Below are 144,179 nucleotides of genomic sequence, written 5' to 3'. Positions count from 1 at the left end.
AGAGATAGAATCTGATGTATTTCATTGGTACAAAGAGGTAGATGCCGATGTATTTCATTGGTTGAGAGAAGTAAACGCTGATGTATTTAATTGGTAGAGAGAGGTAGAGGTTTCAGGGTCAGTGACCCCAACAGCCAGATCCATATTAGTTATCGTCTGGAAATAGGCTGAATGGGAAAGCTAAAAATAAAACAATTCATAAAAAATAAAGACCAATTGAAAAGTTGTTGTGCTTTATACCCCTGGGATCACACCTGTATAAAGCAGTATCTGTCCCTATTCCCTTCACTGCTTGCCTGACTACAGATACAATATAGCGTCATTGCCCAAACTTCATTTCCCATCATGCCCTGCACTCTTCTGTTATTCTCCTCCTTCTTAATCACAACAGGCAAGGCATCATGGGAACTAGAGTCTTGGCTAGAGGAGAACTGGCTACGTATTGGCTAGGTATGAGTGGTATGGGCAGTCAGAACCAGCAGTGGAGAGAATAATAAGACTAATTACACAGTACTTTGTCTGCTTTTCATTAGTATTTGTTTTTTCCCATTTTAATTAAGGCTGAAATGATGTTATGTTCACATAAACCCCTATATTAATATATATACAGATGTGTATATGTAGGTGTAGATATAGGGTGCCACCTAGTGGCAACTATGCTCCCTGCACCCAAGGGACAAATGATCCCACAGGACTTTGAAAATGAATTGGGTGGAACAGTTAACAAAAAAAAGAAATTGCAAGAAAAATCATCATTTTGCAAAGGATGTATTCTGTAATACTTACCCTTTAAACATATTTTCTCCTGTAACAATAAAAGAGCAGGTTATTCTTGGGACATTGGGTCGCTGGCAGCCTATGAAGACTAATGGCCTCTCTAGGCAGCAGAGCTGCACTTTAATTGCCAGGACTGTAATGATCTCCACCTCTCTCCCTCGGGGGGTCCAAACCATCGCTCCCCCCCCCTGGCCCAAAGGCCACCGAAGCTGACGGTGACATTAACTCCCTGATGGATAGCCTCGCTGCCACACTTCTCCTTCGGTGATTGATCACGTCCAATTAACTCCTGGGAGAAATCAATGGGCTCTGCCTTGCTCATTTACATTAATTACTAATACCAACCTTCCAGCGATTCCATTCTTGGTGTTGGCTGGGGGGGGGGGGGGCTGCTGTAATTAAACCAGGAGGCGACAGTTTCCTCCTATTCTTGAGATTTCCATTTTATAGGAATTTAGAAGCCAAATTCTAAGAAAATGATTCATAAAATCTCTGTACTTGTGGATAAGGATATATCTGCCAATAGAAATGCAATATCTCAGGCTCTATCAATGGATCAATACTCGCACCAATGAGCCAGGGCCTATTGGGAGCCTTTGGGAAATACTTCTCCCCCTATTCCTATCACCCCTGTCTCCACAACCCATTAACCCTACCCCCTAGAACATACAGCCAATCATGTAGCTCTATTAATGTCGCCCATATGTTGTGTTATTTGGTAAAAAATATCATTGTTGCCCTCCCAGTCCTACCCCAGCCAAAGAGCTTCTAGATGGAAAAAAAAACTACATTACCCAGAATTCCCTTTTTTGAAGCACTTCCTTCTGGAAGTGGCAGCAGCCTGAACCCCCAGTTGAGGCCCTGTTGAAGCTAAGGCTGCCCAGGTACAGAAGTATGGGGACCCCTGCCTGTCCATCATCCCAATCCCAAACCAAGGAGGTTAATATGAAGTTGCCCCTCCCATTGCTGCTATAACTGCCCCTGCACTTCTGGGAAGGTTCCCACTAGATGTTGGGATAGTGTTGCTGGGAGTTGCTCCCATTCAGCCACAAGAGCATTAGTGAGGTTGGGCATTGATGTTGGGGGTCAGGCTCACAGTTGAGGTTCCATCCCACAAGGGTTCAGTTGGGTTGCCCAACCCTACCTGCTATAACTGCCCCTACCCTTCTGGGAAGGTTCCCACTAGATGTTGGGACAGTGTTGCTGGGAGTTGCTCCCATTCAGCCACAAGGGCATTAGTGAGGTTGGGCAGTGATGTTGGGGATCAGGCTCACAGTCGGGGTTCCATCCCACAGGGGTTCAGTTGGGTTGCCCAACCCTACCTGCTATAACTGCCCCTACCCTTCTGGGAAGGTTCCCACTAGATGTTGGGACAGTGTTGCTGGGAGTTGCTCCCATTCAGCCACAAGGGCATTAGTGAGGTTGGGCAGTGATGTTGGGGATCAGGCTCACAGTCGGGGTTCCATCCCACAGGGGTTCAGTTGGGTTGGGGGCCAGGGCTCAGTCAGGTTCTTCCCATCTCATTCTGTAGGACCTGGCTCTGTACATGGGGGGGGATTATTGTACTGAAACAGGGAAGGGCCCCCCCAAACTGTCCCACAAAGCAGGCAGCACGGAGTTGCCAGGAATGTCACTGTATGATGTAGGGGCCCCTGTGCCGGGGATGATGGGTGCAGTTCAGCACAGGTTCTAGCTTTGCACTCGGGGACCAATACAATAATAATAATAAATGCAGTTTGTTGGATTAAACACATATGACAGCTGCCTGATAACTGAGCGACAGGTTCCCATTCACATGTTGGTTCTACACTCAGCGCCACCAAAGGTGTCGGCACCCACTGTGATCGCTCATTCTGCCTGTCAGGCCTTATCTGCCCCGGGGGGGGGGGCTGATAGAAGGGACAATGACAACCTGGGAATGGGAGGAGGAACATGGTGTCTATATGGTACATTAAAGGCCAAGTAATGATTAATGCACAAAATAATATCTTAACTAAGAACAGTATATTTATTAACCAGTAAGTCTCTTCCACCGTGCAGCAAAGATTCAAGGGCAAAATATCCATCACATTACACAGTGGGTATTACTCACCCCACAACTGCCCCCTACCTGTGTTGCCTGGGAAATGGGCAGAGTGGGTGGGGAAATGGGCAGAATAGGTGGGGAAATGGGCAGAGTAGGTGGTGGGGAAATGGGCAGAGTAGGTGGTGGGGAAATGGGCAGAATATGTCGGGAAATGGGCAGAGTGGGTGGGGAAATGGGCAGAATAGGTGGGGAAATGGGCAGAGTAGGTGGTGGGGAAATGGGCAGAATATGTCGGGAAATGGGCAGAGTGGGTGGGGAAATGGGCAGAATAGGTGGGGAAATGGGCAGAGTGGGTGGGGAAATGGGCAGAATAGGTGGGGAAATGGGCAGAGTAGGTGGGGAAATGGGCAGAATAGGTGGGGAAATGGGCAGAGTAGGTGGTGGGGAAATGGGCAGAATAGGTGGGGAAATGGGCAGAATAGGTGGGGAAACGGGCAGAATAGGTGGTGGGGAAATGGGCAGAATATGTCGGGAAATGGGCAGAGTGGGTGGGGAAATGGGCAGAATATGTCGGGAAATGGGCAGAATATGTCGGGAAATGGGCAGAGTGGGTGGGGAAATGCGCAGAATATGTCGGGAAATGGGCAGAATATGTCGGGAAATGGGCGGAATATGTGGGGAAATGGGCAGAATATGTGGGGAAATGGGCAGAATATGTGGGGAAATGGGCAGAGTAGGTGGGGAAATGGGCAGAATAGGTGGGGAAACGGGCAGAATAGGTGGTGGGGAAATGGGCAGAATATTTCGGGAAATGGGCAGAGTGGGTGGGGAAATGGGCAGAATATGTGGGGAAATGGGCAGAGTGGGTGGGGAAATGGGCAGAATAGGTAGGGAAATGGGCAGAATAGGTGGGGAAATGGGCAGAATGGGTAGGGAAATGGGCAGAGTAGGTGGGGAAATGGGCACAGTGGGTAGGGGAATGGGTGGGGAAGTGGGCAGAGTGTGTGGGGAAATGGGCACAGTGGGTAGGGAAATGGGCAGAATGGGTGGGGAAATGGGCAGAGGGGGGGAAAGTGGGTGGGAAAATGGGCAGAGTGGGTGGGGTATTACAAATTTACCAGTAATTACATTGCCAGTAAATATTTAATTCCGGCCCCGGCTAGTGATTTGGGCCAGCTTGGGCCAGTCAGACACCGGCAGGGTGAGAATCCCAATTGGCCAGGCCTGTCTGTGTAACACTCCTTGGGCTAGGGCTTCCATCAGTAATAATGTGGCCCTGTGCTACTACGTTGGCAGGACCCTCCTCTAGGAGCCCAATGGGTGGTGGGCTCCATTGGGCTCAATGGGAAGTCTCAATGGGAAAATGCATGGCACCCTTCCCACAATATTTGTCCGTTTTGCGACTAATACATTTTTCTATCTTGGGGCCCCCCCACCTTTAACAGGGCCCTTGACTGCAACACCACCTTGAGGGTAGCCAAGCTGCTACCTACCTGTCGAATCCTTACCTTAATGACCCAGGCCCCCCCCCCCCCCCGGGGGCCGTGTCTGGATGGGTGTACCTAGTGCCTAAAAATTGTACATTTTTAGGCACTAGGTAAGTTTTTATTTTACTGTCACTGCTATATGCAAATATCTACATATCCCACAATGCACTGCATGACTCTAATGTGAGCGGTGGTGTTGGAGCCTCAAACGCTGGGCTCCTAGGACCCTCACAGATGTGCAGCCCCTTAGAGACCCCTCATTCCATTCAATATGAATGCCAATAAAATGTCTGTTTAATAATTAATCTCGTTAACTAACCCTCTCTCTAATGTGCCAAGAATTTGGAAAAATAGAACTGCCCCTGAGCTCTGGGTTATTTTGGGGAGAGAAGAAAGAGAAATTCCACCTGCCCAATGATAATAAACCCACCCGTTCCCACAGTGACCACTGAGGTGCCTTAATGGTGCCCTTGTGTTTGGGTGGGTGGGTGCATTAACCCCATCCGTAGCAAAATATTTATAATTTTTACAGTTTCCAGGGCCTGTAGCCTAGCGACAGGAATGTGGGGCAAGTAATCTGGGGGTCTGTATTTGTATAGTAGCCCCCTCCCTGAATGAGGCTCTTGTGCCCAGGGTGCTGGCACGTTGGGGCCCCGGGGGACCGGAGCGCTGGGGAAGGATTGGGAAATCCATCATAACATGGCACTAATTGGCAACAGGCGTGTGGATTATATTTGGATAAAGTGTTATTTCAAGACCTGCCCCCCCCCCCCGCTGATGTTGCTCTTGTAACCCAGACCCAAACTCACACAGACGGGCTCCTGTGCACCGAGACCCCTGTAGCACCAAGGGCCCCACCCTTATGGCTTCTGTTGGGATTTGGGGTGTATCTAGGGGTCCCACCTGTGCGGTTTTGACCCGAACAGTTCGGCAAATTTAATTAATAAATAAATATCTACCAAGATATTTTAGAATTGATCTATTCTAAGCAACTTTTCAATTGGTCTTCATTATTTATTTCTTATAGTTTTTGAATTATTTGCCTTCTTCTTCCAATGGGGGGGTCACTGACCCCGGCAACCAAACCCTATTGCTCTGTGAGGCTCCAGTTATTGTTATTGTTACTTTTAATTACTTATCTTTCTATTCAGCCCCTCCCCTATTCATTTAGTGAATCTATTTCATCTGCCCGAGTGATATTCATATAGACGAGTATTCTGGGGCAAGTAAAAAGGGAGGAATTGTGGGTACCCGCAGGTGTAGGGCATCCCCCCCCAGGCATTAGTACCCACCCACTGCCAGTAACAGCCTGGGTGCCAGTTAACAGAGTGGTTCACCTTTTAGTTTATTATAGAATGGCCAATTCTTAGCAACTTTTCACTTGGTCTTCATTTTTTATAGTTTTTTGAATGATTTCCCTTCCTCTTATTACTCTTTGCAGCTTTCAAATGGGGGTCACTGACCCCGGCAGCCAAACCCTATTGCTCTGTGAGGCTCCAGTTTTATTGTTATTGTTACTTTATGTTCCTTATCTTTCTATTCAGTCCCTCCCCTATTCATATTCCTGTCTCTCTTTCAAACCACTGCCTGGTTGCTAGGTTAAATTGAATCCTAGCAACCACATAGGTTTGGCACCATATTGGGCTTTTCCTTTCTTTCTTTTCATTCCCCTTTGAAGCTGCCGGAGAAACAGCGCGGCGGATACGGGGGACCAATGAGAAGCAAATGCTCAGTGGCTACAGGTACAGGCTGCCGGGCTCATTGTTCCTAGGCAACGCTCCGTACTATAGCCAAACAGATATGAATAGGGAGCGGCCCTCCTGCCGGGGGTGGAAGCCTCGGAGCTAAATTCACTTACATGAGGGCCTGACCCTGACTGGGCTCATTACTAATTGCCTTGTTAATTGTTATTTACAGTATCAGCCCCACTTTATTCATTTGGAACAAGGAGAAGCTCGGCAGGGAAACGCTTGATGTGCGTCTTTTTTCAACCTTGGCGGCTACTGGGTAACTGGGTGCAACTGGGTGCAGCTTCGCTTGAAGGGGTGATAGAATGGCCAACTCTAAGCAACTTTTCACTTGGTCTTCATTATTTATTTTCTATAGTTTTTGAACTATTTCCCTTCTTCATCTGACTCTTTGCAGCTTTCAAATGGGGGTCACTGACCCCGGCAGCCAAACCCTATTGCTCTGTGAGGCTCCAGTTTTATTGTTATTGTTACTTTTTTATTACTTATTTTTCTTTTCAGCCCCTCTCCTATTCATTTATCAGCATCTCATTCAAACCGCTCCCTGGTTGCTAAGGTAATTTGGACCCCAGCAACCAGATACTGAAACGTCAAACTGCAGAGCTGCTGAACAAAAATTGAAATAACTTCAAAAATACGAAAAATACAAAATGAAGACCAATTGGAAATTGTCTCAGAATATTACTCTCTATATCATACTAAAAGTTGAACAACCTTTAAAATAAACCCGCAATGTTCTGAGCGAGCAGTTCCGTACCGAGCCCTGTTTGTTTATATGGGGGGGGGGGGTATTGATCTGAATGGGGCAATTAGAAATTCAAAGCTTTGAACCCCATGGGATATGGGATATCCCACTCACATGAATGAATGCTCCTGTTCCCTGTGTATATTTATTTAGCTCCTGTCCTTATGTGCCCCCGCAGGTTCCTACCGAGTCGCAATATGGAAAGGAAGAACGCCGGGGGCTCGGGGGGGCAGGGACGGAGCTTCAGGTTCAGGTGAGGAATTCGTCTTTATGTATCAACAGCAAAGGGAATTCAGTTCTGTGGGGTTTGGAAACCCACTAGTTTACATGCAGGTCGGGCTGATCAATTGCCCCCAGGGGCGGGTCTAGGACTGTCCCGGGCATCACGGTTTTCCATAAGGCTGACCGGGTCAAAATATATGTGCACTCTCTGGGCATTACCTGCACTCTCTGGACATTACCTGCACTCTCTGGGTATTACCTGCACTCTCTGGGTATTACCTGCACTCTCTGGGTAGGGTACCGGCACGTCTGCTGGGATATTACGCTGTTTTGGTGCACTGTCTCTGCGTTATTGTCTTCATGTTCTCTGTGTAATTACGCTCGTCGCGACTCTACGCGTTGGGCATATTTTCCTTCTGCACTCTCTGGGTAATTATATCCTCACTTCTCCTCGTGTTATCTATGCACTCTCTGGGAATTAAAGTCCTGCACTCTCTTGGCATTGACTTTGCACTTTGTGAATTACCCTGCACGCTCTCTGTCCATTGACCTGCACTCGTCTGGACATTTCCTACGTCAGCTATCTCTCTGCGTATTACCTGCACGCTTCTCTTGGTTATAGCTGCATTCTCTGTGGCTATGTACCTGCAACATCTCTGGGTATTACCTGCACTGCTCTGGGCATTGTGTTCCGTGCCATGTTTTTTTGTGTGGGTACTTACGCTTTGGGTTTTTTTCACTCTTGGTCTCTTCTCTGGTGTCCAATATTACCTGCACTCTACTGGGTATACCTTGTCTATCTCGCGTGGGGTATTATCTGGCGTTGCACTCTCTGCGGAATTACTCTTCTGCAGCTACTTCTTTGGGTCATTACTGTTTGCACTTATCTTGGGAATTTAACCTCACTCTCTGGGCATTACCTTTTTTGGTTGCACTCTCGTGTGGCATAACAATGCTACTCTTCTGGGTCATGTACGTCTGCACTCCTTTGGGCATTAACCGACGTGTTCTGTATCGCTCTGGGTCATTACCCTTTGTGCCTTTTGTGTCACTCTCTGTGTCATTGACCGTGGGGCTCCTATTCTGGGCATGTGACTTTTGTCCTTAGTACTCTCTGGGTATTTTTATTGATCTGGGGGTTTTTTCATTTCTCTGTGTTTATTAACCTGCACTCGTCCTGGGCATTTACCTGTCATCGCTCTGGGTTATTTCCTGGACGTTTTCTTTGTATGAGCCTTTCTAGCTTCTCGGGCCTTTGTTTCCTGCAGTTTCTTGGGTATTACCTGCACCTCTGGGTATTACCTTGACACTCTTCGTGGATTACCTGCACTCTTCTGGGCATTTCTGCAGCTGTTGTTCGTGTTATATTTATTACCGTCACTCTCTTCGGGGGTCATTCTCTGTCACATCTCTTGGTCAATCTCATGGCTTGCACTCTCTTGGGCATTACCTGCAGATCATCTGGGTATTAACCTGCCTCTCTGGTATTACCTGCACTCTCTGGCATTTCTGCCCCGTTCTTGGTTATTACCGTGCTACGGTCTGGGCGATTTCCTGCAACTTCGTGGCATTACTGCACTCCTTCGTGGGCATAATATCGTGCAGCTCTCTGTGCATCTTCCGTGCACGTTCTTGTTGTATTACCTTTGCACTCTCTTTGGGTTAGTTATCCGCGTGCAGACTGGTCTCGGGTAGGTACTTTTGCACTCTCTGGCATTAACCTTGCATTTCCTGGGAATTACACTGCACTCGGTCTGGGTGCATTATCCTGCACTCTCTGGGAATACCCTGCGTATCTCTTCTGGTAGCCGTTTGCTACTCTATCTGGACATTCCTGCAAGCTCTCTGAGAACATTACCCTTTGTTGCTACGGTCTGGGATTACTCTCGTTTGCATCTCGGGTATCCTTGTGGTGACCTGGTTTTTTCGTGCACTCTCTAGTGGCATTACCTGCTTTCTCCTGTCTGGGTTCATTACTGTCACGGTCAGTCTGTGGTATTTGCTGGTGCACCTCTCTGGAGGCATGTAGCTGTGTAATAGTTCTGGGCTAATTATTGCTCACTTTCCTGGACATTTACCTTTTTTGCTTGCACTTCTCTGGGCTCATTACTTTGCACTCTCTGGGTATGACCTTGCCCTCGTCTGGTATTAGCCTGTACTTGTCTGGCAATCGTTTGCTACTCTCTGTGGTAGTATACTCGTCTGGCTACGTCTTCGTGGTCAGAGCCTGTCACTCTGTATGGCATTGAGTGTGTGGTGTGGCACGGTTCTGGTATTACTGTCATCTCTCGGGTATTACGTTTTGCAACGCTCTGGCGAGTTACCTGTCACTCGTGCTTGGTAACTTTAGCTTGCAGCCTTCTTTCTGGCTAATCCGTCTATTTCTCTGGGCATTACTCGTGCAGTCTTGGATCTACTTTGGCACTCTTCTTGGCATTATCGGTTTGGCAATCTCTGGGCCATTACGCTCGTCATGGGAATGTACTTGCACTCTCTGGAGTCTGAGACCTGAGCTCACGCTCTGAGTCCATGTGACCTGCGACTCTCTGGGGCATTACCCGTGCTAGGCTCTGCTGGGCAATACCTGCACTCTCTGTGCGCATTGTTACCGTCGTTGGGCGTTTTTGTGCGGTTCCTGGGGTTTTGTGTCGGGCGGGGTGTTTCGGTCTCTGCATCGTCTCAGGGTGAATTACTTTGCATCTTCTGGAGATTAGCCTGCACTCTTGGCATACCTATGACATCTCTTGGGATATTACGCGCTGGCACCTCTCTGGGAGATTTATCTTTGCACTCTCGCTGAGACAAGTTTTTACCTGCACTCTCCTGGACATTACCCTGCACGTTGGGGTATTGAGCCCTTGCATCTTAACTCTGGTGATATTACCTGCATCTCTGGTGGGCATTACTTGCGTTCTCTGGCGATTACTTGTCACTCTCGTGTGTATTTACTCGGTGCAGTCTCTCTGGACTCATTGTACTTGCCAGTTTCTGTTGGCTCTTATTTACTTTAAGGCGTTGGGGTTGGCATCTTGTTGCTGAGGCATTACCTGTGCACTCTCATGGGCATTATCTTTGTCACTCTCTGGGTATTGATCCCGTTGCACTCTCTGTGAGTTATTACCTGTACTCTATCGGGCAATTACGCCTGGTACTCGTCTGGTAATTACCTTGGTGCACTCTTCTGGGCAATTACCACTGCAGGCTCTAGCCATATTTTAGGCCTGGTGTGCACCTGCTCTGGTGTATTTACCGGTTCTTGCGAGCTCTGCTGGGTAGTGTGACCTGCACTCTCGATGCTGGTGGGACGCTGGAGAAAATGTGGTGACCCAGTCCCTCTCCCTGCTCGCTGTTTGACCCAGGTTCTCCTCCTTCATCCCCCAATAAGATCGATGCGGCATGCAGGGGGGCGGGGTGGTGGTTTGCCATTGGTGGGAGAGAAGGTCTGTGACTGGGGTGGGGGGCCCCAGAGGGGACAGCCCCGGTGGGCTCCGGACACCCCAGTCTGACCCTGACCAATGCAGATTCAACCTGTGAGCTTGGAGGGGTGATAGGAGTGCAGGGACATTTATGTGCTAAATGGAAAGTGAAAGTGTTTGCTCCGCCTCTCCCCCTGAGGCATAGAGGCGGGGCAGGCAATATATGGCCGACAGCTCTGATTTTTAAATACATTTATAACAGGAATGGGTGTTTAATAAAGAACCCAAAAGAATTTGGGGTTTATGTTTAATTTGCAAATGACTTTTATTTCACAGCTTTTTATATGTGGGTGACAGGTCCCCTTTAAGGGCCCGGCGCGTGGGGCAATTTATAGTGTCCATAATTTCCCGGAGATTGCAAATCCGCCTCAATGTGTAGCCTGGAATGCAACCAATCAGGAGGCAGCATTTACTGCCACCCTGACTACGTGATCCCTAGCAGAACAAGTCACGGCTCCCCGGTGCCAACAACCCCCCTGTGACTGATAAACTGCCCCGAGGGCAAAGCAGAGAGTGATAACATGAAAGTGAAATGATTAAGGGCAGACATTGCTCATTCCCTTATCTGGGCTGCCTGCGAGCGACTGGGCCAAGGTCACGCTCAGATTCGGCCCCAGGATAAGCGCACAATGGGGCCCTTATTGGGCAGCCTGAGGATTCAGGGTTGGACTGGGCCAGTGGGGCACCGGGAAAAAACCTATTGGGCCCCGGTCCTCATTGGCCCTGCAGCTCCCCCTGACCCAAGTGCCGGCGCATCTCCCCCTCCTGCAGTATGTGGTGGGGGGCCTCTAGGTGGCAGTGCCAGTGGGTCCCAGACACCCCAGTCTGACCCTGTGAATATTGATGGAAAGCCTGGTATTTACTTGCACTCTCAGAACACTCTCTAGGCATTAGCTACACTCTCTGGGCATTAGCTGCACTCTCTGGGCATTAGCTGCACTCTCTGGGCATTACCTGCACTCTCTGGGCATTACCTGCACTCTCTGGGCATTAGCTGCACTCTCTGGGCATTACCTGCACTCTCTGGGCATTACCTGCACTCTCTGGGCATTACCTGCACTCTCTGGGCATTACCTGCACTCTCTGGGCATTACCTGCACTCTCTGGGCATTACCTGCACTCTCTGGGCATTACCTGCACTCTCTGGGCATTAGCTACACTCTCTGGGCATTACCTGCACTCTCTGGGCATTACCTGCACTCTCTGGGCATTAGCTACACCTACACCCGCCAGGCCTTACCTGCACTCTCTGGCTCCTATAGACTCCCTAGGTCTCACCTACACTCGCCAGGCCTTACCTGCACTCTCTGGCTCCTATAGACCCCCTAGGTCACACCTGCAGTGCCTGGACCTTTCTAGCACCAATTGGGTTTAACCATATGCCTCACATTAGCCGTACCCCTGTCAGGGCCCTGCCAGCACTCTCTACCTCCCATTCCTGCACTCTCGCTGAGGGACTGAGCAGGTAAGACCTGCCGGGGGGGGAGTGAATCTCACACTCAGCCTGCAGCCTGGAATTACCGTCCCCTCGCTGCTATTGATTTCATTTTATGCTTCCTGTTCCCAGAAGCGCTGCGTACACCCCACATTATTTCATGAAAAGCACATTTATTTGCCTTGGCGCAGGTCGCAGGCTCATTCCAGCCATTTCTATAGAGTAATTCCAAACCAACGTGAGACAAAGGCAGGTGGAAAAGGATTCCAGCCACAGTGTTTCCCATCTACGGCACCGGCGGGGGCGGCGGGTTATAGGGGAAGGGGGCAAAGCGTCGCCCCGGAGCCTTCGGCCTCACGTACCCCATTAAATCATTGCGCTTTATGGCTCCGGTTCTATCAGAACTTCCCTGCCTTTATGTCTCTCTGGGGCTGATGTAAAACCAGATGCTGCAGATAAAAGAGCAAAGAGGGCTCCATATGGAGAGGCCTGGAGGCACTTATATACACACACATATATACAGTATATATATACAAGGGGAAGCCTACAGCATAGTGTGCCCCGAGATATTGGGGTTTGCGTGTCAGCAAACACTCGTGGGGGCTCAATAAAATGTGGGCCCCAAGGATAGATGTTAAACTTGGGGCCCAAAAAGGCTCTATAGTGCAGTGGCTGGAAAATTAGGCCACACCTCTTTTACCACGCCCCCTTTGGAACTTCCTGTAGCCATAATGAACCAGACGTACCAATAAGATCATTACAGTAAATGGATAATGAGCACACCATCAAACAAGGGCTGTATTTGGGTCTGGGGCATTTCCGCTCACACTGTGTGTGATGTCACTTCCTCTACGTGTGATGTCACTTCCTCTAGGGCTCAAGCCCTTAGGTGCCTATATATAAATACATCCCTGCATTGACCCAAAACCAGTAAGATCACTGCAGATAATTGATAAGAACTGCATCAACCCCAGACATGCCAGTAAGATCACTGCAGATAATTGATGAGAACTGCATCAACCCCAGACATGCCAGTAAGATCACTGCAGATAATTGATGAGAACTGCATCAACCCCAGACATGCCAGTAAGATCACTGCAGATAATTGATGGGAACTGCATCAACCCCAGACATGCCAGTAAGATCACTGCAGATAATTGATAAGAACTGCATCAACCCCAGACATGCCAGTAAGATCACTGCAGATAATTGATAATGAGAACTGCATCAACCCCAGACATGCCAGTAAGATCACTGCAGATAATTGATAAGAACTGCATCAACCCCAGACATGCCAGTAAGATCACTGCAGATAATGATGATGAGAACTGCATCAACCCCAGACATGCCAGTAAGATCACTGCAGATAATTGATGAGAACTGCATCACACCCAGACATCCAGTAAGATCCTGCAGATAATTGATGAAGACTGCATCAACCCCAGACATGCCAGTAAGATCACTGTAGATAATTTTTTTGGATGGGAACTGCATCAACCGCCAGACATTACCCAGTAAGATCACTGCAGATAATTGATAATGAGAACTGCATCAACCCCAGACATGCCAGTAAGATCACTGCAAATAATTAATAATGAGAACTGCATCAACCCCAGACATGCCAGTAAGATCACTACAGAGAATGAAATCAAAGCATTTCCTTACCCACACTTGCACAACTTATCAAAATAATACAAATGTTTCTTTTTTCCCCAATTCCCCCACACTCTCCCCTCTCCCAGTTGAGGCTCTAGCAAGGGATTAACACGTATACAGTGGAGTTACCTCTAGAGATGACCCAGAAGGTAATTTGGGCAGGAGAGTTGGGCAGTTGGGTCTTCAACCAAAGCAGATTGGCCCAAATGCCTTTGCAGCCAATGGCAAGGGGGTATGGAAAAGCCAAAGTACCACACTTGGCCTGTATAAAGCCGATCTCTGCCATTGGTTGTAGGTTTCTGGAGTCCATCTTTTCTGTGGTGGCAATGGCAGGGCATTAAGGGTAAATTGTTGGGGCCACAGAAATGTATTTTTGCTTCAGATATTATCTAATTACTGAGAGAACACCCAGCTTTGTTCTGTTCTGTTGACCCGACTCCCATTAATGTGGAAATGCTTCCAGGTTATAAATGTTTCATCTCCAGCATTTGAGGCATCACCATAAATCTGTCAGTTAGAGAAGCAATTAGTGAAATACGTTTGCAGCAATCAGCAAGAAACCCTCCAACAATCTTGTCAGGCAGAATTGGCTCTACAGTATGTACAGGAGTTACATTCCTCTCTGTTAGTCTATTTATAGTGTAATTATATAAATATTGCGGGTAGACGTGCATAGTGTTTTCCCTTAGACAGATACAGTTATGGGGTACAGATTCATTGGTGGCCCAGGAACATTCCTTCTCTGTATTATATTTTGAGATTTTATTTTATATATGGATAGGGACTGCCATAGTGTTTCCCTTTAGACGGACGTATGGTGTGTGGTTACAGCTTAGTGTGTTGCCCAGAACTTCCTTCTCTGATTATTATTTGATTTTTTTCAATATGGGATAGGAGCGTGCCATGATGTTTTTCCCCTTATGGACAGACAGTATGGGGTTACAGTTATTGTGGTGCACCACAGAACGGAGATCCTTCTCTGTATTACTATTTGTATATAAATTTTGGCACTATGGGTAGCGGGGCCTATGATTTTCCACTTAGTTTATTCAGTATATACCTAAGTACTATATTCAACACTGGTAGTTAATAGTTTACAACAAATCGGAAGATATGGAACTTTTCAGCGGTGTCATACAATATGGAATATATAATTCCGTGGATGTGTTGGCGCGCCTGGCGCTGGCTTCTGGGGGACATTACTACATACCTTGGGCATATAACGATTAATAAACCCGAATAGGACTGTTTGCCAATTAAAAGATGGTAATTATATCTTGTTGGGATTCAGACAGCCTACAGGTACTGTTTTATTATATACAGAGCAAAATAGGTGGAACCACAGCTGTTAATCCAATTAAATAAACCCCCAACTAGGGCATGTTCTCGCCCCAGATAAGGGGTATCTATATCTTGTTGGGATCAAGTACAGGCGTACTGATTTTATTAATTACAGAGGAAAAGGGGAATCATTTACCATTACATACACCCAAATAGGGTGTCTGCCCCGAATAAGGCACCCGTGTAATTATATCTTATGGATCAGTACAGGCTACGTTTTTATTATTAACAGAGAAAAGGGATCATTTAACTCATAATATATCCCCAAAATAGGGCGTTTCTGCCCCCTCCATAAGAACAGATCAAATTTATATCTAGTTGGAGATCCAAGTACAGGTACTGTTTTATATATGTACCGAGAAAAGGGAATCCAATTTAACATGAAATAATAACAGAATAGGGCTGTTTCTGCCCCTCATAGAGGGGTAAATGATATTCTTAGTTGGATCGAAGTACAATTTGGTTACTGTTTTATTATTACAAGAGATAGGACTCGTAACATAAATAACCCAAATAGGGCTGTTCTGCCCAATTCAAGTGGCGGTTAACTTATAATTTTAGTTGGATCAAGTAACATTGTTACGTGTATTTTATTAATTAACAGAGAGAAAAGGGACGATCAATATTTAACCATTTTTATACTGAACGTCAATAGGTTTTGCCCTGCGTCTTCTTGATTACAGAGAAACAGGCGTTATCTCAGGGGAATTGGCGTGCCGTACTCCGGATCTTCGTTTCTGGTTTCTGGCAGGATCCCCCTGGGAAAGAGTTTGTTGAGAATTCTAAAAAAGAGTTAGCTAGCAAATTCATTCATGATCCCATTGATACTAAATCTTCGAGATACAGTAAGTTTTTATCATAGTGCTACTGTAAAAAAAAAAAAAAAAAAAGCTGTAAGTGAAGCCAAGACGAGCATGTAACACATCTCTTTTGATAGAAAGCGACTTATTCTTCCATTTTGTCGAACCTCTTTCGCTTTCCCCTCTTGCCAGAGTCGGCATCCCTCTCCCCGCCATATATAACAGACGTTTTCCCATAGAGAATAAGGTGGTGGGCGATACGGGACACACCGGCCGTCAATGGGGAGTAGACAATGACGACACCTATGCGCCCCATGTTCCGGGAACAGGCAGAGCGTCCGACCTGGACTCTCCAGAAGAGTCATGCGAACAGCGGCTAAAGCGAGCCCGGCAGAGGAGCAGAGGGGGTAAGGAACCTCAGTAGACGTATCCAAACCACATCCATCTGTGCCTCGTTCCCAGCCGGGGGCCCCCTGGTTATTATAATGCTGAACACTCTGGTCTTTAGAATGTCATTGACATATAAGTAACGTTTAGGAAGCGATGCAGTAGCCATTTGTGATCTTACAAACCGCCCGGCTCCCATGGTGTACAAAGAGATGGGTTTAGACGGATTCCATCCCATTTTGCTATAACCCCGCGTGCTACATGCGTGATATATACACCGGTTTCGGTCTGTTACACAGGGATGAGGGACCTAGTGGTATCTGGGGAATGTCGGAGGCAGACTAGTTTAGGGTTGCAGAGGACAACGGGAGCTACCTTAAGGTGCAGCTTTTCGAAATTGTCCGGCACGAACGCTACCTAAACCCGAAGAACCTGTGGGCAAAGACTTGTATCTCGTTAATAGGGCTTTCTGTCTGTTAAGGTAATACCCCGCTGTGTAGGCCCCGGGTGGCAGTCCTTTCCTGCACCCCCGGGTACAGCTGGGGTGTTTTGCTACAGACCTACTATTAAGTTTATATAATACCCGCTGTGTAGCCCCGGGTTGGGCACCAGCGAAATTCTGTTTCTGTGTTAATATGCTGGTGTTTTTTGGTGTTTTAGCTACTAGATTAATCTCTTTTCTCTGACATAATACCTTTATACTAATAGCCCTGCTGTGATAAGCGCTGGGTCGGCAGGCCCATTCCTGCATGGTACAGCTACAGGTCCCTGAGATGTTTGCCTACAGGAAACTCCTACTATAGTTAATAACATACACCCGCTGTGTAGCCGTGGGCAGCATTCTCCTGGTACGAGTCGGCAGTGTTGCATACAGAAACCTACATTATAGTTTAGTATAAAGTACCCTGCTGTGTAGCCCGGGGGCAGCCATCCTGGTTGGATTACAGCTGGGTGTTGCACAGAAAGCCCTATATAGTTTATATAATACCCCGCTTGTGTGTAGCCTTCGGCCGGGCATGCCTGCACCGACAGCTGGGGTGTTTGCTACAGAAACTACTATGTGTATATAAATACCCGCTGTGTTGCCCCGGGGCAGCATTCCTGCACTGGGACAGCTGGGGTGTTTGCTACAGAACCTACTATAGTTTATATTAATCCCGCTGTTGTAGCCCCGGGGCACCAATTCCGCCCGTACAGTGGGGTGTTAGCTACAGAAACCGCTACTATAGTTTATATATATTCCGCTGGTTAGCTGGAGCAGCCATTCCTTGCGACCGGTTCACATTGATTGAGGTGTTTGCTACAGAAACCATACTATAGTTATATTTTACCCGCTCGTGGTTAGCCCGTGGGCAGCATTACTGGCACTGGCTACATGGTGGTTTGCTCAGTAAGAAACCTACTATAGTTTATATAATATTACCGTTCTGTGTGCCCGAGGGAGCTCCATTCCTGCACTGGTACATGTCTGGGGTGTTTCCGCTAACAGCACCCTACTAGTAGTTTATTAAACCCCGCCTGTCTGTGCACCCCAGGGGCAGCCTTCCTGCCCAATTGGGTACAGCTGGGGTGTTTGCTCAAACAGAAAACCTACTATAGTTTTATATAAATACCCCGCTTGTGATAGCCCGGGCAGCCATTCCTGAACTGGACAGCTGGGTGTGTTTGGCTACAGAACCCCTATAACTTTTATACAATTACCCGCTGTGTTGCTCTCGGGGCAGCCGATTACCTGCTGGTCAGGCTGGCAGGCTCTTTCTCAAAACCCTTTACTATAGTTTATATAAATTACCCCGCTGTGTAGCCCGGGGGCACTTCCTTGCACTTGTTACAGCTTTTGGGTGTTGCTACAGAAACACTTACTATAGTTTATATAAATACCCGCTGTGCTCTGGAAAAAGGAGAAAGTAGGCTACAAGTGATAAACAGATAAATGCTTGTAGAATTCATGGGGAATCTTGCGATTATCAGTCTATTGCATGTAACCTGTACCTGTTCTCTTTTTCCGCACGTGAATGATCTGCCCCCGTGGCTTTACCCCACCTCGCATTGTAAAGCAGAGTCTGCTGCGTTATGGCTGAGATTCTAGCAGCTGTATAAAAGCATCTGTCACAGTGGCACAGTCCTATCTGATCCCCGATTGTAGAGCTACAAGATTCCTCCCTGACTTTCATGGCTGAGATTCTAAGCATCTGTATAAAGAGCATTCGGTCACATGCACAGTCGCTAATACTGATAGCCCCCCTATTTGTAAGCGCTAGTCCCTGCCCATGCTTTATGGCTGAGATTCTAGCGATCTTGATAAAACGATAGCGATTCTGTCCATATGGCTACAGACCTATTGAGTCTCCCCCATTGAAGCAGCGTCCTTGCCGCTGTTATGGTCTGAGTTCTAGCTAATCTGTATGACGGCATTCTTCACAGTGCACAGATTCCTTATTTTGATCCTACCAAGTTGTACGCGTCCTCGCCCTGCTTTTAAATGGCTGAATTCTAGTCTTCTTGAGTTTATATAACAAGAGCATTCTGTCACAGTGGCAACAGATCCTATCCCCCCATTTATAGCAGCAATTCATGCCCTGCTTTTATGGGCTGAGGATCTTTATGCTGTTATCTGTTACTACTTGCCTGTCTGTGACAAGTTGCACAGATCTTCCTATTGATCCCCATTGTATGCCAGCAGTTCCTGGCCCTGCTTTATTGGCTGGATGATTCTAGCACTTGTATCACAGATCATTCTGTCAACTCTAGTGGCAGATCCTATCTGATTCCCCCATTGTATAAGGCAGCAGTTAGTGGCCCTGTTTAGTTGCCTGATTCTAGCTATCTGATATAACAGAGATTCTGTCACTAATGCACAGTATCTATCTTGATCCCTCCATTGTAGCAGAGTCATGCCCGCTTTATGGTTGAGTTTTAGCTTCTGTTATAACAGGCTATTCTGTCTCTTGTTTTCATCATTGATTATTGCTTTCTTTTTATTTGTTAAGATATTTCTCTTCCCTCGCCTAATTCCACAGCTCGCAATCATTGGCATGGGAGCTGTGGGAGCAGCGCTGATTTTTTTTAAACACCATTTATCAACATGGCGCCTGATCACATTTTTAACTTAAGTGCTCATTTAATGGTAAAAAACAGTCTGTTTTCTTATTATTTTTTCTTCATCTTATTTCTTTCTTTCTAGAGAAAGCGCTTTGTTAACATTGCCAGGGACAGGTGGAGCTGATGCTTTGCAGATAATCCAAATGTCGCCTGGCTGGGATTTGTTAGTTTGTTGCTGAAATTCAGCATCTGGAGGGGAGAATGGGGGGAGGTGGCACACGGTACTGGGAAGAATAAAACAGGAAATACATTTACAGGGGAAATTGGCTAGCTTTAGAGTAGATAGCACAAGGTTGGTTCAAGGAAATCAAGGCCCATTTAAAGGCGGACACAGTACTTGTGTGTTTGATTGGTAGGAAGGTGCCATAGTGATTCCTACAGACATATGGGCAGTACAGACTATATTGTTGTGAAACCCAGAACATTGTTTCTGAATATTGTATTATAGACATATGGGCATAGGAGGCTGCATTAGTGTTTCCCTTTAGACAGTCTACACGTATGGGTACAGCTTATTGTGGCCCAGAACATTCCCTCTCTGTTATTTGTATTAAATGTACTATGAATAGGGGTGCCACTGTTCCCTTAGACAGTACAGTATTGGTGGTACAGGTTTATTGTGTGCCAGAACATTCCCCCTGTATATTTGTATTATATATGATGGTTGACATGGTCCCTTATGACATACAGTAGGGTACCGCTTATTTGTGTGCCCAGAACATTCGCTCTCGCTATTATTGTAATTAATTATATGGATTAGGGTGCCATAGTGTTCCCTTTAGACGTACATATGGGATCAGCTATAATTGTTGCAGAACATTCCTATTCTTTCCCTGCCCTGACCACTCATTCCCTTATCCCCACTTGAGGGAGATACCTCTGCACTCGGATGTTGGCTCACCGAGGTTCCAAAACCTTCCTGCCCGGTTTCCCAATTAGGAAGCACAAAAGTAAGAAAGGAATGCACACAACACGATTGTGTTAACACAAACTCTTCGACCTGTTTTGCGGAGTGCACGTACAGACCAATCGGGATTCCGCCACTCACTTCAATCAGTGGAAAAGTAACACTGTTACATTTTCCCATTGATAAAGAGGGTTTGAGACTAGTGCTTTGATGGTATTTTTACACCATGCAATCGTTAGTGTGCATTTCCTTTTCTGCTTCAATTGTAGGGCACCTGGCCGGGCACCTGAGCGACTCCTCACACAATTTTGAGGAATGGACTGATGGTTAACAAGGAACCGTTGAGTGTATGGCACTTTCTTTCTTCCGATAATAGGAAACGGGCAGACTTCAGTGTAAATTGAATGCGCGATCGCATCCGCTGATCGCCGCATGACATCATGGCACCGTGACTGTTTCATGGTCCCCACCTCTCCCCACCCCCATGACATTCATCCCCCCACTCCTTCCCAGTTTTTTTAGCAGCAGAGGTGAGCAACCCCTACTGCTGCACTCATTGTCCCTTGTCCGCACTTGACATTACTGCCCGATCATTCCCTTACCCACTTGAATAGTGTACTGCCCCAACTTTGTCCCCACTGAGACATTACTGCTCCAGCTCTTGCTTCTTACGTCTGGTACCTACTGCTCCACTCTATTCCCTTCATGTCCCCATGGAGACGATCTATTGCCCCCTCTTCCCTAACATACCCACTTGGAGACATACGCCGCCACTCATTCCCTTGTCCACCACTGGAGACACATACCTGCCCCTCATTCCCTATATCTTACCCACTTGGAGACATTTACTTGCCACTCATTTGCCAATGTGTCCACTTGGAAGACATATTATGCATCAGTCCTTCTTCACACTTGGAACATTACTGCCACTCATTCCTTGTCCCCACCTTGGAGAACATACTGCCCCATCCCTCTTCCAACACTTAAAGAATTACTGTCCCACTCTTGCCTGTCCCCTTGGAGGCATTTAGCGCCCATGACTTCCCCTCTGCTCACTTGAGACATAATGGAACCCACTCATCCCTACTTCCCCCCCGTTGATGATATTACTGCCCACTCATCCCTTTTGTCCCTCATTGAGACGTACTGCCCACTCATTTCTTGTCCCACTGGGACATTACTGCCACTCATTCCCTTACTTAACCCCTTGGAGACATTATGCCCCTCATTCCCCTTCTTCCACTTGGAGACATTACTGCCCACACATTCACTCTTTCCCCACCTTGAGACATTACCATGAACCACTCATCCCTTGTCCCCATTGGAAACATCAACTGACCACTCATTACCCCTCTTACCCATTGGCAGCATTACTGCCCACTCATTCCTGCTTCCCCAGTTGTAGCATTACTGCACCACTCATTACCCTGTCCCCCACTTGGAGCAATGACTGCTCCCATCATTCCCCCACCACACCCATTATGAAATTACTGCCACTCATCCCCTCTTCCCCCATTGGAAATTAACTGCCCACTCATCCCCTCTTCCCACTTAGGAGATAATATCATATTGCCCACTCATCCCTCTTCCCCACTTGAGATATTATGCCACTCATTCCCATTTTTTTATGCCCACTTCACCTGTCCACTTGAGAAATTACTGAGCCCACTCATCCCTTGTCCCCACTTGGAGACATTACTGCCCTTCCCATCATTCCCCTCCCCACTTGGAGACAGACTGCCCACGTCATCCCTCTTCCCCACTGGAACCTTCTTGCCCCACTCATTCCTTGTCCCACTGGAGACATACTGCCACTCATTCCCTCATATACCCACTTCGAGAACATTAACTGCCAACTCTTCATTCTCTTCCACTTGAAGACATTTACTGCCAACCGTTTCCCTCTCCACTTGGAGATCATTACTGCCACTCATCCCTTTCCCCACTTGGACCATTCACCTGCCCAACTCATTCTACTTACGCCCTTGGAGAGACGTTATGCCCTCAGTTCCCTTCTTTCCCCACTTGGAGACATTACTGCCCCACTCCCTGTCCCATTGGAGACATTACTGCCACTCATTCCCAGCCCCACTTGGAGACATTACTGCCCACTCATCCCCTCTTCCCCACTTGGAGACATTACTGCCCACTCATCCCCTCTTCCCCACTTGGAGATATTACTGCCCACTCGATCCCCTCTTCCCCACTTGGAGATATTACTGCCCACTCATTCCCTTGTCCCCACTTGGAGACATTACTGCCCACTCATTCCCTCTTTCCCCACTTGGAGACATTACTGCCCACTCATTCCCTTGTCCCCACTTGGAGACATTACTGCCCACTCATTCCTCTTCCCCACTTGGAGACATTACTGCCCACTCATCCCCTCTTCCCCACTTGGAGACATTACTGCCCACTCATTCCCTTGTCCCCACTTGGAGACATTACTGCTCACTCATCCCCTCTTCCCCACTTGGAGAATTACTGCCCACTCATTCCCCTCTGTCCCACTTGGAGACATTACTGCCCACTCATTCCCTTGTCCCCACTTGGAGACATTACTGCCCACTCATTGCCTCTTACCCACTTGGAGACATTACTGCCCACTCATTCCCTGTCCCCACTTGGAGACATTTACTGCCCATCATTCCCTCTACCCCTTGGGACTTACTGCCCACTCATCCCTTGTCCCCACTTGGAGACATTACTGCCCACTCATTCCTCTTACCCACTTGAGACATTACTGCCCACTCATTCCCTTGTCCCCACTTGGAGACATTACTGCCCACTCATCCCTCTCCCACTTGGAGATATTACTGCCCACTCATTCCCTTGTCCCACTTGGAGACATTACTGCCACACATCCCTCTTCCCCACTGGAGACATTACTGCCCACTCATTCCTTGTCCCACTTGGAGGACATTACTGCCACACATCCCCTCTTCCCCACTTGGAGACATTACTGCCCACTCATTCCCCTTGTCCCCACTTGGAGACATTACTGCCCACATCATTCCCTCTTCCCCACTTTGAAGACAGTACTGCCCACTCATTCCCTTGTCCCCACTTTGTAGACATTACTGCCCACTCATTCCCTCTTCCCCACTTGGAGACAGTACTGCCCACTCATTCCCTTGTCCCCACTTGTAGACATTACTGCCCACTCATCCCCTCTTCCCACTTGGAGACAGTACTGCCCACTCATTCCCTTGTCCCCACTTGTAGACATTACTGCCCACTCATTCCCTTGTCCCCACTTGGAGACATTACTGCCCACTCATCCCCTCTTCCCCACTTGGAGACATTACTGCCCACTCATTCCCTTGTCCCCACTTGGAGACATTACTGCCCACACATTCCCTCTTCCACACTTGGAGACATTACTGCCCACTCATTCCCTCTTACCCACTTGGAGACATTACTGCCCACTCATTCCCTGCTTCCCCACTTGGAGACATTACTGCCCACTCATTCCCCTGTCCCCACTTGGAGACATAACTGCCCACTCATTCCCCAGCCCCCACTTGGAGACATTACTGCCCACTCATCCCCTCTTCCCCACTTGGAGACATTACTGCCCACTCATCCCCTCTTCCCCACTTGGAGATATTACTGCCCACTCATTCCCTTGTCCCCACTTGGAGACATTACTGCCCACACATTCCCTCTTCCCCACTTGGAGACATTACTGCCCACTCATTCCCTCTTCCCCACTTGGAGACATTACTGCCCACTCATCCCCTTGTCCCCACTTGGAGACATCACTGCCCACTCATTCCCTCTTACCCACTTGGAGACATTACTGCCCACTCATTCCCTCTTCCCCACTTGGAGATATTACTGCCCACTCATCCCTTGTCCCCACTTCATTACTGCCCACTCATCCCCTCTTCCCCACTTGGAGACATTACTGCCCACTCATTCCCTTGTCCCCACTTGGAGACATTACTGCCCACTCATCCCCTCTTCCCCACTTGGAGACATTACTGCCCACTCATTCCCTTGTCCCCACTTGGAGACATTACTGCCCACTCATTCCCTCTTACCCACTTGGAGACATTACTGCCCACTCATTCCTCTTGTCCCCACTTGGAGACATTACTGCCCACACATTCCCTCTTCCCCACTTGGAGACATTACTGCCCACTCATTCCCTTGTCCCCACTTGGAGACATTACTGCCCACACATTCCCTCTTCCCCACTTGGAGACATTACTGCCCACTCATTCCCTCTTCCCCACTTGGAGACATTACTGCCCACTCATCCCCTTGTCCCCACTTGGAGACATCACTGCCCACTCATTCCCTCTTACCCACTTGGAGACATTACTGCCCACTCATTCCCTCTTCCCCACTTGGAGATATTACTGCCCACTCATCCTTGTCCCCACTTGGAGACATTACTGCCCACTCATCCCCTCTTCCCCACTTGGAGACATTACTGCCCCACTCATTCCCTTGTCCCCACTTGGAGACATTACTGCCCACTCATTCCCTTGTCCCCACTTGGAGACATTACTGCCCACTCATTCCCTTGTCCCCACTTGGAGACATTACTGCCCACACATTCCCTCTTCCCCACTTGGAGACATTACTGCCCACTCATTCCCCTGTCCCCACTTGGAGACATAACTGCCCACTCATTCCCTCTTGCCCCCACTTGGAGACATTACTGCCCACTCATCCCCTCTTCCCACTTGGAGACATACTGCCCACTCATCCCCTCTCCCACTTGGAGATATTACTGCCCACTCATTCCTTGTCCCCACTTGGAGACATTACTGCCCACACATTCCCTCTCCCCACTTGGAGACATTACTGCCCACTCATTCCCTCTTCCCCACTTGGAAGACATTACTGCCCACTATCCCCTTGTCCCCACTTGGAGACATCACTGCCCACCATTCCCTCTTACCCCACTTGGAACATTACTGCCCACTCATTCCCTCTTCCCACTTGGAGATATTACTGCCCACTCATTCCCTTGTCCCCACTTGGAGACATTACTGCCCACTCATCCCCTCTTCCCCACTTGGAGACATTACTGCCCACTCATTCCCTTGTCCCCACTTGGAGACATTACTGCCCACTCATCCCCTCTTCCCCACTTGGAGACATTACTGCCCACTCATTCCCTTGTCCCCACTTGGAGACATTACTGCCCACTCATTCCCTCTTCCCCACTTGGAGACATTACTGCCCACTCATCCCCTCTTCCCCACTTGGAGACATTACTGCCCACTCATTCCCTTGTCCCCACTTGGAGACATTACTGCCCACTCATCCCCTCTTCCCCACTTGGAGACATTACTGCCCACTCATTCCCTTGTCCCCACTTGGAGACATTACTGCCCACTCATTCCCTCTTCCCCACTTGGAGACATTACTGCCCACTCATTCCCTCTTCCCCACTTGGAGACATTACTGCCCACTCATTCCCTCTTCCCCACTTGGAGACATTACTGCCCACACATCCCCTCTTCCCCACTTGGAGACATTACTGCCCACTCATTCCCTCTTCCCCACTTGGAGACATCACTGCCCACTCATTCCCTCTTCCCCACTTGGAGACATTACTGCCCACTCATTCCCCTGTCCCCACTTGGAGACATTACTGCCCACTCATTCCCCTGTCCCCACTTGGAGACATTACTGCCCACTCATTCCCTCTTACCCACTTGGAGACATTACTGCCCACTCATTCCCTTGTCCCCACTTGGAGACATTACTGCCCACTCATTCCCCTGTCCCCACTTGGAGACATTACTGCCCACTCATTCCCTGTTCCCCACTTGGAGACATTACTGCCCACTCATTCCCTCTTCCCCACTTGGAGACATTACTGCCCACTCATTCCCTTGTCCACCCACTCAAGGACTCAAGGAAGCAATAGCAGTGGGGCCCAGGGGGTATGGGGGGGGGGCACATGGGGAACTGACTGGTTAGCTGTCTCATTATGTATTTATATACAATAAATATCTAATGTTAAGGGGGGCAAAGTCACTTTGTGGTGGGGCCCAGGCACTTTTAGCGACAGTGCTGCAGGGAGCTGTACCCACAGATAGATTAGATAGTTTTTACAAGGGGCTGAATGCCTTTTTGGAAAGCATAAAAATAAAGGGTTCCAAGTATTGTACTCAGATAACAACTCTGAGAGAAAGGGAAAATTTCCCCTATCAGCAGTTTTCCCCCCGACTTCTGGGTTATATAATAGGTAAGGCCCCTATAAAATAAATATGCAATTCTAACAAACTCCTCCCATCCCCTGACTGATCTTTCATTTTGGAGGTTTCTCAGCTAAAGGGAAAGTTCATTACTGTTCATTTGAAACCAGCCGTTTGGCAAAGACGTTACAAATTTTGGACGCAGAACCCGAGCAGCTTCCTAGGAAATGTGCAAAGTGTAAATCCGAGGCAGGATTGTGTGTGTTTCACTAGCGGCGCGAGTGCGCAGAGTAATAAAGTTGCACTATACAGAGCTCTCACAAGTCTTAAAGTCATTGCACAATGTATAGTCAGATGTATCATAAATAGCAAATAGAATAAGCGCTGCTGGGGGCCACATCGTGTGAGTTACACCCCCAGGCCAGTCTTTTCCCTAGGCACCGTTTTCTATGCTGCCATGTAATGTGAACCTGAATTAATTTCTAATCAGACTTGTAAGTGTTATAGTGTATATATACTGTATAGTGGGCCCGTTATAGTGTATATATACTGTATAGTGGGCCCGTTATAGTGTATATATACTATATAGTGGGCCCGTTATAGTGTATATATACTGTATAGTGGGCCCGTTATAGTGTATATATACTGTATAGTGCGCCCGTTATAGTGTATATATACTGTATAGTGGGCCCGTTATAGTGTATATATACTGTATAGTGGGCCCGTTATAGTGTATATATACTGTATAGTGCGCCCGTTATAGTGTATATATACTGTATAGTGGGCCCGTTATAGTGTATATATACTGTATAGTGCGCCCGTTATAGTGTATATATACTGTATAGTGGGCCCGTTATAGTGTATATACTGTAGTGGGCCGTTATAGTGTGTATATATACTGTATAGTGGGCCCGTTATAGTGTATATATACTGTATAGTGGGCCCGTTATAGTGTGTATATACTGTATAGTGGGCCCGTTATAGTGTGTATATATACTGTATAGTGGGCCCGTTATAGTGTATATATACTGTATAGTGCGCCCGTTATAGTGTGTATATACTGTATAGTGGGCCCGTTATAGTGTATATATACTGTATAGTGGGCCCGTTATAGTGTATATATACTGTATAGTGGGCCCGTTATAGTGTATATATACTGTATAGTGGGCCCGTTATAGTGTATATACTGTATAGTGGGCCCGTTATAGTGTGTATATACTGTATAGTGGGCCCGTTATAGTGTATATACTGTATAGTGGGCCCGTTATAGTGTATATATACTGTATAGTGGGCCCGTATAGTGTATATATACTGTATAGTGGGCCCGTTATAGTGTATATATACTGTATAGTGGGCCCGTTATAGTGTATATACTGTAGTGGGCCCGTTATAGTGTGTATATATACTGTATAGTGGGCCCGTTATAGTGTATATATACTGTATAGTGGGCCCGTTATAGTGTGTATATACTGTATAGTGGGCCCGTTATAGTGTGTATATATACTGTATAGTGGGCCCGTTATAGTGTATATATACTGTATAGTGGGCCCGTTATAGTGTGTATATACTGTATAGTGGGCCCGTTATAGTGTATATATACTGTATAGTGGGCCCGTTATAGTGTATATATACTGTATAGTGGGCCCGTTATAGTGTATATACTGTATAGTGGGCCGTTATATGTGTATATACTGTATAGTGCCCGTTATGTGTATATACTGTATAGTGGGCCATAGTGTATATATACTGTATAGTGGGCCCGTTATAGTGTATATATACTGTATAGTGGGCCCGTTATAGTGTGTATATACTGTATAGTGCGCCCGTTATAGTGTATATATACTGTATAGTGGGCCCGTTATAGTGTATATATACTGTATAGTGGGCCCGTTATAGTGTATATACTGTATAGTGGGCCCGTTATAGTGTATATATATACTGTATAGCGCGCTCGTTATAGTGTATATATACTGTATAGTGGGCCGTTATAGTGTATATATACTGTATAGTGGGCCCGTTATAGTGTATATATACTGTATAGTGGGCCCGTTATAGTGTATATATACTGTATAGTGGGCCCGTTATAGTGTATATATACTGTATAGTGGGCCCGTTATAGTGTATATATACTGTATAGTGGGCCTGTTATAGTGTATATATACTGTATAGTGGGCCCGTTATAGTGTATATATACTGTATAGTGGGCCCGTTATAGTGTATATACTGTATAGTGGGCCCGTTATAGTGTATATACTGTATAGTGGGCCCGTTATAGTGTATATATACTGTATAGTGGGCCCGTTATAGTGTATATATACTGTATAGTGGGCCCGTTATAGTGTATATATACTGTATAGTGGGCCCGTTATAGTGTATATACTGTATAGTGGGCCCGTTATAGTGTATATACTGTATAGTGGGCCCGTTATAGTGTATATACTGTATAGTGGGCCCGTTATAGTGTATATATACTGTATAGTGGGCCCGTTATAGTGTGTATATACTGTATAGTGGGCCCGTTATATTGTAGCTCATGTTATTAATAGGAAAGAAAGATAAAAGAGATGGAAAGACCAAGATTTTTTCCCCAGGAAAGATGCCAACCCCATCTGTAACCTGTTTTAAGCTAAGGGGGAGGTCTGAGCAAATTTCAGATGTTCAGACCTAGAACTGGAACCAGGCTCCTGAAAATTCTACCGCCTTCCCCCCTCTGACAGTGGTCCATATGGAACAATTCATATTGGGATAAGCTTTTTAAGATTTTCTAATGATCTGTATACAGAGATACCATAAAACTATGGCAGCATAGGGATTCCCCTGTACTAAGCACAATTCAGCAGGAACAGCCCCCTAAGGTCGCTCATAGCCTGTACAGAGAGATACCATAAAACTGTCCAGCAGGTACACTATATATAGGATTCCTTCCATAAAGCAACAATAGAAGGCTAGCTTTTGTCTAGACTACATTATATTACCCACTGCTATAAAGTATCAGTAATGTGTGAGATACAGATCATTATCCCCAAGGTTTGGGGGTGCAGGAGTATAGGGGGGCCAGTGGGGTCCCTGACTGATGTACAATATCAATATATGTGTGAGATACAGATCATTATCCCCAAGGTTTGGGGGTGCAGGAGTATAGGGGGGCCAGCGGGTCCCTGACTGATGTACAATCTCAATATATGTGTGAGATACAGATCATTATCCCCAAGGTTTGGAGGTGCAGGAGTATAGGGGGGCCAGCGGGTCCCTGACTGATGTACAATATCAATATATGTGTGAGATACAGATCATTATCCCCAAGGTTTGGGGGTGCAGGAGTATAGGGGGGCCAGTGGGGTCCCTGACTGATGTACAATATATGTGTGAGATACAGATCATTATCCCCAAGGTTTGGGGGTGCAGGAGTATAGGGGGGCCAGTGGGGTCCCTGACTGATGTACAATATCAATATATGTGTTAGATACAGATCATTATCCCCAAGGTTTGGGGGTGCAGGAGTATAGGGGGGCCAGTGGGGTCCCTGACTGATGTACAATATATGTGTGAGATACAGATCATTATCCCAAGGTTTGGGGGTGCAGGAGTATAGGGGGGCCAGTGGGGTCCCTGACTGATGTACAATATCAATATATGTGTGAGATACAGATCATTATCCCCAAGGTTTGGGGGTGCAGGAGTATAGGGGGGCCAGTGGGGTCCCTGACTGATGTACAATATATGTGTGAGATACAGATCATTATCCCCAAGGTTTGGGGGTGCAGGAGTATAGGGGGGCCAGTGGGGTCCCTGACTGATGTACAATATCAATATATGTGTTAGATACAGATCATTATCCCCAAGGTTTGGGGGGTGCAGGAGTATAGGGGGGCCAGTGGGGTCCCTGACTGATGTACAGTATCAATATATGAGTGAGATACAGATCATTATCCCCAAGGTTTGGGGGTGCAGGAGTATAGAGGGGCCAGTGGGGTCCCTGACTGATGTACAATATCAATATATGTGTGAGATAGAGATCATTATCCCCAAGGTTTGGGGGTGCAGGAGTATAGGGGGGCCAGTGGGGTCCCTTACTGATGTACAATATCAATATATGTGTGAGATACAGATCATTATCCCCAAGGTTTGGGGGTGCAGGAGTATAGGGGGGCCAGTGGGGTCCCTGACTGATGTACAATCTCAATATATGTGTGAGATACAGATCATTATCCCCAAGGTTTGGGGGTGCAGGAGTATAGGGGGGCCAGTGGGGTCCCTGACTGATGTAAAATCTCAATATATGTGTGAGATAGAGATCATTATCCCCAAGGTTTGGGGGTGCAGGAGTATAGGGGGGCCAGTGGGGTCTCTGACTGATGTACAATCTCAATATATGTGTGAGATACAGATCATTATCCCCAAGGTTTGGGGGTGCAGGAGTATAGGGGGGCCAGTGGGGTCCCTGACTGATGTACAATATCAATATATGAGTGAGATTCAGATCATTATTCCCAAGGTTTGGGGGTGCAGGAGTATAGGGGGGCCAGTGGGGTCCCTGACTGATGTACAATATATGTGTGAGATACAGATCATTATTCCCAAGGTTTGGGGGTGCAGGAGTATAGGGGGACCAGAGGGGTCCCTGACTGACAGGTTAGTGTTGCTCTTGGCTCACAGAGAAGGGTTAACCCCCAGTTCCGTGCAGGAATCCCCACGCGCCGTATTTCCCCCCCCAGTTGCCGTAGGAGAAACATTATTGCACACGTCGATGCCCAGATGTTCACACCGATCTCTGTATAAACAACAACATTCGACAAAGGGAGGAGCCCAATTGGTTCCTCTGATTAAAGGCCCTCGGAGTGAAAGGGTCTGTTAGAGCTTTCAGCAGGGAACGTCCTAATATCCCTAAAAGCCCTATATTTTCTTTTCTTTTTTTTTATGTAATTGCCTTCGGACATCTCTGTGACTTACATTGTAGCCTTTAACTCCTCCGGGTCCCACGGCACCCAGCTGTTTTAATATGTTATAGAAAGGCCTAATCTTAAAAACCTTTCAATTGGTCTTCATTTTTAATTTTAATTTGCCTTCGTCTTCTCACTCTTTCCAACTTTCGAATGGGGGGGGTCACTGACCCTAGCAACCAGAATGCCATTGCCCTATGAGGCTGCCATTTTACTTATTATTACTTATCTTTCTATTTAGGGCCATCCTCTGTTCATATTCCAGTCTCTTTTTAGAACCGCAGCTTGGTTGCTAGGTTAAATTGGACCATAGCAACCAGATTGCTGCCCAAATTCCAACCCGGAAAGCTGCTGAACAAAAAGCACAAATAATAAAAACTGAGGGCCAGCTGTAAATTGCCTGAGAATATTACCCTGTACATCATACTAAAAGTTAATTTAAAGGTGAACTACCCCTATAGGCAGGGTCAGACTGGGCTGCCGGGGCACCAGGGAGAACCCTAGTGGGCCCAGCTGGCCCAGACCCGATCCCCGCAGGGTGCTCCACCGAGCCGCCGGTCTCCCTGCCCGATGACAGGGTCGGACCGGGGGGGCGGGGGCTTCTTCCTTAGGGGCCCCTGCACCCCCCAATGGCCTTGCCCCTTTCTTCACCCCCCCAACACCCTCCGCCCCCTCCCCCAAACGGTCCTAAAAGAAACTTACCTGCGGCGCGTTGGCCCACTAGGGCCAGAGCCCAGTAGGTTTTTTCCTGGTACCCTGGTGGCCCAGTCCGACGCTGCCCAATGCGGTGCAGGTAAGTTTAATAGACATGCGCTTGGAGGAGGTGGGGTGGACAGGTGGTGGGGATCCCTGGGGGGGCGTGAAGTCGGGGGCCTCTGATGCAGAAGCCCCTGTGGGCCCTGCACCCCCCAGTCCGACCCTATAAATAATGAAGACCAATTGAAAAGTTGCTCAAGACATTTATCACTACAGATCCATCTATCAAACTCCAATAGACGGTGCTTGCTGGTTGTTAGAGCTCGGAGACAGCATCGCACTCGCGCGGCTATTCTTTTGTCACCCGCGGCTATTCTTTTGTCACCCGCGGCTATTCTTTTGTCACCCGCGGCTATTCTTTTGTCACATGGCTATTCTTTTGTCACGTGGCTATTCTTTTGTCGCCCATGGCTATTCTTTTGTCGCCCGCGGCTATTCTTTTGTCGCCCGCGGCTATTCTTTTGTCACCCGCGGCTATTCTTTTGTCACCCGCGGCTATTCTTTTGTCACCCGCGGCTATTCTTTTGTCGCCTGCGGCCATTCTTTTGTCGGGCGACTATTCTTTTGGACGCGTGCCGAATTTTTCTGGCAAATGCGGAAATTCGCTGCGAATCCATGCCTGGTGAAACATTTTGCCCATCACTACCCCTTAATTATACATTCTTATCCACTACAATTCTATGCGTAATTTTAGGACTGGGAGTGAATGGGTTAAACTGGGCACAGTAAGGCCAGACTGTATTATCAGCCCCCTTGCCAGTGCCCAGCCGCCCAGAACAAACCCGCTGTGTCCCCCCCTCTCCCTCTCTATTGTCTGGGCAGAAGGGAACAAGAGCCGGGGGGGAATCGGTTACTGCCGGTGGCCTAATTCTGCCGTATTGTTTACAGCAAACGATCGTTAGGAAATATCAGCAGATAGTTGAAATGACTTTGCTGGGCAAACACAAGCGCTGCCCTGTGAGCTAAAGCGCTCCCAAAATAAAGTTGTCTCTGTGGAGCCACATAAGAAGCTCACTGTTCGCTGCTGTTGGAAGAGAGGGGGGGGGGGGGTGGGATGGATTTTTTTGCCCTTACAATTTGTTGAAACTGTTACATGCCATTAGGTGTACTGTAAACCATCCTGGGCTAAATTCTTTGCCTGACAATGCCCCTCTGAATCCCAGATACCTTCTTTTTTTTTTCTTTTTTTTCTTACTTTTATAGAGGGGGGGAAAAAGAAGGATTGGACCACATTAGGAGGAAAGTCGCTTGCAAGCAGCCCGAGGAGTTTTAATGCCCCGGCTGGGTCCGACGTAAGACTCTCTCTCTGCAAAGGAAAAGCCTCTGAGGAAGGTAAGGAACTCGCCTGCTGTACTTGTGCCCATTAGAGATGCCCATTTATACCCATGCACCGGGCAGTGCCAACAGGATCCCTGGGGGGAATTCTTCTAAAAATGTATTTGGAATAAGTCTATAAAAAAAAATGCAGAATTGCTTAGCAAAGGGCATCCGGGATAATTAAAGTTTTGTACTTTTACGAAATGTAAAATTGATTCAAACATTGACTTTTTCTTAAATATGGCTATTTAGTCTATCTATCTATCTATCATCTATCTATCTATCATCTGTCTATCTATCTATCTATCTATCTATCTATTATCTATCTATCTATCATCTATCTATCTATCTATCATCTGTCTATCTATCTATCTATCTATCTATCTATCTATCTATCTATCTATTATCTATCTATCTATCTATCATCTGTCTATCTATCATCTATCTATCTATCTATCTATCTTTCTACCTATCAATCATCTGTCTATCTACCTATCTATTTATCAATCATGTATCTATCTATCTATCTATCTATCTATCTTTCTACCTATCAATCATCTATCTACCTATGAATTATCTATCTATCTATCTATCTATCTATCAACTATCTACCTATCAATCATCTATCTACCTATGAATTATCTATCTATCTATTTATCTATCTATCTATCTATCTATCTACCTATCAATCATCTATCTATCTATCTATCATCTATGTATCTATCTATCTATCTATCTATCTATCTATCTACCTATCTATCTACCTATCTATCTACCTATCTATCTACCTATCTACCTATCAATCATCTATATATCTATATATCTATATATCTATCTAGCTATCCATCTATCTAATAAGTATGTATTGAATGTTTCTACTTAAATATAATGTTCTCAAAATAACATAATATCTGCCCCAATACCTATGAATATGAAATATTTGAAAAATATATTTTTTCATGTTAATGACTGGACAATAATAACCATTTAAACAAAATGTTAAATCTCTAAGAATGATAGATACCATAGTACTGACTCTATTGATTTGCCTAATATACTGGAAGGATCCCTGATTCTTTTTGGTTTAATTCACTACAGCAAAGAAAAAAACTGTAACTTGCCCAGTAACAGACTAATGCTGGTATTTTGCATTTATGGGTTGGGAGTTGGAGCAGGGTATCAAGTGCAGGGTATCCCATATTGGTAGAGGAGTCAATAAGTGGATAATTCTACAGTAAGTGCCCCCCACTGGCCTTTCTCAAGCAAGGTACCCAGGGCAGCTACCCTTATTTCCCACCCAATTAGGACAGTTCTGCCTTTAGAAGCACCTTCAATATTACCTTCTGACTCCAAAGGCACTTGGTCCCTCAATTGATTTTTCTTTAATTCTAACTAGTCCTAAATAACCTACAAATTAAAAAACAAAAGCAAATATCTTATTGGTTGCTATGGGTAGCATCACCAATGATGTTGGCTTACACACTATAATATATATGCCCCTATGTGTAGAAACCCACGGGGATTATCATAAAAGGTGCAATGTTTGCTTACAGGTCTAAACACTTATAACCACCAATCAGACTGGAGCATTTACTGGTCATGTGTTTTAAAGCAAACATCTTATTGGTTGCTATGAGGTACTGCACCTGGGCAAACGTACATATGGGTTTGATGTCCAATCAGATGTTTGCTTTCAAGCAGGTGACTAGTAAATACTACCTGATAATTGGTCACTGTGGATCTAATGGAAAGAGCCAATATATATATAAATATATGGCAATGCAATAGGTTCTGCAGTGCCAGAGTTGGACAGTATCTTGTGGAATTATTTTCCTTTTGTACCTCCTAATATCTGGGATCTGTTTATTCCCTCAAAGGGAAGTTTATTCTACTATTCAGTTACTCCTCTATTTATCTTTCATTCTGTCATTCAATTCAGTAGCTAGTTGCTAGGGTAAGAGAAAGCCTAACAACCTGATCATGGTGTAGAATTCAAATCTGGACAGTAGCAGAACATAATAGTTAAACAGTTAAAACATGAAAAAATAATCCATCCCCATGAAAAATTATAGTTCACGTAGTACTGATATTTAATTATGTCCTTAAGAGTATGTATTGCTTTTCCTCTCTCTACCATTAGGGGTCTCTGTTTCTAAAAAAAAGCTGTTCCGACCATTCATATCAAGTGCCGAGTGATGGCTTAAACTGGACTTACCCAAATGATAGCCTCTTGGATCATTTACCACATAGATGGGGGGGGGCTGCATAGCCAGAGTTTGGCCCATAATCAGCCCGACTGATATCTGAATGAACCCCAATATGATATAAAAGAATGTCCTTTTTGGCCCCATAAAAGTGAAAATTTGTTGCCACAAAGAGATTGGTACCATCACCTGTTTATAAATGGCAACTAATTCATGGTTCATGACTTGCCCATAAAGCAGGGCAGGACTGCTGCTTACAATGGGGGGATCAGATAGGATCTGTGCCACTGTGACAGAATGCTCTGTTATACAGATAGCTAGAATCTCAGCCATAAAGCAGGGCAGGACTGCTGCTTACAATGGGGGGTCAGATAGGATCTGTGCCACTGTGACAGAATGCTCTGTTATACAGATAGCTAGAATCTCAGCCATAAAGCAGGGCAGGACTGCTGCTTACAATGGGGGGGGGGATCAGATAGGATCTGTGCCACTGTGACAGAATGCTCTGTTATACAGATAGCTAGAATCTCAGCCATAAAGCAGGGCAGGACTGCTGCTTACAATGGGGGGATCAGATAGGATCTGTGCCACTGTGACAGAATGCTCTGTTATACAGATAGCTAGAATCTCAGCCATAAAGCAGGGCAGGACTGCTGCTTACAATGGGGGGATCAGATAGGATCTGTGCCACTGTGACAGAATGCTCTGTTATACAGATAGCTAGAATCTCAGCCATAAAGCAGGGCAGGACTGCTGCTTACAATGGGGGGATCAGATAGGATCTGTGCCACTGTGACAGAATGCTCTGTTATACAGATAGCTAGAATCTCAGCCATAAAGCAGGGCAGGACTGCTGCTTACAATGGGGGGATCAGATAGGATCTGTGCCACTGTGACAGAATGCTCTGTTATACAGATAGCTAGAATCTCAGCCATAAAGCAGGGCAGGACTGCTGCTTACAATGGGGGGGGATAGGATCTGTGCCACTGTGACAGAATGCTCTGTTATACAGATAGCTAGAATCTCAGCCATAAAGCAGGGCAGGACTGCTGCTTACAATGGGGGGGGGGGGGATAGGATCTGTGCCACTGTGACACCTGAGAGTAAGAATACCTACAAGAAGTTAATGCTTTAGTTGTATCGTCACCTTTAAACAAATAAAAATCATAACAAGCGCCCTGCATTAGTCTGTAACACTCGGGGAACCGTTTTGATGTCGGGCCAGGGTTACACATGGATTGGGTTTAACAAGCAGCTTTTTTTGGTTGTAAATCAAATTGGTTTATTGTAGCCTTTCCCTGAGCCGAGCTCCTAAACCCGTGTTTGTAGGGATATTGTGCGGATCCCTCCTGCCAGCATCAATCACTGATGGTCTGTTTGGGTTTAGGGATCAGTACCAGTTTGTGCTTCTTAAGAATTTCCCATTCATTCATCACATCACTGGCAAAATAGTTATAACAATGTCTAGCAACATTCCTTGTTTGCATATTTGTATTTATACATATGGGTAGGAGGTGCCATAGTGTTTCCCTTAGACAGTACAGTATGGGGGTACAGCTTATTGTGTGCCCAGAACATTCCTTCTCTGTATATTTGTATTTATACATATGGGTAGGGGGTGCCATAGTGTTTCCCTTAGACAGTACAGTATGGGGGTACAGCTTATTGTGTGCCCAGAACATTCCTTCTCTGTATATTTGTATTTATACATATGGGTAGGGGGTGCCATAGTGTTTCCCTTAGACAGTACAGTATGGGGGTACAGCTTATTGTGTGCCCAGAACATTCCTTCTCTGTATATTTGTATTTATACATATGGGTAGGGGGTGCCATAGTGTTTCCTTTAGACAGTACAGTATGGGGGTACAGCTTATTGTGTGCCCAGAACATTCCTTCTCTGTATATTTGTATTTATACATATGGGTAGGGGGTGCCATAGTGTTTCCCTTAGACAGTACAGTATGAGGGTACAGCTTATTGTGTGCCCAGAACATTCCTTCTCTGTATATTTGTATTTATACATATGGGTAGGGGGTGCCATAGTGTTTCCCTTAGACAGTACAGTATGGGGGTACAGCTTATTGTGTGCCCAGAACATTCCTTCTCTGTATATTTGTATTTATACATATGGGTAGGGGGTGCCATAGTGTTTCCCTTAGACAGTACAGTATGGGGGTACAGCTTATTGTGTGCCCAGAACATTCCTTCTCTGTATATTTGTATTTATACATATGGGTAGGGGGTGCCATAGTGTTTCCTTTAGACAGTACAGTATGGGGGTACAGCTTATTGTGTGCCCAGAACATTCCTTCTCTGTATATCTGTATTTATACATATGGGTAGGGGGTGCCATAGTGTTTCCCTTAGACAGTACAGTATGGGGGTACAGCTTATTGTGTGCCCAGAACATTCCTTCTCTGTATATTTGTATTTATACATATGGGTAGGGGGTGCCATAGTGTTTCCCTTAGACAGTACAGTATGGGGGTACAGCTTATTGTGTGCCCAGAACATTCCTTCTCTGTATATTTGTATTTATACATATGGGTAGGGGGTGCCATAGTGTTTCCCTTAGACAGTACAGTATGGGGGTACAGCTTATTGTGTGCCCAGAACATTCCTTCTCTGTATATGTGTATTTATACATATGGGTAGGAGGTGCCATAGTGTTTCCCTTAGACAGTACAGTATGGGGGTACAGCTTATTGTATGCCCAGAACATTCCTTCTCTGTATATTTGTATTTATACATATGGGTAGGGGGTGCCATAGTGTTTCCCTTAGACAGTACAGTATGGGGGTACAGCTTATTGTGTGCCCAGAACATTCCTTCTCTGTATATGTGTATTTATACATATGGGTAGGAGGTGCCATAGTGTTTCCCTTAGACAGTACAGTATGGGGGTACAGCTTATTGTATGCCCAGAACATTCCTTCTCTGTATATTTGTATTTATACATATGGGTAGGGGGTGCCATAGTGTTTCCCTTAGACAGTACAGTATGGGGGTACAGCTTATTGTGTGCCCAGAACATTCCTTCTCTGTATATTTGTATTTATACATATGGGTAGGAGGTGCCATAGTGTTTCCCTTAGACAGTACAGTATGAGGGTCGGTGACGCCGATGTAAAAGCTGGAAAGATGTAGACAAAGATAGTAAATAATTGTTAAAAATATATAATGAAGACCAATTGCAAAGCTGTTAGGAATAGTGCATTCTATAATATACTAAAAGTTATCTTCAATGTTAAGCCCCACCCTTACCTGACCTGTGAAGGAGAATCAGAGAAGTGGGCAAGGCATTATGGGAAATGTAGTCTCATCTAGAGCAGAGCTGATTTATTTATGTTCATCTTCTTTCCCCAGGAAGAATCATTCTAAATATGATGTGCACCACACTGAGCCCGGCGGGGCGGGGCCCGGGCCTCTCAGATATGCACCAGTACAGCCAGTGGCTGGCAATACGGCACGAGGCCAACCTGCTGCCCATGAAAGAAGATCTGGCTTTGTGGCTCACCAGCTTTCTCGGTAAGATACTTTGCATTTGTCATTGGTTTATTGCCTTTGGGGGTTGATGTGATCGGGGTGGGGGGTCAGTACAGAACCCCCTACTGGTTAAAATAGAGTGGAGTTTAATTTTCCTTAAATGGAGACATATAGGATAAACAACCCCCCCCCCCCCAATCCTGTAGGCAGTTATGAATAATATACGGTGCTGGTTAGTCTTTGGTCTAAATATTAATCCTATCTGTAAAAATGGCCACTATATTGGAGCTCCCTATAGATCAGGGGTCCTCAAACAGGGGGCCAGTTCACAATCCCTCAGACTTTTGGGGGGCCAGACTATTGTTAGTCCTCAAACTACAGCCGCCCCTGCTCCCTGCCTCACTCCTGGCTACTTCCTATCTGCCCCAGCTGGGCCGAGGACCACGCTGAGGCAGACAGGTAGTAGCCAGGGATGAGGACGCAGCAGGGGCCGGATAAATGCCCTTGGGGGGCCGTATCTGACCCCCTGGGCCTTAGTTTGAGGATCCCTGCTATGGATCCTCTCATGTCCCTGTCCATGTTTCAAATGAGGGGTGGGCGTGTCCTAATGGTCCCTGTCAGAAGCACAGTAGGAGGGGGATAGCCAATCGCAGCCACACAAGCACAGACAGGCTTCAGTTCCCTATTAGGTCAGCCTAGCTGCTGATTGGTTCCTATCCTACAGTGCCGCCGCCCCCCCTGCACAGCCTGGGAAAGGAGGCAACAGGAAGTAGAACAGGTGGGTGGGGCTAGTGGGGTTTTGGGGGAATTTCTCAATAAATCAGCCCAAAACACTACTTACAGTAGGAGGGGGATAGCCAATCACAGCCCTACAGTCACACAAGCAAAGACAGTCTTCAGTTCCCTATCAGGTCAGCCTAGCTGCTGATTGGTTCCTATCCTACAGTGCCCCCCTGCACAGCCTGGGAAAGGAGGAAACAGGAAGTAGAACAGGTGGGCGGGGCTAGTGGAGTTTTGGGGAAATTTCTTAATAAATCAGCCAAAACATTACTTTTTTAAGCACAATCCTTCTATATTTAATGCTTTGGTACATTTCGCATGATATGTCTCCTTTAAAGGGAAAGGTGTCGGCTGTAGGTTTAGTGTAATTCACTGACCCCATTTAGCAGACAAGAGAAGCTGAATGGGGCCGATTCTTCTCCAGATCAAGGGTGAATTTGCCGAGGCAACACATGATCCAGCTCTGCAGCCTGTCTGAGCAATCTGCCCTTTATTGTCCATATGTGCGACATTCCAGCCCCGTAAATATAAATACCCGAGGGGGCCGCGCTGCTATGGATCATTAGTGAATACAGCAGCAGCTTTACCTCTGACCTCTCCCCATACACACACACGGCGCAGGATTAAATGGAGTTACTGTGTCCCCCGGTATTAAATGGAGTCTATTGTTGGAAGTTTAAATGGGAAGTTTGGGAGTTTTTTAAATGAACTGAAAAGATCCAGATTCATATAATTAGAATATAAATCCATTCATTTTTTTTTTACCAGAATTGTGCTTAGTACAGGGGAATCCCTATGTGCCATAGTTTTATGGTATCTCTCTGTACAGGCTATGAGCAAACTTAGGGGGCTGTTCCTGCTGAATTGTGCTTAGTACAGGGGAATCCCTATGTGCCATAGTTTTATGGTATCTCTCTGTACAGGCTATGGGCAAACTTAGGGGGCTGTTCCTGCTGAATTGTGCTTAGTACAGGGGAATCCCTATGTGCCATAGTTTTATGGTATCTCTCTGTACAGGCTATGAACAAACTTAGGAGGCTGTTCCTGCTGAATTGTGCTTAGTACAGGGGAATCCCTATGTGCCATAGTTTTATGGTATCTCTCTGTACAGGCTATGGGCAAACTTAGGGGGCTGTTCCTGCTGAATTGTGCTTAGTACAGGGGAATCCCTATGTGCCATAGTTTTATGGTATCTCTCTGTACAGGCTATGGGCAAACTTAGGGGGCTGTTCCTGCTGAATTATGCTTAGTACAGGGGAATCCCTATGTGCCATAGTTTTACGGTATCTCTCTGTACAGGCTATGGGCAAACTTAGGGGGCTGTTCCTGCTGAATTGTGCTTAGTACAGGGGAATCCCTATGTGCCATAGTTTTATGGTATCTCTCTGTACAGGCTATGAGCAAACTTAGGGGGCTGTTCCTGTGGTTGGATTTTTTCAATGCTATGAGATTTAAAATGACTACGAATAGGCTACAAGTCCTACAGACTGAGATGGCAACTTTTGGATCTTGTATGGAGCCAACCTGATGGCCTGCCCAAGTGTTATTCCAGCAGCCCTGCAGATGCCTATTGCTCTGAATCCGATTCTTGGCCTGAGAGCTAAATGATCATATCAGTCCAGTTTGGCTTTTACTGTGGGTAGAAGCTGGGGAATTTTAGGTAGAGTAGGAGAATAGAGTGGAAGGAAAGATAAATCACATTGAATTCCTATTTCATGCCAAAGGGAAAGAGGGAGAGGTATACAGTGAATAGGAAAATATTTATTGGAAGGTCATTAACAAATATCCTTTGTCTTCTTGGTAACAGACTATTCAATTTTTTTTGGCACAAATTGAGCTCTGAAAAGTAAATTATCTGACCGTGAAGCTGCCAAGAGGGTAATATCCAAAAGGGAACGTATTTATAAAGCTCAATGGTGAGATGTAAGCTGAACCGCAGTGTAGTGCATCAACTGCAGAGATCTAGCAGCTACTCTTTCTCTTGGCCGAGGCCTTATCAGCTGCTTATTGGCCCCAGCCCTTCCATATATCTGATTTACAGGCCAATGTGGAACAAGACGAGGCCTTAGAGTAGAGTTATTGGTTGTGAAAATGCATTAACCTATTAGAATCACTCCTGGATGGAAGGAACCATTACTAAACCTTTATAATCCCCCCATAGTCTTCCATTATTAGTACCTTCTGCCTGATCTTCTTCCATCTAGGCACTACAAAAGTGGAGCAGAAAACTCTGATTCTGATTGGAGGATACAGTTTGCATGCTTAATAAGCTGAGTCAGATACACATTGTGATCCTGTCGCAATAAAATAAAAGAGCCGATTTATTGTCTGTTGTACTTTTTTGCATTGTTTTATTTATTGCACAATCATGTTTTTGAAAAGAAATAAAGTAAAATAAAAATCTCTCCAAACCAGGAAAGTGTTGTTTTGTTTTAAAAAAAAAACTTGATTGTGGAAAAAGTAATCAATGCAAAAAAAAATAAAAAATGATAGAGCTAGAGATCTCACTCGCATTACATTAATAAACGAGCCCCGCCCCCGTCAGGACCTAATTGGCAATCTGTGGGTTCAGGCCAATGCCAGAGGGGCTGCTGTAAGATACCATAGACCAGGGGTGGGCAAACTTTTTAGCTCAGGGGCCACAATGACTTACAGACAGGCCAGGCCGGGCCAACGTTACGCCCAGGGCTGCCATCAGAAATCACGAGGCCCCTCAGTTCCCCCCCAGCATCCCACCCAGCATCCTCCAGCTCCACTCCCCAGCATCCTGCAGCTCCCCACCCCAGCATCATCCAGCTCCCACCCCAGCATCCTCCAGCTCCCACCCCAGCATTCTCCAGCTCCATTCCCCAGCCTCCTCCAGCTCCATTCCCCAGCCTCCTCCAGCTCCCACCCCAGCATCCTCCAGCTCCATTCCCCAGCATCCTCCAGCTCCCAACCCAGCATCCTCCAGCTCCATTCCTCAGCATCCTCCAGCTCCCACCCCAGCATCCTCCAGCTCCATTCCCCAGCATCCTCCAGCTCCCACCCCAGCATCCTCCAGCTCCATTCCCCAGCATCCTGCAGCTCCCCCCAGCATCCTTCCCAGCATCCTCCAGCTCCATTCCCCAGCATCCTCCAGCTCCCACCCCAGCATCCTCCAGCTCCATTCCTCAGCATCCTCCAGCTCCCACCCCAGCATCCTCCAGCTCCATTCCCCAGCATCCTCCAGCTCCCACCCCAGCATCCTCCAGCTCCATTCCCCAGCATCCTGCAGCTCCCCCCAGCATCCTTCCCAGCATCCTCCTCAACATCCTCCGACCAGCTCCCCCCCAGCATCCTCCATCTCCCCCCCAGCAACCTACAGCTTCCTCAGTCCTTCGGCTGTGCCTGTCCCCTGGCTCCCTGCTGGATCCTTTTATATGGTTGCGCCCTGTGCATACTGATGTGACGCGCATGGGGCGCAACCAGGGCCGTAATTCTTTAAAGGGGGCCCGAGTCGGCGGGCTGGATTAAAAATGCCAACGGCTCAGATGTGGCCCGCGGGCCGTAGTTTGCCCACCCCTGCCATAGACAGTCACTATATATTGGGCTGGGGGGGGCTTTTTGGGCCTCTCTGTACTTGAAATGCCAGGGCCTCCCCCCACTGTAAAGCAAAAACACTTAAAATAATATTTGCCATATAGTCCCCATTTCCATATAGACATTATATGCCCATAAAGGAACGACCCCCGGTGGCCTTTTAAAATAAATTAGCACCAGACTCCTCAAATCTGTGCTTCTCATTTTACCCAATCAACAAACAACCAAGCAATTAGCGGTCACGTTGGTTAACTTTCCTTTAATTTGGCGTGAAATTGCAAAAGCATGTGAGTTCCGCCACTGCCGCATAGGGTGGGCTTGGTGACCCGGTACGTCTACTGCTTTAACTATTTTTAAATGGGTTTTTTTTCAGGTTTTATCCATTTATTTTCTATTTTTCATTTTCAACAAAAATCTGCCGCAAATCAACAATTAAAGAGGGAAATATTAGACGAAGTAAAATAATAAATAAAAAACAATTTTACTTACGATTTTTTTTTGTTGTTATCTTTGAATGATGGAATATGGAGGATATCGGGTTCTACACATTTCACAAGCCATTTAGCTGCTAGTAGGATCAATCTGACACCAGAATGTTCCATGACGTCGGTGCCGACAAACACTCGCTGCGCGCTGCTGCTTCCAAATATTTTATTTTCTTTGGACCGTTTGTGACATTTGGGTTTTGTTTTTGGTTCGTGGATCGTTGCCTTCCAAGTAGTGAAATAAAAATTTTACTTTGAGATTCCATTCTTTGCTATTTTTACAGTTCCGCTTGAGAAGCAAACGTGCCCGTGTTGGGATTGCATTACGGTAATGCGTCCGCTTAGGGGCTTGTAATAGCGTCTCTGTATATCACTCAACCCTTCCATACTCCTTCCAAGCCCACCAACTAGGGTTGCCACCCTTCCATTGTTGGAAACCAGGGAAGGGGGTGGGGTTGTAATGTCACAGGCAGGCCCTGGGGGGCGCCACAAATTAGGGGGCTGCATACCGTCCCGTTGCCATTGCCGTTTTTCTCCCATACGGAGCAATGGGGACCTCTCCCCACTGCTCCGTATGTGATCTTAAACTTTCGCGCACGTCACGATGGGGCTGACCTAGGGGCGCCCGGATTAGAAATCCGGCACTGGTCACAGGGCCATGGCAGTGATGTCGGGGCAGGTACTGTATATACTCGAGTATAAGCCTAGTTTTTCAGCACCCAAAATGTGCTGAAAAAAAGTCACCCTTGGCTTATACGCGAGTCGGGTGCCATGGGTCCTTCCAGACTAGTACCCTCTGTCCTTTGTGTGCAAATTAGGCCACCCACAACCAGACCTCTTCTGGGTGCCCCGAGGCTGCCCCTGTTGGTACTTTTGGGTCAACTCGCTCTCTCTTTGCTGTAAGTACTTCCTGGTCAACTCGCTCTCTCTTTGCTGTAAGTACTTCCTGGTAAAGTCACTCCCACTCTCTCATTTGCTGTAACTACTTTCTGGTCACCCCATGGTACACTTTACCACTTTCCTTCACTCTCTCATTGGTTGTAAGTACTTCCTGCTCACTTTACAGGATACTTTCCCTCACTCTGTCATTGGTTGTAAGTACTTCCTAGTCAGCCCATGGTACACGTTCCCTCACTCTCTCATTGGTTGTAAATACTTCCTGCTACCTTCACAGGACACTTTCCCTCACTCTCCCATTGGCTGTAAGTACTTCCTGCTCACTCACAGGACACTTTCCCTCACACTCTCATTGGCTGTAAGTACTTCCTGCTCACTCACAGGACACTTTCCCTCACTCTCTCATTGGCTGTAAGTACTTCCTGCTCACTCACAGGACACTTTCCCTCACACTCTCATTGGCTGTAAGTACTTCCTGCTCACTCACAGGACACTTTCCCTCACTCTCTCATTGGCTGTAAGTACTTCCTGCTCACTTCACAGGACACTTTCCCTCACTCTCTCATTGGCTGTAAGTACTTCCTGCTCACTCACAGGACACTTTCCCTCACACTCTCATTGGCTGTAAGTACTTCCTGCTCACTCACAGGACACTTTCCCTCACTCTCTCATTGGCTGTAAGTACTTCCTGCTCACTTCACAGGACACTTTCCCTCACTCTCTCATTGGCTGTAAGTACTTCCTGCTCACTTCACAGGACACTTTCCCTCACTCTCCCATTGGCTGTAAGTACTTCCTGCTCACTTCACAGGAAATTTTCCCTCACTCTCTCATTGGCTGTAAGTACTTCCTGCTCACTCACAGGAAATTTTCCCTCACTCTCTCATTGGCTGTAAGTACTTCCTGCTCACTCACAGGAAATTTTCCCTCACTCTCTCATTGGCTGTAAGTACTTCCTGCTCACTTTACGGGACACTTTCCCTCACTCTCTCATTGGCTGTAAGTACTTCCTGCTCACTCACAGGACACTTTCCCTCACTCTCTCATTGGCTGTAAGTACTTCCTGCTCACTTCACAGGACACTTTCCCCCACTCTCTCATTGGCTGTAAGTACTTCCTCCTCACTTCACAGGAAATTTTCCCTCACTCTCTCATTGGCTGTAAGTACTTCCTGCTCACTTTACGGGACACTTTCCCTCACTCTCTCATTGGCTGTAAGTACTTCCTGCTCACTCACAGGACACTTTCCCTCACTCTCTCATTGGCTGTAAGTACTTCCTGCTCACTTTACGGGACACTTTCCCTCACTCTCTCATTGGCTGTAAGTACTTCCTGCTCACTCACAGGACACTTTCCCTCACTCTCTCATTGGCTGTAAGTACTTCCTGCTCACTTTACGGGACACTTTCCCTCACTCTCTCATTGGCTGTAAGTACTTCCTGCTCACTCACAGGACACTTTCCCTCACTCTCTCATTGGCTGTAAGTACTTCCTGCTCACTCACAGCACACTTTCCCTCACTCTCTCATTGGCTGTAAGTACTTCCTGCTCACTCACAGGACACTTTCCCTCACTCTCTCATTGGCTGTAAGTACTTTCTGCTCACTCACAGGAAATTTTCCCTCACTCTCCCATTGGCTGTAAGTACTTCCTGCTCACTCACAGGAAATTTTCCCTCACTCTCCCATTGGCTGTAAGTACTTCCTGCTCACTCACAGGAAATTTTCCCTCACTCTCTCATTGGCTGTAAGTACTTCCTGCTCACTTTACGGAACACTTTCCCTCACTCTCTCATTGGCTGTAAGTACTTCCTGCTCACTCACAGGACACTTTCCCCCACTCTCTCATTGGCTGTAAGTACTTCCTGCTCACTCACAGGAAATTTTCCCTCACTCTCCCATTGGCTGTAAGTACTTCCTGCTCACTCACAGGAAATTTTCCCTCACTCTCTCATTGGCTGTAAGTACTTCCTGCTCACTTTACGGGACACTTTCCCTCACTCTCTCATTGGCTGTAAGTACTTCCTGCTCACTCACAGGACACTTTCCCTCACTCTCTCATTGGCTGTAAGTACTTCCTGCTCACTTTACGGGACACTTTCCCTCACTCTCTCATTGGCTGTAAGTACTTCCTGCTCACTCACAGGACACTTTCCCTCACTCTCCCATTGGCTGTAAGTACTTCCTGCTGACTCACAGGACACTTTCCCCCACTCTCCCATTGGCTGTAAGTACTTCCTGCTCATCTTACAGGACACTTTCCCTCACTCTCCCATTGGCTGTAAGTACTTCCTGCTCATCTCACAGGACACTTTCCCTCACTCTCTCATTGGCTGTAAGTACTTCCTGCTCATCTCACAGGACACTTTCCCTCACTCTCTCATTGGCTGTAAGTACTTCCTGCTCATCTCACAGGACACTTTCCCTCACACTCTCATTGGCTGTAAGTACTTCCTGCTCATCTCACAGGACACTTTCCCTCACTCTCTCATTGGCTGTAAGTACTTCCTGCTCACTTTACGGGACACTTTCCCTCACTCTCTCATTGGCTGTAAGTACTTCCTGCTCATCTCACAGGACACTTTCCCTCACTCTCTCATTGGCTGTAAGTACTTCCTGCTCATCTCACAGGACACTTTCCCTCACACTCTCATTGGCTGTAAGTACTTCCTGCTCACTCACAGGACACTTTCCCTCACTCTCTCATTGGCTGTAAGTACTTCCTGCTCACTTTACGGGACACTTTCCCTCACTCTCTCATTGGCTGTAAGTACTTCCTGCTCACTTCACAGGAAATTTTCCCTCACTTTCTCATTGGCTGTAAGTACTTCCTGCTCACTCACAGGACACTTTCCCTCACTCTCTCATTGGCTGTAAGTACTTCCTGCTCACTCACAGGACACTTTCCCCCACTCTCTCATTGGCTGTAAGTACTTCCTGCTCACTCACAGGAAATTTTCCCTCACTCTCCCATTGGCTGTAAGTACTTCCTGCTCACTCACAGGAAATTTTCCCTCACTCTCTCATTGGCTGTAAGTACTTCCTGCTCACTTTACGGGACACTTTCCCTCACTCTCTCATTGGCTGTAAGTACTTCCTGCTCACTTTACGGGACACTTTCCCTCACTCTCTCATTGGCTGTAAGTACTTCCTGCTCACTCACAGGACACTTTCCCTCACTCTCCCATTGGCTGTAAGTACTTCCTGCTCACTCACAGGACACTTTCCTCCACTCTCCCATTGGCTGTAAGTACTTCCTGCTCATCTTACAGGACACTTTCCCTCACTCTCCCATTGGCTGTAAGTACTTCCTGCTCATCTCACAGGACACTTTCCCTCACTCTCTCATTGGCTGTAAGTACTTCCTGCTCATCTCACAGGACACTTTCCCTCACTCTCTCATTGGCTGTAAGTACTTCCTGCTCATCTCACAGGACCCTTTCCCTCACACTCTCATTGGCTGTAAGTACTTCCTGCTCACTCACAGGACACTTTCCCTCACTCTCTCATTGGCTGTAAGTACTTCCTGCTCACTTTACGGGACACTTTCCCTCACTCTCTCATTGGCTGTAAGTACTTCCTGCTCACTTCACAGGAAATTTTCCCTCACTCTCTCATTGGCTGTAAGTACTTCCTGCTCACTCACAGGACACTTTCCCTCACTCTCTCATTGGCTGTAAGTACTTCCTGCTCACTCACAGGACACTTTCCCTCACTCTCCCATTGGCTGTAAGTACTTCCTGCTCACTCACAGGACACTTTCCCCCACTCTCTCATTGGCTGTAAGTACTTCCTGCTCACTCACAGGACACTTTCCCTCACTCTCCCATTGGCTGTAAGTACTTCCTGCTCACTCACAAGATGCTTTCCCTCACTCTCCCATTGGCTGTAAGTACTTCCTGCTCACTCACAGGACACTTTCCCCCACTCTCTCATTTGCTGTAAGTACTTCCTGCTCACTCACAGGACACTTTCCCCCACTCTCTCATTTGCTGTAAGTACTTCCTGGTTCCCTAACATGACATTTTCCCTCACTCATTTGCTGTTAGTAATTCCTGGTTACCTCACAGGACACTCCCTCTCGCCTATACGGTAATCACTTCCTAGTTACCTCACCCGTAGGTGACACCTTTGGTCACAGCAGAACTGGGACTGGGGACTGGGCCAATGACACTGGGCGGCAGAGTAGTGGTTTATAGAGATGGAGTCTGACATTCGGGGGGTGGTTCCCACACAGAACACTTTCCCTCATCCTTTCATGTTCCGTATATAGTTCTTCATTACCTCACAGAATATTTCTAGTCTCTCTACTGGATCTCCTGCTGCTCATATCTCTATTTATTGGCTACCATTTCTTTTCTCATGCACCACTTTCTGGGGGTCATTTATCAACACTGGGCAAATTTGCCCATAGGCAGTAACCCATGGCAACCAACCAAAATGTTGCATTCGATGTACTACCTGCAACTGGATAAAAACAAAGCCAATCGTTGATTGGTTGCTATGGGCCACTGCCACAGGCAAATTTGTCCAGGCTTGATAAATGAGCCCCACTGTCTTCCTTCCTTCTTGTCACTGTCATCAAAGATGATCATAGCAAGCGGCCATGTTGCTTCAGGGGTGCTAGCAGGTGAATATGCTTGACTCAGCATGGATTTAGCCACTGTCACAGATATATATATATATATAATATATAGATGGTTGACTGCTTATAAGTAAAATTGATATAAAGTTGACAGATAAGTGCTAAGCAGACAGACAGGCGAGCAGATTTACAGATAGGCCGAGGCAGTACAAAGGGCACGAAGCACATTATACTATCCACTGCCCATAACTTTCCGACAGTTATTGTTCCCTGTAAGAAACATTTAAGGCCCTTAATGTATTTTCCATTTATATATATATATATTTTTTTTCAATCCTCCTTTTTGAGCCGTGTGCACTCGCCTCATTTGAATCAATAGAGCTGAACAGTAAAGCATGTCAGGGGCTCTGCTCTAGCACAGACATACCACCTCTCGCAGCCATAAAATATGGCAAATTGAAAGCCGACACCTAATATATTTTTCATTGGATGCAGATGTGCTGCGCTAACTCGGTCTGCGAGTGATTTTTTATTTTAGGGAGAGAGCCGAGTGCTGCAGGCAGTGAAGTTTCACATGCTTAGAGCTAATAATGGAACGCTGCTCGCAGCTCTGTCATTCAGTTTCTTTCCATGGTACCCTCAGAGGGGAAAGTCCAGGGGTATCTGGATACAGAGATGCCACAGTCACGTACAATACCAAATGCACAATAATATTGAATGAAGCTGACCCTAGTGTGTGTATGTTGTGTACATTCCAGAAACATACAGGTAGGCAGAGCTGATGGGCACCCAAGACCCACTGGCACCCAAGGCTGCCTACCCTCAGTCATCCGTGGTGGCACTTCTTTTCCCATTCTCGTGAATGAGGAGTAAAGGTGGCCATACATGTTAAGATCCGCCAAGCGAGCGGATCTTCTCCCGATATCCCCACCTACGGGTGGGCGATATCGGGCGAATTTAGGCTAATTCGGTTGTTTGGCCCTGGGGCGAGGTCGCCAAGCGAGCGGATCTTCTCCCGATATCCCCACCTACGGGTGTGCAATATCGGGCGAATTTAGGCTAATTCGGTTGTTTGGCCCTGGGGCAAGGTCGCCAAGCGCGCGGATCTTCTCCCGATATCCCCCGATCCCCGAGCCGATGCGGCCCCCAATCTGACTAAATTTTTTAACCTGCCCGATCGATATCTGCCCAATTTCAGGCCAGATATCGGTCGGGGCAGGCCCGTCTTTGCTGCCCCTACACGGAACGATAAGCTGCCCAAACGGTCTAAGGGACCCATATCGCCTTTTTTTTTATTATTTTATAAAATTTTGTGAAGTTGTGCCCCATCTCCTGTTACATCCTAGGCAAGTGTCTACCCCTAGATCTGGTCATACAGGTAGGATAAAGGGGTGGTTCACCTTCAGGTTAACTTTTAGAATGTTAAAGGAGAAGGAAAGGCTAATAAAGAGTTAATCTCAAGCTGCAGGCATACCTTCAGTTCTCTCAATAGTGCCCTTAAGTCTCCCCATATTTCTCCTGTTCAGAGAAAGTTCCCATAATGCCTCGCTCCTGCACCAAGACCAAGACCAGTGTACATGCTCAGTTAGTAAGACTATGAGGAAGCTTCCTGCTGATTGGCTCAGATCCACATTCCCAAGGGGGGGGAGGGAGTTCTTAGCATTCTTGAGGGAGGGGGGAGCAGGAGAGGGAAGAGAGGAGAGAGCTGCGTGTCTGTGGCACAGGAAAACAAAGAGACAATAAATCTTTTGACAGAGGACTCAGTGCGGCATTTCTGTAAGTGCCTATGGCTGTATATTTCTAGACCTTTCTGATAAAGCTTACTTAGTTTTTTCCTACCTTTAAAGAATGGCCTATTATTAGGATCTTTTCAATTGGTCTTCATTGTTTTTCATATTCATCTTTCTAATGGGGGTCACCGACCCCAGCAGCCAAAAAACTATTGCTCTGTGAAGCTACAATATTATTGTTATTGTTACTTTTTATTACTTATCTTTCTATTTATGCCCTTGTCTATTCATATTCCAGTGTCTCCTTCAAACAACTGTCTGGTTGCTAGGTTAAATTGGACCCTAGCCACCAGATAGCCGCTGAAATTCCAAACCGGAGAGCTGCTGAACAAAAAGCTAAATAATTCAAAAACCACAAATAATAAAAACTGAAGACCAATTGCAAATTGCCTCAGAATAGCAGTCTCTACATCATATTAAAAGTTAATTTATAGGTAAACAACCCGTTTTATTGACTTCTCCTGATCAAACTGACCCCAGTGTAAAAGAATGCAGTAAGGGCCATAGATTGTAAGCTCCACTGGGGACATTCAGTACTATGTCTCAGGCCTCATAGAATAGCAGGTATCTGCAGGAATACGTTTCATTCTGCCCCATGTAGGGGCAATCCTTGTGGGGGAGAGGGGAGAGAACGAATGGATTTGGTGGTACACACACGCTGAATATCGGCCGTACAAACCTTGGCCTGCTTGGATATTTCCTTACTCCTATGAAAGAAGTGATAATCCCACAGAGTGCAGCCCACGGATATATAATACATTGCGCAGATGTGTAGACTTTACCCACCGCAGTGTCACAAGTCTGGCAGCTCCAAGTGTAACAAACATAAAAAAGTTGCATTTAAAAAAAAAATCTGTAAAAGACTGTGGGACGCGGCCAATGGTGGGAGAGAAACCAGTTCCCATTGGGCCGTGACTGGAACAGTTTCTAAATATTGTATGTAGTATGTTCAGATATCAGTCAGGGAAGCAATAGGTTTGGGCCCATAGACAGGCTGCTGTAACTAGCTTCAAACTCCCAGCATCCTTAGCTAGACAGTGTGAAAATGGGAGCTCGACTGCATTTGGTAGTTAACTAATTAACTGGCTAGTCATTTTTACTCCATTGACTGATTGTATTACTTGTGGGATCCAGCAAGGAAATGTTTCCTTATAGAATTACAGGAATATAGTCACCTAGCAGTCTCCCATATGTATATGTGACCAAGATGAAAAATGTTATATAATCTTTCAACTAGGGGTTGAGAGTTGGTATATGAAAAACTCCCTGCATTTACTCCATTGTGCTTAATTAGAGGGAATAAACTCTCTGTTTAGACTTAAGTATCTCTACCTTATTCCCCTTCTTCCCCCAGCCCCTTCCCAGAGGCTATTATCCCACTGCTACTATAGGCACCATCTCTCCCTACTATACCTGCTATCCCACAGCCCCAGTCCCTTCCCAGAGGCTATTATCCCCCCACTGCTACTATAGGCACCATCTCTCCCTACTATACCTGCTATCCCACAGCCCCAGTCCCTTCCCAGAGGCTATTATCCCACTGCTACTATAGGCACCATCTCTCCCTACTATACCTGCTATCCCACAGCCCCAGTCCCTTCCCAGAGGCTATTACCCCCCACTGCTACTATAGGCACCATCTCTCCTACTATACCTGCTATCCCACAGCCCCAGTCCCTTCCCAGAGGCTATTATCCCCCCACTGCTACTATAGGCACCATCTCTCCCTACTATACCTGCTATCCCACAGCCCCAGTCCCTTCCCAGAGGCTATTACCCCCCACTGCTACTATAGGCACCATCTCTCCCTAGTCCTTCTTATCCCCCACTGCTACTATAGGCACCATCCTGCCTTCCCCCCAGACTAGGCAGCTATCCCACAGCCCCAGTCCCTTCCCAGAGGCTATTATCCCCCACTGCTACTATAGGCACCATCTCTCCCTACTATACCTGCTATCCCACAGCCCCAGTCCCTTCCCAGAGGCTATTATCCCCCACTGCTACTATAGCACCATCTCTCCCTACTATACTGCTATCCCACAGCCCCAGTCCCTTCCCAGAGGCTATTATCCCACTGCTACTATAGGCACCATCTCTCCCTACTATACCTGCTATCCCACAGCCCCAGTCCCTTCCCAGAGGCTATTATCCCCCACTGCTACTATAGGCACCATCTCTCCCTACTATACTGCTATCCCACAGCCCCCAGTCCCTTCCAGAGGCTATTATCCCCCCACTGCTACTATAGGCACCATCTCTCCCTACTATACCTGCTACCCACAGCCCCAGTCCCTTCCAGAGGCTATTATCCCCCACTGCTACTATAGGCACCATCTCTCCCTACTATACCTTGCTATCCCACAGCCCCAGTCCCTTCCCAGAGGCTATTATCCCCCCAACTGCTACTATAGGCACCATCTCTCCCTACTATAACCTGCTATCCACAGCCCCAGTCCCTTCCCAGAGGCTATTATCCCCCCACTGCTACTATAGGCACCATCTCTCCCTTACTATACCTGCTATCCACAGCCCCAGTCCCTTCCCAGAGGCTATTATCCCCCACTGCTACTATAGGCACCATCTCTCCCTACTATACTGCTATCCCACAGCCCCAGTCCCTTCCCAGAGGGCTATTATCCCCCCACTGCTACATATAGCACATCTCTCCCTACTATACCTGCTATCCCACAGCCCCAGTCCCTTCCCAGAGGCTATTATCCCCCCACTGCTACTATAGGCACCATCTCTCCCTACTATACCTGCTATCCCACAGCCCCAGTCCCTTCCCAGAGGCTATTATCCCCCCACTGCTACTATAGGCACCATCTCTCCCTACTATACCTGCTATCCCACAGCCCCAGTCCCTTCCCAGAGGCTATTATCCCACCACTGCTACTATAGGCACCATCTCTCCCTACTATACCTGCTATCCCACAGCCCCAGTCCCTTCCCAGAGGCTATTATCCCCCCACTGCTACTATAGACACCATCTCTCCCTACTATAGCTGCTATCCCACAGCCCCAGTCCCTTCCCAGAGGCTATTATCCCACTGCTACTATAGGCACCATCTCTCCCTACTATACCTGCTATCCCACAGCCCCAGTCCCTTCCCAGAGGCTATTATCCCCCCACTGCTACTATAGGCACCATCTCTCCCTACTATACCTGCTATCCCACAGCCCCAGTCCCTTCCCAGAGGCTATTATCCCCCCACTGCTACTATAGGCACCATCTCTCCCTACTATACCTGCTATCCCACAGCCCCAGTCCCTTCCCAGAGGCTATTATCCCCCCACTGCTACTATAGGCACCATCTCTCCCTACTATACCTGCTATCCCACAGCCCCAGTCCCTTCCCAGAGGCTATTATCCCCCCACTGCTACTATAGACACCATCTCTCCCTACTATAGCTGCTATCCCACAGCCCCAGTCCCTTCCCAGAGGCTATTATCCCACTGCTACTATAGGCACCATCTCTCCCTACTATACCTGCTATCCACAGCCCCAGTCCCTTCCCAGAGGCTATTATCCCCCCACTGCTACTATAGGCACCATCTCTCCCTACTATACCTGCTATCCCACAGCCCCAGTCCCTTCCCAGAGGCTATTATCCCCCCACTGCTACTATAGGCACCATCTCTCCCTACTATACCTGCTATCCCACAGCCCCAGTCCCTTCCCAGAGGCTATTATCCCCCCACTGCTACTATAGGCACCATCTCTCCCTACTATACCTGCTATCCCACAGCCCCAGTCCCTTCCCAGAGGCTATTATCCCCCCACTGCTACTATAGGCACCATCTCTCCCTACTATACCCGCTATCCCACAGCCCCTGTCCCTATAATAAATATTGCTTATCCCCTGCAGGAATTCCCATTTATTAATGCCATTCCAATGACATGACATCACTGTTCCCAGCAATCCTGGTTCTGTCTCTCCCCAGATAATTGATTTATAAATGTGTACCTAACACATGTGTTTCTCATTATTTCCCCATACCTGTTACTGTATCCATTTCAGTGCAAATTAATAATAATTAAGGAAACAGGAGGCTGTGCTTGTGGTTTTGGACGTTTATTCTAAAAATACCTATGCAGAACTGCTGCCTTGGCTGAATCATTGCGTGGAACCGTGGGCTCGGAACCTTATCAGAATCCCTTTCTCAGTGATGGGAATTGCAGCCGGTTCCAGATCAGATGCCAGGCCTCAGACAGATAACATGGAAAATATTTTCCTTTTACCAGCAGAAATCTGAAGCTCATTAAAGTCTTATTTCACTGGCTCTGTTCTTGAGTTGCAGTAACCTCTCTCAGGTCAGCACTGACTTAATGAGACAGTCAGAGACTGCAATGTTTTAGTCTAATTGCCAGCTGCACTCTAATTGTGCTCCTTGTCGTCCTGGTCTTTACTCGGCAGGTGCAGAAAGAAGTACTGGAGAATTTTAATTTATCTTATGCCTCAGAAATGTATTATTTTCTAATCATAACCTGCTACAAATCATGATACTCTCTGTCTGTAAGTGAAGTTGACGATGGGACCGTTATGGGCAGCCCGGTGTCTGTGCTGTACTATTGGGACTTGTAATATCATTCACCATGCTACTTCCCTGTAAACTGCAATCAGTATGTGTTCTAGGCCCACCAACCATCAATGTTTTCTAGGCCCACAAACTGCTTGTTATAGACTCCCTTCCCCCCTCCCCTGTAAACTGCCCCCTGCTATCAGATTATCTGCCCATCCCCTGTAAGATGCCATCAGAGTAGTCCCACCCAGTGCTTTAGATAAAGACTCCCTTGCTCTCCCCTTGTAAATTGTCATCAGTGTTCTAGTTCCACTCACTGCTTGAGTTACAGACTTTCTGCCCCTCCCCTGTAAGCTGCCATCAGATTGTTCTAGTCCCAACAACGGCTTGAATTATACACTCCATGCTCCTCCCCCTCCCCTGTAAGCTTTCATCAGCTTGTTCTAGTCCCACCCACTGCTTGAGTTATACACTCCATGCTCCTCCCCATCCCCTATAAGCTTCCATGAGAGTGTTCTAGTCCCACCCACTGCTTGAGTTATACATTCCATGCTCCTCCCCATCCCCTATAAGCTTCCATGAGAGTGTTCTAGTCCCACCCACTGCTTGAGTTATACACTCCATGCTCCTCCCCCTCCCCTATAAACTTCCATCAAAGCGTTCTAGTCCCACCCACTGCTTGAGTTATACACTCCATGCTCCTCCCCTATAAGCTTCCATCAGTGTTCTAGTCCCAACCACTGCTTGAGTTATACACTCCATGCTCCTCCCCTATAAGCCTCCATCAGAGTGTTCTAGTCCCACCCACTGCTTGAATTATACACTCCATCCTCCTCCCCTATAAGCTTCCATCAGCGTGTTCTAGTCCCACCCACTGCTTGAATTATACACTCCATGCTCCTCCCCTATAAGCTTCCATCAGAGTGTTCTAGCCCCACCCACAGCTTGATTATACACTCCATGCTCCTCCCCTATAAGCTTCCATCAGAGTGTTCTAGTCCCACCCACTGCTTGAATTATACACTCCATCCTCCTCCCCTATAAGCTTCCATCAGAGTGTTCTAGTCCCACCCACTGCTTGAATTATACACTCCATGCTCCTCCCCTATAAGCTTCCATCAGAGTGTTCTAGCCCCACCCACAGCTTGATTATACATGCCCTGCCCCTATAAAATGCCTTAGAGTGTTTAAGTCTCACCCACTTCAGTTCATTAGATTCTAGTTTGACCCAATGCCTGCCCCTACCATATTTATAGATTCCCACAGTAAACTATAACATATAATGTGGTTTCTAAGACAAGTAGTATGACAGCTCTCTGTCCATGTATATATATATATAGTATAATACAAACTTGTGAATTCTGTGCATCCTTCATTTATATATATTTATATATATTGTAATTAATGCTACATAATGTATTGGGCTTAATACTGAACCAAATCCAAACATATATTTAGATACATGTAAAATACCCAGAAACTGTACTATCTAAATAATAATGTATGGCCTTCAATTTAAAATTCCCATAACATTAAAGAATTTGTTTTAGGTCCATTTGAACTCTAGGGATTAATCCAGATTAGAATCCTGTCTGGAAATGTGGCTGAATCCCAAACCAAAATCTCGGATATCCCTTAATGTGCAATAAATATAAATATACAGAGAAATTCCACTGTCGATTTCCAATGAGGATGAGAGTTGCAGTTTCTCAATTTGATTTCTGTGTGTCCCCCTATTTTGCTATGTGACATTTCTGTACCTGACAGATCCCTCTGATTTGGGAAAGATGAGGATAGCGATTTAATGGGCAAGAGGGGAATCTTTCCGCTAATTGGCTTTTTCTCCCTGGATTAGTCCTGACTCACATTATCTGACCTTTTGCTTTTGGACAGGGAAGGAAATAACAGCGGAGACGTTTATGGAGAAGTTGGATAATGGCGCCTTGCTCTGTCAGCTCGCTGAGACCCTACAGGATAAATTTCGGGAAAATCACACAGACGCCAACAGGAAACTTGACAAGGTGAGTTGTGGGGGCTCTTCAACTCCGACATTGGCTCCTAAGAGGTAGTAGCTGGGGTATACCTCTGGGGGGGGGCATTATATATTAATTTGCCTAAAGCACATACATCAGCCCTTGTCTCTTAACCCCACTGTCTTTACACTATCCTTACTCACCGGTGTATAATGGGAAATAGCAGCTACTGACATCTGGGACCATGGGAATATTTATACATTTCGATTGGTTTATGGTATTTTTTGAAAACATTCCCCAGTATATCTGCCAGTTTGTTTTAATGCCAAATCCACCGAGAAAGGCTTTCCAAAACCCGACAAATCATTTCAGTCTGGAAAGTATTTGGAGATAATAGAAATTGTTTACAGTCGCTAGGTGCAACAATTTGGCCCATTAAAGATGCCTACTTGTGCTTACAGACAACAAGAGCCCCTCTGCACTTTTAAATTGGTCTTCATTATTTATTTTTTTATAGTTTTTTAATTATTTGGCTTCTTCTTCTGACTCCATTCAGCTTTCAAACGGGTGTCACTGACCCCAGCACCCAAAACCTATTGCTCTGTGAGGCTCCAGTTTTATTGTTATTGTTACTTTTTATTACTTACTTTTCTATTCAGCCCCTCCCCTATTCATGTATCAGTCTTTCCATCAAACCACACCCCATTCACTAAGGTAATTTGGACCCTAGCAACCAGATAGCTGCTGAAACTCCAAACTGCAGAGCTGCTTAACAAAAATGGTAATAATTAAAAAACTACAAATAATAAAAAATGAAGACCAATTGCAAATTGTCTCATTATATAACTCTCTACATCATACTAAAAGTTAACTCAGTGACAGGGAGCCCTTATATTTCCCATGTACAGGTATGGGATCCCTTTTCCGGAACCCCATTATCCAGAAAGTTCCGAATTACGGAAAGGTTATCTCCCATAGACTCCATTATAAACAAATAATTTTAATTTTATAAAACATTTTCCTTTTTCTCTATTGGGTTTATTTAATGGTTAAATGATTCCATTTTCTCTGTAATAATAAAACAGTACCTGTACTTGATCCCAAATAAGATATAATTACCCCTTATTGGGGGCAGAACAGCCCTATTGGGTTTATTTAATGGTTAAATGATTCCCTTTTCTCTGTAATAATAAAACAGTACCTGTACTTGATCCAAACTAAGATATAATTACCCCTTATTGGGGGCAGAACAGTCCTATTGGGTTTATTTAATGGTTAAATGATTCCCTTTTCTCTGTAATAATAAAACAGTACCTGTACTTGATCCCAACTAAGATATAATTACCCCTTATTGGGGCAGAACAGCCCTATTGGGTTTATTTCATGGTTAAATGATTCCCTTTTCTCTGTAATAATAAAACAGTACCTGTACTTGATCCAAACTAAGATATAATTACCCCTTATTGGGGCAGAACAGCCCTATTGGGTTTATTTCATGGTTAAATGATTCCCTTTTCTCTGTAATAATAAAACAGTACCTGTACTTGATCCCAACTAAGATATAATTACCCCTTATTGGGGGCAGAACAGCCCTATTGGGTTTATTTCATGGTTAAATGATTCCCTTTTCTCTGTAATAATAAAACAGTACCTGTACTTGATCCAAACTAAGATATAATTACCCCTTATTGGGGCAGAACAGCCCTATTGGGTTTATTTCATGGTTAAATGATTCCCTTTTCTCTGTAATAATAAAACAGTACCTGTACTTGATCCCAACTAAGATATAATTACCCCTTATTGGGGCAGAACAGCCCTATTGGGTTTATTTCATGGTTAAATGATTCCCTTTTCTCAGTAATAATAAAACAGTACCTGTACTTGATCCCAACTAAGATATAATTACCCCTTATTGGGGGCAAACCAAGCCTATTGGGTTTATTCAATATTTTAATGATTTTTAGCAGACTTAAGTTATGGACATCCAAATTATGGAAAGATCCCCAGGTGCCGAGCATTCTGGATAACAGGTCCCTACATATACACAAGGTCTGTTCCCCCTATGGGTCCCATGTACATAAACATAGGGTTCTGTTTCAAAAAAGACTGAAGGGCAAGAGCAGAATTCACATGACTTGCCAAGGAATTGCTGTGCTGTTCCTATGAAAATGATCATAAAAATAAATGCAGACTGTATGGGTGGGCACCCGTCACCGACATTATCAAAGATTCATTGTACAGCGACCCAATCTCAAGGATATAGTTAGATTATACTGTTACATATTTGTGAGCTTGTGATCCAGAATAACCACTCATTCTGATCACATGGAGCTCAGATGATAATCACTGTCCTATAGCTGATGGCATGAAAAAAACAAAATGTAATTGATGTAATTAGGGTTTATTTGCTATATACTGTTCATGTGTTGTGTGCCCAGAACATTCCTTCTCTGTATATTTGTATTTATACATATCGGTAGGAGCTGGCATAGTGTTTCACTTAGACAGTACAGTATGGGGGTACAGCTTATTGTGTGCCCAGAACATTCCTTCTCTGTATATTTGTATTTATACATATGGGTAGGGGGTGCCATAGTGTTTCCCTTAGACAGTACAGTATGGGGGTACAGCTTATTGTGTGCCCAGAACATTCCTTCTCTGTATATTTGTATTTATACATATGGGTAGGAGGTGCCATAGTGTTTCCCTTAGACAGTACAGTATGGGGGTACAGCTTATTGTGTGCCCAGAACATTCCTTCTCTGTATATTTGTATTTATACATATGGGTAGGAGGTGCCATAGTGTTTCCCTTAGACAGTACAGTATGGGGGTACAGCTTATTGTGTGCCCAGAACATTCCTTCTCTGTATATTTGTATTTATACATATGGGTAGGAGCTGCCATAGTGTTTCCCTTAGACAGTACAGTATGGGGGTACAGCTTATTGTGTGCCCAGAACATTCCTTCTCTGTATATTTGTATTTATACATATCGGTAGGAGCTGGCATAGTGTTTCACTTAGACAGTACAGTATGGGGGTACAGCTTATTGTGTGCCCAGAACATTCCTTCTCTGTATATTTGTATTTATACATATGGGTAGGGGGTGCCATAGTGTTTCCCTTAGACAGTACAGTATGGGGGTACAGCTTATTGTGTGCCCAGAACATTCCTTCTCTGTATATTTGTATTTATACATATGGGTAGGAGGTGCCATAGTGTTTCCCTTAGACAGTACAGTATGGGGGTACAGCTTATTGTGTGCCCAGAACATTCCTTCTCTGTATATTTGTATTTATACATATGGGTAGGAGGTGCCATAGTGTTTCCCTTAGACAGTACAGTATGGGGGTACAGCTTATTGTGTGCCCAGAACATTCCTGCTCTGTATATTTGTATTTATACATATGGGTAGGAGGTGCCATAGTGTTTCCCTTAGACAGTACAGTATGGGGGTTTTTGCCATTCTCAGTGGAACTAGCCAAGGAGACCAGTAGCCTTTGCCTCATTACGATACTTCTGCTCTCTATTGATTCCTTTTACACATTTTAGGGAACCATTTAACACAAAATTCCAGTTCATTCATATTTTTTTTTTAGGGTTATAGCCCCTCACTAATATTCCACAGATCCGGCCCGGCCCTAAGCACTTGTGGGAATACACGTCAGTATCATATTCGCCCTTTAAAGAGCAGTGCCAAAAGGAAATGATTTGACGATTCTACTTTTAACTTCAGTAACTCGTCCTGAGGAGAAATGATTTCCCTCTCGGGGATCAATAATGGCAATCGCTGAAATTATATGATAGAAAAGCAGATTTCCCCCGATACCTAAAATCAATAGAATATAATGCTTTTCCACTCATTTCTCTTTCTTATTTGGATTTAAACATCATGCTGCTGTCATATCCCATAAAGCACCCAGGTCGACCATAGGCTCTTATAAAACGTATACCTTTTGGCATTTTCTACATATAAGTGCTGGGCAGGGTCGGATTGGGCCAGACCCAGACCTGACCCTTGGGGGACGCGGCCGGGCGGGGGCCCTTGGGGCAACAGAAATCTGTGAAATTTATATGGGCGTTCATTTCCATGAATCCTCTTTATTTTTCCCAAACAGGAATTGCTCCAGCAGCCATTTTAGGAGCATTGGCCATCATTCTTGGAAAACAATAATGTGTTTAAGTTTCACTTGAAACTGGGTGAAATAGAAAACAATGATGGCATTAAATTCCCCTTGAAACTCGGTGATATAGAAAACAATGATGGGATTAACTTCCCCTTGAAAATGTGTGAAAGAGAAAGCAATGATGGGATTAACTTCCCCTTGAAACTGGGTGAAATAGAAAACAATTATGTGATTAACTTCCCCTTGAAAGTGTGTGAAATAGAAAACCATGATGGCATTAACTTCCCCTTGAAACTGGGTGAAATAGAAAACAATTATGTGATTAACTTCCCCTTGAAACTGGGTGAAATAGAAAACAATTATGTGATTAACTTCCCCTTGAAACTGGGTGAAATAGAAAACAATCATGTGATTAACTTCCCCTTGAAACTGGGTGAAATAGAAAACAATGATGGGATTAACTTCCCCTTGAAACTGGGTGAAATAGAAAACCATGATGGAATTAACTTCCCCTTGAAACTGGGTGAAATTGAAAACAATGATGGGATTAACTTCCCCTTGAAACTGGGTGAAATAGAAAACAATGATGGGATTAACTTCCCCTTGAAACTGGGTGAAATAGAAAACCATGATGGAATTAACTTCCCCTTGAAACTGGGTGAAATTGAAAACAATGATGGGATTAACTTCCCCTTGAAACTGGGTGAAATAGAAAACAATGATGGGATTAACTTCCCCTTGAAACTGGGTGAAATAGAAAACCATGATGGAATTAACTTCCCCTTGAAACTGGGTGAAATTGAAAACAATGATGGGATTAACTTCCCCTTGAAACTGGGTGAAATAGAAAACAATGATGGGATTAACTTCCCCTTGAAACTGGGTGAAATAGAAAACCATGATGGAATTAACTTCCCCTTGAAACTGGGTGAAATTGAAAACAATGATGGGATTAACTTCCCCTTGAAACTGGGTGAAATAGAAAACAATGATGGGATTAACTTCCCCTTGAAACTGGGTGAAATAGAAAACCATGATGGAATTAACTTCCCCTTGAAACTGGGTGAAATTGAAAACAATGAATTAAGGCTGTCACTGACTACTCTATTCCATAACAATTCTAAGCCTCCATAGGACTTATTGCTTCTCCCCAGTTTAAACCTGGCGTCCTTTTTGTCAGTCAAAAAAGTCACATAAAGTTTTATAAATTTCAAACGTTCGTGGTTTTAAAAAAAAAAAAAAAATCTCAAAATCTCTTATTCTCATCACCTGTTTTGTCAGTAACGGGTTAAACCCATTTCAGTTGGGGGGATTTCAGCTTTACCCCCTCCCAGTCAACTAATTTGGAAACAAAATATCCCAAAGAATCCAATAAATGTGTCCTTTTCCCATTGGTTCCACAGCAGCAGTGTGAGTCAGCGCCGCGGGGGCTCAGGAGCCGCTAACCTGCCCCAATGGCTGCGCTGTGACATCATCCCTGCACCCAATCACTTCCTGTGATTAAACCCCACGCACCAACACCAGCCAGACACCATAGTAAAATAGGGGGGGGGGCAACAAGGGAGCAGTCTGGGTGATATCTGAGAGGGGCAACGTGGCTTCAGAGGAATGTGGGATTTGTCATGTAAATTCAGCGCAATGAAGTCTCACCGCATGGAAATCTAATTACTGCTAAACCAACTGGGCCCATGGTAGCCAATCAGAGATTCAGCCAGCTGCTCGGCCACACTCTGCTCTACTGAGTCTCAAATATATTGATCAGAGACTGTGTCTGCAGCCTTTACATGGTTTCCAAACTTTTAAAAGCCTTATCATTTACAGTAGGGGGTACAGTATCCCTTATAATACATGAGTGATACTCAGAGTTCCCTGTATAACTCAGCCTGCAGCCTTGTGCCTTTATATGGGCACAGAACCCCTCAGTGACTGCTAATATCCTTATCATTTACAGTAGGGGGTACATTATCCCTTATAATACATGAGTGATACTCAGAGTTCCCTCTATAACTCAGCCTGCAGCCTTGTGCCTTTATATGGGCACAGAACCCCTCAGTGACTGCTAATATCCTTATCATTTACAGTAGGGGGTACATTTCCCCTTATAATACATGAGTGATACTCAGAGTTCCCTGTATAACTCAGCCTGCAGCCTTGTGCCTTTATATGGGGGGCACAGAACCCCTCAGTGACTGCTAATATCCTTATCATTTACAGTAGGGGGTACATTATCCCTTATAATACATGAGTGATACTCAGAGTTCCCTGTATAACTCAGCCTGCAGCCTTGTGCCTTTATATGGGGGGCACAGAACCCCTCAGTGACTGCTAATATCCTTATCATTTACAGTAGGGGGTACATTATCCCTTATAATACATGAGTGATACTCAGAGTTCCCTGTATAACTCAGCCTGCAGCCTTGTGCCTTTATATGGGGGGCACAGAACCCCTCAGTGACTGCTAATATCCTTATCATTTACAGTAGGGGGTACATTATCCCTTATAATACATGAGTGATACTCAGAGTTCCCTGTATAACTCAGCCTGCAGCCTTGTGCCTTTATATGGGGGGCACAGAACCCCTCAGTGACTGCTAATATCCTTATCATTTACAGTAGGGGGTACATTATCCCTTATAATACATGAGTGATACTCAGAGTTCCCTGTATAACTCAGCCTGCAGCCTTGTGCCTTTATATGGGGGGCACAGAACCCCTCAGTGACTGCTAATATCCTTATCATTTACAGTAGGGGGTACATTATCCCTTATAATACATGAGTGATACTCAGAGTTCCCTGTATTGTATAAATGTGCCATGGTGCCAGTGCCCTATTATATTCGGTTACCTGCAGAACCCCATCACCTTGGCAGTACAATATGTAGAATGGTGCAGATACTAATTCTTGCTTATACCCACAGAGCCTGCCGACAAAGAAGATCCCATACAGAGCCAACGCCCCGTCCGGCTCTTTCTTTGCGAGGGACAACACAGCAAATTTCCTCGCCTGGTGCAGAAATATTGGCGTCGGAGAAACCTGCTTGTTTGAGTCGGAAGGTCTGGGTAGGTGAAAGATCTGTATTTTCCTGATGCCCCAGTACTATGTATTGGCCAACACAGCTAACTGCTCGATCTCTATAGGAATTTCTAATCTAAATCACAGGGTAAGCCATAGATGAATGGCTCATCTGTATATTGCAAAAAATTTGCCAATATACAAGAAAAATCCGAAAAATACACAAAATGGCGAAAATGACACACATGTCATTTTTTGTTGTGCGGCAAATTTTTGTGCCCTCAACAAATATTTGTGGAGGGCACACCGGGCTAAGGTATACTTGCCCTTTAAAAGGATTTCAACAAGTGGAAAATAAATTAAGGTGTTATGGTTTCCAAAATCCCCCCCAACAGAGGATTATACTGTATATACAATAGAAACCCACATATAAACCCTGCACACTAGGAAGAGACATACAATCAGATTATTGTGTAAAAGCGATATTATATTTATAGACTATACACACAATATCCATCAGTAAACAAACCAGCAAAAGGCAAAAATAGATCAAGGCAGATACTCTGGATAAGAGAATATCCCAATGTTTCGGCTTAAATGCCTTTGTCAAGGGAACGCTCCTGCCAGTATATACACCAGTGTCTGGAATCCATCCTCACAAAGTGGCCACTGTTTGGTACCAGTTATTATGTTGTAACCCTTTATTGGAGAAAGAAAGGCATTTTGGCATTTACTGCCACATTAGAGCTAGAACACTATGTTTATTCTGCAGAAAGCTTTACCATACCTGAGTAAACAGCCCTAGAATCTCCCTCTGTTTGTTTAAGATAGCAGCTGCCATTTTAGCTCGGTCTCAGTAGCTTCTTGCTGCAGCTCTGGCTGCTGGTAGCTCAGATTACACACAGTTGGGAGGGGGAGCGAATTCTAAAAGGAGGGAGAGCATATTCTGATAGGAGGGAGAGTGGAGCAAACTGAGCAGACTCGTTGCCTGTGCCCTTAAGGATTATTTTGACAGAAGGTCTTACACAGAAGAACGTGTGTACACAAAAGAAGAAAATAAATCCAGTGTTTCTTTTGATAGAGGACTTTCTGTGAGTGCTTATGGCTGTGTTTACATAGACCTTTCTGATAAAGCTTTTACCTTTCCTTCCTCTATAAGTTCTCTCTTCTGCCACCTAGAGGACATCTAATGGAAACTGCCTATACTGGTATCTTTAGACCTATTTTGTTTGCCATGGTTCTCCCTAAAATGATCCCGCCCCTCACTCCACAAACCCTAAAATGACACTACATCTGATTTTTCGCCATGTAATAACCCATGTTTTCCCTCCCACATCACCTTGGCACTGACCCGCACCCTCTTTTGCTGGCCAAGTCACTGTTATCAGCTCAGCGCTCATAAGGCTTTCACCTGGGCGCCTCTTTGTAGAGAATAGAATAATGCAGAGCTTTTTTTTATTTCCCTTCTCTGTTTTCATATTGAAATTGATCTTCAAAAAAAACAAAAAAAACTAAACAAAACTGAAAAAATATGAATTGTTTACTCGCCGGAGCCAGAGAGATAGGAGATGAAAAGGAGCGGATAAAGGGGAGCAGTCTGTGCATCAAGAGACTCCTTTCATGCTGCAGACTCAAAAGGTCTTTGACTGTCAGAATAGCCTGTCTTTCTCTCAGCTGACACGGGATCCTTCAAAGCCGCCTGAACTATTTCTGCCCTATTTGTGAAAGTGACTCCCCCCTATCTCTCGGCTGATCCGCTCTGTTCTTACAACAGCCCTTGATAAAGCTGTCAGAGATCCTCTGGGAGAGAACACAGGAGACCTTCTTTCGCTATCGATGCCTTGTCAATCTGGACGGCAGCTGAAATGGAAATGTTTAGGCTCATATTTGCACTGGCTTCTTGCTTTCTTGGCTTTCTTATACTGAAATTCCATTTATTTCTTGCTTCCAAAAGGTAGACTGGAAACCTGTTCCGAATTACGGAAAGGTCATCTCCCATAGACTAATTTTCTGTAATAATAAAACAGTACCTGTACTTGATCCCAACTAAGATATAATTACCCCTTATTGGGGGCAGAACAGCCCTATTGGGTTTATTTCATGGTTAAATAATTCCCTTTTCTCTGTAATAATAAAACAGTACCTGTACTTGATCCCAACTAAGATATAATTAACCCTTATTGGGGGCAGAACAGCCCTATTGGGTTTATTTAATGGTTAAATGATTCCCTTTTCTCTGTAATAATAAAACAGTACCTGTACTTGATCCCAACTAAGATATAATTACCCCTTATTGGGGGCAGAACAGCCCTATTGGGTTTATTTCATGGTTAAATGATTCCCTTTTCTCTGTAATAATAAAACAGTACCTGTACTTGATCCCAACTAAGATATAATTATCCCTTATTGGGGCAGAACAGCCCTATTGGGTTTATTTAATGGTTAAATGATTCCCTTTTCTCTGTAATAATAAAACAGTACCTGTACTTGATCCCAACAAAGATATAATTACCCCTTATTGGGGGCAGAACAGCCCTATTGGGTTTATTTAATGGTTAAATGATTCCCCTTTCTCTGTAATAATAAAACAGTACCTGTACTTGATCCCAACTAAGATATAATTACCCCTTATTGGGGCAGAACAGCCCTATTGGGTTTATTTCATGGTTAAATGATTCCCTTTTCTCTGTAATAATAAAACAGTACCTGTACTTGATCCCAACTAAGATATAATTACCCCTTACTGGGGGCAGAACAGCCCTATTGGGTTTATTTAATGGTTAAATGATTCCCCTTTCTCTGTAATAATAAAACAGTACCTGTACTTGATCCCAACTAAGATATAATTACCCCTTATTGGGGCAGAACAGCCCTATTGAGTTTATTTAATGGTTAAATGATTCCCTTTTCTCTGTAATAATAAAACAGTACCTGTACTTGATCCCAACTAAGATATAATTACCCCTTATTGGGGCAGAACAGCCCTATTGGGTTTATTTCATGGTTAAATGATTCCCTTTTCTCTGTAATAATAAAACAGTACCTGTACTTGATCCCAGCTAAGATATAATTACCCCTTATTGGGGGCAGAACAGCCCTATTGGGTTTATTTAATGGTTCATTGATTCCCTTTTCTCTGTAATAATAAAACAGTACCTGTACTTGATCCCAACTAAGATATAATTACCCCTTATTGGGACAGAACAGCCCTATTGGGTTTATTTCATGGTTAAATGATTCCCTTTTCTCTGTAATAATAAAACAGTACCTGTACTTGATCTGAACTAAGATAACAGAGGCAAGGTGGCCAACTGGGTTGCCTAGGGTGCCTAGTCGGCTTGGCCTGCCCCTGCAAGGTGGCAACTTATTAGCCTGATTTCCTTTTTTGTACCCAAAACCTAAGGACACGTTGTTCCAAGGAAATGGTTAATGCCAACACTTATTTACTAGCCCTCATTAATAGCTTGATAGTCAAACAACTGAAGGGAACCAATTGCTTTCAGATGATGTGACTAGTTTTGATTTGACTCTAATTGGGGTTCAGATTCGACGTGACAATTTGTCCATCTGTTCTGAGGGATTCCGTGTTTGGCCGAATTTAAAAAATGATGTATTTGATGCAAATCTGATCCCACAAAATCCCTAAATGCGACAACACATTGATCCATGTATGGGGCCCCTGCCAACAGCATTAGTCTTGTTCTCCTGAGAGCAAAACAACTGTCATATGATTTTAGCTTTGATTTTGCTCTAATCCACCGATGCAAATTAGTGTTTGTCCAAATCTTTTGTAAAGGATCCAATATTCCAGCGAATCTAAAAAGGATGGATTTTGTGCCTATCAGATCCCAGAAAATCCCATCAAACAAGGAGACATACTTCCACATATGGGGCCCATTTCAACATCATTGCTCCACCGCCCCCAACTGCCTTGAGAGGGCAACAAATGGTTTCAGATTTTAAATTTTGCTCAAATTTCAGATCTCAATTATGATTTGATATTTCGTGAAAGATTTAGCATTTACTGCCATGGTATTTATGGGGCATGTTTTATTTCTAAATGACACAGCAAATAATTCCCTCTGCCATTTAACCTTTTATTCTTGAACCAACAAATATATTTGTAGCTGTAATATTGGTGTGTAGGCGCCATCTCAGTGCCTTGTGCCTGAGTCTGAGCTTTCAGCCAGCGCTACCCATTAGAACTGCTTTCAGCTAACCTATTGTTTCTCCTACTCCCATGTAACTGTAGGAGTCCCAAGCCGGACTTGGATTTCTTACTATTGAGTGCTATTCTGATACCTACTGGGAGCTGCTATCTTGCTCCCTTCCCATTGTTCTGCTGATTGGCTGCTGGGGGTGAGGGGGGGGGGATATCACTCCAACTTGCAGCGCAGCAGTAAAGTGTGACTGAGTCTGAGCTTTCAGAAGGAGCCAGTGATACACATTAGAACTGCTTTCAGCTAACCTATTGCTTCTCCTACTCCCATGTAACTGGAGGAGTCCCAAGCCGGACTTGGATTTCTTACTATTGAGTGCTATTCTGATACCTACTGGGAGCTGCTATCTTGCTCCCTTCCTATTGTTCTGCCGATCGGCTGCTGGGGGTGAGGGGGGGGGGATATCACTCCAACTTGCAGCGCAGCAGTAAAGTGTGCCTGAGTCTGAGCTTTCAGCCAGCGCTACACATTAGAACTGCTTTCAGCCAACCTATTGTTTCTCCTACTCCCATGTAACTGGAGGAGTCCCAAGCCGGACTTGGATTTCTTACTATTGAGTGCTATTCTGATACCTACTGGGAGCTGCTATCTTGCTCCCTTCCCATTGTTCTGCTGATCGGCTGCTGGGGGTGAGGGGGGGGATATCACTCCAACTTGCAGCGCAGCAGTAATGTGTGCCTGAGTCTGAGCTTTCAGCCAGTGATACACATTAGAACTGCTTTCAGCTAACCTATTGTTTCTCCTACTCCCATGTAACTGGAGGAGTCCCAAGCCGGACTTGGATTTCTTACTATTGAGTGCTATTCTGATACCTACTGGGAGCTGCTATCAGGAAAGGTAACCTATATATATAAAGCAGCACTTTCCTCTCCTTTATTGTTCTATCGATTGAGCTGCTGTGGGCAAACAGCAAGACTGTCAGTTGCATGTACCCAAAGTGTTTAACCGGTGATCCCAGCTCAGCCGCCAGAAATAATTAAACATTTGCCACCTTCAAACCGTCAGAAAAGAAAAATCTATTTTAAACTGACACCCCAGAGACAGAGACTAAAGCTCAAGTCAAAGCGGAGCTGCATAATTGAAAGGGAAATGGGAGACTGTGAATGTCAAGGGCAGTGCGGTTCATTGTAGGGACCGAGACATTTAGAGAGAGTAGAAAAGAGAAAGTAGAAAACTACTGTATGGGTAAAACTTTATGAAATTCATATACCGTAGGTTTATACAGGTCTGTCAGGGTTACACTTCTTACTTAGATAATGTTTTCCAGCCTTTGTGATGAGTCTTCCCATCCTTTTTGGATAATGAGCGGGGAGTCATGAGATGTAGGGACCCAGCTTATTCACAGTCATGTATAAATACAAATATACAGAGAAGGAATGCTCTGGGCACACAATAAGCTGTACCCCCATACTGTACTGTCTAAGGGAAACACTATGGCACCCCCTACCCATATGTATAAATACAAATATACAGAGAAGGAATGCTCTGGGCACACAATAAGCTGTACCCCCATACTGTACTGTCTAAGGGAAACACTATGGCACCCCCTACCCATATGTATAAATACAAATATACAGAGAAGGAATGCTCTGGGCACACAATAAGCTGTACCCCCATACTGTACTGTCTAAGGGAAACACTATGGCACCCCCTACCCATATGTATAAATACAAATATACAGAGAAGGAATGTTCTGGGCACACAATAAGCTGTACCCCCATACTGTACTGTCTAAGGGAAACACTATGGCACCTCCTACCCATATGTATAAATACAAATATACAGAGAAGGAATGTTCTGGGCACAAAATAAGCTGTACCCCCATACTGTACTGTCTAAGGGAAACACTATGGCACCTCCTACCCATATGTATAAATACAAATATACAGAGAGGGAATGTTCTGGGCACACAATAAGCTGTACCCCCATACTGTACTGTCTAAGGGAAACACTATGGCACCTCCTACCCATATGTATAAATACAAATATACAGAGAAGGAATGTTCTGGGCACACAATAAGCTGTACCCCCATACTGTACTGTCTAAGGGAAACACTATGGCGCCTCCTACCCATATGTATAAATACAAATATACAGAGAGGGAATGTTCTGGGCACACAATAAGCTGTACCCCCATACTGTACTGTCTAAGGGAAACACTATGGCACCTCCTACCCATATGTATAAATACAAATATACAGAGAGGGAATGTTCTGGGCACACAATAAGCTGTACCCCCATACTGTACACACCACACTGATCCTGAGAAGGAACTTTCTAGGCACAAAATATGCTATGTGCTCATACTGTACTGTCTGTTGAAGACAAGCAAAAATTTTTGTCAATATTTTCCCTTTAATCCTATTAATTTGTTTAGATTCCATCTGCTTAATGGGTTATTTACACTGCCTTACTTCAGAACAGAGAGAAACAAAATATTGTCTCATCTGCTCAAGTCTGTTCAATTTGAGGAGATCAGTCAAGGAGTTTTTTATAACAGATGAGACCCAGTCTTGGCTCAATAGAAACAGCACAGACTGACATTCATACTCTATCTCCTAGAAGTGCAGATTGGGTGCTGCATAAAACCTCAAGTTGGAATTCACTTTCTCCCAGTCCTATAGCAATTCTTGAGTAATTTATATATTACTAGATTCTAAGGCTAATGCCACACAGGGCTGATTCTACAACTGTGGATAAATGCAGGCCAAATATTTCTCAGGTTCCCTGAATAATAAATATAATATAATAATATAATAAAGTCACAAAATAAACCTCATTACAAAAGTCACCCTTAATCTCCCCCTAACTGTCCTTTAGGCTGGGCAACTTAGTTCATAATAACGTTACACATATATAGAAACATTGGGGTAACAGTCACCCCGCTATAGTTCCAGGGGTACCCAGGGCACAAATAAGCACTCACCCCAAATCCCCCCCTAACTGGCCTTCAGGCTGGACCCCCTTAGCCCATAACAAGGTTACAGATATATAGAAACATTGGGGTAACAGTCACCCCGCTATAGTTCCAGGGGTACCCAGGGCACAAATAAGCACTCACCCCAAATCCCCCCCTAACTGGCCTTCAGGCTGGGCCCCCTTAGCCCATAACAAGGTTACAGATATATAGAAACATTGGGGTAACAGTCACCCCGCTATAGTTCCAGGGGTACCCAGGGCACAAATAAGCACTCACCCCAAATCCCCCCCTAACTGGCCTTCAGGCTGGGCCCCCTTAGCCCATAACAAGGTTACAGATATATAGAAACATTGGGGTAACAGTCACCCCGCTATAGTTCCAGGGGTTCCCTTCAGGCTATGCACACACACTGCTCACTGAAGGAACTGAAGCTCATTAGTTGGATTAGTTGAATTATGCAGAATGTAGTTACATGACCCACAGGTTGCAGAGTTGGGCTGACACTGTAGAAATACCAGTTCATGTAACAATGACCAACTGTTCTGCGTTTCTCAGACACCAAGAATATCTGGGTCAGTAGAGACAATGGAATTGCCCATAATTATTACTGTGTATATAAACTAGAACAGTGCAGTTCAGGCATTAAACAAATAATTGAATTTATCATATTACGGGTATAGAGATTATACATCGTATACATCAGTCCCTGCCCCAGAGAGCTTACAATCTAAGGTCCCTATCACATTCCCATCAGCCCCTGCCCCAGTGAGCTTACAATCTAAGGTCCCTATCACATTCCCATCAGCCCCTGCCCCAGTGAGCTTACAATCTAAGGTCCCTATCACATTCCCATCAGTCCCTGCCCCAGTGAGCTTACAATCTAAGGTCCCTATCACATTCCCATCAGTCCGTGCCCCAGTGAGCTTACAATCTAAGGTCCCTATCCCATTCCCATCAGTCCCTGCCCCAGTGAGCTTACAATCTAAGGTCCCTATCACATTCCCATCAGCCCCTGCCCCAGTGAGCTTACAATCTAAGGTCCCTATCACATTCCCATCAGTCCCTGCCCCAGTGGAGCTTACAATCTAAGGTCCCTATCACATTCCCATCAGTCCCTGCCCCAGTGAGCTTACAATCTAAGGTCCCTGTCACATTCCCATCAGCCCCTGCCCCAGTGAGCTTACAATCTAAGGTCCCTATCACATTCCCATCAGTCCCTGCCCCAGTGAGCTTACAATCTAAGGTCCCTATCACATTCCCATCAGCCCCTGCCCCAGTGAGCTTACAATATAAGGTCCCTATCCCATTTCCCATCAGTCCCTGCCCCAGTGAGCTTACAATCTAAGGTCCCTGTCACATTCCCATCAGTCCCTGTCCCATGAGCTTACAATCTAAGGTCCCTGTCACATTCCCATCAGTCCCAGCCCCAGTGAGCTTACAATCTAAGGTCCCTATCCCATTCCCATCAGCCCCTGCCCCAGTGAGCTTACAATCTAAGGTCCCTATCACATTCCCATCAGCCCCTGCCCCAATGAGCTTACAATCTAAGGTCCCTATCACATTCCCATCAGTCCCTGCCCCAGTGAGCTTACAATCTAAGGTCTCTATAACATAATGTAATGCTTACTTTTTAAACCTGTTGGTTATTATGCCTAACAAAGCTATATTTCTCCTGATTTTTCCATGCAAGATTAACGACCGATGTCCAACCAGGGGCCAATAGGTAGGAATCAAGCAAAACCTCACTGTGTATGTGATTGGCTGTTCCCATCTTTGTGCTGTCATTATAAACCCATCACTGCACCTATAGACTCGGCATGTCCACCAAAGGGGTGCCTGTCCCCTTCAGCTGTTCCTGTACTACAACTCCCATCATCCATTGTCTGCCCTTAACCACTGATTTGTAATTGGACAGAATTATGGTATTTGGAAATGTAATTGCAGTCTCTGTTTGTCCCTTTTTGTTCTCTGCTCTGGTGTGTCTGACTCCTGAAACAATGTAGCAGAAGGGACAGCGCCATGATATTTATGGAATACTTTTTATCTCTAAATGACACTGTTACACAGCAAATAATTCCCTCTGCCATTTAACCTTTTATTCTTGAACCAACAAATGTATTTGTAGCTGTAATATTGGTGTGTAGGCGCCATCTCAGTGCCTTGTGCCTGAGTCTGAGCTTTCAGCCAGCACTACACATTAGAACTGCTTTCAGATAACCTATTGTTTCTCCTACTCCCATGTAACTGGAGGAGTCCCAAGCCGGACTTGGATTTCTTACTATTGAGTGCTATTCTGATACGTACTGGGAGCTGCTATCTTGCTCCCTTCCCATTGTTCTGCTGATCGGCTGCTGGGGGTGGGAGGGGGGGCATATCACTCCAACTTGCAGCGCAGCAGTAAAGTGTGCCTGAGTCTGAGCTTTCAGCCAGTGCTACACATTAGAACTGCTTTCAGCTAACCTATTGTTTCTCCTACTCCCATGTAACTGGAGGAGTCCCAAGCCGGACTTGGATTTCTTACTATTGAGTGCTATTCTGATACGTACTGGGAGCTGCTATCTTGCTCCCTTCCCATTGTTCTGCTGATCGGCTGCTGGGGGTGAGGGGGGGGGGGATATCACTCCAACTTGCAGCGCAGCAGTAAAGTGTGCCTGAGTCTGAGCTTTCAGCCAGCGCTACACATTAGAACTGCTTTCAGCTAACCTATTGTTTCTCCTACTCCCATGTAACTGGAGGAGTCCCAAGCCGGACTTGGATTTCTTACTATTGAGTGCTATTCTGATACCTACTGGGAGCTGCTATCTTGCTCCCTTCCCATTGTTCTGCTGATCGGCTGCTGGGAGGAGGGGGATATCACTCTAACTTGCAGCGCAGCAGTAAAGTGTGACTGAAGTTTACTTTTTTATTACTTATCTTTCTATTCAGCCCCTCTGTTATTCAAATATCAGTCACACTCTCAAATTATTCCCTAGTAACCAAGATAAACTGGACCCTAGCAACCAGATAACTGCCAAAATTCCAAGCTGGAGAGCTGCTGAACATAAAGCTAAATCATTTAGAAACCAACAAATAATAAAAAATGAAGACCAATTGCAAATTGTCTCAGAATAGCCTTCCGCTACATTGTTTTAAGAGTCAGGGACAGAAAGTTATAGACAAAATCTGCATTTAATAGCAATTACCTTTATACAAACGCATTCATCACACATTTAAGGGTTGATACAATAAATTGAATTCAGTGTTTCCTTATTTGACTTTCCCCATTCTGTTCCTACCCCCAGTGCTACACAAGCAGCCCCGAGAAGTCTGCCTTTGCCTCCTGGAACTGGGAAGAATCGCCGCGAGGTAGGATGTTGAATATTTACATTTTAGACATAGTTGACTCCTGAAAGCCTTGTCTGAAACAACATTCTTGGAGCAGTCGAGCAGTGACAGGGGCGGCCAGGGAACATCTTGAGGGCAGATGTGAAAACAAAAATTTAGATCAATTCTGAGACCCATTCAGAAGCTCCTCTGCCCCCTTGTTAGTCAGTGTCACAGTCACAGTAAATGGGCATTCTGCATATGGCAACTGTAATTTGTTTCTTTCAACCCCACCTTGCACATTCTGACCATAACAATGCCATTTTATTGATGCCCTGGGGTATTGTGAACTCCTCGGGTAGAGTTGGAAGGGTTACTGCCTGCCCTGCTCTCATTTCCCTACAGAAATAGGGGTTGGTAGCACTAGGTAGGTACCTAATATATAGGGGCAGAGACAGGGGAAAGTGTTGGAAGGGTTACTGCCTGCCCTGCTCTCATTTCCCTACAGAAATAGGGGTTGGTAGCACTAGGTAGGTACCTAATATATAGGGGCAGAGACAGGGGAAAGTGTTGGAAGGGTTACTGCCTGCCCTGCTCTCATTTCCCTACAGAAATAGGGGTTGGTAGCACTAGGTAGGTACCTAATATATAGGGACAGAGACAGGGGAAAGTGTTGGAAGGGTTACTGCCTGCCCTGCTCTCATTTCCCTACAGAAATAGGGGTTGGTAGCACTAGGTAGGTACCTAATATATAGGGGCAGAGACAGGGGAAAGTGTTGGAAGTGTTACTGCCTGCCCTGCTCTCATTTCCCTACAGAAATAGGGGTTGGTAGCACTAGGTAGGTACCTAATATATAGGGGCAGAGACAGGGGAAAGTGTTGGAAGGGTTACTGCCTGCCCTGCTCTCATTTCCCTACAGAAATAGGGGTTGGTAGCACTAGGTAGGTACCTAATATATAGGGACAGAGACAGGGGAAAGTGTTGGAAGGGTTACTGCCTGCCCTGCTCTCATTTCCCTACAGAAATAGGGGTTGGTAGCACTTGGCAGGTACCTGTTAGACATGTTCAGACTCATTCTCTTTTCACCTAGTGCTAAGTGCAAGTTATATTTTATTATTATTATTATATATAATATAGGAGAGGCCTAATTTTGTGTGGCACCCCTGGCAGTTACACATTATGGCTTATGTGTTTCACCCCCTGTCTCCCTACTGCGCTCCCTGATTTACTGACTGCATGTAGAACAATGGCTCCCACCCCTTCCCTGTATCATTCTCATTGCTCTGCAGGAGTCTCTGGCAGCAGATTGTAAATTCTGTTTTGTAAAACACACTTCGAAATGAAAATGTATAAATCAAGCGACTCGGTATATTTAATAGCAGGGACTTGGCTCGCCGGAGTTTCTCTCAAACGAAATTCCTTCATTTAATTGCTTTCGCAGCTTAAACGTTTATACCCAGTGGAAGAATTGAGAGCAAATTTATAATTCGATGTAGAATTTTATATTGACTTTATACTCCTGGCAGGGGTTAAAATTCAGGTGCTCAGAACGGGTTCTACCGGGGAGTGGGAAGAATGTACGAAATGGGGCCCAAAGCGGTAGAGCTTGATGGATGGCGCCGTTGGATTTCTCTGTGTTCTAGGACATTTTAATTCAAGTCTAATACTCCGAGCCGGCCGCCTATAAACCAGCATTAGAGCTGCAAATGAAGGAATTGGCTTCCTGGCTGTTTCCTACCGAACATATTTTCTTGATATAATCTACAAATGAACATCTAAAGTACAGCTGCACGCTTTGTAATAATGGGACCCAAGGGTACACGGGAGAAAAACATACTGAGTGCTGAAAATGAAGGATATTTTATCATCAGGAGCCCCCCTAAACTAGTCTCATTCCCCCTACAGAAACAGGGATTGGTAGGAGAGACAAAGGGGGATCAGATAGGATCTGTGCCACTGTGACAGAATGCTCTGTTATACAGATAGCTAGAATCTCAGCCATAAAGCAGGGCAGGACTGCTGCTTACAATGGGGGGGATCAGATAGGATCTGTGCCACTGTGACAGAATGCTCTGTTATACAGATAGCTAGAATCTCAGCCATAAAGCAGGGCAGGACTGCTGCTTACAATGGGGGGATCAGATAGGATCTGTGCCACTGTGACAGAATGCTCTGTTATACAGATAGCTAGAATCTCAGCCATAAAGCAGGGCAGGACTGCTGCTTACAATGGGGGGGATCAGATAGGATCTGTGCCACTGTGACAGAATGCTCTGTTATACAGATAGCTAGAATCTCAGCCATAAAGCAGGGCAGGACTGCTGCTTACAATGGGGGGGATCAGATAGGATCTGTGCCACTGTGACAGAATGCTCTGTTATACAGATAGCTAGAATCTCAGCCATAAAGCAGGGCAGGACTGCTGCTTTCAATGGGGGGGGGGATCAGATAGGGTCTGTGCCACTGTGACAGAATGCTCTGTTATACAGATAGCTAGAATCTCAGCCATAAAGCAGGGCAGGACTGCTGCTTACAATGGGGGGATCAGATAGGATCTGTGCCACTGTGACAGAATGCTCTGTTATACAGATAGCTAGAATCTCAGCCATAAAGCAGGGCAGGACTGCTGCTTACAATGGGGGGATCAGATAGGATCTGTGTCACTGTGACAGAATGCTCTGTTATACAGATAGCTAGAATCTCAGCCATAAAGCAAGGCAGGACTGCTGCTTACAATGGGGGGATCAGATAGGATCTGTGTCACTGTGACAGAATGCTCTGTTATACAGATAGCTAGAATCTCAGCCATAAAGCAAGGCAGGACTGCTGCTTACAATGGGGGGATCAGATAGGATCTGTGCCACTGTGACAGAATGCTCTGTTATACAGATAGCTAGAATCTCAGCCATAAAGCAGGGCAGGAGTGCAGGGAAAAGAAAGGGACAGACCCTGCTTTCAATAGCAATGATTTTTACACATAACTATAAAACTAACAAATTGAGAAATCACTTAGAATGACATTTTCTTTCTTTAGGCAAAACTGTATCTTTGGGTTTATATCCCCTTTAATGCCTTTCCCAGGCTCGCATGTTTTTTTTCCCACGAGGCCCTGCTGCGAATGTTTCATCATGGGGTGAGACCTGAGAGGGGCCTTGGAATTCTCACTCACAAGCTATTATGTGGCAGAGTTGATGATATTGTGAGAGGCAGCAGGTTACTTTATGGCAGCGGCTGAGTGCAGGTGTAGGGCCCCGGGGCCCCTGGGGGAGACTCTGTGAGTTACAGGCTGTCAGTATTGCCAGGCAGACGGATTTTAAGCCTGAGCTCCAATATCCCACCGAGCAAACGTCAACTATGTACGGCCTACTCTTACTCCTACTCTGATGGCAGCATCATTATCTGTTTAAAGGGGAACTAAACCCATCAACTCCACCCATCAACTGTCATATTGCTGATGAAAGCCGAGTCTGTCTGTCCCCTGGTTCTGACCTTCGAAACAATGTAGCAAAAGTCAGTTCTCTTCCAGCTGGCTTCTTTTGAATTGTTTCAGGAGTCAGAACCAGTAGTGCAGAGAATATAAACAACCAGACAGAGCTACAATCAGACTCCACCCATCAACTGTATTATTGCTGATGAAAGCTGAGTCTGTCCGTTTCTGACTTTTGAAACAATGTAGAAAAAGTAAATTCTCCTCCAGGACTGTTAATCAGCTGGCTTCTTTTGATTTGTTTCAGGAGTCAGAACCAGCAGTGCAGAGAATATAAACAACCAGAGAGAGCTACAATCAGACTCCAATCATCATTGCTGATGAAAGCTGAGTCTGTCCCCTGGTTCTGACTATTGAAACAATGTAGAAAAAGTAAATTCTCCTCCAGGACTGTTAATCAGCTGGCTTCTTTTGATTTGTTTCAGGAGTCAGAACCAGCAGTGCAGAGAATATAAACAACCAGACAGATCTACAATCAGACTCCACCCATCAACTGTATTATTGCTGATGAAAGCCGAGTCTGTCTGTCCCCTGTTTCTGACTATTGAAACAATGTAGCAAAAGTCAGGTCTCTTCTAGGACTGTTAATCAGCTGGCTTCTTTTGAATTGTTTCAGGAGTCAGAACCAGCAGTGCAGAGAATGTAAACAACCAGGCAACAATAAAAATAAAGGGCAACTTAAATTTTTTTTTTATATAAATAATAGAGCTCCATGGTTGCAGGGTCGGACTGGGCCAGCGGGACACCAGGAAAAAACCCATTGGGCCCCGGCCCTTGTGGGCTCCGCCGGGCCAGAACCTATCCCTCCTGGGCATTTCGGGCCTGCAGACCTTCCCTCCCCCGGTGGGGGTACCTTGTGGGGGTGCGGGGGCCCTTCACTCCCCCAGTCCGACCCTGCATGGCTGGAAACAGTTTCCATGGCAACCAAGGGCATCCTGCAAAAAAAACCATCATTATAGAGTCTAGCCATTTTGCTTGGCACTCTAAATACAGGTATAGGATCCCTTATCCAGAAACCCAATATCCAGAAAGCTCAGAATTACGGAAAGCCTGTCTCCCATAGACCCTATTTTAATAAAATATATTATTTATTTTTTTTAAAAAGATTTTTTTAAAAGATTTTTAAAATTGATTTCCTTTTTTTCTGTAAAAATACAACAGTGCTTTGTATTTGATCCCAACTAAGATATAATTACCCCTTATTGGGGCAGAACAGCCCTATTGGGTTTATTTAATGGTTAAATGATTCCCTTTTCTCTGTAATAATAAAACAGTACCTGTACTTGATCCCAACTAAGATATAATTACCCCTTATTGGGGGCAGAACAGCCCTATTGGGTTTATTTAATGGTTAAATGATTCCCTTTTCTCTGTAATAATAAAACAGTACCTGTACTTGATCCCAACTAAGATATAATTACCCCTTATTGGGGGCAGAACAGCCCTATTGGGTTTATTTCATGGTTAAATGATTCCCTTTTCTCTGTAATAATAAAACAGTACCTGTACTTGATCCCAACTAAGATATAATTACCCCTTATTGGGGGCAGAACAGCCCTATTGGGTTTATTTAATGGTTAAATGATTCCCTTTTCTCTGTAATAATAAAACAGTACCTGTACTTGATCCCAACTAAGATATAATTACCCCTTATTGGGGGCAGAACAGCCCTATTGGGTTTATTTCATGGTTAAATGATTCCCTTTTCTCTGTAATAATAAAACAGTACCTGTACTTGATCCTAACTAAGATATAAATAATCCTTACTGGATCTAAGATAATCCTATTGGGTTTAATTAATGTTTTATTGATTTCTTAGTAGACTTAAAGTATGGAGATCCAAATATCCGGAATACCCTTGGTCCCCGAGCATTCTGGATAACAGGTCCTATACCTGTACTAATATTTACACTTTGTGCCATGAGAACTACATTTCCCAGCATCCTCTGCCAGTGGGGATAGGCAGTGATCGTTCCCCAGGTTGGGTTAATTGAACATTATTCCTAGATTTCTATGATGACACTTCTTGGCACGTGTAGATGTAAGCGAGCCGGTGCGAGCGGCGGGATTCTCACACCACCAGAGCCAACGGGGTATTTAGGAAAAGCAATAAAGTCATCAAATTCCCCAAGTCACATCATAAAAGCATCACCAGCGTATCGACACCTTCGGCCTGATATATGTTTCCTCTGTCACGGCCAAATGTGGTACCTTCATAATGAAATAAAGGTGGTCACCAACTAAAGGGGAAGTAAAAAAAAAAATACATAATATCAGCTGCCTGTATACCAAGGAATGCATGAGGATGATTAAAGGGTTCCTTCCCCCCCCCCCTTTTTATTTGTCACATGAAAATATTAGTATATATATATATATACACACGTATTATACTTATTTATCCAATATTGCCCTCAAGCATCTATGATGGTGGTAGTGGCTCATCTTGCAGTTTCAGTCTTACTCCATTATTCTTAGGCTGGCTGACTACAATCTCCTTTCTTTGTTAAACACTATGGCACCTCCTACCCATATGTATAAATACAAATATACAGAGAAGGAATGTTCTGGGCACACAATAAGCTGTACCCCCATACTGTACTGTCTAAGGGAAACACTATGGCACCTCCTACCCATATGTATAAATACAAATATACAGAGAAAGAATGTTCTGGGCACACAATAAGCTGTACCCCCATACTGTACTGTCTAAGGGAAACACTATGGCACCCCCTACCCATATGTATAAATACAAATATACAGAGAAGGAATGTTCTGGGCACACAATAAGCTGTACCCCCATACTGTACTGTCTAAGGGAAACACTATGGCACCCCCTACCCATATGTATAAATACAAATATACAGAGAAGGAATGTTCTGGGCACACAATAAGCTGTACCCCCATACTGTACTGTCTAAGGGAAACACTATGGCACCTCCTACCCATATGTATAAATACAAATATACAGAGAAGGAATGTTCTGGGCACACAATAAGCTGTACCCCCATACTGTACTGTCTAAGGGAAACACTATGGCACCTCCTACCCATATGTATAAATACAAATATACAGAGAAGGAATGTTCTGGGCACACAATAAGCTGTACCCCCATACTGTACTGTCTAAGGGAAACACTATGGCACCCCCTACCCATATGTATAAATACAAATATACAGAGAAGGAATGTTCTGGGCACACAATAAGCTGTACCCCCATACTGTACTGTCTAAGGGAAACACTATGGCACCTCCTACCCATATGTATAAATACAAATATACAGAGAAGGAATGTTCTGGGCACACAATAAGCTGTACCCCCATACTGTACTGTCTAAGGGAAACACTATGGCACCTCCTACCCATATGTATAAATACAAATATACAGAGAAGGAATGTTCTGGGCACACAATAAGCTGTACCCCCATACTGTACTGTCTAAGGGAAACACTATGGCACCTCCTACCCATATGTATAAATACAAATATACAGAGAAGGAATGTTCTGGGCACACCTGCTCAAGCGTATAACTATACAAAGAATAAAAAGAAGATTATACTGAATTATTACCAGACCAAATTTTGGTTGCTCACTAACTGTGATTTATATCTTGCTTTTCGGCAGGTTTGGGGTGGAACCCCCAGGATTAATTAAACTGGAAAAGGAGATTGAACAAGAAGAGATTTTATCCACCCCCACGCCGTCTCCATCTCCCTCCCCAACAAAGTCACCGGGGAAGAAAAGTACAGGGAAACTGCTAGACGATGCGGTAAGTCCAGTTGCCACTTGACCACCAATGTTGGAAGGGGGTACTAGGGGTGTTTAAGCTCATATACTTGCCCCCCACCATTACAGCTTCAATAGCCATGCCAGTTGGGTGGCCTCCAATAGCCAATGTATTGTTGTATATTATATATTCACATATATATTCAGATTAGGATTGGGTCTGCATGCATTAGGGGTGTGGCCAGATTATTATGCCCCTGATCCACCAAGTTACACCCCTGACCTACCCACTTACTACCCCTTGAATTATTTCAAATGGGGGTCACTGACCCCGGCAGCCAAAAACCTATTGCTCTGTGAGGCTCCAGTTTTATTGTTATTATTACATTTTATATCTTATTTTTCTTGTCAGGTCCTCTCCTATTCATACACCAGTCTCTCATTCAAACCACTGCCTGGTTGCTAAGGTAACTTGGACCCTAGCAACCAGATAGCTGCTAAAACTATGCAGGATTGCAGTATTTCCAGAAAACATGACATTGCGACTTTGTATCTTTCCAGGTTCAGCACATTTCCGAAGACCCCCCGTGCAAGTGCCCCAATAAATTTTGCGTGGAACGACTTTCCCAAGGAAGATACAAAGTTGGCGAAAAGATCCTTTTCATTAGGGTACAGTACCTCATCTTTCCCCATTTTCTAGAGAGGGTGCGGCTGCGCTTCAATGGGACAAACCACTGGGAAGAAAGGCCTCCCCTTTATTATCTGTAATTGGGATACAATGTATAATTATTTGTCTCTTGCTTTGTTTCCCCTTGATTCTGCGTAGTTATTACTTGTGCCGATTGCACTATCCATACTCCTTCCCACCATAGCCCTCCTCTTGGGTTATCTTTACACCCTGTGTTTCAGTGGGGAGCCTGGCATCCCTGTGGCACAATTCCATGATTACAAATGGAATCTGGAAATTGAGGCATTTCAACCCAAACACACGGCTAGGTATCAGCAGTTTTGGTCAGGGGCGTTCCTGCATTGGGTCAGCTGCCCCCGGGAACCCTCATTGGTTTGGCATTGAGTGGGGGAGTCAAATTCCTGACCGGGCAGTCCAGGGTCTCCAATAAAGTGCAGACTCTAACCCGGGGAATTTGCCCATCCACTCCCTTCTGATCTATATATATATTTTTAGGGTCAAACTGGGCCGCCGGGACACCGGGAAAAAAACTCGTTAGGGAGGCTCAGCCAGGGCCCCTGCGGGGGGTTAGGGAGGCTCAGCGGGGGCCCCTGTGGGGGGTTAGGAAGGCTCAGCGGGGGCCCCTGTGTGGGGGGGTTAGGGGGTGCGGGGGACGCGGCCGGCAGGGGCACCTGCAGGGTCCCTGGGGTGGCAGCCGCGGTGGGCCCTGCACCCCCCAGTCCGACCCTTGGGTCAGCTACCCACGGGAACCCTCATCGGTTTGGCATTGAGTGGGGGAGCCAAATTCCTGACCAGACAGTCCAGGGGTACGTTGCCTGGGTCCTGAATAAAGTGCAGAATCTAACCTGGGGAATTTGCCCACCCACTCTCTTCTGATCTATATATGTATTTTCAGGAGATTAATCACATGGAAAAGTAGTATAGGCAGGCACTTCGATTCCCAGAAAAAAAATGTATCAAAAAGCAGCCATGTTATCAGTAAAAAAAGTATATAAAGTTTATTTAATCCATATATAAGAACAAAGAAGCCTTACGCGTTTCGTACCAAGAGGGTACTTAATCATAGGCTCAATATGTATTTTCAGGGTCAAACTGGGCCATCGGGACACTGGGAAAAAACCCAATGGGCCCCTGTGGGGGGTTAGGGAGGCTCAGCGGGGTTCCCTGTGGGGGGGGGGGGTTAGGGGGTGCGGGGGACGTGGCCGGTGGGGGCACCTGCACCCAGTTTTAACCTGGACACCCCCTCCCAAAACTGGGCCGTCCTGGTCAGAACCAGACAGGTGGCAACCCTAATACCCTAATGTCACCCGTGGCCCAGAGTGAAGTCACTTCCAGGTTACACGGTTCTTGGGTTGGGATAAAAGTCGGGTAGCGGGTCTGGGTCAGGGGCAAAGAGGGTCTGTGTCTGGGTCGGGCACAGGACTGCCTAACTGGGCCCTCATAGAGGTGGCTATTTGCCAACTTACCAACCTTTCCGGCTCTTTAACTACAGGGAGACCGGGGCTGCTGCCTCAGACGGAACCCCAGGGCCCGTGCCCCCCGTTACGTGTTCCTCCCAGCATAAACAGGTTCCGCTCCATGAAAGTCCAGGACATATTTACAAGGCTGGGGAGACACAGAATGGGCCCTCACTGCGCTACTATAAACAGCCCCTATTTGCTTAGCGATTCCATGTGTTGGTAAAAGCGATGGCACCGGCGGCACACAAAGTGGGCATTATTGGGGCACGGCGTAGTTATTAATGTGTGCAATGCTGCGTGACGCTCGGCGGTGTTTGGGGATAAATTTATGAGTTTATTCTGAGCCTGACAGGGCAGGGGGGGCGGGGGGGGGATCTATATTTTGCTTAAAAGGAATTTTACGCCACAGGGTCTGTTCAGGAATAATGGGGGTTCTAATCATACAGAGCTTTTTTGTTTTGTTTGGATTTCTCTTCTGTTTTAAAGTGTCGTCACAGCCTTCTGGGAGTTAATTAGTCTCTGGGTTATTAACCCTATTAACAACCGCGCTACATGCGTGCAAACACTCCGACACACACGCACATGTGTTACACCCATCGACGCAGGCTATTATGGGATGCGTGGCATAGCTCCAGAGTTCCCCTGCGTCAATGGGCACACTGCATGCACTTTGCCCTGTACACATGTATATAACAATGTAAAAGCGGTTTGATTTGGCACACTTGGGAGTTTGTAGGCCTGTACAGAGAGATACCATAAAACTATGGCACATAGGGATTCCCCTGTACTAAGCACAATTCAGCAGGAACAGCCCCCTAAGTTTGCCCATAGCCTGTACAGAGAGATACCATAAAACTATGGCACATAGGGATTCCCCTGTACTAAGCACAATTCAGCAGGAACAGCCCCCTAAGTTTGCCCATAGTCTGTACAGAGAGATACCATAAAACTATGGCACATAGGGATTCCCCTGTACTAAGCACAATTCAGCAGGAACAGCCCCCTAAGTTTGCTCATAGCCTGTACAGAGAGATACCATAAAACTATGGCACATAGGGATTCCCCTGTACTAAGCACAATTCAGCAGGAACAGCCCCCTAAGTTTGCCCATAGCCTGTACAGAGAGATACCATAAAACTATGGCACATTGGGATTCCCCTGTACTAAGCACATTTCAGCAGGAACAGCCCCCTAAGTTTGCCCATAGCCTGTACAGAGAGATACCATAAAACTATGGCACATAGGGATTCCCCTGTACTAAGCACAATTCAGCAGGAACAGCCCCCTAAGTTTGCTCATAGCCTGTACAGAGAGATACCATAAAACTATGGCACATAGGGATTCCCCTGTACTAAGCACAATTCAGCAGGAACAGCCCCCTAAGTTTGCCCATAGCCTGTACAGAGAGATACCATAAAACTATGGCACATAGGGATTCCCCTGTACTAAGCACAATTCAGCAGGAACAGCCCCGTAAGTTTGCCCATAGCCTGTACAGAGAGATACCATAAAACTATGGCACATAGGGATTCCCCTGTACTAAGCACAATTCAGCAGGAACAGCCCCCTAAGTTTGCTCATAGCCTGTACAGAGAGATACCATAAAACTATGGCACATAGGGATTCCCCTGTACTAAGCACAATTCAGCAGGAACAGCCCCCTAAGTTTGCCCATAGCCTGTACAGAGAGATACCATAAAACTATGGCACATACGGATTCCCCTGTACTAAGCACAATTCAGCAGGAACAGCCCCGTAAGTTTGCCCATAGCCTGTACAGAGAGATACCATAAAACTATGGCACATAGGGATTCCCCTGTACTAAGCACAATTCAGCAGGAACAGCCCCCTAAGTTTGCTCATAGTTTCAAAGTACTTGTGATAGCAAATGAGAGTTTTAGGCTATTCTTATCTCCCTAAAGGAGTTGGTTAAACAGAAACCAACAAGTCAACTCCCATAGATAAATCAACACCGGCGTAAAAATACAATTATATTATATACCCCATCCCATCTCTGCAGTTTAATATTAGACTCCTGGCCCAAAGGGATAATTACTGAGTATTAGTTCCCCTTTAGGTGTATTTATCAAGTCTAACAACGCCGCTCGGAATAACAGTTTCTCATTAGCGGCAGAAATAGCGAGATGTTTTATTTCGTTTAATTATAACGAATTGAAATTCTGCTCGTTACAGATTTTTTAGAAAATCCTCCGTAAAAAAAAAAAAAAAATATATATATATATATAAAATCTGTATTCGGCAAGCCGCGGGTATTGATCCTCGCCACAGCGCCGGCCAACCCCGGTACAGGCAGGTCCGGTTGCCATGGTAACAGGGGCCCGGAATATTCCTTCTGGGACTCGCTAGGAAGAGAGGTATTAGTCACGAGCGCTGCTTTTCAGTTCAGCCGCCACGAGGTATATTGATGTCTGTTTAGTACATTAGCACATTATAAACTGCAGCCCAGTCTGCACCGACTCCCTTCCCCTCGTATTTAACAACAAATGGAGGCTTTCTTTCCTTTTTATTATTAAATAAGTGAAATGTAGATTTCTTACTGCAGCTCAGATTGTGTATAATATAATCCCTGCGCTGATCTGGAAATAGCATAGAGCACAAACTGGAAAAGTTATTGCCTATTTCTCACACCAGACCTGTCGCTGTAGCCTTAATGTAAGCAGCAGTCCTGCCCTGCTTTATGGCTGAGATTCTAGCTATCTGTATAACAGAGCATTCTGTCACAGTGGCACAGATCCTATCTGATCCCCCCATTGTAAGCAGCAGTCCTGCCCTGCTTTATGGCTGAGATTCTAGCTATCTGTATAACAGAGCATTCTGTCACAGTGGCACAGATCCTATCTGATCCCCCCATTGTAAGCAGCAGTCCTGCCCTGCTTTATGGCTGAGATTCTAGCTATCTGTATAACAGAGCATTCTGTCACAGTGGCACAGATCCTATCTGATCCCCCCATTGTAAGCAGCAGTCCTGCCCTGCTTTATGGCTGAGATTCTAGCTATCTGTATAACAGAGCATTCTGTCACAGTGGCACAGATCCTATCTGATCCCCCCATTGTAAGCAGCAGTCCTGCCCTGCTTTATGGCTGAGATTCTAGCTATCTGTATAACAGAGCATTCTGTCACAGTGGCACAGATCCTATCTGATCCCCCCCATTGTAAGCAGCAGTCCTGCCCTGCTTTATGGCTGAGATTCTAGCTATCTGTATAACAGAGCATTCTGTCACAGTGGCACAGATCCTATCTGATCCCCCCCCCATTGTAAGCAGCAGTCCTGCCCTGCTTTATGGCTGAGATTCTAGCTATCTGTATAACAGAGCAGTCCTGCCCTGCTTTATGGCTGAGATATAGGCCAGTTGGGGGGGATTTGGGCCCTGGGTACCCCTGGAACTATAGCGGGGTGACTGTTACCCCAATGTTTCTATATATCTGTAACCTTGTTATGGGCTAAGGGGGCCCAGCCTGAAGGCCAGTTAGGGGGGGATTTGGGGTGAGTGCTTATTTGTGCCCTGGGTACCCCTGGAACTATAGCAGGGTGACTGTTACCCCAATGTTTTTATATATCTGTAACCTTGTTATGGGCTAAGGGGGCCCAGCCTGAAGGCCAGTTAGGGGGGATTTGGGGTGAGTGCTTATTTGTGCCCTGGGTACCCCTGGAACTATAGCGGGGTGACTGTTACCCCAATGTTTCTATATATCTGTAACCTTGTTATGGGCTAAGGGGGCCCAGCCTGAAGGCCAGTTAGGGGGGGATTTGGGGCGAGTGCTTATTTGTGCCTGTATATAAGGAGCAGAGTATAAGAGCAGTCTCACTGTATATTGGGTTACACTATTTATTAGCTCACATGCACTTTGACAGCTACAATGAACTGTGTAACAGAAAGTGCTGAGGCCTCGGGCCCAGATAATCCCCCCCATACACAGGATTCTGGGCTCCGTCCCTTACTAAGGCTTCCAGGTTCCATGCAGGGATAGCCATTGCCGAGAAGCCGGCGGTACCGCAGCTGCCAGCCCCCGTATAATACAGAGAGTGCGTATATTTACGAGGGGTAAATGGCTCAGGGAGCCCCCCAGCAGAGACAAAAAGACATGTTTTGTTCTCCGCAGAACCCCCAGCGTCGACTCACCGTGATATTTAGTGGTTTCCTAAATTTGGCCGAATTTCCCGTATGTCTCATTTTAGTGCCAGAAAGCATGTTTCACGTTAACGTTTCTATATATCTGACTCGGCAGAGAACCTGCAGGAACAAAGCGGAGCAACTCCCTGTAACTGGAAGTGCAATCACCCCAGCTGGGGGTTCAGTGGTATATACAGCAATGCACATTTGGATATTAACCCCTAATTGGTACGGGTGGGAAAATTAATGAACCTTATATTTTTGCTTTATTAAACACACACGGTGCTTTCAACCTGTTCATATCATTCTAGACTATGGGCAGAAGTCCAATATTAGGGGAAGCTTTAAAATATAGACTTTCTGTGCAAGTTAAATCATACATCACCTTTATTAATTTGGTTGCTACTCTCTGTACCTTTTTCCCATTTCTTTAATATATACAGGGACCCAGATCTGCACTCTGTATAATTATTTCAGCTCACACAGCACCAAAAAGTCTCTTGTATAACCTGCTGACACTCTAGTTGTCTTGGGAATGTGCTGACATTGTTGTATTTAATGGTTGTTTAACAACTTGTATCATCTATATATTTAATTTGCATCATTTACATTGGGGTGCAAAAATCTTATAGTAATAATTTACAGTCTGTGGGCGTCAGAATGTAGCTAGAACCAAACAAGAGTGTTAGACTGCTGATAGGCATAGAACAATGTTCTGTCTTCTGTTAGGTCTTCGGTCTTCCCAATGGCACATCATGGTTTTTTGGAGACTCGAAGCTCCTTGAATGAAACAATAGCCAGAAACCAAATCAAAAAGGCAGTGAGAAATGAGGGCTTGAAGGCCAGTTAGGGGGGGATTTGGGGTGAGTGCTTATTTGTGCCCTGGGTACCCCTGGAACTATAGCGGGGTGACTGTTACCCCAATGTTTCTATATATCTGTAACCTTGTTATGGGCTAAGGGGGCCCAGCCTGAAGGCCAGTTAGGGGGGGATTTGGGGTGAGTGCTTATTTGTGCCCTGGGTACCCCTGGAACTATAGCAGGGTGACTGTTACCCCAATGTTTCTATATATCTGTAACCTTGTTATGGGCTAAGGGGGCCCAGCCTGAAGGCCAGTTAGGGGGAGATTTGGGGTGAGTGCTTATTTGTGCCCTGGGTACCCCTGGAACTATAGCGGGGTGACTGTTACCCCAATGTTTCTATATATCTGTAACCTTGTTATGGGCTAAGGGGGCCCAGCCTGAAGGCCAGTTAGGGGGGGATTTGGGGTGAGTGCTTATTTGTGCCCTGGGTACCCCTGGAACTATAGCGGGGTGACTGTTACCCCAATGTTTCTATATATCTGTAACCTTGTTATGGGCTAAGGGGGCCCAGCCTGAAGGCCAGTTAGGGGGGGATTTGGGGTGAGTGCTTATTTGTGCCCTGGGTACCCCTGGAACTATAGCGGGGTGACTGTTACCCCAATGTTTCTATATATCTGTAACCTTGTTATGGGCTAAGGGGGCCCAGCCTGAAGGCCAGTTAGGGGGAGATTTGGGGTGAGTGCTTATTTGTGCCCTGGGTACCCCTGGAACTATAGCGGGGTGACTGTTACCCCAATGTTTCTATATATCTGTAACCTTGTTATGGGCTAAGGGGGCCCAGCCTGAAGGCCAGTTAGGGGGGGATTTGGGGTGAGTGCTTATTTGTGCCCTGGGTACCCCTGGAACTATAGCGGGGTGACTGTTACCCCAATGTTTCTATATATCTGTAACCTTGTTATGGGCTAAGGGGGCCCAGCCTGAAGGCCAGTTATGGGGGATTTGGGGTGAGTGCTTATTTGTGCCCTGGGTACCCCTGGAACTATAGCGGGGTGACTGTTACCCCAATGTTTCTATATATCTGTAACCTTGTTATGGGCTAAGGGGGCCCAGCCTGAAGGCCAGTTAGGGGGGGATTTGGGGTGAGTGCTTATTTGTGCCCTGGGTACCCCTGGAACTATAGCGGGGTGACTGTTACTCCAATGTTTCTATATATCTGTAACCTTGTTATGGGCTAAGGGGGCCCAGCCTGAAGGCCAGTTAGGGGGGGATTTGGGGTGAGTGCTTATTTGTGCCCTGGGTACCCCTGGAACTATAGCAGGGTGACTGTTACCCCAATGTTTCTATATATCTGTAACCTTGTTATGGGCTAAGGGGGCCCAGCCTGAAGGCCAGTTAGGGGGGGATTTGGGGTGAGTGCTTATTTGTGCCCTGGGTACCCCTGGAACTATAGCGGGGTTACTGTTACCCCAATGTTTCTATATATCTGTAACCTTGTTATGGGCTAAGGGGGCCCAGCCTGAAGGCCAGTTAGGGGGGGATTTGGGGTGAGTGCTTATTTGTGCCCTGGGTACCCCTGGAACTATAGCAGGGTGACTGTTACCCCAATGTTTCTATATATCTGTAACCTTGTTATGGGCTAAGGGGGCCCAGCCTGAAGGCCAGTTAGGGGGGGATTTGGGGTGAGTGCTTATTTATGCCCTGGGTACCCCTGGAACTATAGCAGGATGACCCCACCCTGCAGCTCTAGAACTCCCAATTACCCAGCGTAGGAATAATTCAGGCAATGCCCCCAATAATAAGGCCTGACCCCACCCAGTTACACCCATACATGATCTCCATCTGCCAAAACCTGACCTGTGATTTGGGACCATTTGGGTGGGGGGGGGGGGGGACGTGCCTTCACTGCAAGCAAATAAAATTCATATTTTGTTAATTTTCTAGAAATTAAATATATATACAAGAAAGTGAGAGTCAGGTTCCCGTGAATACCAAAAAGCTCATTTTTCCCCGTTACATACAGGCGATTAACGCTGCCAGGATTGTCATTAAAACTCTACGCAATGAAAGGGGAATCGGCTGCTGGGCAGCTCCTTATTAATCTTGGCAGAATAGAGAAATCATTTCAGGGGTGACATAATCATATTTCTAGTATAACAGTCGTTTTTACTCACTGAGGAAAAACATTAGCCCTCATTTCTGAAATATTTATAGGGGTTCCCTGGTGTCTTTAGCCCGGCTCTGGCAATCTGTGGGTTCTGTAAGGGGCTGCTGTAAGGTACAATGAAATAGTCCCTATTTATTGAGCTGCTGGGGGGGTGCCTCAGGGTACTTATAATGCCAGGGGCTATTTTAAATTCCAGTCCAGACCTGTATGCAGCAGTCCTGCCCTGCTTTATGGCTGAGATTCTAGCTATCTGTATAACAGAGCATTCTGTCACAGTGGCACAGATCCTATCTGATCCCCCCATTGTAAGCAGCAGTCCTGCCCTGCTTTATGGCTGAGATTCTAGCTATCTGTATAACAGAGCATTCTGTCACAGTGGCACAGATCCTATCTGATCCCCCCATTGTAAGCAGCAGTCCTGCCCTGCTTTATGGCTGAGATTCTAGCTATCTGTATAACAGAGCATTCTGTCACAGTGGCACAGATCCTATCTGATCCCCCCATTGTAAGCAGCAGTCCTGCCCTGCTTTATGGCTGAGATTCTAGCTATCTGTATAACAGAGCATTCTGTCACAGTGGCACAGATCCTATCCCCCCACCCCCATTGTAAGCAGCAGTCCTGCCCTGCTTTATGGCTGAGATTCTAGCTATCTGTATAACAGAGCATTCTGTCACAGTGGCACAGATCCTATCTGATCCCCCCATTGTAAGCAGCAGTCCTGCCCTGCTTTATGGCTATTGCCCCCTGTCCATAAACACTTGCCTGGAAAACAACCTATCTCTGGTGATTGTAGTTGGTTCAGTTCTGGCTCTGTAACAAAAGTTGGATATTTGGGAATCAAGCTGCGGCACCTTTGGAATAATTCGGTAGATTTTTGGCTACTATTTGAAATGTGTCTTTACCGCCACCTACAGGACGTTTCTGGAATACTCGGTGCTGCGCCATATACAGCGCAGGTCTTTATCTGAATGCGACAGTGTGAAATACATAAATCTGATAATGAACTCTGGGTTTTGCACTTAATTGATGTTACCAGTTCATCCCTTTCACAGGAAAACACACAAACCATTTAATGCAGTAGAAAATTAAATAAATACTAATTAGCTGTGTGGATTTTATGTCCAGTTGTAAAAGAATTAGTTGACATTGCTAGTTGTTTCTGTTTTGTGTGAGCTGTGGCAGAGCTTGCAATATACTGTCCCAGTCACACTCCCATCAGCCCCTGCCCCAGTGAGCTTACAATCTAAGGTCCCTATCCCATTCCCATCAGCCCCTGCCCCAGTGAGCTTACAATCTAAGGTCCCTATCCCATTCCCATCAGCCCCTGCCCCAGTGAGCTTGCAATATAATGTCCCAGTCACACTCCCATCAGCCCCTGCCCCAGTGAGCTTACAATCTAAGGTCCCTATCACATTCCCATCAGCCCCTGTCCCAGTGAGCTTACAATCTAAGGTCCCTATCACATTCCCATCAGCCCCTGCCCCAGTGAGCTTACAATCTAAGGTCCCTATCACATTCCCATCAGCCCCTGCCCCAGTGAGCTTACAATCTAAGGTCCCTATCCCATTCCCATCAGTCCCTGCCCCAGTGGAGCTTACAATCTAAGGTCCCTATCACATTCCCATCAGTCCCTGCCCCAGTGAGCTTACAATCTAAGGTCCCTATCACATTCCCATCAGTCCCTGCCCCAGTGAGCTTACAATCTAAGGTCCCTATCACATTCTCATCAGTCCCTGCCCCAGTGAGCTTACAATCTAAGGTCCCTATCCCATTCCCATCAGTCCCTGCCCCAGTGAGCTTACAATCTAAGTGCCCTATGACACATAGATTGTTGTCAAAACAATCCTATTGAGTTTATTTAATGTTTAAAAGATTTCTTAGTAGACTTACAGTATGGAGATCTAAATTATGGAAAAATCCCTTGTACAGGGAATCACCAGGACCCAGGCATTTTGAATTGCAGGTCCCATACCTGTACTATTAAAAGTGTTGTAAAATAGTAATCAGGAAGGCAAAGATAGAAAATGTCTCCCCTCAGTGTCTGTCTCCCCCCCCCCAGTGTCTGTCTCCCCCCAGTGTCTGTCTCTCCTCCCAGTGCCTATCTCCCCTCAGTATCTGTCTCCCCCCCCCAGTGCCTGTCTCCCCCCCGTGCCTGTCTCCCTCCCCAGTGTCTGTCTCTCCCCCCCAGTGCCTGTCTCCTCCCCAGTGTCTGTCTCTCCCCCCCAGTGCCTGTCTCCCTCCCCAGTGTCTGTCTCCCCCCCCCCAGTGCCTGTCTCCCTCCCAGTGTCTGTCTCTCCCCCCCAGTGTCTGTCTCCCTCCCCAGTGTCTGTCTCCCCCCCCCAGTGCCTGTCTCCCCCCCAGTGTCTGTCTCCCTCCCCAGTGTCTGTCTCCCCCCCCAGTGCCTGTCTCCCTCCCCAGTGTCTGTCTCCCCCCCCAGTGCCTGTCTCCCTCCCCAGTGTCTGTCTCCCCCCCAGTGTCTGTCTCCCCCTCCAGTGCCTGTCTCTCCCCCCAGTACCTGTCTCCCCTCCCCAGTGTCTGTCTCCCCCCCCCAGTTTCTGTCTCCCCCTCCAGTGCCTGTCTCCCCCTCCAGTGCCTGTCTCTCCCCCAGTGCCTGTCTCCCCTCCCCAGTGTCTGTCTCCCCCCAGTGCCTGTCTCCCTCCCCAGTGTCTGTCTCCCCCCCCCCCAGTGCCTGTCTCCCTCCCCAGTGTCTGTCTCCCCCCAGTGTCTGTCTCCCCCCCAGTGTCTGTCTCCCCCCCAGTGCCTGTCTCCCTCCCCAGTGTCTGTCTCCCCCCCCCCCAGTGCCTGTCTCCCTCCCCAGTGTCTGTCTCCCCCCCAGTGCCTGTCTCCCTCCCCAGTGTCTGTCTCCCCCCCCCCAGTGCCTGTCTCCCTCCCCAGTGTCTGTCTCCCCCCCAGTTTCTGTCTCCCCCTCCAGTGCCTGTCTCCCCCTCCAGTGCCTGTCTCTCCCCCCAGTGCCCGTCTCCCCTCCCCAGTGTCTGTCTCCCCCCCCAGTTTCTGTCTCCCCCTCCAGTGCCTGTCTCTCCCCCCAGTGCCTGTCTCCCCTCCCCAGTGTCTGTCTCCCCCCCAGTGCCTGTCTCCCCCTCCAGTGTCTGTCTTCCCCCCAGTGCCTGTCTCCCCCTCCAGTGTCTGTCTTCCCCCCAGTGCCTGTCTCCCCCTCCAGTGCCTGTCTCTCCACCCAGTGCCTATCTCCCCCCAATGTCTGTCTCCCCCCCCCCAGTGTCTGTCTCCCCCCCAGTGTCTGTCTCTCCTCCCAGTGTCTGTCTCTCCCCCAGTGCCTGTCTCCCACCCCAGTGTCTGTCTCCCCCCCAGTGTCTGTCTCCCCCCAGTGCCTGTCTCCCCCCCAGTGCCTGTCTCTCCCCCAGTGCCTGTCTCATCCCCAGTGCCTGTCTCCCCCCCCCGTGCCTGTCTCTCCCCAGTGCCTGTCTCCCCCCCAATGTCTGTCTCTCCTCCCAGTGTCTGTCTCTCCTCCCAGTGTCTGTCTCCCCCCCAGTGTCTGTCTCCCCCCAGTGTCTGTCTCACCCCCACGTGCCTGTTTCTCCCCCAGTGCCTGTCTCCCCCCAGTGTCTGTCTCCCCCCCCGTGCCTGTCTCTCCCCCAGTGCCTGTCTCCCCCCCAGTGTCTGTCTCCACCCCAGTGTCTGTCTCCCCCCCCAGTGTCTGTCTCCCCCCAGTGCCTATCTCCCCCCCGTGCCTGTCTCTCCCCAGTGCCTGTCTCCCCCCAATGTCTGTCTCTCCTCCCAGTGTCTGTCTCTCCCCCAGTGCCTGTCTCCCCCCCCAGTGTCTGTCTCCCCCAGTGTCTGTCTCTCCCCCCAGTGCCTGTCTCCCCCCCCAGTGCCTGTCCCCCCCAGTGCCTGTCTCCCCCCCCAGTGCCTGTCTCCTCCCCAGTGTCTGTCTCCCCCCCAGTGCCTGTCTCCCCCCCCAGTGCCTGTCTCCTCCCCAGTGTCTGTCTCCCCCCCAGTGCCTGTCTCCCCCCAGTGCCTGTCTCCCCCCAGTGCCTGTCTCTCCCCAGTGCCTGTCTCTCCCCCAGTGCCTGTCTCCCCCCCAGTGTCTGTCTCCCCCCCAGTGTCTGTCTCTCCCCCAGTGTCTGTCTCCCCCCCAGTGTCTGTCTCCCCCCCAGTGTCTGTCTCCCCCAGTGTCTGTCTCCCCCCAGTGTCTGTCTCCCCCCCAGTGTCTGTCTCCCCCCCAGTGTCTGTCTCCCCCAGTGTCTGTCTCTCCCCCCAGTGCCTGTCTCCCCCCCCAGTGCCTGTCCCCCCCAGTGCCTGTCTCCCCCCCCAGTGCCTGTCTCCTCCCCAGTGTCTGTCTCCCCCCAGTGTCTGTCTCCCCCCCAGTGTCTGTCTCCCCCTCAGTGCCTGTCTCCCCCCCAGTGCCTGTCTCTCCCCCAGTGCCTGTCTCTCCCCCAGTGCCTGTCTCCCCCCCAGTGTCTGTCTCTCCCCCCGTGCCTGTCTCCCCCCCAGTGTCTGTCTCTCCCCCCGTGCCTGTCTCCCCCCCAGTGTCTGTCTCTCCCCCAGTGTCTGTCTCCCCCCCATGCCTGTCTCTCCCCCCGTGCCTGTCTCTCCCCCAGTGCCTGTCTCCCCCCCAGTGTCTGTCTCTCCCCCAGTGTCTGTCTCCCCCCCATGCCTGTCTCTCCCCCCGTGCCTGTCTCTCCCCCCGTGCCTGTCTCCCCCCCAGTGTATGTCTCCCCCCAGTGCCTGTCTCTCCTCCCAGTGCCTGTCTCCCCCCCAGTGTCTGTCTCCCCCCAGTGCCTGTCTCTCCTCCCAGTGCCTGTCTCCCCCCCAGTGTCTGTCTCCCCCCAGTGCCTGTCTCCCCCCCAGTGCCTGTCTCCCCCCCAGTGCCTGTCTCCCCCCCAGTGTCTGTCTCCCCCCAGTGCCTGTCTCTCCCCCCGTGCCTGTCTCTCCCCCCGTGCCTGTCTCTCCCCCAGTGCCTGTCTCTCCCCCCGTGCCTGTCTCTCCCCCAGTGCCTGTCTCCCCCCCCCCCGTGCCTGTCTCTCCCCCCGTGCCTGTCTCTCCCCCGTGCCTGTCTCCCCCCCAGTGCATGTCTCCCCCCAGTGCCTGTCTCTCCTCCCATTGCCTGTCTCCCCCCCAGTGCATGTCTCCCCCCAGTGCCTGTCTCTCCTCCCATTGCCTGTCTCTCCCCCCAGTGCCTGTCTCTCCTCCCAGTGCCTGTCTCCCCCCCAGTGTCTGTCTCCCCCCAGTGCCTGTCTCTCCTCCCAGTGCCTGTCTCTCCCCCCAGTGCCTGTCTCTCCTCCCAGTGCCTGTCTCCCCCCCAGTGTCTGTCTCCCCCCAGTGCCTGTCTCTCCCCCCAGTGCCTGTCTCTCCTCCCAGTGCCTGTCTCCCCCCCAGTGTCTGTCTCCCCCCAGTGCCTGTCTCTCCTCCCAGTGCCTGTCTCCCCCCCAGTGTCTGTTACATAGTTACATAGTTACATAGGGTTGAAAAAAGACCAGTGTCCATCAAGTTCAACCCATCCAAGTAAACCCAGCACACCTAACCCACACCTACCAATCTATACACTCACATACATACACTATATATACAATCACTAGTACTAACTGTAGATATTAGTATCACAATAGCCTTGGATATTCTGATTGATCAAGAACTCATCCAGGCCCCTCTTATAGGCATTAACAGAATCTGCCATTACCCCATCACTAGGGCATTCCATAACCTCACTGCCCTCACCGTGAGGAACCCCCTACGCTGCTTCAAATGGAAACTCCTTTCCTCTAATCTAAAGGGGGGGCCTCTGGTGCGCTGATTGTTTTTATGGGAAAAAAGAACATCCCCCAACTGCCTATAATCCCCTCTAATGTACTTGTACAGAGTAATCATGTCCCCTCGCAAGCGCCTCTTTTCCAGAGAAAACAACCCCAACCTCGACAGTCTCACCTCATAGTTTAACCCTTCCATCCCCTTTACCAGTTTAGTTGCACGTCTCTGCACTCTCTCCAGCTCATTAATATCCTTCTTAAAGGAAAAATAAAGTCAAAGTCACTTGGGGGTGCCAAAATGTTAGGCACCCCCAAGTGACTTTGACCGCCTACCTTTTACCCCGGGCTGGTGCCCCTGTGAGGAAGGAACAGCACCAGCCCGGGGTAGCTGCCGGCGCTTCCTTTTCCTGATTCGCTGCGCGCGCATGCGCAGTAGAGTGAAAAGCCGAACTTTAAATGTTAAAGTCGGCTTTTCACTCTACTGCGCATGCGCCCACCGCTGGCACTCAGGAAAAGGAAGCGAGGAAGACGGAAGCGCTGCGCTCCAGGTGCCCCGGGCTGGTGCTGTTTTCTCCTAACAGGGGCACCAGCCCGGGGTACAAGGTAAGCGGTTAAAGTCACTTGGGGGTGCCTAACATTTTGGCACCCCCAAGTGACTTTGACTTTCGTTTCCCTTTAAGGACTGGAGCCCAAAACTGCCCCCCATACTCAAGGTGAGGCCTTACCAGGGACCTATAAAGGGGCAAAATTATGTTCTCATCCCTTGAGTCAATGCCCTTTTTATACAAGACAGCACTTTATTTGCTGTAGTAGCCACAGAATGACACTGCCTGGCATTAGACAACTTGTGATCTACAAAAACCCCCAGATCCTTCTCCATTAAGGATCCCCCCAACACACTCCCATTCAGTAGATAGTTTGCGTTTATATTATTTCTACCAAAGTGCAGAACTTTGCACTTATCAACATTGAACCTCATTTCCCAGTTTGCTGCCCAGTTATCTAATTTTGTCAAATCGCTCTGCAAAGCGGCACATCCTGCATGGAACTTATAGTTTTGCACAATTTTGTGTCATCAGCAGAAATAGAAACAATACTGTCTATGCCCACCTCCAGGTCATTAATAAACAAGTTAAAAAGCAAAGGCCCAAGGACTGACCCCTGCGGTACTCCACTAACCACACTGGCCCAATTAGAAAATGTTCCATTTACCACCACTCTTTGTACTCTATCCTTCAGCCAGTTCTCTATCCAATTACAAATATTATGTTCTAGGCCAATATTCCTTAATTTGATCATTAACCTTCTGTGAGGTACTGTATCAAACGCTTTAGCAAAGTCCAAGTAGATCCCATCAACTGCCATTCCAGCATCAAGGTTCCTGCTCACCTCCTCATAAAAGGCAACTAAATTAGTCTGGCAAGATCTGTTACGCATAAAACCATGCTGGCACAAACTAATAGTATTGTGAACTGCAATGTATTCAAGTACCCTATCCCTTATTACCCCTTCCAGAAGTTTTCCTACTACTGATGTCAGACTAACAGGCCTATAGTTTTCAGGCTCCCCCCAGTGCCTGTCTCTCCCCCCGTGCCTGTCTCTCCCCCAGTGCCTGTCTCTCCCCCAGTGTCTGTCTCCCCCCCAGTGCCTGTCTCCCACCCAGTGCCTGTCTCTCTTCCTAGTGCCTGTCTCCCCCCCAGTGCCTGTCTCCCCCCAGTGTCTGTCTCCCCCCCAGTGCCTGTCTCCCCCCCAGTGCCTGTCTCCCCCCAGTGCCTGTCTCCCACCCAGTGCCTGTCTCTCTTCCTAGTGCCTGTCTCCCCCCCAGTGCCTGTCTCCCCCCCAGTGTCTGTCTCCCCCCCAGTGCCTGTCTCCCCCCCAGTGTCTGTCTCCCCCCCAGTGCCTGTCTCTCCTCCCAGTGCCTGTCTCCCCCCCAGTGTCTGTCTCCCCCCATTGCCTGTCTCCCCTATATCATTATATGCAGATTTAATGAGTTCAGCCAATCACCTCCTTGACTTTTAATTAGATCCCGAGCAGCCTTTGCTAATTGGGTTTGTTCCTATCAATGTGATATAACAGATGAGGCATAAAATACCTTGATTGAACGGAGGAGGCAGATGAAATCACGTCTGGTACCTGAATATTAAAGCTAAAATGCACATTATTTATAATGAAGTGACAGTAAAAGCTGGGCAGGTATATACCCGGGTTGGGTTGGTCAGTTTGGCCAATGGCGACCGTGCTGCCCAGCCATGTACATATGTACGGCCAATAAATCTGCAGCGAAAAGGAGCTGCAACTCTATGTGTAGTGCCCCCTTCTGGTGGGTTCCAAGGGATACACTGTGGCCCCCACAGACTTACATACAACCAATGTGCTATATGGGCATCATTCAGCAGGTCTCTGTATGTCTGCCGGGAACCTGGGGTGGGGAACATTCCTTCTCTGTATATTTGTATTTATACATAAGGGTAGGGGGTGCCATAGTGTTTCCCTTAGACAGTACAGTATGGGGGTACAGCTAATTGTGTGCCCAGAACATTCCTTCTCTGTATATTTGTATTTATACATATGGGTAGGGGGTGCCATAGTGTTTCCCTTAGACAGTACAGTATGGGGGTACAGCTTATTGTGTGCCCAGAACATTCCTTCTCTGTATATTTGTATTTATACATATGGGTAGGGGGTGCCATAGTGTTTCCCTTAGACAGTACAGTATGGGGGTACAGCTTATTGTGTGCCCAGAACATTCCTTCTCTGTATATTTGTATTTATACATATGGGTAGGGGGTGCCATAGTGTTTCCCTTAGACAGTACAGTATGGGGGTACAGCTTATTGTGTGCCCAGAACATTCCTTCTCTGTATATTTGTATTTATACATATGGGTAGAAGGTGCCATAGTGTTTCCCTTAGACAGTACAGTATGGGGGTACAGCTTATTGTGTGCCCAGAACATTCCTTCTCTGTATATTTGTATTTATACATATGGGTAGGAGGTGCCATAGTGTTTCCCTTAGACAGTACAGTATGGGGGTACAGCTTATTGTGTGCCCAGAACATTCCCTCTCTGTATATTTGTATTTATACATATGGGTAGGGGGTGCCATAGTGTTTCCCTTAGACAGTACAGTATGGGGGTACAGCTTATTGTGTGCCCAGAACATTCCTTCTCTGTATATTTGTATTTATACATATGGGTAGGGGTGCCATAGTGTTTCCCTTAGACAGTACAGTATGGGGGTACAGCTTATTGTGTGCCCAGAACATTCCTTCTCTGTATATTTGTATTTATACATATGGGTAGGGGGTGCCATAGTGTTTCCCTTAGACAGTACAGTATGGGGGTACAGCTTATTGTGTGCCCAGAACATTCCTTCTCTGTATATTTGTATTTATACATATGGGTAGGAGGTACCATAGTGTTTCCCTTAGACAGTACAGTATGGGGGTACAGCTTATTGTGTGCCCAGAACATTCCCTCTCTGTATATTTGTATTTATACATATGGGTAGGGGGTGCCATAGTGTTTCCCTTAGACAGTACAGTATGGGGGTACAGCTTATTGTGTGCCCAGAACATTCCCTCTCTGTATATTTGTATTTATACATATGGGTAGGAGGTGCCATAGTGTTTCCCTTAGACAGTACAGTATGGGGGTACAGCTTATTGTGTGCCCAGAACATTCCTTCTCTGTATATTTGTATTTATACATATGGGTAGGAGGTGCCATAGTGTTTCCCTTAGACAGTACAGTATGGGGGTACAGCTTATTGTGTGCCCAGAACATTCCTTCTCTATATATTTGTATTTATACATATGGGTAGGGGGTGCCATAGTGTTTCCCTTAGACAGTACAGTATGGGGGTACAGCTTATTGTGTGCCCAGAACATTCCTTCTCTGTATATTTGTATTTATACATATGGGTAGGGGGTGCCATAGTGTTTCCCTTAGACAGTACAGTATGGGGTACAGCTTATTGTGTGCCCAGAACATTCCTTCTCTGTATATTTGTATTTATACATATGGGTAGAAGGTGCCATAGTGTTTCCCTTAGACAGTACAGTATGGGGGTACAGCTTATTGTGTGCCCAGAACATTCCTTCTCTGTATATTTGTATTTATACATATGGGTAGGGGGTGCCATAGTGTTTCCCTTAGACAGTACAGTATGGGGGTACAGCTTATTGTGTGCCCAGAACATTCCTTCTCTGTATATTTGTATTTATACATATGGGTAGGGGGTGCCATAGTGTTTCCCTTAGACAGTACAGTATGGGGGTACAGCTTATTGTGTGCCCAGAACATTCCTTCTCTGTATATTTGTATTTATACATATGGGTAGAAGGTGCCATAGTGTTTCCCTTAGACAGTACAGTATGGGGGTACAGCTTATTGTGTGCCCAGAACATTCCTTCTCTGTATATTTGTATTTATACATATGGGTAGGAGGTGCCATAGTGTTTCCCTTAGACAGTACAGTATGGGGGTACAGCTTATTGTGTGCCCAGAACATTCCCTCTCTGTATATTTGTATTTATACATATGGGTAGGGGGTGCCATAGTGTTTCCCTTAGACAGTACAGTATGGGGGTACAGCTTATTGTGTGCCCAGAACATTCCTTCTCTGTATATTTGTATTTATACATATGGGTAGGGGGTGCCATAGTGTTTCCCTTAGACAGTACAGTATGGGGGTACAGCTTATTGTGTGCCCAGAACATTCCTTCTCTGTATATTTGTATTTATACATATGGGTAGGAGGTACCATAGTGTTTCCCTTAGACAGTACAGTATGGGGGTACAGCTTATTGTGTGCCCAGAACATTCCCTCTCTGTATATTTGTATTTATACATATGGGTAGGGGGTGCCATAGTGTTTCCCTTAGACAGTACAGTATGGGGGTACAGCTTATTGTGTGCCCAGAACATTCCCTCTCTGTATATTTGTATTTATACATATGGGTAGGAGGTGCCATAGTGTTTCCCTTAGACAGTACAGTATGGGGGTACAGCTTATTGTGTGCCCAGAACATTCCTTCTCTGTATATTTGTATTTATACATATGGGTAGGAGGTGCCATAGTGTTTCCCTTAGACAGTACAGTATGGGGGTACAGCTTATTGTGTGCCCAGAACATTCCTTCTCTATATATTTGTATTTATACATATGGGTAGGGGGTGCCATAGTGTTTCCCTTAGACAGTACAGTATGGGGGTACAGCTTATTGTGTGCCCAGAACATTCCTTCTCTGTATATTTGTATTTATACATATGGGTAGGGGGTGCCATAGTGTTTCCCTTAGACAGTACAGTATGGGGGGTACAGCTTATTGTGTGCCCAGAACATTCCTTCTCTGTATATTTGTATTTATACATATGGGTAGGGGGTGCCATAGTGTTTCCCTTAGACAGTACAGTATTGGGGTACAGCTTATTGTGTGCCCAGAACATTCCTTCTCTGTATATTTGTATTTATACATATGGGTAGGGGGTGCCATAGTGTTTCCCTTAGACAGTACAGTATGGGGGTACAGCTTATTGTGTGCCCAGAACATTCCTTCTCTGTATATTTGTATTTATACATATGGGTAGGGGGTGCCATAGTGTTTCCCTTAGACAGTACAGTATGGGGGTACAGCTTATTGTGTGCCCAGAACATTCCTTCTCTGTATATTTGTATTTATACATATGGGTAGGGGGTGCCATAGTGTTTCCCTTAGACAGTACAGTATGGGGGTACAGCTTATTGTGTGCCCAGAACATTCCTTCTCTGTATATTTGTATTTATACATATGGGTAGGGGGTGCCATAGTGTTTCCCTTAGACAGTACAGTATGGGGGTACAGCTTATTGTGTGCCCAGAACATTCCTTCTCTGTATATTTGTATTTATACATATGGGTAGGGGGTGCCATAGTGTTTCCCTTAGACAGTACAGTATGGGGGTACACGTCCCTCTGCGGATACACGGTAGAAAGTACTATTCAAGGTGAATAAGTCACGACTATGTAATTAAAGAAAAAGTTAAAAGACACTTTAATGGACGAACCTGTTCGGAGAAAGAATTGAACGTGAGGAATAATGATTCCAGCGCCGGAGAAATAGGCAGAACTAGAGGAGAGGGGGGTGTATAATGTATTAAAGGGGAACTAAGCCAACGTTACAGGCAGGCAGATATATTCTTCATAAATATTTACAGAGTATTTTCTGTTTCCCCTCAAACACAATGTCAGGGTAACTCACTGCCAAGCTGCTCTGCTTCTCATTGATTTATTGCCCCCGGGGCTTATGAATTTTTCATTGTGCCTAAATGTGTAAGAGGAAATGTGGGGGTTTCTCTGTATGGCTGGGGGGGCTGTGCTTATTCCCTATAGGGAGGCTGAACGGTATATAGAAAATAATGTGACTATTCTGCTTCAAACATGGAATTTATCCGGTGCGAGGGGCCGAGTTATACCCCGGGCACTAAGCAACCTCCTGTCTCCTGTTCTTCCCATATTCACCATCTGGTCCTTATGGTACTGTCTGTCCTGCTGAATCTATTTTTCATTTTTTGTCTCTTTATTGGACTTCTTGTCTCGGTCTTACTCCATTTTGTACTATGTTCTACTGTCCCCATCTTGCCCTACTGTCTCCATCTTGTCCTACTGTCTCCATCTTGCCCTACTGTCTCCATTTTGTCCTACTGTCTCCATCTTGCCCTACTGTCTCCATCTTGCCCTACTGTCTCCATCTTGTCCTACTGTCTCCATCTTGCCCTACTGTCTCCATCTTGTCCTACTGTCTCCATCTTGCCCAGCAGTCTCCATCTTGCCCTACTGTCTCCATCTTGCCCTACTGTCTCCATCTTGCCCTACTGTCTCCATCTTGCCCTACTGTCTCCATCTTGCCCTACTGTCTCCATCTTGTCCTACTGTCTCCATCTTGCCCTACTGTCTCCATCTTGTCCTACTGTCTCCATCTTGCCCTACTGTCTCCATCTTGCCCTACTGTCTCCATCTTGCCCTACTGTCTCCATCTTGTCCTACTGTCTCCATCTTGTCCTACTGTCTCCATCTTGCCCAGCAGTCTCCATCTTGCCCACCCTGTTGTCCCTGGCACTATCTAGTCCTACCGTTGAATGTCCCTGTGTAAATAATAATAACATGTAATTATACACTGAATGCCTTTCAGTTGAATCGTTACGGCCCCATATTAATTGTGCAGGAAATCCTGCTGTTGCTAATTAATGAATCCTGTAGATCGGTGCAATAAAGGAGATATAATTGGGGGGTCCCTTCTCAAATATTAGCCCCCGGCCGGCACCTGATTTGGAATCTATTTCTGTAAATAGTCTTAATTAATGTCTCCCACTCTCCCACGCTCTCTCGGCTCTCTCGGCTCTCTCTGGCCCGTCTGCGGCCCATTCCGCTCGGCTCCGGGAACCATGCTGTTCCTATGGCAACCGTGGATAGGCCAAAACCTGTTGGATTATTTATGAATAGAAGAATCCAAGGAGAAGGCTTTGCAGCCCATTGTTATTATGTGTGCGGCTGGCAATGTTACTCAGTAACAGCAAAATTCTACCCTAATGGCGCTGATCCATTGTTTCCACAACAATTAGGGAAAGGAAAATAAACATAAATAATTCAGCCCTGTAGGAAGTAAAACATGTCGTGCCTATTATCGAGCTCATATATATATATGTCTGTATGTATCAGTACCACACGAGCCTCGTAACAAACTGCCTATTGTTTGCTTATGTAACGGTTGAAATATTATTTACAGCAGCTATGTGGTTGCTAGGGTCTAAACTACCTTAGCAACCATGGAGCGGTTTGAATGAGAGACTGGAAAATCAATAGGGGAGGGACTGAATAGAATAAAAAATGAATATAAAGTAACAATAACAATAAAACTGGAGCCTCACAGAGCAATAGGGTTTGGCTGCCGGGGTCAGTGACCCCCATTTGAAAGATAAAAAGAGTCCATGAAGTTCGACCCATCCAAGTCTACTGGTGTAGTCTGGTTATGGTTCCACATACTATGGACCTATCATCGCTTCTTTTTTGACTGATATTTCTCTCATGGAGGACCAACCTTTATTCCGGGCTCCCCCATAGACAATAACAAGGTTCCAGATATATTAATCAACAGTTCCAAGAACATCTACAAAATAATTGTTCAACTCCAAATCTCATGCTAAATGATCTTCTGGCTGGGCTTTCAGGGGTACCAAGAACATAAAATAGAGATTATACCCAGACCCTAAGGGGGCCTCTTCCATACACCCCCACCCACAGCTTGGGAATTCCAGTTCTAGGTCATTCATAGTGGACTACCAGATGGAAGGTGGCCTGGTTGGTTTGAATAGTCAGGGCGGCATAGGAGTTGGGGGGACCAAGCAGTTATCCAGTATTTCTACCTACAACTGCAAGATCAACAAGGTGCTCACAAACTCTGTTTTAGAACAAAGGGATTCTGGGAACAAATCCCATTTACATGGGTTTATCCTATAGGCTAAAGTTCACCCACTGGGTTTTTGAAGCTAAAGCCACGATAATAGCTGATCAGATTCCCAACTACAGACCAGATTCACCCTTCTTGGGGTTCACCAGTGTATTGCAAGGTTTTCTGATCAGCTTAGGGAGAGCCAGGAGTGGGGATTCACAAAGAAGTCAATATGGTTGAGGAGAGCACCTCATACGTATGCAAACAGACCAAAGGGATTCTGGGAACAAATTCTTTAAGGCTACTTTAGGAGTGGGGATTCACGAACAAGTCAAAAGGGTTGAGGAGACCACCTCATACATATGCAAACAGACCAAAGGGATTCTGGGAACAAATTCTTTAAGACTACTTTAGCCCAAAGGGATTCTGGGAACAAATCCCCCATTTACATGGGTGTATCCTATAGGCTAAAGCTCAAACGCTGGGGTTTTTTTAAGCCAAAGCCTGGATAATAGCTGATCAGATTCCCAACTACAGACCAGTTTCTCCCTTCTTGGGGATCATCAGTATCATGCAGGGTTTTCTGATCAGCTTAGGGAGAGCCAGGAGTGGGGACTCATGAACAAGACAAAAGGATCGAGGAGACCACATCATCGGCATACAAATAGACCAAAGGAAGTCTGGGAACAACTTTTTAAGGCTCCTTTAGGAGTGGGGATTCACGAACAAGTCCAAAGGGTCGAGAAGACCGCCTCATAGGCATGCAAATAGACCAAAGGGATTCTGGGAACAAATTCCTTAAGATTTGTTCCCAGAATCCCTTCGGTCTATTTGCTTACCTATGAGGTGGTCTCCTCGACCCTTTTGACTTGTTCGTGAAACTCTGCTTTAGAAGCTGGTTATTTTGGATTCAGTAACCTTTTGGAACCTTAAGGAATTTGTTCCCAGAATCCCTTTGGTCTATTTGCATACCTATGAGGCAGTCTCCTCAACCTTTTTGAATTGTTCGTGAAACTCTACTTTAGAAGCTGGTTGCTTTGCATTCAGTAGCCGACATCCAAGGGATTCTGGGATACGGCAGTAATGCTCTTCTAATGAGATTCTACACATCTGTAGCACATTCCCATTCTTACGGGATCCGGAACCTTCTAGAAATTCCGACATACAGAAACACTACCCCCCCGCCTTCCCCTTTAATATCATTTCTACTTATTAATATTCTGTGCCATCTGCTCGGGGTGCCGGTGCCACATACTCTGCACAATGAGATTGCTGTTTACTATTAACTCATTCATAATTGATGGGATCCTGTCTCCGTAAATCGGGCCCCCCCCCCCCCGACAAATATCTGGGATGACTAATTCACCCGTCCAACTCAATTCTCGTTCCCTGTAGAACCCAGCGATCGTGATTTTTCTAAGCAACCTTTTATTATAGGGGTCGCGTGCTGAGACTGCTCCATCCCGTCATTGCTGGGAACGAGATTGTTACCGCTGTTCCAAAAGGAATCCCGTTTTCTCAGCCTGAATATATAGGTCCGTTGGTTTAATATCAGTAGTAGGAAGGTGTAAAAACGAATACGATACTTGAATACATCAAAATCACAATACTGTGAGCCGTGCCAGCATGGTTTTATATGTAATAAACTAATTTCATTGCTTTCTATGAGCAGGTGAGCAGAAACCTAGACTGTGGGATGGCAGTGGATGAGATATACTTACATTTTGCAAAAACCTTTAATACTGTACCACATAGAAGGTTACTGGTTAAAGAAGAAGGAAAGGTACAATCACGGGGGGGTGCCCAGGGTATAAGGTAAGCGATTACAATCACAGGGGGGTGCCTAACGTTTTGCCACCCCCCAGTCATTTTACCTTTCCATCTCATTTAAGTTGGTTAGGTTTAATGTTGATAACTACAAGGTTATGCTCTTTGGTAGAAATCATTACTTTATAAGCCAGTTTTGGCTCCAGTCCTTAACTCCACAAGCCGAACCCCCACTCATCCTCATCAATTGCCTTCTATGAGATGCTGAGCAGAAAGCTAGACTCTGGGATGGCAGTGGATGAGATATACTTAGATTTTGCAAAAACTTTTAATACTGTACCACATAGAAGGTTACTGGTTAAAGAAGAAGGAAAGGTCCAATCACTGGGGGGTGCCCAGGGTATAAGGTAAACGATTACAATTACTGGGGGTGCCTAATATTTTGGCACCCCCCAGTGAATTTACCTTTTCTTCTCATTCAAGGAATACTGGCCTGGAATATACTATTTGCACTTGAAATTGGGCCGAATGATAAGTTCCACGCTGAATGTTGCCACTTTGTAAAGTGATTTGACAAAATCGGAAAGCTGGCCAGTAAATTGGCAAATAAGATTTAATGTAGATAAATACAAGGTTATGCACTTTGGTAGAAATAATTAATTTATAAGCCAGTTTTGGGCTCCAGTCCTTAACTCCACAAGCCAAACCCCCACTCATCCTCATCAGTTGCCTTCTATGAGATGCTGAGCAGAAAGCTAGACTGTGGGATGGCAGTGGATGTGATCTACTTAGATTTTGCTAAAGCTCCCTCAGCCAAACCCCCACTCATCATCTAACAAGCGTAGCATGACTCCCGACTTGCTAATCATACCGTCACTCACGTCCATCAATCCCGCGGCATTTCCTCGCTCACGCTTGTGAATAAGCGCGCCGTGTCAGGCGCTCAGCCCAGCGAAGGTCAATTATTTCACACCGTGGCCGGTACATTTGAGTTACGAGGGAGACCTGTCACTCGGATCTTTTTATTAGATGAAAGGCTTAGCCCGTTAGAATTCCCCCCAAGGTCACTACAAAGGATTTTGCAGGGAATTATTCCCAGGCAGCCATTTTGTAGGAGATACAAGGACATTCGGCCGCAAGAGAAGATGCGGCAAAACAATAATGTGACCTGTTATTCCAATACGAGTTATTTGGGAACGTAATCGCCATCTCTCTGCTGGTCCAGAAGCACAAACCCGCTTCCTTGGGTTTCCATGCCAACATGCCCTTAGTTACTATTCCTTGCTGCCCCATCATTACCCCCCTCAGTCATAACTTGGTTGCGCTGGGCCCCCCAGCAGAAAAATCTTATCCCCCACCCAACCTGACTGCGCCGGTATATTTAAGGTAGGGGCCTATTACTAAGGGGCAGATTCACTAATCCACGAATCCGAATCCCGAAAGGGAAAAAATCGTATTGGAAACAAAAACTTTGCGATTTTTTCGTTGCCGTCGTAATTTTTCATATTTGTCGCGACTTTTTTGTCGCCGTCGTGACTTTATCGTATTTTGCGCAACTTTTTTGTCGCCATCACGGTTTTTTTTCGTATTGAGCGATAGTAAACGGCGGAAAAACCCATCCAATTTTTTTGCGACGGCGACGAAAAAGTCACGACAGGGACGAAAAAATCGTGGGACATAAGAAAAATCGCGACAGCGACGAAAAAGTCTAAAAAAAAAACCCTAACAGTTTGGCTTCACCAAAACACAAGTCATTTTTGCCTTTTTGCAATTTTTTCATGGCAAATTCTTTTGCCCGTTTTGCCAAAAAATCCACCGAATGTTGAAATGCGGAAATTCGCCCCATGACTCTGTGTGTGCCCCATGACTCCGTGTGTGCCCCATGACTCTGCCCCATGACTCTGCCCCATGACTCTGTGTGTGCCCCATGACTCCGTGTGTGCCCCATGACTCTGCCCCATGACTCTGCCCCATGACTCTGTGTGTGCCCCATGACTCCGTGTGTGCCCCATGACTCTGCCCCATGACTCTGTGTGTGCCCCATGACTCCGTGTGTGCCCCATGACTCCGTGTGTGCCCCATGACTCCGTGTGTGCCCCATGACTCCGTGTGTGCCCCATGACTCCGTGTGTGCCCCATGACTCCGTGTGTGCCCCATGACTCTGCCCCATGACTCTGTGTGTGCCCCATGACTCCGTGTGTGCCCCATGACTCTGCCCCATGACTCCGTGTGTGCCCCATGACTCTGCCCCATGACTCCGTGTGCGCCCCATGACTCCGTGTGTGCCCCATGACTCCGTGTGTGCCCCATGACTCCGTGTGCGCCCCATGACTCTGCCCCATGACTCCGTGTGCGCCCCATGACTCTGCCCCATGACTCCGTGTGTGCCCCATGACTCTGCCCCATGACTCCGTGTGTCCCATGACTCTGCCCCATGACTCCGTGTGCGCCCCATGACTCTGCCCCATGACTCCGTGTGTGCCCCATGACTCTGCCCCATGACTCCGTGTGTGCCCCATGACTCTGTGTGTGCCCCATGACTCCGTGTGTGCCCCATGACTCTGCCCCATGACTCCATGTGTGCCCCATGACTCCGTGTGCGCCCCATGACTCTGCCCCATGACTCCGTGTGCGCCCCATGACTCTGTGTGTGCCCCGGGCAACCAACAAGCCCTCTGGCCAGTAGCCGTGACTGGAATCATGACCCCCCCATGTAACCCAATCTCTCTGTTTGACTCTTCCAGATGCTGCACAATAAGCACGTGATGGTGCGGGTCGGTGGCGGCTGGGAGACCTTCGCCGGCTACTTGCTAAAGCACGACCCTTGCCGGATGCTGCAGATCTCCCGCGTGGATGGCAAGACGTCCCCGGTGCAGAACAAATCCCCCACCATTAAAGACATGAGCCCCGATACCTACTTGGTGGTGTCGGCCCATTACAAAAGCAAGAAAGAGATCAAGTGAAACGTGGGGGGGTCACCGTGGCTATTAGATAATACCCCCCCCCCCCCGTGCTGTGTATCATAGGCCACTCCGGTAGCGAGGGGAGGGGCTTAAACCAAAATTCCCTTAAACAGACTGAAAAGTATTCAGTTATTTATCCAGCCGGAGCTGCCATGGGATTGCTGCAGGGAACCCCCTGCGCCTCCTACTTTGCAGCCTATTTAAGGGGAAAGTAAAGGGGAAATAATAGCTCTTGATTACGTCTGCATAAGTGATACTTCCCCTTGAATGTTATCATTCATTTTCTGTTTCATGTTTGCGGGGGGCCATAGCAACGCCCCTGGAAGGACTCACGGAAACGTCTCCTCAATGTTTAGTTTTTGAAACCGTAGGTCTTTTTTTTTTAGCATGTTTATCCTTTATTTTTATATTTGTTTGTGTTATAAAGTCAACGTGGTTTGTTTTCATTGGCTGACTCCTGTCACCAGTTTGCCAAAATGGCCGCTGCTGTGAAGGTCAGTCTGCGCCTATTCAGCATACTACATTACCCAGAATCCTCTGACAGCCTCTGGCTTTTTGCTTATGCAAGAGTGATATTCTGAAACAATTTGCAATTGGTCTTTGTTTTTCTATTATTCGTCGTCTTTTTTTTTGTAATTATTTCACTTTGTGTTCAGCAGCTCTGAGTTTCAGCAACTAACTGGTTGCTAGGTACCAGATTGTCTTAGCAACCAGGGCGTGGTTTGAACGAGAGATAGTGATATGAATAACACAGGACCCGAATAGAAAAAATAAGTCATAAAAAGTAACAATAAGAACATTTTAGCCTCACAGAGCGATAGGGTTTGGCTGCCGGGGTCAGTGACCCCCATTTGAAAGCCGGAAAGAGTCAGAAGAGGAAAACATTCCAAAAGTATGCAAAATAAATAATGAAGACCAATTGAAAAGTTGCTTAGAATTGGACATTCTATAACATACTAAGGTGAACCTCCCCTTTACTGCTCTCTCCTGGGTAGAAGGGGCAATGGGGCAGTTTGTATCATACTTGGGGCAATACAGATGCCCTATTGGCACCTAAGTGCCCCCCTATCCTCACCCCCCGGGGGGCTCCTCCTGGGTACTCATTCACTAACGTGGCTGCTAAACAGCGTCCGTGCAGTTACCCATGGCAACCAATCACCAGCAAGCTTTGATTACTGTAGTGCAAGTTGCAATATGAAAGCCGATTGGTTGCTATGGGTAACTGCCTTGGTACAAGCTACTACATAACCTAAGTAATTGTTTTCCATCAATTTGGGGATAAATTCACTAAATTAAAGGGGTGGTTCAGCTTTAAGTTGGTAGTATGGCCACTTCTTAGCAACTCTGCAATTGGTCTTCATGATTTATTTTTCATAGTTTTTGAATTATTTGCTTTTCTTCTGCTGACTCTTTGCAGCTTTCAAATGGGGGTCGCTGACCCCGGCAGCCAGAACCCACCTACCTACTCCCTCTGTAAAGCTACAATATTATCATTATTGTTACTTAATAACTCATTTTTCTTTTCAGGTCCTTGGCTATTCAAATATCAGTCTCTCTTTCAAACCACTCCCTGGTTGCTAAGGTACCTTGGACCCTAGCAACCAGACAGCTGCTGTAACTGCCAAACTGCAGAGCTGCTGAACAAAAGTGGAAATCATTCCAAAACTAAAAATGAAGACCAATTGCAAATTGTCCCAAAAGAGGCGGAGCTTACAGGAAGATTATTGCTATTTGCACCCTGAATAATTCCTATTGTTCTGCTCACTGGGTGCTGCTGCCCAGTCTCCCCTGCGCCCCAGTAGGTGCCCGGCCAGTGAGCGGATAATCTGGGATTACCCAGCCAATAGCAACGCTTCAATAGGGCGCCGCTGTACCCGATTTGTATTACCTTGTGATTTATATTTCGTACTAATTATAAAGTGATTTCTGTTTAACGATCAGTCTCGTCTCATTGTTTTCCTTTCAGCGGCTCCGAGAATTAAGTTCTGTCGGGAAATCTCTTGTGTTAATAACTGAGAATTATGTCTTTAATTATCTGCAGAACATTCTGTTACTCACCCTGATAGGGGACTTGGAAACATTATGTGCCTCATCTGGTTCCACCGGGGGGCTTCAGCCACCGACTGTTCCTGCTGAATTGTGCTTAGTACAGGGGAATCCCTATGTGCCATAGTTTTATGGTACCTCTCTGTACAGGCTATGGGCAAACTTAGGGGGCTGTTCCTGCTGAATTGTGCTTAGTACAGGGGAATCCCTATGTGCCATAGTTTTATGGTATCTCTCTGTACAGGCTATGGGCAAACTTAGGGGGCTGTTCCTGCTGAATTGTGCTTAGTACAGGGGAATCCCTATGTGCCATAGTTTTATGGTATCTCTCTGTACAGGCTATGAGCAAACTTAGGGGGCTGTTCCTGCTGAATTGTGCTTAGTACAGGGGAATCCCTATGTGCCATAGTTTTATGGTATCTCTCTGTACAGGCTATGAGCAAACTTAGGGGGCTGTTCCTGCTGAATTGTGCTTAGTACAGGGGAATCCCTATGTGCCATAGTTTTATGGTACCTCTCTGTACAGGCTATGAGCAAACTTAGGGGGCTGTTCCTGCTGAATTGTGCTTAGTACAGGGGAATCCCTATGTGCCATAGTTTTATGGCATCTCTCTGTACAGGCTATGGGCAAACTTAGGGGGCTGTTCCTGCTGAATTGTGCTTAGTACAGGGGAATCCCTATGTGCCATAGTTTTATGGCATCTCTCTGTACAGGCTATGGGCAAACTTAGGGGGCTGTTCCTGCTGAATTGTGCTTAGTACAGGGGAATCCCTATGTGCCAGTTTTATGGTGTCTCTCTGTACAGGCTATGGGCAAACTTAGGGGGCTGTTCCTGCTGAATTGTGCTTAGTACAGGGGAATCCCTATGTGCCAGTTTTATGGTGTCTCTCTGTACAGGCTATGGGCAAACTTAGGGGGCAGTTCCTGCTGAATTGTGCTTAGTACAGGGGAATCCCTATGTGCCATAGTTTTATGGTATCTCTCTGTACAGGCTATGGGCAAACTTAGGGGGCTGTTCCTGCTGAATTGTGCTTAGTACAGGGGAATCCCTATGTGTCATAGTTTTATGGTATCTCTCTGTACAGGCTATGAGCAAACTTAGGGGGCTGTTCCTGCTGAATTGTGCTTAGTACAGGGGAATCCCTATGTGCCATAGTTTTATGGTATCTCTCTGTACAGGCTATGAGCAAACTTAGGGGGCTGTTCCTGCTGAATTGTGCTTAGTACAGGGGAATCCCTATGTGCCATAGTTTTATGGTATCTCTCTATACAGGCTATGGGCAAACTTAGGGGGCTGTTCCTGCTGAATTGTGCTTAGTACAGGGGAATCCCTATGCTGCCATAGGGGGCTGTTCCTGCTGAATTGTGCTTAGTACAGGGGAATCCCTATGCTGCCATAGGGGGCTGTTCCTGCTGAATTGTGCTTAGTACAGGGGAATCCCTATGCTGCCATAGGGGGCTGTTCCTGCTGAATCGTGCTTAGTACAGGGGAATCCCTATGCTGCCATAGGGGGCTGTTCCTGCTGAATCGTGCTTAGTACAGGGGAATCCCTATGCTGCCATAGGGGGCTGTTCCTGCTGAATCGTGCTTAGTACAGGGGAATCCCTATGCTGCCATAGGGGGCTGTTCCTGCTGAATTGTGCTTAGTACAGGGGAATCCCTATGTGCCATAGTTTTATGGTATCTCTCTGTACAGGCTATGGGCAAACTTAGGGGGCTGTTCCTGCTGAATCGTGCTTAGTACAAGGGAATCCCTATGCCCCATAGTTTTATGGTATCTCTCTGTACAGGCTATGGGCAAACGTAGGGGGCTGTTCCTGCTGAATTGTGCTTAGTACAGGGGAATCCCTATGTGCCATAGTTTTATGGTATCTCTCTGTACAGGCTATGGGCAAACTTAGGGGGCTGTTCCTGCTGAATTGTGCTTAGTACAGGGGAATCCCTATGTGCCATAGTTTTATGGTATCTCTCTGTACAGGCTATGGGCAAACTTAGGGGGCTGTTCCTGCTAAATCGTGCTTAGTACAGGAGAATCCCTATACCTAGTTGGACCCTCTCAGCTTCTGAAAATTAAGTTAAACCCATAGTGGCCTTCAGTCTCTGGCCCTGTGGATTTAGTATCTAATGTGCTGCAGTTTTATGTTATTACAGACAATGGATGAAGCCAGAAAAGGGCACATAAACCTTACAAGTCACATACAGGCTGATTTGCAAGGCTACAGCACCCTCTTGTGGTGACTCAATCCAGACACAAAGGCATTACACCTTCTATTGCTGATATATGTGCAGATTTGAACATTAGCCTCAGTGCTGCCACACAGTGGAAAACACACAAACTGCAACACACTAAATGCATTTATAAAACTTTAAAGGGACAGTAACCCCTTTCCAACATGAGCTCAATAAACATGATGTGGCTGGAGATACTGTCACTTCCTGATCCCAAAGAACTTCAAAGGAGCTGATAAAACTAATTACCAGTCCAGCGTGAAGCCCACGATAATGAGCTGCCCAAAGGCTGCTGCTTAGATGAGGACAGTCGTAACAGTCCAAAGGTGCAACAGAAAGGCCTTCCCCCCATTACCTGACTCCCATGATGCTTCTGGCCGGTCAGACAGTAGGACAGAAGAGACAGCGGGGGAGGATTTATAGCAATACCTTTATAAATAGGAAATAAATACAGTCTCACCCACAGAAGCACAACTCTCGCAGCTTTGCCACAAAGCACGACCATTAGACTCGCGGCAGTGTCTGTGCAGCACGGAAATGGGGGGCTTTTACTATTACATCTCTGTTCAGAAACAGAGGGGGGGTTCAAGTCAGACTTTAGGGGTCACTACCAGCTCCTTCATTTGGCAACTCCGCACCTGTCTGGCTATTGGGTCATTTGGCAGTCAGTGAATGCTGGGAATTGTAGTTCAGTATGAGATGAGATGGAGGTTGGCCTCCCATTTTATATACAACCCCCCCATAATAAGCTGAATAAACACGTTTTGCCTTTCATTCTGATCAAACCTTCTATCTCCTTATATCATCTCCCCCCCTTCCATCTCCTTATATCATCACCCCCCTTCCATCTCATCTCCTTATATCATCACCCCCCCTTCCATCTCCTTATATCATCACCCCCCCCTTCCATCTCCTTATATCATCACCCCCCCCTTCCATCTCCTTATATCATCACCCCCCCTTCCATCTCATCTCCTTATATCATCTCCCCCCCTTCCATCTCATCTCCTTATATCATCTCCCCCCCTTCCATCTCCTTATATCATCAACCAACCCCCTTCTGCAGAGTCAGTGTAGGAGGAGGGACTAAAGGCAGAACACAATAGAATTAACCATGTCTGTGCCAGGGGGTAAAGTGGAATGTTCTGGGAATGACAACGGTTGCTGTATGGGAGGGGCCATGGTGGGTGTCGCCCTATTGATTTCCTTCCAGTCATGTGGTTTAAACTCCGCCCCCCAATATTGAGTCAATGAGAGGTTCTCTCTAGTGATACCCGGAAACCTGAGGGACCCAGGGTGGGTTTGGATAGAAAACCCCCAACATCCCCCCCCTCAGAATCCCATGAGTGGAAGGAAGTAGGAAGCCCACGTGTCACTGTAAAACTGCCCTTTTCCACTTTGAAAACCCATTGGTGCATTTAACATTTAACTTCCCCTTTAATCTGGGCTGCGTTCATTAGCTGGCTAACGATGACAGGGCGGGGCCATCCAACACTGCAGTGATGGGGCCGGACATGTCTAATGGGGGTGTAGTTGAACTGCAGGACACTTACACGCTAAAAACAACCCACTTGCCCTGTAACAGAGGGGTAATTGTGGCGGCGTTGGCAGTTAGTCCGGGGGGCACTGAGTCACTGCGAAGCAATAAGGAACCTCAGCCGGTAACCGGGTTAGTAGTCTCGTCCGGGGAACTTGGATCCAAACTTGCACAACAAAGTCGCTCTCCCGCGTACGGAACCCGCAGATCCGCGGCACCGGCGCTACCCAACTTGCCACTATGGGAACAAAGAAAGCAACATGGCAGCTTCATTAAAGGGAAAGTGCACCTTTATAGGGGTCTCAGCCTGTCTGCAGGAATCCCTTTGTCACTTAATGTAATACACATTGGCATTGGGTCTAGTTACCCATAGCAACCAACCATACCTTTGCTTTCAAACAGAAAATGCTACCTGCTGATTGGTTGCTACGGGCTGCCAATCAGCTGTTTGAACTGTAGAGTGAGGATGGTGAGGGGCAATAATATTCTATTAACCACTTCCTGCTCCATACAGTCTATACCTTAGTATATCCCAGGGATACAGTATATACTGCAGGATCTCTAGCTCCATCTAGTGTCGGCATTAGGAAGTGTTCAGTAATACAGAAAATACAATTACAATTAGCCTATTTGATTGGAACCCCATCCCCCTTTGGCCAATGTCCATTCCACATACTGAGGGGGTCCATGTTTTAAGAAGCCCCTCCCACTTACCCTAAGGCCGCCGCCTTCCCCAGCGGGGGATGAATCTGACAGCGCTTTCTCCATTTCTTCTTTCTTCTTCTTTTTCTGCTCCACTGAGTAGGGATCCTTAATGCCGCGAGTCGAGGCCTAAATACAGGAAAGGTCAGTGGCACAATTGCCCCCAGCGCATCACTTCCAGCCCCATAACTGCCCGGATATCATCCAATCACATGTTAGGGGTTTTGTTTACTCCGGCTTTGCTAAGCTCTCTTCTCACTCCTGCTGCTCAGTCACAGGCACCTACAGGCAGCAGTGTAACCGAGCCTTATATACCTACAGGCAGCAGTGCTGTAATGTAACCGAGCCTTATATACCTACAGGCAGCAGTGCTGTAATGTAACCGAGCCTTACATACCTACAGGCAGCAGTGCTGTAATGTAACTGAGCCTTACGTACCTACAGGCAGCAGTGCTGTAATCTAACCGAGCCTTACATACCTACAGGCAGCAGTGCTGTAATGTAACCGCGCCTTATATACCTACAGGCAGCAGTGCTGTAATGTAACCGAGCCTTATATACCTACAGGCAGCAGTGCTGTAATATAACCAAGCCTTACATACCTACAGGCAGCAGTGCTGTAATCTAACCGAGCCTTATATACCTACAGGCAGCAGTGCTGTAATGTAACCGAGCCTTATATACCTACAGGCAGCAGTGCTGTAATCTAACCGAGCCTTACGTACCTACAGGCAGCAGTGCAGTATTGTAACCGAGCCTTACGTACCTACAGGCAGCAGTGCTGTAATGTAACCGAGCCTTACATGGGGGGTAAGTGGCCCTCCCTGGTGCCATGATGGACTCCTACTCTCACTCCTGCCATAAAGCAAGGTTGGACTGCTGCAGATTTGCCAAAACAAAAGTAGAAACAGGAGTAGAAAGAAAAGGCCTTTTAATCACCTTCTAACCCCCCTCTCTGTATATCGGTATTTATACTTTATATATATATATATATTGTGCTCATCGGCCCTAATATACAGGCCCAGTCGGCTCTATGGGGCTCCAGTGGGAAATACCAACCTCCATCTGCCTCTTCTCTGCCGCTTCCGCCAACTGCCTCCTCCTCACCTCCTGCAGGAACACAGAAACCGTATAAGGATAATGTACCCCCTACTGTAAATGATAAGGATATTAGCAGTCACTGAGGGGTTCTGTGCCCCCCATATAAAGGCACAAGGCTGCAGGCTGAGTTATACAGGGAACTCTGAGTATCACTCATGTATTATAAGGGATAATGTACCCCCTACTGTAAATGATAAGGATATTAGCAGTCACTGAGGGGTTCTGTGCCCATATAAAGGCACAAGGCTGCAGGCTGAGTTATACAGGGAACTCTGAGTATCACTCATGTATTATAAGGGATAATGTACCCCCTACTGTAAATGATAAGGATATTAGCATAGTATAGAGAAATTGCCTAAATACATATTTTGTCTGTTTTTAAAAATGTTTCAAACAGGCAAACAGTGAAGTTGCCCTTTAAATGGGCACATGTAGCTGTAACTGGCGGCCAGTAAAAGTGACCAGTAAGCAGAGGGGCAGTTACTGACATGACAATCCCATGCAGCCAAATGGCTGGTGGTTGCCAAGCAACAGGCGGAGGGGTGGGTCATCAGATGACTCAGGAGGCAGACACAGAGCTGCATAATCCACTTATACACACTGGGCCCCGGGGCCACTGGGGGGGGATGTAAAATGAACAAACAGGGATTCACTATCACAGCAGCGGAACTACAACTCCCAGTTACCCTCCCCCCCGCCATTGTTGTAGTTCTGGGAGTTGCAGTTCTACAAGTGCAAAAACCAGGGGAAAAAATGTCTCTCGCCCAGCGGCCTGTCTGTAACCTGATTGGTGCATCTGCCCCCAAATGTCCTGGGAGTAAGGGGCAGTTCCCAGCCCAGGGGGTGAGTATAGGGGCAGTTCCCAGCCCAGGGGGTGAGTATAGGGGCAGTTCCCAGCCCAGGGGGTGAGTATAGGGGCAGTTCCCAGCCCAGGGGGTGAGTATAGGGGCAGTTCCCAGCCCAGGGGGTGAGTATAGGGGCAGTTCCCAGCCCAGGGGGTGAGTATAGGGGCAGTTCCCAGCCCAGGGGGTGAGTATAGGGGCAGTTCCCAGCCCAGGGGGTGAGTATAGGGGCAGTTCCCAGCCCAGGGGTGAGTATAGGGGCAGTTCCCAGCCCAGGGGTGAGTATAGGGGCAGTTCCCAGCCCAGGGGTGAGTATAGGGGCAGTTTCCAGCCCAGGGGGTGAGTATAGGGGCAGTTTCCCAGCCCAGGGGTGAGTATGGGGGCAGTTTCCCAGCCCAGGGGTGAGTATAGGGGCAGTTTCCCAGCCCAGGGGGTGAGTATAGGGGCAGTTCCCAGCCCAGGGGTGAGTATAGGGGCAGTTCCCAGCCCAGGGGTGAGTATAGGGGCAGTTTCCAGCCCAGGGGTGAGTATAGGGGCAGTTTCCCAGCCCAGGGGTGAGTATGGGGCAGTTCCCAGCCCAGGGGGTGAGTATGGGGGCAGTTCCCAGCCCAGGGGGTGAGTATAGGGGCAGTTTCCCAGCCCAGGGGTGAGTATAGGGGCAGTTTCCCAGCCCAGGGGTGAGTATAGGGGCAGTTTTCCCAGCCCAGGGGTGAGTATAGGGGCAGTTTCCCAGCCCAGGGGTGAGTATAGGGGCAGTTCCCAGCCCAGGGGTGAGTATAGGGGCAGTTCCCAGCCCAGGGGTGAGTATAGGGGCAGTTTCCAGCCCAGGGGTGAGTATAGGGGCAGTTTCCCAGCCCAGGGGGTGAGTATAGGGGCAGTTTCCCGCCCAGGGGTGAGTATAGGGGCAGTTTCCCGCCCAGGGGTGAGTATAGGGGCAGTTTCCCGCCCAGGGGTGAGTATAGGGGCAGTTTCCCAGCCCAGGGGTGAGTATAGGGGCAGTTTCCCAGCCCAGGCAGTAGGTACTGAGGGGCAGTTCCCACATCACGGTGGGAAGGACAGAGGGGCAGTTGGGGATACCCCAGGGGTAAGTATGGGGGTAACGCATTCCCGCACTTACCGGATCCGGAGTCTCCACCACATCCCCGGCGGCGCCCCCCAGACACGGCAAACACAGGCCCATCCCGGCGCCTCTGCCCCTTCCCTGCGGGATCTGCCTGTTTGTGTGGGATCCGGGAACGGGGTGTGGCAATGAGGGCCCCGCCCCCCTAGGAACAGCAGCCTCTCTCCTTATCGCCCCTCCCACGCCCTTTTTAACCCGCCCACGATCATGTGGTTGACAGACCCAGCCACTCCCATTATTACATTGATGTGTGTGACCACGCCCACTACGAGTCGGCCCGCCTACTGCCTGAGATATCTATAGCCCGACACAGGGGGAGGGGCCGAGCCATCAGCCTCAAATCCAGAGTCAGATTTCGGGAAAAGGGGCGGGTCATTAGAGCGGAGGAGATTATTGGGGCACAGACACCGTGGCGGAAGGTATTCCCGGTACTCCCAGTCCTCTTTACTTACACACAGCAGTCTGGCATCTCCCCCATTCATACAGGCCAGTTAGGGGGGGATTTGGGGTGAGTGCTTATTTGTGCCCTGGGTACCCCTGGAACTATAGCGGGGTGACTGTTACCCCAATGTTTCTATATATCTGTAACCTTGTTATGGGCTAAGGGGGCCCAGCCTGAAGGCCAGTTAGGGGGGGATTTGGGGTGAGTGCTTATTTGTGCCCTGGGTACCCCTGGAACTATAGCGGGGTGACTGTTACCCCAATGTTTCTATATATCTGTAACCTTGTTATGGGCTAAGGGGGCCCAGCCTGAAGGCCAGTTAGGGGGGGATTTGGGGTGAGTGCTTATTTGTGCCCTGGGTACCCCTGGAACTATAGCGGGGTGACTGTTACCCCAATGTTTCTATATATCTGTAACCTTGTTATGGGCTAAGGGGGCCCAGCCTGAAGGCCAGTTAGGGGGGGATTTGGGGTGAGTGCTTATTTGTGCCCTGGGTACCCCTGGAACTATAGCGGGGTGACTGTTACCCCAATGTTTCTATATATCTGTAACCTTGTTATGGGCTAAGGGGGCCCAGCCTGAAGGCCAGTTAGGGGGGGATTTGGGGTGAGTGCTTATTTGTGCCCTGGGTACCCCTGGAACTATAGCGGGGTGACTGTTACCCCAATGTTTCTATATATCTGTAACCTTGTTATGGGCTAAGGGGGCCCAGCCTGAAGGCCAGTTAGGGGGGGATTTGGGGTGAGTGCTTATTTGTGCCCTGGGTACCCCTGGAACTATAGCGGGGTGACTGTTACCCCAATGTTTCTATATATCTGTAACCTTAAAATAAAGCAGCAAATTACCTATTTAAATGCTGCATTCTGTAACCCTGCAGAGCCGTGAATGACACGTAACCTGTTTATCTTCCTGAGAGGGAACTAGGCTCATGGTATCTTACCTGGCTTATCTGTTATCTGCTGTGTAAACATGTTCCCTGTAACCTTGAATGGCCACCCCCCATGGCTAAACAGCGACTTATATAAACAATAAACTAGATCTTTTCTTCTGCTTATTTATGGCTGTTGTTACACAGCCAAATGTGCCACACAGAGGATTAGTAGGTAGCAAGAGTCATGGTAAACAGATATAATATAGAAACTTTTAGACAGTAGGGCAAGATGGAGACAGTAGGGCAAGATGGTGACAGTAGGGCAAGATGGAGACAGTAGGACAAGATGGAGACAGTAGGGCAAGATGGTGACAGTAGGGCAAGATGGAGACAGTAGGACAAGATGGAGACAGTAGGGCAAGATGGAGACAGTAGGGCAAGATGGGGACAGTAGGGCAAGATGGAGACAGTAGGGCAAGATGGAGACAGTAGGGCAAGATGGAGACAGTAGGGCAAGATGGAGACAGTAGGGCAAGATGGAGACAGTAGGGCAAGATGGAGACAGTAGGGCAAGATGGAGACAGTAGGGCAAGATGGGGACAGTAGGGCAAGATGGGGACAGTAGGGCAAGATGGAGACAGTAGGGCAAGATGGAGACAGTAGGACAAGATGGGGACAGTAGGGCAAGATGGAGACAGTAGGGCAAGATGGTGACAGTAGGGCAAGATGGAGACAGTAGGACAAGATGGAGACAGTAGGGCAAGATGGTGACAGTAGGGCAAGATGGAGACAGTAGGACAAGATGGAGACAGTAGGGCAAGATGGAGACAGTAGGACAAGATGGAGACAGTAGGGCAAGATGGAGACAGTAGGACAAGATGGAGACAGTAGGGCAAGATGGTGACAGTAGGGCAAGATGGAGACAGTAGGGCAAGATGGAGACAGTAGGGCAAGATGGAGACAGTAGGACAAGATGGAGACAGTAGGGCAAGATGGTGACAGTAGGGCAAGATGGAGACAGTAGGGCAAGATGGAGACAGTAGGACAAGATGGAGACAGTAGGGCAAGATGGTGACAGTAGGGCAAGATGGGGACAGTAGGGCAAGATGGAGACAGTAGGGCAAGATGGAGACAGTAGGGCAAGATGGAGACAGTAGGGCAAGATGGGGACAGTAGGGCAAGATGGGGACAGTAGGGCAAGATGGGGACAGCAGGGCAAGATGGGGACAGCAGGGCAAGGTGGGGACAGTAGAGTTAAGGTGCTCCCGATATCCCCACCTACCTGGGGCCAAACAATTGAATTCTAATGTCGGCAATGGGGCAGTCGGTTCGGGGACCACATCAACGAGTGGATGCGGTCCTCGATCAGACTAAATCTTTTAACCTGCCCAATTGATATATGGACAATTTCAGGCCAGATATCGGTCGGGCATTGCTGTCATTCCTGCCCCTACACAGGCCGATAAGCTTCTGAATTGGGGCAAGGGACTGATATTGGCACCTACAATCGGCCCGTGTATGGGGACCTTTAGTTCTCTCCACTGATTTATTTTTGCAGCACAAACTCCCTTCGACCTTCATTCATTTCTCAAGTTTATCGGGAAATAACAAATTCCAACATCCAAACAAAATTAAAAGAATTCTCTTTATTCAGAGGAGGGGCCGGCGCTGTAGAAAAGGCGGGACTTGCGGTAAAATCCACGAACCACGTTCAAGTTTTAAGGCCTAAAAAGTTTAAAAATCCATGGTTTCAGAATGTTTCTCAGTCCTCGGAGTCCTCACTAAAATCTCTGATTTGATATTTCTTGAAATGTTATTGGGCCCCATTAGAAGAGTCCGGGGAGCAGCCGGTAGGGCACGGCGTCGGTGTAGAGCTTCCAGTCCTTCCCGTATTTGCTGGAGCAGCGGTGCTCGTCCCGTATACAGCGATGGACCAACAAGATGGTCATGTAGGTGAAGTAGAAGTAGGGCAGTAGGTGGTCGAAGCCACAGGCCAGGCAATAGGCCAGGGACCCCATTAAATCCCCGGTGTAGTTTAAATGCCTGGCCACCCCCCAGAACCCCGAAATCATCAGCTTGCTGTAATGGCGCTTGCCGTCCGCCGACGTGTAGGAACATTCGATGGATTTGGGCTTCTTCCCCCAGATCTTGCAGTTGCCGTTGGTGCGTCGGAAGAGGTCTTTCTGGTGATTGGTCATTCTGAAGATGTAGTAGCCAATCAGACCGAGCAGAAGGACTCCGACGGCGGTGGCGGTAGAGAGCTCCACCGGGTTGTACACCAGATACAGACCCTAGGGGCAAACACAGGCACAAGGTGAGGATAAACTGCCCCTTAGGATATTGCACATACATAGTAACATAGTAAGTTAGGTTGAAAAAAGACACAAAGCCATCACGTTCAACCATAATGCCTATATATAACCTGCCTAACTGCCAGTTGATCCAGAGGAAGGCGAAAACCCCATCTGAAGCCTCTCTAATTTGCCGCAGAGGGGGAAAAATTCCTTCCTGACTCCAAGACGGCAATCGGACCAGAATCTGGATCAACTTGTACTAAGCGCTATCTCCCATAACCCTGTATTCCCTCACTTGCTAAGAAGCCATCCAGCCCCATACCATAGACTAGTCCTTTTATGTTTGTAAAGGGGAACTAAACCCATACTTTAACCATGGTGCCCCTGAACAGGTCTTCCTCTACCCAACTGCATCAAGAAGACCTCCAAAATGGCCCTGTACCTGAACAGAAAGGCACCCTGTTTCTAAACTGACCCCTGCAATCATTGTCCAACAGGAGCGGGCACACTGGCAACCATGACAACCGCCATGGACAAGATGTCATGGTGATCCCAAACCCAACAGTTTCGCTTTTTAGTTCAGATGCAAGAGAGCAGGGTTGGCTCAGAGGGGTTTATCTGGTGTGGTTGGCAAGAGGGGAGAGGTAAAGGGGGGCTTAGTTCCCCTTTAATTTGACATATTGGACATCAGGAGGAAGCTTTGTGAAGCTAGACCTAAGGTGTGTCCAGTAGATGGCGCCAAATGTCACCCTATGTGCTGTGCCCCAAGGCAGTCTTGGAGATGAGCATATTGGCCAAATCACATAGAGTGTCAGCAGAAGGGTTGCAAGTTCAGGTTCCCTCCCATGGCTTTTGCATGCAGTCGGGCCATACCATCATCCCATGGAGCAGCTGAAGATGAGATGAAGTAAAAGGGTTGGGAAGATTTGGTCGCATCTTACCTGTAGGGTATAAAGGTAGGGCAGCCAGACGCAATCTCCCCATCCTAGATACCAGCCAAAGTGGTCGTGGCAAATGTCAATAGTCTTCAGGTACCAAGATTCGTTCCAGAAAAAGTCCACCACGTAGATTGCCTGTGTAGGAAACCATTATTACTCATCATCATCATCATCAATGTACAGTGATATCAAGAGGAACCAATATGGCAGCAACCGGGTGGCCTGTCCTACCTGGAGAACATTGACCAGAATCATGGAGTTGGTGACCTGCCCATAGAGCTCTTGCTGTTTGGCCGCGTAGGACAAGTTAATTAGGGTCCAGGCCACAATCCCCGGGCGCCCATTGAAGAACAGCTTGAAGTCGAACCATTTTCCAATGCGGGGGTTGAACTCGATGCCCATCATGTAGTCGTAGAAGAAGTTGCCCGTGAATTTGCTACAAGAGAGACATGAGAATTGGTCATTCTTATTGGCTTATTGGTAAGTCCCAGGGTTCATGTCTCCCAGTGCCTCCCCTGGGGGGGTAACGTACCAGTCGTGGGCATTGGTGGGGAAGAAGTAGGCCTTCAGCAGCGCGAAGGTGGCGACGGAATAGCCCAGGAGATTGGCGCACCACAGCAGCGGGACCCAGTTGTCGATGATGATGGTCGGGGAGAACCAGTGGAAGTGGTAGGCGTTGGCGAACCAGAGGAGGTGGGTGATGGTCCAGGCCTGCAGCCCGTTCACTTGGTACTTGTTGATCAAGCCTGAAACGGGTAGAGGTGTCAAATGTAGGTGGTACCAGGGGAGGCAAAAGCAAAAGGGGGTAGCCTAAGATAAAGGGGGTAGCCTAAGATAAAAGGGGGTAGCCTAAGATAAAAAGGGGTAGCCTAAGATAAAAAGGGGTAGCCTAAGATAAAAAGGGGTAGCCTAAGATTGAAGGGGGTAGCCGAATATAAAAGGGGGTAGCCGAATATAAAAGGGGGTAGCCTAAGATAAAGGGGGTAGCCTAAGATTAAAGGGGGTAGCCTAAGATTGAAGGGGGTAGCCGAATATAAAAGGGGGTAGCCAAATATAAAAGGGGGTAGCCTAAGATTAAGGGGGTAGCCTAAGATTAAGGGGTAGCCTAAGATTAAGGGGGTAGCCTAGGATAAAGGGGGTAGCCTAAGATAAAGGGGGTAGCCTAAGATAAAGGGGGTAGCCTAAGATAAAGGGGGTAGCCTAAGATAAAGGGGGTAGCCTAAGATTAAGGGGGTAGCCTAAGATTAAGGGGGTAGCCTAAGATTAAGGGGGTAGCCTAAGATTAAGGGGGTAGCCTAAGATTAAGGGGGTAGCCTAAGATTAAGGGGGTAGCCTAAGATTAAGGGGGTAGCCTAAGATTGAAGGGGGTAGCCGAATATAAAAGGGGGTAGCCAAATATAAAAGGGGGTAGCCTAAGATTAAGGGGGTAGCCTAAGATTAAGGGGGTAGCCTAAGATTAAGGGGGTAGCCTAAGATTAAGGGGGTAGCCTAAGATTGAAGGGGGTAGCCGAATATAAAAGGGGGTAGCCTAAGATTAAGGGGGTAGCCTAAGATTAAGGGGGTAGCCTAAGATTGAAGGGGGTAGCCGAATATAAAAGGGGGTAGCCTAAGATTAAGGGGGTAGCCTAAGATTAAGGGGGTAGCCTAAGATAAAGGGGGTAGCCTAAGATTAAGGGGGTAGCCTAAGATTAAGGGGGTAGCCTAAGATTAAGGGGGTAGCCTAAGATTAAGGGGGTAGCCTAAGATTAAGGGGGTAGCCTAAGATAAAGGGGGTAGCCTAAGATAAAGGGGGTAGCCTAAGATAAAGGGGGTAGCCTAAGATAAAGGGGGTAGCCAAATATAAAAGGGGGTAGCCTAAGATTAAGGGGGTAGCCTAAGATTAAGGGGGTAGCCTAAGATTAAGGGGGTAGCCTAAAATTAAGGGGGTAGCCTAAGATTAAGGGGGTAGCCTAAGATTAAGGGGGTAGCCTAAGATTGAAGGGGGTAGCCGAATATAAAAGGGGGTAGCCAAATATAAAAGGGGGTAGCCTAAGATTAAGGGGGTAGCCTAAGATTAAGGGGGTAGCCTAAGATTAAGGGGGTAGCCTAAGATTGAAGGGGGTAGCCGAATATAAAAGGGGGTAGCCAAATATAAAAGGGGGTAGCCTAAGATTAAGGGGGTAGCCTAAGATTAAGGGGGTAGCCTAAGATTAAGGGGGTAGCCTAAGATTAAGGGGTAGCCTAAGATTAAGGGGTAGCCTAAGATTGAAGGGGGTAGCCGAATATAAAAGGGGGTAGCCAAATATAAAAGGGGGTAGCCTAAGATTAAGGGGGTAGCCTAAGATTAAGGGGGTAGCCTAAGATTAAGGGGGTAGCCTAAGATTAAGGGGGTAGCCTAAGATTAAGGGGGTAGCCTAAGATTAAGGGGGTAGCCTAAGATTAAGGGGGTAGCCCTAAGATTAAGGGGGTAGCTAAGATAAAGGGGGTAGCCTAAGATACAAGGGGTAGCCTAAGATAAAGGGGGTAGCCTAAGATAAAAGGGGTAGCCTAAGATACAAGGGGGTAGCCTAAGATACAAGGGGTAGCCTAAGATAAAGGGGGTAGCCTAAGATAAAAGGGGTAGCCTAAGATAAAGGGGGTACACAGTGCAATGGACTTTACACAAGGTTATAGAAGGCAACAGTCTGCATTGTCCATGACCAGGGCTGCCATCTTGAATCATGGGGCCCCGTACTAACAAGTAAGCGGGGCCCTACAGCCAATTACAAGCCTATTGCCAATGAGTAGAGTGGATCCCCCATAAAAAAAAAGACCTGGCCACACCCCTGTTCCTATTATAACAAAACCTCCCCAAACCTGGACTTTCTTGTGGCCCACAAATTGCACTGTAAATGTTTCTTGGGGCCCCCTAGCATACTTAAGGTGGGGGACCCAAGATACATTTACTTGAACCCCGCTGAAGGCCGCCCTGCTTATGTTGCCTTTGCACTGAAAGTCTGGGGATCGGTTCCGCCCAAGGCATAATCAGCGTGGATTTCAGTCCAAACCAACTCGGCTGGCCTGGGAATTAGCAATGGGGGGGCTTTAGGCACTTTGGCAAGGCTTAGGGTCAGGGCCCCCTACCCAAGGGATCTCGTGACTTTGTGGGCATAGGAAATTAGATTGTAAGCTTCATGGAAACCCAGTTTGATGGGAATCTCATCCATGGGGTGCAGTTATTGTTACTCACCAGCAGGGGTCCTCGCTCCTTCCTGCACTCCTCCCTCATAGCCGGGCACAAACTTATGTAAGATGTCAGGGACCAACATGTACAGGAACACCTGTCACACAGACTAATGGTTAACCCTCTGCCGTCAGGTTAAAGGGGAACTAAACCCGTGCATAATAAAAAAAAAAAATCTATTTTTAATTCTATCTAATTTCGCCTTACCTGGAAGGAGACCCACACTATGTAGATCTTGGCGGCCCCCCAGGTCAGCGCGGGGGTCTTGTCCCAGATGTCGGACAGCTGCGCTTTGCCCCAGTACAGGTCCAGCACGGGGGCGGTGAGCGCGCACTGGTACTGATCACATGACATGACAAAGTAGTAGACGATCAGCGGGGCGAAGGCCAATAGGAACAGGACGGCAGCCAATGAGAAGTAATCCACTTCCCTGCAATGGGAGGGGAAAGGGTTAATGTTCACCCCACAATGGGGGAAACTATAGACGCCCCCAAGTAGTGATGAGCGAAATTTTTCGCCAGGCATGAATTCCGCATTTCTATTGGCTGCAAAAATGGGCCAGATTCGCTCATCACTTGCCCCAAGTCTATCAGATCATCTCCCCCCCCCACCTAGTGTTCAGCAATGGACCTTACCAGGCTCTGCCCCACTGGCCCACGTGTGGCTTTTCTCCATTGGCCACTTTCTTGTCCCCCCGGGACGCGTTCGCTCTTCTGCGCTCCCCCATTTTCTGCTGCAAGAAATAAGGAATCAGTTTTAGGCTCAAAGGTCTGAAAATTCTTGGGCGGTGATTGGGCACAAAGGGTTAAATGTATTACAGGGGGGGACCTGATATTGCTATGGGGGGGGGGGGGGGGTCACTGCTGCTGCTAAGGGGTGGGGAAGCCCCAACCATCTGAGGTTCAATAAGGGCCCCATTCATTAAATGTAGAATGTAAGTACTTTATGTAAATGCCCCCCCTCAGGGAGGGTAAATCTCCCATTATAACCATTACCTTCAAAGGAAATTCCTTTCATCCAATCACAGTGTGGGACACATTGATACAATGTAAATGCCCCTTTATGTGTATTGGGGGGAATTAACCCTCTCATGGCTGCCGCTTCTTTCTTCTTTACCTGAGACTAAAAGTCATCCAATCCATGCATTGCCCCCAGCAGGAACCCCCCCAGCCCCAGCACCCCCAAGCACAAATAAGCACTCACCCCAAATCCCCCCCTAACTGGCCTTCAGGCTGGGCCCCCTTAGCCCATAACAAGGTTACAGATATATAGAAACATTGGGGTAACAGTCACCCCGCTATAGTTCCAGGGGTACCCAGGGCACAAATAAGCACTCACCCCAAATCCCCCCCTAACTGGCCTTCAGGCTGGGCCCCCTTAGCCCATAACAAGGTTACAGATATATAGAAACATTGGGGTAACAGTCACCCCGCTATAGTTCCAGGGGTACCCAGGGCACAAATAAGCACTCACCCCAAATCCCCCCTAACTGGCCTTCAGGCTGGGCCCCCTTAGCCCATAACAAGGTTACAGATATATAGAAACATTGGGGTAACAGTCACCCCGCTATAGTTCCAGGGGTACCCCGGGCACAAATAAGCACTCACCCCAAATCCCCCCCTAACTGGCCTTCAGGCTGGGCCCCCTTAGCCCATAACAAGGTTACAGATATATAGAAACATTGGGGTAACAGTCACCCCGCTATAGTTCCAGGGGTACCCAGGGCACAAATAAGCACTCACCCCAAATCCCCCCCCTAACTGGCCTTCAGGCTGAGCCCCCTTAGCCCATAACAATGTTACAGATATATAGAAACATTGGGGTAACAGTCACCCCGCTATAGTTCCAGGGGTACCCAGGGCACAAATAAGCACTCACCCCAAATCCCCCCCTAACTGGCCTTCAGGCTGGGCCCCCTTAGCCCATAACAAGGTTACAGATATATAGAAACATTGGGGTAACAGTCACCCCCGCTATAGTTCCAGGGGTACCCAGGGCACAAATAAGCACTCACCCCAAATCCCCCCCCTAACTGGCCTTCAGGCTGAGCCCCCTTAGCCCATAACAAGGTTACAGATATATAGAAACATTGGGGTAACAGTCACCCCGCTATAGTTCCAGGGGTACCCAGGGCACAAATAAGCACTCACCCCAAATCCCCCCCCTAACTGGCCTTCAGGCTGGGCCCCCTTAGCCCATAACAAGGTTACAGATATATAGAAACATTGGGGTAACAGTCACCCCGCTATAGTTCCAGGGGTACCCAGGGCACAAATAAGCACTCACCCCAAATCCCCCCCTAACTGGCCTTCAGGCTGGGCCCCCTTAGCCCATAACAAGGTTACAGATATATAGAAACATTGGGGTAACAGCCCCCCCTCTGCCCCCGGCAGTGCCCCATGTGTGTCCCACGTCACTCCTGTGGGAAGCGGTGACAGTCGGGGAGTCAGCTGACAAAACCCAGTGTGAAATATCAGCAGAACGTGACCCCCCCCCAACCAGTTTGTTACTGGGATGTGGGTGGAAAACCACACAGGAAGGAGTAGACAGCTCAGACAATCAGACACGAGACCTCAGCGAGACTGCAGTGCCAACCACTGTGCCGCCATGTCTGTAGCTACTGGGGGGGTGCAACATGGCAGCTCCTACATTTAACCCTGTAAATGGCAATGGCCAAGGCAGCCCAAGCTGATACAGAGCAGTAACCAAATGGCTCTAATTCTGCCCCTGGGCAGCTGTGATATTAATCTACCCCCCAGGGGGCTATTATGTGGGCAAGCTCAGGCAGGCAATAGTACCCCCTCCCCCCCCAGTATCTCATGTTTATTCCCCCACAGGAAGCAACACCTTGGTGTGGGGGGGGGGGGGGTACAAATGCAGGAGCAGTTCATTAACCCTTTCTCTTCCAGTGGCATGACCCCCCCCCCCCCCACCCTCATGGGTTTTTGCACATTGTTATCATCCCCTTTGACTAATTAGTAAAGCTGCTAAAGGGTAAGTTAACCCAAACACTGATTGAATCTCTGTCTATTCATTCCTCATTCTCACCGCGGTGTTTTGAAACACTGGTTTCTGGGGTGCAAATAGTGTCAGCCCCCCCCATATTGTAACTGTATAGGAATGGGGCGGATTTAATCTCTGAATGAAAATTCCCAGCATGCCCTGGGGCCGGCAGCTGCACAGGACGGAGGATGGATCTGTATTTAACATACAGCATCCTGCCCCCACCCCCCAACATATGGGCAATTGCTTTTATCTGCCCCTGGGTAGGACGGACCCCCAGCAGTTACAGTATAAAAGTCTGGGTGGGTTTTGCCTGTTGCTCTGAATGGACTGGGAATCCCCCCTATAATCGGCGCAGAGCTCATACATAGCAAACAACTCCATATGATTCAGCTTTACCCCCTGGGGGGGGCAAACACCCTGGACTTGCCCTTTATTTACAGCCTATGCTGCCGATAGGGAGATGGGACTTTGCCCCCCCCCGGGGGCTGAAGTCCATAAGATCCCCGGGGTGATAAATGTCACATGACTGGGGACACAGCGCAACTACAGCTCCCAGCATCCTCAGTGCAGCTGGATATTTGTAAATCACACAATTACCTGCTGCTAACAATACAGACATTTATTAATATTTTAATGTAAAGGGTAAGTTTACCTTTCCATCTTTTAATCATATTACATAACCATAGCAACCTGCCAACTGCCCTTCATTGTTTTTTTTTAATGATTCCAAAGGGAAAATGAAAAATCCTACCTGGTTTCTAGGATTATGGTCCCTGGCAACCAGAAGTATATTATTTCTTATGTGTGTTTTTGACATTTTTATTGATCTTTTACTCATATAATCAACTGCCTGGTTGCAAGGGTGAGTGACCCTAGCAACCAGACAGCTTAAACGGCAGGGAAAAAAGTCAGGAATAGCAAAAGTCTAGGAATCCATAGACTCACTTTGTAGTTGTTATTGTGGGGTTCCCCTTTGCTCATTTCAGGGGAAGATTCTCATTTGCACACATGACTTCCTGTTCCGCAGTAGAATAAAAAGCTGCTCCTGGATTCCCAGTGTAAAGCACTTTATGCACCTGAATTGTTCCTCCGAGAGTTTGTAAACCACTTAACCAGCTAAAGAGCAAAAATGGATTTCAAATATTTAACGTTCTGTTCGGAAACATCTTAAATATGTATGAATGGTACAAAATGCTTTTCCCCTATAGGAACAGTGACTTTCCCTTTAATCCATTACCTACAGGTTGTACATTCTCTTTAGCTGTTACTGATTTACTTCCCATTATATTGTATTTATATCCGTTTTGTAAAATTACTTGCCTACAGCACTGTCTATAGTAACATTACTATAGGGGGGATAATAGCCTCTGGGAAGGGACTGGGGCTGTGGGATAGCAGGTATAGTAGGGAGAGATGGTGCCTATAGTAGCAGTGGGGGGATAATAGCCTCTGGGAAGGGACTGGGGCTGTGGGATAGCAGGTATAGTAGGGAGAGATGGTGCCTATAGTAGCAGTGGGGGGATAATAGCCTCTGGGAAGGGACTGGGGCTGTGGGATAGCAGGTATAGTAGGGAGAGATGGTGCCTATAGTAGCAGTGGGGGATAATAGCCTCTGGGAAGGGACTGGGGCTGTGGGATAGCAGGTATAGTAGGGAGAGATGGTGCCCTATAGTAGCAGTGGGATAATAGCCTCTGGGAAGGGACTGGGGCTGTGGGATAGCAGGTATAGTAGGGAGAGATGGTGCCTATAGTAGCAGTGGGGGGATAATAGCCTCTGGAAGGGACTGGGGCTGTGGGATAGCAGGTTATAGTAGGGAGAGATGGTGCCTATAGTAGCAGTGGGATAATAGCCTCTGGGAAGGGACTGAGGCTGTGGGATAGCAGGTATAGTAGGGAGAGATGGTGCCTATATGTAGCAGTGGGGGGATAATAGCCTCTGGGAAGGGACTGGGGCTGTGGGATAGCAGGTATAGTAGGGAGAGATGGTGCCTAATAGTAGCAGTGGGGGGATAATAGCCTCTGGGAAGGGACTGGGGCTGTGGATAGCAGGTATAGTAGGGAGAGATGGTGCCTATAGTAGCAGTGGGGGATAATAGCCTCTGGGAAGGGACCTGGGGCTGTGGGATAGCAGGTATAGTAGGGAGAGATGGTGCCTATAGTAGCAGTGGGGGGGATAATAGCCTCTGGGAAGGGATGGGGCTGTGGGATAGCAGGTATAGTAGGGAGAGATGGTGCCTATAGTAGCAGTGGGGGATAATAGCCTCTGGAAGGGACTGGGGCTGTGGGATAGCAGGTATAGTAGGGAGAGATGGTGCCTATAGTAGCAGTGGGGGATAATAGCCTCTGGGAAGGGACTGGGGCTGTGGGATAGCAGGTATAGTAGGGAGAGATGGTGCCTATAGTAGCAGTGGGGGATAATAGCCTCTGGGAAGGGACTGGGGCTGTGGGATAGCAGGTATAGTAGGGAGAGATGGTGCCTATAGTAGCAGTGGGGGATAATAGCCTCTGGGAAGGGACTGGGGCTGTGGGATAGCAGGTATAGTAGGGAGAGATGGTGCCTATAGTAGCAGTGGGGGGATAATAGCCTCTGGGAAGGGACTGGGGCTGTGGGATAGCAGGTATAGTAGGGAGAGGAGGAGCCGGTGCCGGTTGGTACTAAGCCCAGTTGTATCAGTGTTGGCAGCTGACTCAGAACCTCTTGGGAGGCAGAACCAGCCCAATGTACAAAGTAAATGACATTTGTTGTTGCTCTCATTAACCCTCTGTTGCCAGCACCCAAGCGGCACCGTGTTGCCTGTATAAATCTCCCCCCAGTGAGGCAAATACTGAAATGCATTGTGGGATTGTTACCTCTTTGTGTTGCGCTTATCTGGCCCGGGCAGCTCTCCCCATACAGCTCCTCTGTGTGAGCCGCCTGCTCAGCCCTCTCCTCTGTGTGGCTCTGCTCCCAGGCCCCGCCCACTGTGACACACACAGCCCTCAGCCAATGGCACGGCCAGACTCAACCACATCACTGCCCCACACACAGCTGGATTGGTGCAACTGCCTGAAACCATCTGACACCATCACAAGCCATAGAGAGGGGAGACCTCTGAGTATCACTCCTGTATTATAAGGGATAATGTACCCCCTACTGTAAATGATAAGGATATTAGCAGTCACTGAGGGGTTCTGTGCCCCCCATATAAAGGCACAAGGCTGCAGGCTGAGTTATACAGGGAACTCTGAGTATCACTCATGTATTATAAGGGATAATGTACCCCCTACTGTAAATGATAAGGATATTAGCAGTCACTGAGGGGTTCTGTGCCCATATAAAGGCACAAGGCTGCAGGCTGAGTTATACAGGGAACTCTGAGTATCACTCATGTATTATAAGGGATAATGTACCCCCTACTGTAAATGATAAGGATATTAGCAGTCACTGAGGGGTTCTGTGCCCCCCATATAAAGGCACAAGGCTGCAGGCTGAGTTATACAGGGAACTCTGAGTATCACTCATGTATTATAAGGGATAATGTACCCCCTACTGTAAATGATAAGGATATTAGCAGTCACTGAGGGGTTCTGTGCCCCCCATATAAAGGCACAAGGCTGCAGGCTGAGTTATACAGGGAACTCTGAGTATCACTCATGTATTATAAGGGATAATGTACCCCCTACTGTAAATGATAAGGATATTAGCAGTCACTGAGGGGTTCTGTGCCCCCCATATAAAGGCACAAGGCTGCAGGCTGAGTTATTAATCATGATACAATAGCATTTTAAATGGTAAACATATTGGAATGGAAATGAATGCTAATTAAGTCTAATTACAATTTACATTATTAAAAAAGATTTGTTAAGGATGACATATAATAATAATAATAATAATAATGTGACAGCCAATCAGAGCTGCTGTCCCATCTGGGCTCCCCAAACAATGACAGGTACGAGACCTGTTATCCAGAATGCTCAGGACCTGGGGTTTTCTGGAGAAGGGACCTGATTGGCCAATGTGGGTTTCAGCTTTTTTTTTCCCAGCACAGAGGGGAGGGGCTACCTATCCCAAGTATTTGGGGCAATTTATTCCATGAACTCCCAGCACCCGAAAAAAATCATCCCCCGAGGGAAGGGAAGGCTTTTACTATGTACTGTTATTGTCGGGCCACAACGTGTATATTGTACCTACAAATAAACATCCCGCCCTGTTTTGTGATAAACATGTGTCGCTAATTGTGTACAAACAGTCACATGACTAATGAGCCCGGTATTTGGCACGAGCTGATTGGGTGGATACGGGAATTCCATACATTTATTATTCACTGTAGGAGTCACCGGTGGGGATTTAGTCTCTCCCAGTTTAATCCCCTCTGTATAATGAATGGGGGGGGATTTTTACTGCTGTTCCTGCTGGAATCGGATGTAATAGGGGGCCAATCGGGCACTAGATTGCTAACTCTGAGTCTAAATCAGTAGTCGCAACTGGCACTGTATATATTCTTAATATATGACTAGAAAGGATATACACAGCCTACCACCCCCCCTTAGGCTGGGGCAGATTTTAGTTTAGTATGCATACAAGATTAGCCAATCAGCAATCAGTACCATGCTGTGGGCAAACATCCTGCCCAGATGTTTATATGCAAGTGGAGGGGGCAGTGCAAACATAAAGCAATATAGTAACATAGTAAGTTAGGTTGACAAAAGACACACGTCCATCACGTTCAACCATATATAACCTGCCTAACTGCTACTGATCCAGTCTGTCTGTCCCTTCCTGTACTGCTGGTTCTGACTACTGTAGCCAGTTCTTCTCCAGCCAAGACTACAATTCCCACAATGCCTAGCAGCTTCTTCACAGCTCTGAGAGATTTATTTTTTAACCAGGGACATGTTTGTGTTTATTTCTGCTGCCACCTAGTGGTGGGATGTAGTCAGAACCAGCAGTGCAGGAGCCTGGGCGTTGGGTTTGGTGACGTTCAGCCGCGGGACACAAGGGCCACACCAACTATTTTGACACAAACAGACTGAGTCACTGCCGGAGGGGATGGCACACACCTATGTATCAGTGAAACAACAGCCTGGGTGCAGTTTTTTTTTTTGGTTGTTAGGGAACCTCTGTCCATAGCGACCAAGCAGTGGATTAAATGACAGGTTTCCTGGATCCAAAAATTGTCCAGATATCAATCAGGCAGGTTTAACAATCCTGGTGGGGTGAGGACCCCCCATGTGTGTTGTGGTTTCTCCTCCAATAGAAAGACCTTCAGGGGCCGCTGACTTTAAGAGGGTGGGGTCCCTTAGGGCATGGGGGCCCCAAACAGAAGCCCAATATGCGGAACTTTCAGTTCTTTGCATTTACTGCCCCCTATAAATACCCCCCCCCCCCCCCCCCCCCCCGTCTGCAGCTACAATGGTACGTCCTCTTCTAATCACCTTTAAGCCCCTCACTCTTCCTGTTTAAATTGCCTTTTAAAGGGCAAGTAAAGCAGAAAATACTGGGGATGCCAATGACAATGCCAGTTTGTTGGTTACTTTCCTGCCAGTCGCTCTATGGTTGGTGCCCCTGATCCCTTCTTCCTTATCAGTTCCGCAGCCAGGGGGGCCATCCGGGGGGATGGGGGGGAGATTGGGGGTACAGTTGTGCTGGGTCCCATGAAATGACTGGGGAATGACTGGTTATTGGGCCCCACAGTAACATCTTTGGGCCCCGACACTTACGCAATTTACGCAACTTATGTGAAAACTCACGTAACTTCCATATCAAGGGGGCAGGGGCAGGTAGGTGGGAAGGGGTTAAACTTAGGGCAAACCCCACTGACCCCCAATAAACTGAATGACTTATTATGGCTGATTATACAGTCACATCGGCTCTTATCAACTGTTTGTGGTAAAATCAGGTGAAAATATTTGTATTAGGGATCCTAAATACATTATACAGTGGGAGGCAAAAGGAGTGGCACCAAAATACATTAAATACAGTGAAAAGCAGCAGGAACTTTAGTCCCAAATACATTAAATATAATAAAAGACAGTAATTTCTGATGACTGAGACCCCCTTACACTTCCAAAAAGCAGTTACTCCCATGTAACTGGAGGAGTCCCAAGCCGGACTTGGATTTCTTACTATTGAGTGCTATTCTGATACCTACTGGGAGCTGCTATCTTGCTCCCTTCCCATTGTTCTGCTGATTGGCTGCTGGGGGTGAGGGGGGGGATATCACTCCAACTTGCAGCACAGCAGTAAAGTGTGCCTGAGTCTGAGCTTTCAGCCAGCGCTACACATTAGAACTGCTTTCAGCTAACCTATTGTTTCTCCTACTCCCATGTAACTGGAGGAGTCCCAAGCCGGACTTGGATTTCTTACTATTGAGTGCTATTCTGATACCTACTGGGAGCTGCTATCTTGCTCCCTTCCCATTGTTCTGCTGATTGGCTGCTGGGGGTGAGGGGGGGATATCACTCCAACTTGCAGCGCAGCAGTAAAGTGTGCCTGAAAAAAAATCTGTGTTTTTGAAAAACAGATTTCAGTGGAGAAGCTCTATTAACTGATGTGTTTTGAAAACAAACATGTTTTCCCATGACTGGATTGCCTTAATGGTTAAAGTACTGTTGATATGAATGGATTTTGTTACAACAGCGCCATCTGCTGGTCAGTTTTAGACATTAAGTACAAAACAAAAGCTGTAGTAGTAAAGTCAGGGCAGATTATGGTCGGGTCACTAATGGTGCCTTTACCTTTTAAAGATTAACACAGTGACATCTACTGGGCAGTTAGTGAACTACCTACTAGGAGAATAGGAAACAATTGCCCCCTCCCAGCCCACTCAGGGCTCACTTAGCTGCCCAATACCTAGGGGACTGCCTGGACAAAGGGTAACTAAACCTTCACTACCCTACACATAAACACATCTCTGCCATTGGGATACCTTGGGACCATCAGGTAACAGTGGGAGAATATTAGGGGCCACAGGACCTACGGACTCCCTGCACCCCTAGGTTATATAAGCCACTCCCCCTGTATAATACTTTTAGGGGAGACTGAGGATAATGTACAGGAATCCATATAATCACACATATTCTGTTACACGGGGGCTTCGTATATAAGGGGGACAATCCTGATTGTGGGGGTGTCGTTATACAAGGGATACTGTATTATATACAGGGGGGTTGATTGTAATATACAGGTAGAACCTTGTGTAATATACAGTAGGACTGGGAGTAACCTACACAGCTACTGTATTATATAGAAGTGTATCTGGGAGTAATGATGCTTTGGGGTGCAAGTGATATACTGTTATACTGCAGTGGGGTTCGCTGCAGTTCCACAGAGGGACAGCAGGGGGCAGTGGGGTTCGCTGCAGTTCCACAGAGGGACAGCAGGGGGCAGTGGGGTTCGCTGCAGTTCCACAGAGGGACAGCAGGGGGCCGTGGGGGTTCCAGCTGGCAGAAAAGGAATTTGTTAGAGCTCTGAGCGCTGCTTTATTCACTTACATGTTTCAGACCAAACTGTCCTGCATGGAACTGGGGCTCACTGGGAATGCTGGGAAATATATTACTGCTGAACTACCAAGTCCTGCTGAATGGTCGTGGGCAGAGCAGTGACCAGCAGGGATTGGGTTAAATCTCAGGGTCCCCAATTCTGTAGGAGGTTCCTGCACCCACAGACACACATTACTACAGAAATCCTATCAAACCTACTACTACTACCCTGTCTCCCCCTACTCACACCTACTACTACTACCCTGTCTCCAACACTCACACCTACTACTACTACCCTGTCTCCCCCTACTCACACCAACTACTACTACCCTGTCTCCCCCTACTCACACCTACTCCTACTACCCTGTCTCCCCCTACTCACACCAACTACTACTACCCTGTCTCCCCCTACTCACACCTACTACTACTACCCTGTCTCCAACACTCACACCTACTCCTACTACCCTGTCTCCCCCTACTCACACCTACTACTACTACCCTGTCTCCCCCTACTCACACCAACCACTACTACCCTGTCTCCCCCTACTCACACCTACTCCTACTACCCTGTCTCCCCCTACTCACACCAACTACTACTACCCTGTCTCCCCCTACTCACACCTACTACTACTACCCTGTTCCAACACTCACACCAACTACTACTACCCTGTCTCCCCCTACTCACACCTACTACTACTACCCTGTCTCCAACACTCACACCTACTACTACTACCCTGTCTCCCCCTACTCACACCAACTACTACTACCCTGTCTCCCCCTACTCACACCTACTCCTACTACCCTGTCTCCCCTACTCACACCAACTACTACTACCCTGTCTCCCCCTACTCACACCTACTACTACTAACCTGTCTCCAACACTCACACCTACTCCTACTACCCTGTCTCCCCCTACTCACACCTACTACTACTACCCTGTCTCCCCCTACTCACACCAACCACTACTACCCCTGTCTCCCCCTACTCACACCTACTCCTACTACCCTGTCTCCCCTACTCACACCAACTACTACTACCCTGTCTCCCCCTACTCACACCTACTACTACTACCCTGTCTCCAACACTCACACCTACTCCTACTACCCTGTCTCCCCCTACTCACACCTACTACTACTACCCTGTCTCCCCCACTCACACCTACTCCTACTACCCTGTCTCCCCCACTCACACCTACTACTACTACCCAGTCTCCCCCACTCACACCAACTACTACTACCCTGTCTCCCCCCACTCACACCTACTACTACTACCCTGTCTCCCCCCCACTCACACCTACTCCTACTACCCTGTCTCCCCCACTCACACCAACTACTACTACCCTGTCTCCCCTACTCACACCTACTACTACTACCCAGTCTCCCCCACTCACACCTACTACTACTACCCTGTCTCCCCCTACTCACACCTACTCCTACTACCCTGTCTCCCCCACTCACACCAACTACTACTACCCTGTCTCCCCCTACTCACACCTACTCCTACTACCCTGTCTCCCCCACTCACACCAACTACTACTACCCTGTCTCCCCCTACTCACACCTACTACTACTACCCTGTCTCCCCCACTCACACCTACTACTACTACCCAGTCTCCCCTACTCACACCTACTCCTACTACCCTGTCTCCCCCTACTCACACCTACTACTACCCTGTCTCCCCCTACTCACACCTACTACTACTACCCTGTCTCCCCTACTCACACCTACTACTACCCTGTCTCCCCCACTCACACCTACTCCTACTACCCTGTCTCCCCCTACTCACACCTACTACTTACTACCCTCTCTCTCCCTACTCACACCTACTCCTACTACCCTGTCTCCTCCACTCACACCAACTACTACTACCCTGTCTCCCCCTACTTCACACCTACTTCTACTACCCTGTCCCCCCTACTCACACCTACTCCTACTACCCTGTCTCCCACTATTCACACCTACTACTACTACCCTGTCTCCCCCTACTCACAGCTTACTACTACTACTACCCTGTCTCCCCCTTCTCACACCTACTACTACTACTACCCTGTCTCCCCCTACTCACACCTACTACTACTACTACCACCTGTCTCCCCCTACTCACACCTACTACTACTACTACCCTGTCTCCCCCTACTCACACCTACTACTACTACTACCCTGTCTCCCCCTACTCACACCTACTACTACTACCCTGTCTCGCCCCACTCACACCTACTACTACCCTAACTCACACCTATCATACTACCCTGTCTCCTCCACTCACACCAACACTACTACGCCTGTCTCCCCTACTCACACCTACTACTACTACCCTGTCCCCACTCACACCTACTCCTACTACCCTGTATCCCCCTACTCACACCTACTCCTACTACCCTGTCTCCTCCACTCACACCAACTACTACTACCCTGTCTCCCCCTACTCACACCTACTACTACTACTACCCTGTCTCCCCCTACTCACACCTACTACATACTACCCTGTCTCCCCCTACTCACACCTACTACTACCCTGTCTCCCCTACTCACACCTACTACTACTACCCTGTCTCCCCCTACTCACACCTACTACTACTACTACCCTGTCTCCCCCCACTCACACCTACTCCTACTAACCCCTGTCTCCCCCTACTCACACCTACTACTACTACCCTGTCTCCCCCTACTCACACCTACTCCTACTACCCTGTCTCCCCCTACTCACACCTAACTCCTACTACCCTGTCCCTCCACTCACACCAACTACTACTACCCTGTCTCCCCCTACTCACACCTACTCTACTACCCTGTCTCCCCCTACTCACACCTACTCCTACTACCCTGTTCCCCCTACTCACACCTACTCCTACTACCCTGTCTCCCCCTACTCACACTCTCCTACTACTACTACTACCCTGTCTCCCCTACTCACACCTACTACTACAACTACCCTGTCTCCCCCTACTCACACCTACTACTACTACTACCCTGTTCCCCCTACTCACACCTACTACTACTACTACCCTGTCTCCCCCTACTCACACTTACTACTACTACCCCCTACTCACACCTACTACTACTCCTACTACCCTGTCTCCTCCACTCACACCTACTACTACTACCCTGTCTCCCACTACTCACACCTACTCCTACTACCCTGTCTCCCCCTACTCACACCTACTACTACCCTGTCTCCCCCTACTCACACCTACTACTACTCCTACTACCCTGTCTCCTCCACTCACACCACTACTACTACCCTGTCTCCCCCTACTCACACCTACTACTACTACCCTGTCTCCCCCTACTCACACCTACTACTACTCCTACTACCCTGTCTCCTCCACTCACACCTACTACTACTACCCTGTCTCCCCCTACTCACACCTACTCCTACTACCCTGTCTCCCCCTACTCACACCTACTACTACCCCTGTCTCCCCCTACTCACACCTACTACTACTACCCTGTCTCCCCCTACTCACACCTACTACTACCCTGTCTCCCCCTACTCACACCTACTACTACTACCCTGTCTCCCCCTACTCACACCTACTTCTACTACCCTGTCTCCCCCTACTCACACCTACTACTACCCTGTCTCCCCCTACTCACACCTACTACTACCCTGTCTCCCCCACTCACACCTACTCCTACTACCCTGTCTCCCCCTACTCACACCTACTACTACTACCCTGTCTCCCCCTACTCACACCTACTACTACTCCTACTACCCTGTCTCCTCCACTCACACCTACTACTACTACCCTGTCTCCCCCTGGAAACAATCAGATTGATATAAATAATATAAATATCTGTAAATACCGCAATAAGTCACATGACCATAAATAACAAAGAATTGGAGCTGCGCTCGGCGGGACTGGGGGGCGGTAATTAGTGTCAGTGAGTCCCTAGGGCGCCGGTTGGTTGGAGACAACAGTCTGGCGAAAATGTGACAGTCACAAGCGGAGTGAGACCGCGGGGAATAAGGGATCGATATTTGTCAAGTGGAAATTCTCTAAATCTCCTGATCTGATTCCCAGTAACAGCGAGAACAGCATCAGATCCAAGAACTTAGTCACATCTAAACTGGGTCTGTATTCCTAATGGCTTCATTTACTCTCTGTGCCCCCCCCCCCCCCCCGCCCTGTCCAACATCTCATTCCCAGACCAAGGAGTTGCCCAACCCTACCTGCTATAACTGCCCCTACCCTTCTGGGAAGGTTCCCACTAGATGTTGGGACAGTGTTGCTGGGAGTTGCTCCCATTCAGCCACAAGGGCATTAGTGAGGTTGGGCAGTGATGTTGGGGATCAGGCTCACAGTCGGGGTTCCATCCCACAGGGGTTCAGTTGGGTTGCCCAACCCTACCTGCTATAACTGCCCCTACCCTTCTGGGAAGGTTCCCACTAGATGTTGGGACAGTGTTGCTGGGAGTTGCTCCCATTCAGCCACAAGGGCATTAGTGAGGTTGGGCAGTGATGTTGGGGATCAGGCTCACAGTCGGGGTTCCATCCCACAGGGGGTCAGTTGGGTTGCCCAACCCTACCTGCTATAACTGCCCCTACCCTTCTGGGAAGGTTCCCACTAGATGTTGGGACAGTGTTGCTGGGAGTTGCTTTTGAATCCCAGTCCAGCTCTGTTGTTACATTCTGTCACTGGTTTCTCTATTCAAGAAGTGTATTTTCTCTTCCCATTATAGGGTTAATAAATTCTTAACAAAAGTAAAAAAACAAAAAACTATTGTTGTTTTTACATTTAAAATGGAAGAAATCTTGAGTGGGGGACACTTTTTGGGTGCACTTCTCAGAATGGCCATTGGGGGTCACTGTGGGACAGCAAATATCCCTCCCTTTGGATTAATGTATGGGCTGCAAATGTTCTACCTCTACCTGCTACTGTAATACAGCCCATTGCCTGACAGGGTGGCAGGAGAACTGTAGTTCAACAACTGCTACAAAGTCTTTAATGCCCCATGCTGTTTGGGATGCCCGATGCCCACTTTGGGGATGGCAGGTACATAAATTATATTCGCAGTGGGGGGGGAGGGGGGTAGAACAAGTGCAAGTGGGAACACTCGGATCAAAGCCGACGGTAGAAAGAGAATCCGCGGCTCCCGCTGAGGATAAATGTAGGTCAGTATGGAATTCTAATAGGAACACATGGATGGGGGGGGGGGCAGCTCTCTGCACTTGGAGTTCTGCTAAATTCAATAAATATGTTTATACATTATACATGACCAAGGGCACAGGGGCATCTGGGGTATTGAGATTAAAGCCCCATGTAGTGAGTTTGTATGGTGCAGTCGGACTGGACTGTCGGAGATCATCCTGGTGGGCTCAGGCCTGGGGGCTTATACAGTAGGTCCTGGTGTACACCCGGCATAGCCCCGCCCCATGACTGCACAGCCCGCCCCCTTGATGTCACGCCCCGCCCCTTATCATTATATTCTCTCTATAGGTCACATTCTGCTTTCCCATTAGAATATTTAAAAGTAGGACCTGGGCCTAGTGTTTTGTATAGCGCCCACTACTGTCATATATAGCAATAGTAGAACTAGGCCCAGATATGATCCCTATATAAAGGGTAACTCTCCCTCTGCTGAAAATGAAAGCAAAGTCTTGCCGGATCTGTATAGTGGCCTCAATATACTGTCAGTAGCACTGACTTATACACATAACTATAAACCCAGTGAGAATGAGGAATGAATGGGTATTGGGGAGTTGTATCAGGAGTCAGAACCAGCAGTGCAGGGAAGGGAAAGGGACAGACACAGTGACAGTTACACATAACTATAAACCCAGTGAGAATGAGGAATGAATGGATATTGGGGAGTTGTATCAGGAGTCAGAACCAGCAGTGCAGGGAAGGGAAAGGGACAGACACAGTGACAGTTACACATAACTA

The 144,179-nt window shown here is 47.0% G+C and overlaps 3 protein-coding genes across 6 annotated transcripts; 1 reads left to right on the top strand and 2 right to left on the bottom strand.

The window, feature by feature from the left end:
- Positions 1-33,052: 33,052 nt before the first annotated feature.
- On the top strand, positions 33,053-111,338 carry gas2 (growth arrest specific 2). The gene is made up of 8 exons (XM_018089894.2): positions 33,053-33,301; positions 38,858-39,019; positions 57,493-57,620; positions 64,619-64,760; positions 75,135-75,198; positions 82,265-82,409; positions 82,928-83,035; positions 110,280-111,338. Exons 2-8 carry the CDS (start codon positions 38,875-38,877, stop codon positions 110,496-110,498), a joined length of 951 nt encoding a protein of 316 aa, XP_017945383.1. The 5' UTR covers positions 33,053-33,301; positions 38,858-38,874; the 3' UTR covers positions 110,499-111,338.
- Positions 111,339-116,001: 4,663 nt separating this feature from the next.
- svip (small VCP/p97-interacting protein) lies at positions 116,002-120,222 on the bottom strand. The gene is made up of 4 exons (NM_001205229.1): positions 120,075-120,222; positions 118,074-118,124; positions 117,027-117,143; positions 116,002-116,550 (listed from the first exon to the last, which is right to left on the bottom strand). The coding sequence occupies exons 1-4, from the start codon at positions 120,135-120,137 to the stop codon at positions 116,536-116,538; spliced, it is 246 nt and encodes an 81-aa protein (NP_001192158.1). The 5' UTR covers positions 120,138-120,222; the 3' UTR covers positions 116,002-116,535.
- A 2,799-nt stretch (positions 120,223-123,021) lies between these two features.
- Positions 123,022-133,784, bottom strand: dhcr7 (7-dehydrocholesterol reductase). 4 transcript variants are annotated; one of them, XM_031899961.1, is made up of 9 exons: positions 133,681-133,784; positions 131,776-131,946; positions 128,460-128,557; positions 128,032-128,254; positions 127,831-127,921; positions 125,155-125,368; positions 124,854-125,058; positions 124,626-124,757; positions 123,022-123,681 (listed from the first exon to the last, which is right to left on the bottom strand). In XM_031899961.1, exons 2-9 carry the CDS (start codon positions 131,809-131,811, stop codon positions 123,217-123,219), a joined length of 1,464 nt encoding a protein of 487 aa, XP_031755821.1. In that variant the 5' UTR covers positions 131,812-131,946; positions 133,681-133,784; the 3' UTR covers positions 123,022-123,216.
- Between the last annotated feature and the right edge of the window lie 10,395 nt (positions 133,785-144,179).

Source organism: Xenopus tropicalis, chromosome 4 (genome assembly GCF_000004195.4).
Source record: "Xenopus tropicalis strain Nigerian chromosome 4, UCB_Xtro_10.0, whole genome shotgun sequence".
Taxonomy (NCBI): domain Eukaryota; kingdom Metazoa; phylum Chordata; class Amphibia; order Anura; family Pipidae; genus Xenopus; species Xenopus tropicalis.
This window is presented reverse-complemented; position numbering and strand designations above follow the sequence as displayed.

Excerpts from the sequence above, each read along its gene's own strand:
- dhcr7 (XM_031899961.1), bottom strand. The coding sequence starts at position 131,811 with ATGAGCAAAGGGGAACCCCACAATAACAACTACAAA. Across the intron at positions 128,255-128,459 it reads GGCCAGTGGGGCAGAGCCTG|GGAAGTGGATTACTTCTCAT; the intron begins GTAAGGTCCATT and ends CTCCCATTGCAG. Across the intron at positions 127,922-128,031 it reads TAGTGTGGGTCTCCTTCCAG|GTGTTCCTGTACATGTTGGT; the intron begins GTAAGGCGAAAT and ends TCTGTGTGACAG.
- svip (NM_001205229.1), bottom strand. The coding sequence starts at position 120,137 with ATGGGCCTGTGTTTGCCGTGTCTGGGGGGCGCCGCCGGGGATGTGGTG. Across the intron at positions 118,125-120,074 it reads TGGTGGAGACTCCGGATCCG|GAGGTGAGGAGGAGGCAGTT; the intron begins GTAAGTGCGGGA and ends GTGTTCCTGCAG. Across the intron at positions 117,144-118,073 it reads CAGAGAAGAGGCAGATGGAG|GCCTCGACTCGCGGCATTAA; the intron begins GTTGGTATTTCC and ends TCCTGTATTTAG.
- gas2 (XM_018089894.2), top strand. The coding sequence starts at position 38,875 with ATGATGTGCACCACACTGAGCCCGGCGGGGCGGGGCCCGGGCCTCTCA. Across the intron at positions 39,020-57,492 it reads GTGGCTCACCAGCTTTCTCG|GGAAGGAAATAACAGCGGAG; the intron begins GTAAGATACTTT and ends GCTTTTGGACAG. Across the intron at positions 57,621-64,618 it reads CCAACAGGAAACTTGACAAG|AGCCTGCCGACAAAGAAGAT; the intron begins GTGAGTTGTGGG and ends TTATACCCACAG.